The sequence below is a fragment of the Engraulis encrasicolus genome, chromosome 23 (genome assembly GCF_034702125.1).
Source record: "Engraulis encrasicolus isolate BLACKSEA-1 chromosome 23, IST_EnEncr_1.0, whole genome shotgun sequence".
Lineage (NCBI taxonomy): Eukaryota > Metazoa > Chordata > Actinopteri > Clupeiformes > Engraulidae > Engraulis > Engraulis encrasicolus.
The window spans coordinates 1,955,001-2,070,000 of NC_085879.1; the positions used below are offsets into that span (position 1 = coordinate 1,955,001).

Consider the following 115,000-nt stretch of genomic DNA (forward strand, 5'->3'; position numbering starts at 1 on the left):
GGTCAGAGTGTCTGGAAGAGAGGCGAGGTGCCGTTTGCTTGCTTGCGTGTGTGTGTGAGCGAGCTGTGCAAGGAGTGTGCGTGGGCGAGCAAATGTGTGTGTTTGTGTGTATGTGTGTGTGTGTGTGTGTGAGTAGACGCTGGTTCCTTAGAAGTCATATGGCAGTATTTCCACCCCTCCATCTGGAATTAATAACACACACACACACACACACTCTCTTTCTCTCTAACTCACTTACTCACGCGCAGGGCTTGCGCACACACACACAGCTTGCGCTGTAAACAGGAAGTGTGCAAACTGGGAAATGCATGCAGCATGCCGAGCTAAACGCTGGGATTCAGTACCAGATACAGATAACCATTCATTGACAAAACACACCCACATGTTAATTCGTAGAGTTGTGCACACACACACACACACACACACGCACGCACACACACACACTTGCGGTAAATCAAGTGGTCTCCAAGTCCAGCTGCTGGAGGACTCTGTGTGTGACACGACAGTCAGGCCACTTCCTGAGACAGCCCAAAGGACAAGTCAAGACACTACGTCCACGCCAGCCGCAAGCTCACGCCACTCAGGCCTAGCCTACTGACTCTGACACCTACTCTAGACCACATTCATAAAATAATACAAACACTGGTTTACTAAGACCATGACAGACGACGACTATGTTTAAGTCCATCAGACATGTTAGTGCTCTCACCATCAGTAAAGGTGAGAACAGCGTGCTTCAATACTGAATGAGTTTGTCTGCAGTTTGACTGTTTGTTTATGCATGTGTGTGTGTGTGTGTGTGTGTGAGTGTGTGTGTGTGTCATGTGCTTGGGTGTGTGTGTGTGTGAGTGTGTGTGAGAGAGAGAGAGAGAGAGAGAGAGAGAGAGAGAGAGAGAGAGAGAGAGAGAGAGAGAGAAAGAGAGAGAGAGAGAGAGAGAGAGTGTGTGTGGTATTGGCCATGGGGGCAGATGAGGTTGGAGATTGAGACATTGCAGACTTCCAACATTACCTATGAAATGGCCCTGCCAACACTAACATTATCTCCTGTAACTGTTCTCTTTGGCTTCTTGAACACCTCTCGAACACACACACACACACACACACACACACACACACACACACACACACACACACACACACACACACACACACACACACACACACACACACACAGAATATCTTTAAAACCTGAACACTAGCTGGTATGCTAGGCTAGTGGCTTAGGAGTCAGCTTTGTGCTAGACACAATCTAGCATCTGTGCTATACCCAGAAAGATACACAATATATTAACAACAACAACAACAGTAGTTACATAATTCTAAATTTACATAACTTTTATAACACCTTTCAGTGACTCAAACTCCCTTTACGACAGATTGTTCAACTGAACATGATCTGATCTGTGCTGTCTGAAAGAGCTTCCACATCTGTCCACATCTCTTTGTGTCATCCCTTAAAAATGTCAGTCATTTCCATCAGCATACTTCTTTTTCCTTGCTTTTTCCGGCCATGTGTTTGGTCATACATCAACTGTGGCTATTTGTGTACACACACAACAACGTATGTCCGCCTGTTACTAAGCTGTTGTTACATTTGGGGTTTTTCCACCACAAGTGCGTGACCAAAGCAAACATCACTAACTCTATGTATTTAATGGTGGTCAAGCTATGCTGTCTGTGTTCTGGGCAGTGAAGTGCACTCAGTAGGTCTGTGTTGGTGTCACAGCACTCCCAGGAAACTTCCTGCAGTTTAGCCATTAATGTCACGCTGGTGTCCTAGGTGTACCCAGGTGTGCAGGTTACCATGGGAACAGGGCAGCAGTGGTGACAACAACAACTCAGCTGCCTCACGATTCTGCTTCTTTTTTTCATGCACGGCAGCCTCTGTCTTGCTCTCCCATCTCATCCCAGTCTAGCTTTCTCTATCTCTCTCTCTCTCTATCCCTGCATCTGTCTAGCTTTCTATCTCTCCCCATATATAACTCTGTCTACCTTTGTCTTTATCCAGCTCTCTCTCTCTCCCTCCCTCTGTCTCTCTCTCTCTCACACACAGACACAGACACAGACCGAGACACAGACACAGACACACACACACACACACTTCCCTATGCTCTGCCTAAGGCTGGACTGTGGAGTGGTGAGTGCTGCTTGCTTACTGTCGGCATTCTGGGAGAATACTGGCAGTGCCTGGCACCCTTTCCCTCTCAGCCCCATGCACTCTTTGTGGGCACAATGCCTCTTTGCTCTGTGTGTGTGTGTGTGTGTGTGTGTGTGTGTGTGTGTGTGTGTGTGTGTGTGTGTGTGTGTGTGTGTGTGTGTGTGTGTGTGTGAACCTCAAACTGTGGGCTTCCCTTCGCCACCGTCAGCCCTGCTCTCTCTCTCTCTCTCTCTCTCTCTCTCTCTCTCTCTCTCTCTCTCTCTCTCTCTCTCTCACACACACACACACACACACCATCATCATCATCTCAATGTCAGATGATGAAATTCAATATCACTCTTGCCTTACTATTGATACAGTAAATACAAGATATCCATCTAGCTAACTAGCTAATTAATATAAAGTCTTGCATTTATCTTTTCATGAATATTTATCAAGAGTATGCATGAACTGGATGCATGTCTGCTCATTATTGCCATATGTGATATCATTGGCTTGTTGATTAAGCTTACAGACTATGTTGTGACGGACATTCTTGACTTTTGATGGCGGTAGGCCTGCCACAATATCTCTGTAACATGTTACACAGACATAGTATTGTGCCTAACACTAAAACTGTGAGTAGATTGGCGTGTATAAATAACCTGGACTACACTGGAGACAAACCTAAGTATTAATTAGCCTAGGACCTAGGTCAACAAAAAGGTCCTTTGTAGCAGATGAGAAAAGTGCACAGACACATAATACCTTTCATGGTCAGCGTGTAACATGAGAGGTATGGTATTGTGAAGTAGGCGTAAATGTGGGCAGCAAAACTCCAGGACACAGTTACAAACAACCAAACTCATCCGACCCATCTATTGCAACTACCGGTATTTTCTCATGCACACCAAGACAATGTCCTTCTCACACATGAAGACTTCGAGCACGTTCTAAATTAGACGTTCTCGTGAAAAGACAGCACGTGGGTGCCATGATGAATGTGATTGTAGGCTACATCTTCGTCTGTGTCCTTCCTAACACGAGGTAAATTTATCTCGTGTGAAATGAAATGTCCTGTCGTAACAGCGTATAAAGGGGAGAGAGTGGGGACAGGTGTCGCACTCACATCACAGCACAGCGTGTCCATGGTAACCGAAGGCTCCGGAAGGAAGGGCCAGGCAAGAGAAGAATAGGTGAGTAGGGCGAGAAAAGGGCCCGAGGCTTGCAAAACGGGGCAGCTCTTTCAGCTGCTAACACAGGGCGTGGAACCCTGCGGAAACCGAATCCACGGCCGCACAAAAGAACACCTTGCCCATATGACAAACAAAAACCATGGAAAAGCTCCTGCCTTTCAGTCGGTCAGTGGCTTAATATGGGTGCAGGCCCAGCTCCACTATGCCCAACAGCAGACAGTTGTAACATATCAGTAGCCTACCTTCTGCACTAACGCCGCATGAGCCCGTTCTGTGTTTATAACAAACTAAGGACCAGTCATGTATGGTAACATGCGCCACTGCCTAGTTTGATGCGACAACTGCGTAACAGAAACTGAAAAGTATTTTCCTTGATTCTCAACCATCCTCCGTGGCCGTGCAGACGCAAGTGAAGTTATTGCACGAGCTCCTGGGATTGCCTGGCATCATAAAATAGAACCTAACTTTGCAGCAGGTTAACGTACTCGTTTGCCATAGGTAAAAGTGAGGTTTTTGACTGTTGCTTTACACCCAATTCGAGAAAAGCCCATGTCAATGATGCCAGCCGTAGTGTTTTATCTTCGGTGCCACGTAGTCTAGCCTCAATCGGGCACCAGCCATCGAACCATCTGACCGCATTCACAAGTCCACAGAATAGCTACGACATCGTTAAAAAAAGCCCTGTGCTTGAGTAAAAGTAAAACATTAGACTGACATTCCACCCAAAAAATACAATGACTGCAACGTTGTTTAGTGGCAAATCACATGCAGAACTGGCTATTTTCCGTTACGTCATGAAATAGTACTAGCCAGAGTCTCAGTTAACTTGATGTTTGCTAGCGTACAGCAATACACACCAGGACCGAAAAGTAACACAAAATAGGGCATGGCCTGGTTTCACATAATTGAACGGTTTTACATTACAGCTGTAGCCACAATTTAACGAACTGCAATCACTCTTTCCAACTCTACACCCAAATGTATGGATCAAACGCCCAATTGTAGAAATAGTGCTGTTGAATTACCGCAATACCGGAGTGAAGACAAGGCGCGGGGAGTTGGCACGGCGGAGCTCTCATGTGATTGCTCGGTGGGAGCGACGGGAAAACGCTTTATCCACCGAGTTCTTCGTATCGTCGAATTTCGGTGTCCTTCGCCCAACCTGACGATTCACGAGTCGCCGCTCTCTGTTGGTAAGCCTTCAGCAAGAGTGCTGCTGCTGCTGCTTCGACTTCAGTCCACGATTCCACCACACCGCCATCAAGGAATTCAGAGGGAACATGCGCAATGCCCACAAAATGCCGTAAGATTGAATGACCCGGCGGGTTATCCCACTGTCAAGACAGGAAAAGTTGTCGCACTCACACAGAAAACCAACTACAACTCTAAACCATGATGTGTAATTGTTTTTTTTAAAGAAATAGTTTTACCACACCATGCAGATTACACGCAAATACAGGGACATCCCATATTAGTCACGGAAGATGAAACGCATTGGCCTTTTCACTTTGGAAAAACACATGACCGAGAACTTTTTTTTACCCCCCTTTGAAGTTTGTTCCATAAAGTTACGCAATTACATAGATTGAATTTAAAAATCGTTTGAAATTCAGTTCAATCTATTCTTAAGAATCTTAATTTTATTTAGGCTATTATTGTAAGCTAGCTAGGCCAGCGTTTTGTGTTTAGTTAATTTACTTTATTGTGAACATGTCTTTTGCGTAGGCTAATTATGTTATTATGCAGTTACAATAAGATATATTAAACAATGAAGTAGCTAAAGTTTAGCTTACTTTCCCTCCAGTAGGGCCCATCAACACAGAGACGTTACGTAGTCGGTATAAAATGATAATAAACAGCAGGATACAGGTTCCAATAGTGGTCGGTAGATGGCGCCACACTACCATGTATTTAAAAAAAAAGTCTGGTTGTTTCACACCTCTGCTTGCAGTGAGTGACCTCGGTGCTATCTTGAACCATTATACAATGATTTGGTTAACCTACAGTTTAAACCTCTGGCATCAAAAGGACTTTCATTTTGCATTCAGTCACTCCCGCATGTCAGCAGTACTGTACGAGTTTAATATTGACAACAATGACAATGAGACAACAGAGCTAGTCCATAAAATGTCATGCAACAAAACTAATTGTATTCTTCATTCTTCATTCTTCATGTACATAAATTGCACTTATGGTTCCATGCAATTGTGTAGCTTACACAAACAGTCTGACATTTAAAAAAAAATTCTAGACCTGACTTACAGTGAGGGATGAATAAGGTGATCAAGTGCCGAGGGGCATAGATTCAATAACTCACATCTGATCAGAGTTTCACAAGGACAAAAATCATACAAACTTGGTGATGCTTAGATACATAGCGACATAGTGCAGTAGCCATACCAGTCCAACGGGTTCTAATGCTCATTTTTTTTACAGACCATAACATATTGTGCTGTATGTACTTCATTTAGGCCTATTCCATAGCCTCTCGCTATGTTGTCCCCAACATCCGGACATCCTTCAGTACTCCTACATTAGTCCTAGTTTTCTTAGCCTCCCTATGCCAGCCATTCCCCCCCCCCCTCACGTTCGCACAAACACACACACACACACACACCACACACACACACCACCTTCTCTCTCTCTCTCTCTCTCTCTCTCTCTCTCTCTCTCTCTCTCCTTCACTCTCTCTCTCTCTCTGTATATGTTTTTTTCTCTTCAAATCCAATCCTTCAGTGAGTTGTCCTTACAGTTGTCTCCAACATCCGGACATCCTTCAGTATTCCTACTGGCCTTTTGACCCCCTGAGTGCAACGCTTTGTACCATATTCCGTACCATCACCCCCTGATCTCCATAACACATTTTGTTCGACATTTGTTTTATACATATATTAATATTAACACTCAATATATTACTTATATATAAACGTTGAAAACAAGAGAAAGAAACTTGCTGCAGCATGCTGATGCAATCATTCATTAAAGCTACATTACAGTTTAGGCTAGTTTGACCTGTAATATGGGGGTCTTCTTCTTTTTTGACAGCAGCTGCTTTCCTTCACTTGTCTCTCCCAGAGTTGTAGTTGCCTTTTGACAGTGCAACCGGGTTGTTAGCACGACCTTTTCTCACACTCTAGCCATTTTGAGACTGATAGAACCACTAACAAGCTCTGGATCATTCCCCTCACAGCCCTCAGCATCTCTCTCTCTCTCTCTCTCTCTCTCTCTCTCTCTCTCTCTCTCTCTCTCTCTCTCTCTCTCTCTCTCTCTCTCTCTCTCTCTCTCTCTCCTCCCAGTCTCTTGCTATGCTTTGTTGCTCAGTCTTCATCTGGGCCCATTGCAAGCCTGTTCTGGGCCATTCTGCTCCCTCAACCCTCAGACTGTCTCTCTTTCTGTTTTGAACCTCACAGTCTCGTGTAATGCAATGCCACGTTGCTTAGTGTCCTCAAGCGTTGTTGTCAGGCCCGTTGCAGACCTGCTTCTCCTGCTTCTCCCTCTCGTTCTGCTCGGGGCCCTTGAGAGCTTCGCTGGCCAAGGTCCGGCGCCTGGGCCCGCTGTTCAGGACCCCGCCGGAGGGCCGGCGGAAGGTGGACAGGCGGTTGCGGAAGTTCTCCCCGGAGAAGAAGTAGAGCAGTGGGTCGAAGCAGGAGTTGGAGGCGGCCAGGCAGAGCGTCACCACCACCGACTTCTGCATGATGACCAGCTCGTCGCAGGTGACGGCGCTGCGGGCCTGTCGCTGCATGAAGTGCAGGTGCACGGTGCGCTGCACGTGGTAGGGCATGAAGCTGACCAGGAAGGTGACGGTGACGATGACGATCATGCGTATGGCCTTGATGCGCGTGCTGCGCTGCTTCTGCTGCGAGCCGCTGGCGCTGGCCCGGCCCAGCAGCGCCCGCGTGATGCCCGCGTAGCACAGCATGATGACCAGGAAGGGGATGATGAAGCCCACCACCAGGGAGAAGTAGTTGAGCGCCATCAGCTTGCCCACGCCGCCCTTCCCCTTGGGCGGCTCGAAGCACTTGGTCTTGTTGCCCGCTGACGTCTGGCCCGACATGAGGAAAGGCGAGCTGACGGCGCAGGTGAAGATCCAGATGCAGATGCAGACGGCGCGCGCCTTGCGCTCGGTGGCCAGCTTGAGGTTCTGCACGGGGAAGACGATGGCCAGGAAGCGCGTGAAGCTCATGGCCATCATGAAGTAGATGCTGCAGTACAGGTTGACATAGAGCGTGTAGGAGCTGATGCGGCACAGGAAGTCCCCATGGTTCCACTGGCCCTGGGATTAGATAGATAGATAGATAGATAGATAGATAGATAGATAGATAGATAGATAGATAGATAGATAGATAGATAGATAGATAGATAGATAGATAGATAGATAGATAGATAGATTTTTTTCAAATCAAACCATGAGGGGGTGCTGTGGCACAGCACATGAATGCACCTGACCTGACCATATACTAGTCTATGGTTCACAAGTCAATGGAGACCCAAGTTCAAATTCGGCCAGTGTCAATTCCCAACCTTACCCCAAATCTCTTTTCGTCTTGCTTCCCATCTGTTCAATGTACCAATCGACTTCTCGACTAAAATGTAATTTTTATTCAATTTCATGCCTTTTTTACACCTTGGATGTATAAAATGCATAAAATAAGCTCATATATGATGATATAATAGGCTAATATCTATAGTAGGCCTATATTAAGTAGTTTTATTCTTGAGACTAGACTGGTCTTGAGACCATTTTTCTGTGGTCTTGTTCTTGTCTTGGTCTCGACTTGCTTTGATCCTGGTCTTGTCTTAGTCTTGGACATAGCAGTCTTGAAGGGAATTGGGCTCAAATCGAGCCACTTTTTCTCACCACAAAATCTTACTAGGAAACAATGTTAAGAATTCCTTTGGTGTACTTTGTCTAGTTTATATTAAACCATGTTAATTTAGGCCATAGAGTTGAACCTAATTATGGTAATTTTGTTCTTCAGTTCACACTAGTGTTTAATCACAATCTCTCTAGAACTAGTCTGTTTTCAGTCTTGACTTGGTTTTGCACTGTCTTGGTCTCGACTTGGTCTTGGTCTCGATACTCTCCAGTCTTGGTAATGTCTTTGTCTTGGAAGCAGCCTCGACTACATCCCTATAACTGTTTTGAAGATAGTCTGGATGGTAATAAAGACATCACAAGTTGTTTAGATAGATTACCTCCCAATACATACATACTATATCTTATTTAACTTGAATTTAGCACTCCCAGTATTGGGATCCTACACTGCAAGTGTAGATTTAACACTTAGATTGACTCGATCTGCACCTTGTTGACGTAGTAGTCCACGCGTAGTGGCAGCACGCTGACGCAGAGCAGGTCAGACACGGCCAGGTTGAGCATGTAGATGTGGAAGGCGGAGCGCTGGCGGAAGGTGCGTAGTAACACCAACAGGGCAAAGCCATTTCCCACCAGCCCAAACACGGTGATGATGGAGTAGGCCGTGGAGTACACCTTAGAAGACAATATCAACATCAATCAAGCAATCAATAAAATGGATTTATTTAGCACAATGTCATAACTATACATATCATAACTATTGGTTTGACTCTGAAGAAGACGCACACAGCGTCGAAACGTCAGTCATTATGTTTTCACCACAATAAAATACTAATACGTATCTGAGTGCTCCAGTCATCCCTGGCCTAGTCTTTCCGAAGTGGACCAGTTTACTCTACATTGTATACCGTCCTGGACTGGACGCACCAAGAAGGTTAGAGCGCAAGTGACTTCCCTTTTACTACTTATAACTATACAGTTGAATGAAACCATCGATTGCTAAGTACTCATTATAACTTGGAAATTGACACTTTTCATACATGAATAGATAGATCTTGTCTGCATCTGCCATTTTTAATTACTAGACATAGGCATCTTTGGCTGCAAAACGTAGTAATGTACTTTGGTCAGACCAGGAAATGTATTAGAAAACATTCATGAAGAGATTCGATTTATGAATGGGCAGCATAATTTTGAAGATAAATGGCTAAAATGACTTACTTACTAAAAACTACAACCATTATTCTACTACGAGAGTCACATAACATGCAAACTCCTGACAGACAGATAACACAGACTTGGGTTCATTTGATGAGCACCTTGTTTCGGAAGTCATCGATTGATGGACAATTTTCAGCCGTTGCATTTGCCCAACGCGTTGTGTTAGCCTCAGCCATCTGAAAAGGACAAAAGGATGCAAAAGTGTCAGAAGTAAAAGTCAAAACAAATAAGAGGTAAGGGTCCTGTGGTGCACTGCACTGACACCATACCATAGATGGGCAATCATGTGGACCCGGGTTCGAGTCCTGACCCTACCCTTGCTCTCTCCCACTCTCTTCCTGTCTCCATCAAGGCAAAAGGCCATACATATATATTTTAAAGGAATGAAAAGAAAAGAAAAGAAAAGACGAGGTGTATAAATTAAAAGCGGACGTAAATTCATGTACAGGATGTAGGCTACAGGAAGTACGACAGTAGATGATATTACATGTAGTTGTTACACCAGTTAATCCACTGCACCTAATAAAGGGTTTTTGCTTTCCTTTCACTTCTACTCAATATAGGGCCTACTGCTGCCAGTTTCCTTCCGACACACATGTGACTTGCGTATGTGTACCTGTCTCAGTGTTGCCAGATGTACGATAATGATCGTATTTGTACCATCATTTTGTCCATTTTGTCCTCTGTACAATCCAAAGAACATGATGTACGATCATTTCAGAGTTGTCAGTTGTTCAGTTCATTTAAGGCCAGTTCACATCAAAGATTCGCGACGAGACGGGACGGTTGCAGAGAGTTGCAGCGACGAGTTGCAGTGGTGTGAATCAATCGTCGCACGGAGTTGCGAGCTGTTGCAAGCTGTTTCAAAAGATTAATCATGTCAAATCGCAGTTCACATCAAAGATTCGCGACGAGACTGCCTGCAACGTTCTGAAAGCTGGCAACACTTCGCAACTGGCGTTCTACAACCAGGTATTCACACACCTACGACGGTCAGCTCGCAACGGCTACATTGTTTCCATGTCGGATGATGGCTGGACGACAAGGCGTCATAGTGGCTTATGTTCTAAAACCTTGCGACTGCGATTTGACATGATTAATCTCTTGAAATCTCTTTTGGCCTTTCGTTTTACACGTAAATTGAGTTTTAGAATTGCATATCAAAAGTCTGGTTTAAAAAAATATCCCATTCAGGAGGCTGAAATGAAAACGCACCTGACACAATTGAGTTTTTATTTCATGTGGTGTTTACACGTAAATGGATTTAAAAAATATCCGGATTTAGAAATATCCACATACGTGTAAACAGCACCTTAGACACCTCAGCAAGGATGATGCTGATAAATGAACAAGATGTGACAGAGAATACAGTGCACATTTCATGGGCCTGATATGGCACTGCTGATGTATGACAGAGTTGGATCAGGAATGATGATATTTTCCAATGTAAAAGCCAGCCAGCCAATCTGTTCAGCTCCCTTGTTAGCCATGACAAAAGCCAACAATTACAGTAAATGCAGTGCACATTTCAGGTCCTGCAAAGTCACACAATCCATGTTGTGACCTACTCGATATGGATAAATTGTGAAGGTCACACAATTCGTTTTGAGATTCAGAATATCATTGGCTAAAATAGGCCTAGATGCAAAATGATTTCTTGGTTCTTCTGTCTCTCTACCACATGAATAATAGGCCTAATGTTTTTGTTTTTTTTAAAGGGCAGTAGCCCATAAAGAAAATGCCCAAAGGAAGTTACCATGTGAATAACCCTCTTTCACATGAATGAATGATTTACAGAGTCCATGAGCAAAATTCATGAAGGAAAATCGTTGAACTCCGGGCACGATTCTATTCATGAAACGCTTTCACTTGGCACCCCATACATATGGGAATGCTTGCAAACCAATCAGAGGATTGGTGCGACAAGCTGTATAGTTTGCGCATGGAACAGCCCAAGGATTGATACATTTCGCTCAGCTTATTCCATGCACAGATAAATTCAGGTCTGCTAACGCGAGGAGCAGTTTTCTTGCAATGTGCATGCTCATACGATTTCGAAGTGTTAATTCAACACGTAGGGAGTACAACTCCACACAGGCCTGTAGAGTTGGCCATGATCTATAAGAGTTGGATTAACACTGCAGACTTGACTGTGTTCCAATTCTATGGACAGTAGAATGTGCGCCATCTCCAAAGATGACCGACAGTTCACACGTTCACATCAACGATGGGAAACGACCTGACAAGACATTGCGGGCCCATGTAACTAAAACAGCATCATCATGTATCCATTAAGCAAACAGGAACTTCATGCTGTACCTTATGATGACAAAACTATAATAAAGATAGTCGATCCAAAGTGCACAAACTAGTCTATTCAAAGTCCAATTGTGGAAAGGGTGCACACTCGTTTATGGATCTATTCTGCAAAGGTTATGCCCAGCGTTTTTCACAGCCTTTATTGCGCTGTGTGGTGATGTGCACTATAACCAAATCAACTAGAATTGCTTGCTTATATTAAGAATTAACATATTCTTTTAACAATCCGAGATAGAAGATAGTTCACACCTGCGCCTGATGCGCGCGTAAAAAATATGTCAATATTTACTTTCTCCTTCTGTATCCAATGCGCTGTGCTTGCGTGCGTGTACAAAACAAATTATAGGCTACAACTTACAGTATGACATTAACAGTATGCATGTACCATGCAGCATACCAACATGCCAGAGTGTTTTTTTTAGTTGGTATTGGTATTGGTATACATGACAAGCGAAGCACTGACAAAAAAGATTCCTAACTTCAGCGTCACTGAGAAAGTGATGTGATACGGTAATACTGCGTCTCAGATGGTGCACTTGTGCACTTCAGGCACTATGTTTCAGCGCGTAAATAATGCCATGCGCTCTGAAACATGAACACTGAAGTGCACAAGTGCACCATTTGAGATCCAGCATAAGTTTGTGAAGTTCTTACCACTGTTGGAGAGGGAGAGATTCTGTACTCAAAGGTTGTCTCGGGAAACATCTTCTCGCGCTACAGACCTCGCCGAGGGGCGCCGTTCGTTGGTCGTGCAAAGAGCTGAGAAGAAGCTGCATATCTGCCAGCACAACTTAGCTATGCGGTCTCCTCACAAACACGTGCCGTTTTTGCGACGCCCACATCCTTAATAGGCGTTTGAAGTCGTGATCCAATGCAAATGAACCACCAGGAAGTGGTTAAGCTATTATGCGTCTCTTGTTGGAGTCTGATGAACGACTTGCCATATCAGAGACACTCAGGGTCCAAGCAGGTTCTTTAGATGGATGGGTGAGGTGCATACCAGGGCCGGAGCTATAGGGAGGGCGAGCAGGGCATTTGCCCCTGGGCCCAGGGTGCCCTTGCATTAGTGGTGGGGGCCCAATTGTGATCATGTCAGGTCATATAGGCGGCCCGATAAGTGTTTTGCCCTAGGGCCCTGCGTAAAATTGTTCCGCCACTGGTGCATACGCTAAGCGCATATGGACTGCTGAACTCTGTCCTCATCAAAGTAATAAATCATTATCCATATCATTATAGCACCTGATTTGCAGTAGGCCTATACAATGCATTCAAAACAGACACTTTGATCCCACATGAATGTTAATTGAAGAGAGAAATCTCACACATGAAAGCAGAAGAGTTTTCCCTTCTCAAATGAAATAAAGCGAGCGCAACAAGAACAAGATTACCTCCAAAACAGGGAATGGGTTTATATTGTGTTGATCATAGATGCTATGCCTTAGGTATAGCGCAGCACTATGGCTCTCTGTAATGTCATAGCAATGTTGTTATGATGTAGTTAAGCATTTTCAGCACGTGAATAGGGTCGCCGACGACCCCTGCTGCAGTAAGAGGCTATGTCCTGGTTGAAAACCCACTTTGCAGTTTGCACTTCAACACTTTATTCTTGTGAAGCACTGTGCAGCTCAGCTGTCTGAAAAAGTCTGAAGTAGCCTAACTGACTTGACTTGACTGATTTTGTGCAGCTGACCATCTTGTGCTGAATTTGATGATTTACCATACAGGTGGGTCTCTGTAAAGGTGACCAGAGGTTAAAAAATAATTCAGTGAAATTACTTGAATGTTCTCGTGGTGAGAACTGGTGTCACAGGTCTGAGCTGATGCTTGGCTACATACTGCATGTTTGGCAAACACAAGAACCCTCTCTGTTTGACTATCCGCCATTGACTCTTATCTGCTCATCTTAATAGTATATTGAATATGTTGACAAATCTATTACACACCTTGGCATTCATTTCCATCGAGTAAGCTGTACCAAGGCTGCAGCTGTTGACTTAAAAGTTAAGAGTTTACTTTATGCATGCGCCGTCCATCACCCAGATGACTCAGGACTTGGAGAACGGGTCTGCGAAGGGAATACTTTCTATTTCGCCAAACCATTCACTCCATCACTAATCACTTCCTGCCAATTATCAGGTCAAATGGTTCCTCGTGCCATCTCCTAATGACCTGGTAGTTGTCCCGCGGAGATTGCCAAGGAAATGCGCAGTTAAGATAGTTTTCTTTGGCATCAGAACAAGTTGGACCCTGGGGCTCATTTGCTGTTACCAGAATGGCAATGACCAAGTCGTAGTGCGTTAATAAAGGCCTTATGTTATGTCACAGTTGTAATACTATGGTAGTTAACTTTTCAATTATTCAATTTCAATTATAATTTATCTACAGTGTTGCACTGGTGGAACAGCGTGCATTATGGGGTCCATGTCCCTTTTGTCTGCCAGTACAGTATGTTTCAAGCTTTGTGGTCATATGGGCATATGTCGACTGTAGCTGTGAAACTGCAGCAGTACGTAGATCAGTGGGTGGCTCTGCGACTCTGCATTCAGATACTACTGGAAAGGAAAGTTTAGTTGTTAGTCCTTGAGGAGACAAGAGTGGCTGGATGTGATCGCTATCCAGGCTGCACGGGTGGTTCTGCGGAAGCTGCACAAGGCCAATTGTCTTAGATGGCCGATTAACAAGGGGCATGCACAGTCCTCGACACACTGTCTTCCCAGCCACGGGTTAATAAACGACTTTTTGCTTAATTAGATTTATGATGCGATTATGATTGCATTAAGTGGGAAGGGCGGTTACATAATGCTGCTCTGAGGCCCAGCAGCCTTGTGAGGGGGCTACATGATGGGCCAAGTTACGGTGCTGTATATTAAGTGCTTTGGGTCAAGGTAAATTAAGTACCTTGATGGATTTTCTGCACAAAGTTTATTACACTATTACAACGCATGGCAACAGCGACATAGTAGAATGATAGTATTATTGATCCTTTGAGAAGTGCCATCACATGTACGTGGTTAGAGGCAAAATGTTTGGTTCTCTCTGTCACAAGCATTCTGAGGGATTTTTTAAACATTTGTATGTGAGCTGTGGAATGTTGTAGTACAATTTTAAAACTACTGGGGAACATCGATGGTCTACTCATCAAAGTTAATCAAGTGAGAACAAGAGAGTTTACTCAATGAGACCAAGCTGATGAAACGAACTAGATAAACCTCCACAGCAAATGTAACAGGCTGTATTACACAGGTTACTGTCTGCATCTCCAGACTATGTGGATGCATTTTTGTGCGGAGACATTATGTCAGACTGAAGTTTTTCTCAGGGTTTTAGTCATAAACAACTCAACAATCCCTTTGCCCCACACCCCTGATACAATCAACGGGAAACATGCGAGCTTCAACCTCGACTGAACTGCATGAACAGTGGATGATGATCTTATTCTTGAAATGACTGATGTTTCTTTTAAGTCTTCTTAGCCAGTAAGCAATGTCAAAATGGACTGAAAGGTGTTACAACAAATAATGAGGTCACATAATTTGGATGGTACATATACATGTACTGTATGTATGTACTGCCTTGAAAATCCTGTGCCGATTAAAAAGTATCTTTTGAAACATTCAGCTTTATGCTTCCTTACGGGTGTGTGCCTTTAGCATGCTGCATGTAACCCTTGCCAATGGCACATTGTTGTAAATCAAAAACATCATTACACACATTCTTACAACAACAACATGCATTTACAACAACATGACTCGCAGTGCTTTCAAATACACATAGACATTCTCACATTCACACACCTGCTCTGGTGGCTGCCATGATGGCGCAAATTGTCCGGGGTTCACCTGATAAAGTGCATGGACACAGGCACGCACACACACACACACACACACACACACACACACACACACACACACACACACACACACACACACACACACACACACACACACACACACACACACACACACACACACACACGATGTTAGATAAAATCAAATTTCAATAAACTCTTTGTACTCAGCCAGTCGCCAGACTCTCCAAGGAAGTACACATTTCAACTCAAGTCTTGAGAGAGAGAGAGAGAGAGAGAGAGAGAGAGAGAGAGAGAGAGAGAGAGAGAGAGAGAGAGAGAGAGAGAGAGAGAGAGAGAGAGAGAGAGAGAGAGAGAGAGAGAGAGAGAGAGAGAGAGAGAGAGAGAGAGAGAGTAAACAGAATAAGAACACAAGAGGGAATTTTATTGACTCAAACAAAAAAATCTTTTCATGGTAGCTTTTAGTAAACATCTTTTGAAGTACTTTAATGGTCTCCTGTTGCCTACTACTATACAGATTAGGCTTATTATGGCACCATAATGTGTTAAGAATAGGTCAATAACAATGCAGTTGTGTCAATATAGATGTTATTAAATATTGAATGTGCCCAAACAGGAGTGAAAACAAACATTTGGGAAACTTACTGTCGACTTGAGCCCTCTGGTTTTGAAAAATACAAACACAAAAGCAAAAGGGCACAGTTAGCATCAAATCTAACAATCAAATTTAAGTCAATTATCAACTGGCACTAACAACCGCACGATGAAGAAATCTGGTAAAACTCATGCCACTACCAAAATGGTCTGTTTTGACCTTAAATATCAGTGCATATAATGTGCTCCATTGTCATTAGCCATTAAAGGCTTTTGAATATTCACAGATAGCACATAATACATAGTTAAACGACTTCTCAGAATAGGTAGCCCCATAAGAGGAATTAAAGTTGGCAATATGTAACATTGACATCTGTGGGTACCTCAACAACAAGTTAGTGTATCAGAAAGAGTTGCATAGACCGCCACAAATAGTTCATCAACCCCAAAGTGCTTTTAAGATGCCCATTATCTCTAATGGATCTGATGGTTTCTTTTCCTGCAAGAATTTGATGTCATAATCTTCTAATTGTAGTGTGTTTACGGAGATCTACAGTAAACCCTTAGAGACGTGTTACATAATAAATGATTTACAAACCCGCCTTAACTCAATTGTGGACATAAAGTGGATTTCTTAAAGGGCTTCTTGATAAGACGCTGGTGTGGTGATCAGCATCGCAATATATTATAGGAGTGCAGATGATAATGCATTTAGAAGTTTGTTGTAACATTGGCTTTGATTTTTACTTTCTAAATAGGCCTATGCATTTTGTTGAGTTCGCTATGCATTGTGTGTGTGTGTGTGTGTGCGTGCGTGCGTGCGTATGTCATTTGGGACATACACTGAATATCCTGAATTCTCATCTTTACTACTGTACAATACTATATGTTCAATGCAGCTCAGTTAGACTAATTGGCAACATGTCTTAAGTGTAGTGTACTGATTTCATGATATTGTTTCCCTTGGTGACTCACGCAGACCCGTCGCTCTTCATGCATATTCGTTAAACTTCGTGATGAACATCCATCTGCGTGAGAACCAGGTTAGACTTTTTGTGGGCCTTTAACTGTACCGGTATATTATTTTCTCCCAACATTGCTAAACACTGCTGCATTTTCAGAAGGCCTAGTTGCCGAGGCGAGGGTGAGGTTAAGATGTTGTCTCAAATTTCAATGACAATAAAAAATGTGTTTATTTCCTTCAATGGTGAGTATAGACATGAAGAACCATTTATAGTAGATCATTGCCATTGATATTTCCTGGGTGCCCACTTCCCGTCAGTCTGTCTTCAGATCTTAAGACAACATAGTCATTCAACACGCCAGTGTTCTCAATTGCTCACTGATAAGTTTCCAAGTCCTTTGATCCTCATACCAAGTAGCTAGATACAGTAGATGTACAGTCAGAACAGCAACAAATGTCTTTCAAACTCCTCCGCATGCAAAGGGATGGTATGCTAGGCCTACAGCCAATCAGCTGAGCCAAGGATGACATGTGCACTTCATGGTGCAGGTCAGGCCTGTAGCCTGGCTATCATGTTGTTCTGGCCAAGCGGCCTTGTAAACCCCCTTGCAAACCTAACTTGCATTTCTTAACCCCTTTGCGCAAAGCCCGTGTTATAACCTTACTGTCACCAAAATTGTAATAACAAAGTCTTCATATGTTACTTAACCCCTTAGCGTAGAGCCTCTGTTTTAACTTTACTCCCACCAAAATCCGTAGTAATGGCTATGTCTTAATCTGTTTCGTAACGCTCTCAGTAGTCATAGCAATGTTGGTATGATGTATTTCCAGCAATGCATGAATGGGCCCGGCAGCAGGCCCATCTGCGCAAAGAGGCTACAATACCTCTGTATGCGCCTTTCCTTTTGCTCACCGGCCAGCAGAACTAGTTGATCATGGCCTTAAACACGCCTAATAATTCTGCACACCCTGTAATTTCATTTGCACAGAGGGTCTGGAGCGGCCAACATGAGAAATGATTAGTGGTGGAAGGGGTGAAGTCTGTTGACATTTTTGGAAAAGTGTGTCTTATTTTACCCAATCACTAACATTTGGTCATGACATCAAAATCCACATTCTAGTGGGAACTCTGTTGAATTTTGAAATATTTGATGTTTGATTCATTTTTGCAGTTTACCAGCTTGTCTACCTGGGTCCTTCGAAAATGCCAATTCGCTTCTCCCCCAGTGAATTTGCGTCACTGAATTTTGAATTAACTTCCGTCACTCTGCTTGCTTTTTGTCTGTACTGTACGTGCAGTATGAACAACAGTAGTCCATCCTCCTGCAAAGAAGCACTGACCTAGTTCTGGTCACGTTAGCAGAGAGTGACCTTTTCAGAAACCCCCAGCAGCTCAGAGTCAGTAACTCCTGCTCCAGCTCAGAGTCATTTTCTCACAGCGGAAACATATGCAGGTGTCACTGCACGTCCAGCCGCCCTATATTGGTGATAATGATCAGTTATCTTTGTCTTTCTGGTGCACAGGCATGGCTTGACCTCCAGTTGGCCCAATGTCGTCTGCCTGAAGTGAAAGACGTGGGCCGGTGTTATTGTCGACCAGGGAGGCTGCATACATACGACATGGGAAGTGCTTTAAAAATGGTCACAGACGGTCATTGCAAAGTGCACCAGAGTCATGTCTTCGTAGGCCTCGCTGCGTCTGCCGGAATCTAGCAAAGCCACAGCTGCCTTCCTGCTAGCCTGCTGGTGGAAGTCGTGGCCCAATTGATCTAATCAAAAGGTCTACAGTGTGCCTATGCACAGCAGCACTTCATGTAACAGCACAAGACCAAAATAATAAATGAAGAGACATCAGACCTTCAGTAAACACAGACTGGCACGCTTGGTTGGATAACTGCCACTGAGGACTAAATATACTGGAAATGTGAAACGGGAATCAAACTTTCAAGTGAAAAATTAAAATGTTTACTGTAAAAGAAAAACAAATTGCTCAGGGTAAGAGTGGAATAATGTGTCCTACAAAAAGAGTTACAACTACACATGACTCCCGATTGGCATTACCTTGCATGAATATTTACAGCCATTCTGGAGCAAAAGGGCTGGAGGAGGGATGCAATAACAGTGGCACAGAAAACTGGAACTTGTGAATATGGCTGGGTGATTACATTACTTTAAGTGAGAGTTTGGATTAAAAGCAGTGAGATGAAGAAAACAAAACAAAAAACGAAGACAACTCAACCTTGTTCTGCGTCATGATGTGGCTTTAGTCTCTCCCATGCAATGCTCCTGTAAATAGCTTAGAGCATTCTGAGAATTCTGAGCTAAATATACAATGATATTATTCCAGATGAAGATGTCTTCAAATCTCTAGAGTGGAGACCTTTTGAGGCAATCTGCAAAAATGCACACAGGAAGTTGAGAGAGCCAATGATGCACAAATGCACAACAGTGTGGTTAAGCACAACGATTCACATTAAATTCACAGGTGTATTAGGGCCTAAATAAATTAGTAAAATAAATGAATTGATTTGAATTAAAAAGAACTGAATTGTGTTGACTGAGGTTGGATCAAACTTTTTTGGTATTTTGGTATGGGTTTGGGGTGTGATGACCATTGGTTGGGGAATGGGATAAAACAAGAGCGCTCAGTATAGTATCATCTGTGTGGCTTAAAATGCCTCTGCACCATGTTTTATTTCAAGATAAGCGGCCACAGCGGGTGTCAGCAGCATGAAGTGGTGAGGAGCATAAGTGTGGTCCGGCACATCTTTCAACAAAGCTGCACAGTCCATTTTTGCAGTGTTAATTCAACACAGAGTGTAGCACCAAGTAAGAACGGTGCTAAATTTAACTCATTCAAAAGTTAAATCAACACCAGATAATGTACCGTTTGCAGTCATTGAGCTGGACTTCAGTTACCATAGCCACTTACTGCAGAGTTTACTCTCATTACCTTTATTACTTCTACTGCACTCTTTGCCACAAACACTAAACTACATCATAACACCATTGCTATGACAATGCAGAGACTTGATCATTACCATTTTGGTGTCAATAAGGTTATAACAGAGGTTCTGCACTAAGGGGTTTGACTATTGTAAAGTCGTGTCCGGGTGTAAAAGCTTTGCCGTCTGCTTTGGTTGCCTTTTTGCAAAGCCACAGACTGACGGGCACAATTTCTGTTCTTCCTCTGACCCAGATTAGTTGGCACTATCGTCTAAGCTGACGGCTTCCTGTATGGGGTAACTGTTGTACAGTTATAGTAGTTTCTAGCCTTCATTATCAGACGCCAGACATGGCTGCACCTCTAGCCCTCACTCTAAAATCATATTGAGCCAAGTTAAAAAAGGAAGTTAATCCTTCCAAGGTTTTGCAAAAGATAAAAGTCAACATTCAACTTCAGTTAGTTGTGGCAACTTATTTTAGGCTAACTGTTGTGACCCACACTGTGAAAAAAACAAGGTTCCATAAAGAACCCTCACGTGGTTCATGGAGAACCCAAATGTTCCCTGAGGAACATTGAAGGTTCTCTGAAGAACCTGAAGACTCTTAATAGAACCTCAGGGTTCATCAGGTAACCTTTAGGCAAGGCTCAAACTACAAAACTTTAAAACGTTATCCGATTTGACTGGGGTTGTGCCACACATTTTAAAAAAATCATAGAATGAGGTTAACTGACTAGTGAAAATACAAAATGACCAGGTTATCCCATCAATAGATTTTTTTTTCCACTGGCATATTCGAAGAGCACAATGCCAGGATTCATTGGGCTCAAATTGTAAGAGTCAGGGGGCATGAGAGATCATTTCACACATGGATTGGCCACCACCGTGTCTATAAAAGCGATTCAAATAGAGGTGTTTTTTAAAACCGCCAGCCCAGTCTGTTTGAATTTGTGTCCTATTTCCAAGAATGCTCTGTGCTCTCACTTTGATGTCAAGATCCCTTCTCGTCAACATTCTTCATCCTTCATCCTGAGGGTAAAACAACCATATTCTGTCACATCAGTCACCAGTGCAGGTAGCCTGATTATCATCAACTTTCAAATCTCTTTGAGACTTGGTCTGACCAAGAGCATAACAATTAACATTTCCCAAACAGCATTTCCCAAATGGCCTCCCTTGGTTTGCTAATGATTGTTTGCTTCTCAAAAAAGTGGGAGGAGTTCCCGTATTTGCGGGAACTCAGAAAGTACTTGCATTGACTCTTGACCTGACTGGTAGCAACGCTGAAGCTGTTGCGCCACTAAGAGGGCACAGCCTGGCAACAGTGCAAGTGGATCATGGCCTTTATCAGATGACATCAGTTGCATCAGCGTATAGTGGAACCCCACATTTGACAACTTTTCCTGACAGAGACTTGGGTGACATGATGACTAATGATGACTTTCAATATCCCAGCTGTTCAGGGAACACCAAAGTGAACATCACACAATGACAGTTTTTGGAGTCTCATCCACTGCAGCAGTTAAAAAGAATTGACTGTGTGTGACACACACACTGGGTGGGTTTAATTCTGGTAATCCCTGTAACTTCCATGGAAGATAAAGAAGTGGCTAAATATTATTGTTTGATGGTTAGAGGAGGGTGAGTAGGACTGTGGCCTAAGGGTTGCACCAGCCGTTGGGGATGCTAAATCGAGCTCATTAGTAACAGTTTCAGTGTGAAAGCGTTACAAGGAAGTATCATAGTGGAACCACCCCACCCTGCCCCAAGTGTCATCACATGCCGTTTTGTATGTTGACAAGCTGGCACTTGTTTTTACAATGTCAACAATGTTGTTATGGAGCAATGTTTGTTTGGAATGAATAGAAATGATCTGTAGCAGACACGCAGACACGCACATGCACGCACACACACAGGTAAAATAAAATGTTGATTAGCTGATACAATGTACACACAAGCACAATAGATGTATCCAAAAACATTCTGAAAGGGTGAATGTGTAAGATGAATACAGGTGCATTGGGGAGGCTGAGCAAAAAAAAAGGCTCTGATATAATTGAAAATAGCAAGTAAAGCAAGGAAAGTTCCGTTCAAATACACAACACAATAATAGGCCTACACCAAAATAAAACCAAGTAAATTAGCAGGACGAAAGGTCCTTCACATTTGTCAGAGAACACAGACTATAAGAAAGGAAACACGTGTGAGCTGCTGCTTTGCAGTTATTGTGGCTTCTTTTTGCTTTCCAAAGAAGGTTAACAAACCACATAATCTGATATGGACTCTGTTTCGCTGACGTTTCTTTCTTGTGTAATTTCTCTATGAAAAAAGAGGTCTCGGTTGAGTTTCCACTTTCCAGAACCCTTAAAACCTGAAAGAATAGGATTGAGAAGTATAAAATATATGCATTCAGGATGTATCAGGAAGTAGTGCTGCATTGCCATCATTGCACTCACATGACTTGTTTGGCAATTCAATTTAAAAAGGTGTGCTGGAATGTTTAGAATGATACCTTATAACTGGGGTGTGGTTAAACGTGTGAACTGTGAGACAAAAACAAAACAAACACACAGTTGTCCAAAAGCTTTCCTGATCTTTACACCTAGGATAACAGAAAGCTTATCGCTGCATCGCAAGAATGGTATTTCTCCCACATATCTGAGTGAGAAATGGTGGTGCACTATATTAAAGGTTAATACTAGTGTGTAACCAGCAGATACATTGAAATATTTTTGGTGTGGGCCTTGCAAATTGAAATGACTTCAGCATTTTTCATGTACGATAACAGACAAGGGTGACGGGAGTCTTTGTGACTCTTTACGACACTCATAGGCCTATGCATAAAATGTGTGGATGACAAAAAGTCAGGGGTTTCAGGAATCAAACTTCTGGTGTTGGGATGAGGGAGGATTAGCCAGTGTATATCAGGCACATAATAACAAGTGGGCGATCTGTGGCCTAATTGCTTGAGCGTTGGATTTGAAATCAGATGATTGGAGGCTAGGTTCAAATCCCACGCCAATCTGTAGATATCTAAAGAGCCCTTGAGTCATAGATAGTGAATGCTTGGTGTTACGTTGATAACCTCTATCTATTGGAACCAATAAAGTATTTGGAATTACTGGCAACAATGCAGGAAAGGGGATAGGAGTATCCCCAAGTGTGCCTGTGAAGATTAAACTTGGTCAGAAATACTCCTAGTACTCCCTACGGTGTGCTCAGAGGCTCATGCTACCCCTTGACTGTGCACTCTAATAGAGAGGACTAGGGCGCTCAATTGAGTCTTGGCTTTGCAAATGAATTAATAAAGAAACTGCTAATGTTCAGTTATAAAGATTGGCCACCTCCCTTCAGAGAAATTAAATGGTTGAAATAAAAATGTAAGGTTTATGGTGAAATTAATCTGTGTCATAAAAGAATCAAAATACCAAGACAGCTGACAGTTTGCAATGTGATTTTGTTCTAAACACCATTGATCAAACTGGATAATCACAGAAAAAACTGAAGCAAATGAAATCACATGGAACTTAATGTCAAAGCTTCGATCCAAATGTCTCTGTGGCCATGTTAGCCATCTTTAACCCATTGACGCCAAAAGGCACCTGCAAGAAAGGGTGCTGAATGCCTGAGCCCTTTTTAAGAAAAGCTGCCCTCAGCCTATAAAAAACTAAATATCTCAGCTTCTGAAGCACATAAAAATATGCACTAAGTTGCATTTAAACGCTAAGATCCTCATCTGTCATTAGAATGTGCTCATTCATTCAAACAGAGATTTTTAATAAAGTTGTCTCAAATCTCATGAGCCTGAATGTTGCGTAATGCAGCTCCAGGCGCCAGGGCCAATGTTGCGCAACGCAACATCAGGCATCAATGGGTTAAAGCACTGGCTTCCAAAATGTAATCAGTTTATATCTCACAAATAAATAGTCTTTGACATGCACACACGGTTAGACAGCCGTGGGAATAGCATGCCTCCGATACTTATAGGCAGAGGTAAAAATCAGTGACATCATTCTTAACAATAACACATATGTTGACAGCATGTGACTCACAACCTTGTGGTTAGTGGACAGTGTGTGGGGCTGTGCATTTAATTTGCCTCGTCAGCTGATTTCAACATTCAACATCCTGGTTAGCCATATATAACATTGTCTATGTGTGACAAATTGTAGTGGTCCACATAGCTGTGGCTGAAGAGGAAAACCACGATGTGGCTTAGGTAGCCTTGTGAGAGTTAGAGAGAGAGAGAGAGAGAGAGAGAGAGACAGACAGACAGAGAGAGACAGTCAGATAGAGAGAGAGACAGAGAGACAGCGAGACGGACAGACAGACAGACAGACAGACAGAGGGTCAGACAGAGAGAGAGACGGACAGACAGTCTTACAGAGAGAGAGAGAGAGAGAGAGAGAGAGAAATAGATGGATGATAGACAGACTAACAGACAGACACACATTCAGACGGAGACAGACAGACAGACAGATAGACAGAAACACGTGCACGCGCACACACACACACACAGGGGGCCGCAGGGGATGGTGTGGGTCAGACTGGAAGAATTACAGCACAAGGACAGCATGTAGCACCACAGTCAACGCTTTGTCACACGCAAGAGTTCAGGGATCTATACACAGTTTGAAGGTGCTGTTCAAACCAGGAGTGTTGAAGTTTACCGCACACTTGTTTGACTTCTTGCTAATTTATTCAGAGCAAACAACATGTTTCGCCTCCGTGCATCATCAGTTTGAGCTCAGGCATACAGACACTCAGGCATACACAGGCAGACATTGTCTGTCACATGCCTTGATCCTTTGGCATTGGAGCGTTGAACACATAAGCCTGAGGCAACAGTTGTGTGAGATATCTCTCTCACTCTGTCTCTCTCTCACTCACACGCACACCCTAGGCCAAAAGTTCTGAAAGATCTATCACACACACATATGCATCTTGACCATACACACGCATGCTTTGATCAATTGTACATTAACAACTGAGATGTGTGCAGCCTGCCATTTGTGTGTGTGTGTGTGTGTGTGTGTGTCAGTGTATGCACCTTGACCATACACACGCATACTTTGATCAATTGTACACTGACACACTGACACACACACACACACCTTGGATACATGGACGCATACTTATACACAAATTTAAATACACACACACACACACACACACACACACACACACACACACACACACACACACACACACACACACACACACACACACACACAGTAGTGGTGGTCTGTGGAAAACTACACGAAGGCTGCATTGTGTGGCAGTGTGGGGTGATGTCATGACGGGAGGTGGGATTTCCCCCCTGAGCTGTTGATGATGAGTCAGGGATCTGAGCGGTAGGCAGACGGCAGCCAAGGGGCTACGCTCCGCTCCTCTCCTGCTCCCACACCACACCACACACCACACACGCTTCCCAATCACCACTCACCAAGCTAGCGCCTATAAACACACACAAACACAAACACACGGGGCAAACATCACACACACACACACACACACACAGTTTCTCCCTCACTCTCCTCTAACTTGTGTGGGTATGTTTCTATCACTGATATAGAGCTGAGAGAGAACACACACACACACACGCACACTTGGAAACAAACAACCACAATTGAACCTACTGTTCTCTCGCAGTCAAACAGTTAAGTATAGACTGTGTAAACATCGGGCGGCAAGAGGAGAACAGGAGAGGGGGAACATGAGCCGAACTCTACCGCACATGAGAGCTTCCCGCGCCAGGACGACGGGAGACGGCCAACAGCTGTAAGTACTGTAGTCTGGAGTCTTCAGAGCAGGCTGTGACTCCAGCAGACTGGGAGAAATTCATCTGTGTGTGTGTGTGTTTGTGTGTGTGCGCGTGTGTCTGTCTTTTGTTTTGAGGGAGAAGTTACTGTTGTTTGGATTTGTTCTGGAAGATATGGAGAGGGGCTTATATGGTGTTGTTGTGCGGAAATGTTCTTTGAAATGAGTTTATAATTAGGGTTAAGAGCACACACGAAATGTGAAAAGTGTTCCAGAGAATCAAGGCATACAAAATCAGATTGGAATGTTGAGTTCACAAGGTAGTAAAAGTTGTTTATGCTGCCTAGTGCTGCCTTTCTTGAACTTTTCTCTATATTGAAACGTAAAAAACCCCACTTTCACACATACACACACAACACAAAACAAAACAATAACAGGCATGTACTGCAACACTTTTGTTTGCACAATAACCACATGAAACTAGGATATGGGTGTTTGTATAGGCCTATTATAAGAGTAGATGAAGTGGCAGAAATATACTGTATAGTCAGTCAGTGAAATGAATAACATAGCATTTTAAAGGTGCACTGTGTAATATTTTTAGTAGTTCATTTCCAGAATTTATGCCGCCCATTTACCAATGTTACTATTTTAACAAATACTTACCACTACCATCACATTTTAAGTACAAAGCGGATTCCAAAAAAGTTGGGACACTTTGTATTATGTGAATAAAATGAAAATGCTGGCATTTTCAAAACATCTAATAAGTTAATAAGGTAGAGCATTATGTACAGACAACATATCAGTTGTTAAAGTCGAGCAGATTATTGTTTTGAGGTAATTATGTGATCATTTAAAATTTCACCCTGGCAACAAATCCCAAAAAAGTTGGGACAGGGCCAATAAAATGCTTTTCATATCGGATAAGACTAAACACAACACAGGGGATGAGACTGAACAGTTAAATACTTTGACTGTTGGCATAATTCTATTCAAAAATTAGATATTTTGATATGCGAGACATGATTTCAGCAGCTCAACTGATAGGTGTGTTCTTCAACTTGTTTACCTTTTTGTTATGCTTAATATGTGGCATATCCTGACTGCAAGAAAACAATTTTGTGACCTGTTTACTCCTATGATGGAACCACACTGTTGGAACATAGTAGAGATTGAAATTTGCCACCATTATGGGGCAATATCTAAAGGCGGTGCTCCAAAATATAATGCCTTGGTAGCTATGTTTGCTGTTTAAAGTCTGTATGTATCATTCAACATTCATTTTAATGCTCTACATGAGTAAAAAGACCATAACCAAGGCATCTCTGCACCCTCTGCACCATCATATATGCAGTCTTTCAGACTGACCACTAAATCAAGCTGAAGTATTCATTTTCTTCATAACCTGGAGGGTGCATGACTCCATGATTTTAAAAAAGAATGAAATATTTTCAATTCTGTCAGAGGACAGTTTCACATGTCTCCTAGGTCCATCTAGAATGAGCTTTGCCACTTCCAGCACTGTTTAATGTCTGCATCATGTGCCTTGATCAAGTGTTGTGTTTATGGTCATTTTTTCAACAGCTGTCATTGTTGGAGTGTCATAGTTTGCTTATTGACAATGGGTATGTCATGATGTCATAACTCGTGCAATGATTTCACAGAACTCTAAATTACAGAAATAGGCCTTATATGCCTGCAATTTTGAGAATTCAATCTTTCTGTGTAATAGATCAGTAATTAGTCCCTCAAAATCTTCGCATCTGAGTGCCACAGCCTCTATGTGATGGTATTTTATTTGTGCATTCATGTTGGCTGTCAATATAGTTCCTTTCAAAATATTCCTCCTTGTGTTATTTTTAGAATTATTCAACTATTACAACATTTTTTGGCCCTGTCCCAACTTTTTTGAGATTTGTTGCATGGGTCGAATTTTAAATTAATACATATTTCCCTCAAAACAATGCTTTTGCCTCATTTTAACTGTTCCTATGTTGACCTTGTGCCATTGTGCATCTTATGCATGGATTGAATGTTTTGAAAATGCCAGCATTTTGATTTTATTCACAAAATACCAAGTGTCCCAACTTTTTTGGAATCCGCTTTGTAGGCCTAGTCATTGACATTTTTAGCAGCAAAACATGCTATACTTTGGTCATACTAGTAAATATTGGTGTTATTTAGTAAATAGGCCTATTTATGAAAAGATTTGGCAACAGGCAGCAGTCTCATTGAGCAGCATAGTTACAATTCCTACTCTGGCCACGATCCTACATAGTGCACCTTTAGCAGCAATGTTGGTAGGGGTCTTACACACCAGGGCGGTAAAGCGTCGCGTGACGGACGCGATTTTTACCGGTGTCGGTGAAAATACATGGAAACACACCATGTCCTTACACACCAACCGGCGGTAGTCGTGCATTTGGAAAATAGAACTCGAGCGTATTTTTCATGAATGGCAAAGTAGCACGCTACCTTTGGCTGTGGGGGGGTTTTGAACAGGACTGGCCACGCACGCCGTGCTGTCAGTGTGAAAGGCACACCGGCCGAAACTAAGCAGAAAGGCCGCGTCCGTCTCGGCTTTGGTATGTTTGACGCCTTATAATGCTGTTATAATTCAGACTAATGCCTGAATGTTCTCCTTTCTCCTCACCAGTGAGCTGTCCTCTATGGCAAGTCCTCCAGCCACTCCTCACGGTGCTCTGCGTCGCTTCCTCCTCCTCAAGTACATCCAGACCCTGTTGCTCCCTCTGGGGAACGAGCTGCTGCTGGCCGTGGGAGCCTTGGCCAGCCTCCACACCCTGCTCCTGCTCTCCTCCCCGCGCCTCTCCCGCAAGGCCACCACGGTGCTGCTGGGCCAGCTGGCGTGGGCCGACGGCCTGCTGCTGCTGCGCTGGAGCCTGGGCCTTGAGTACAGCCTCGGCCCAGGCAAGGTGGGCCTCTCCCTGGGCGGCGGTGTGGAGACCGTGGCCTGGATGAAGGAGGGCCTGCTGGACGCCCACCACCTGGCCAGCATGCTGCTGCTGAGCTGCGTGAGCCTGGAGGCGCTGCTGGTCAGCCGCTGGGCCTCAGAGTCGCGACACCTACGCACGGTGCGGAGCGCTCGCCACGGCAGCGCTATCATCTGGACTGGAGTGGCATTGCAGCTGGGGGTTCAGCTGGTGGGACACTGGGTGCAGCACTTAGGGGCTGAGGTGATGGTGGATGGCGGTGGGTCAAACGTAGCAGATGTGGGGGAGTGGAGGTTAGAGGGGAGGGTTTTCATGCAGATTTGTGTCACTCTACTGTCACCCTCATTGATGTGTGCCGTGAAGCAAGGCCTACTCGCGCTGCTGTGGATGATGAACACTTGGGTACTCTTCACAGTGTTCTACCGTAGACCGCAGAAGAAGGGGAAGAGCTGCTACCACTAGAACTCTTCTGCTTTTTCTTCTTCTTCTTCTGCACGACCAAAATAGTCAGGCTCCGGACAGGGGGGTGTTGTGTTTATTGTATTTTTTATTTATTTGTTTTATGTTGTCTTGGTTGTTTATTTATTGACCCTGAACCCTGAGGAGTTGGTTGATGTTTGCATGCAGTTTCACTTTTTCCCATTCCTCAAAGTGCCCCGCGACATTGAGCAAAAGCTGATGTCATCCCTGTGGCATTTTCTTTCTTAAGAGGAAGTGTGTGTGTGTGTTTGTGTGTGTGTGTTTGTGTGTGTGAGAGAAAGAAAGAGAGAGAGAGAGAGAGAGAGAGAGAGAGAGAGAGAGAGAGAGAGAGAGAGAGAGAGAGAGAGAGAGAGAGAGAGAGAGAGAGAGAACAGAGAGAGAACAGAGAGAACAGAGAGGAGCGTCAGTGTGGGCGTGGGTGTGGATGTGTTTATGTAGGAGACAGCGCAGGGGCTTTACAGTAATAGCAGGCTTCTTGCTCGTAAACCGATTAACAGTATTCAATAAAAAAAACACAGCGAGAGTGTGGGAGACAGAGAGACAGCGAGAGTGTGTTTGTGTGTTTGTGAGCCGAGTGTGTGAGTGCGTGTGTGTGTGAGAGAAAAAAAAGCAGTCACTGTGCTCTGACGAAAGGAGCCAGGCTGAGAGAGATAATGAGACGTCTTTTCTTTCTCAGCCTCGATGTCTCATCTCCTGACACACTTCGCAGCCATGTGGACGGGCTCCACTAGGGCATTAATAATACACACAGTGGGTGTGTGCGTATGGACGTGACAACATGTAATAGTACTTGACTACATGCACGTACATATTTGTTTACTTTTGCGTTAGAGAATGGTTATGTAGTACGTAGTTGGCAAAATAGTTTCTAGATGAAACATAGCCGTGACAGTTTGACGGGCAGGCTCTAGACAGACTGTGGCTACAATGGCATTTCACGAGTTTCTAACACCTCATGTTTGATGAAATGCAGGCCTTTGAACTGTGTCCATACTCCATACTAACAATCTCTTTATTTTTTTAAGCAGCAAATTAATTGATGAAATGCACATGCGATATGTACTGTGTGAATGTACCTAACAGTATACAAAGATGCAATATGTACGGGCAATGTACAGTTAAATAAACTATTGGTTATTACCCGTGTAACCTCCGTTATTGTGCTAATTGTTTGACATCCACCATTTCATGTTGGGCCCGAGGAGGGTGGCCACTGTTTAGAGTGAGTTCAGTGTTAGTCATGTTAATATAATAACACATCACTGTAATGAGGGGACCAAGGGTCTCAGGATGAAAATACATGACAAGGAAAAGTTTGCGCGATTTACTGTGACCAGGTCCTTCCAAAGAAATAATTAAATGAGGCACACACAATTTCTTGTTAACATTCTCTGCCGTGACTAAGTGTCTTATGCAATGGAAATGCGCAACAATGTGAACGTCATAATGCCTTCCAGTGCGTCAGGCTGGCATCTGACAAGGGTTGGCTCTGCTTTTGGTTATTTTAGTCTTAGCATAAGAGTAGATACATTAAGGACAGAGAGATTGAAGTAATAGTTATGCGAATCCCATTGACCTGTGAGTTCAATTAAAAAAAAAAAAAATGGCGACTCATGGAGCATTTAACACACAGATCGCCATTAACGTACAGTACTCTGTGTCTCATATCGAAAACTTGTGTCAGTGCACCGACGGTTAGTGCATAGTGCTCACAATGCACTGGGGTCTTTAGCGCATACTGTTAAAAGTTTGAGCACTATGTACTGTGCCCTCACTGGAAGTGACGGGTGAGCATAGCATTAGCTCACCAAAATATCTGTTGGCTGCTGTTTACATTGCACAGCGTGTCGTGCTTGTATTTACCTTTCCTTCATCCCAACTGACAGCTATTTCGCATATAATACTTGGCTTGGCCTGAAAAGGTTGGTGTATCAACAACATTACTAACAGAATTAGGAGACTGTTGACCAAGCTGAACTGAACTGAATGCCACACTTCTTCCATTTCATTATCAACATGGCGACCAGTTGACGTGCAGTGTCCATCGTTAAAGCAATTCGTTTTCTGCCATTGTTAGGGCATCATCTGGGCGCTTTCAGTGCACTGACTTAAAAAAAAAATTCAGCGAGAGCGCCCTACGCACTGAAACGTAGTGCCCAAAGTGCTCAAGTGCGCCATCGGAGACATAGAGTGCGTTTTAATATGCAACCTTGCCTCCTCCACTTGCTTCTCGTCATGATGACATCACTGACAACAGCATTATATTTCAATATCTTGCAAAAGCTCAATTGTAGAGTCTTTTTCTCATTTGCAATTGGGATGGTGAATGAAAAACAGTCCCTCAAAAGTTGTTGTGGCTAGGCTGACAGCTGGGAAACTTTATCGTTTTCTCCACGGAGGAGGGGCCAGGAGGCGGGACGAGGAGACAAGCGCAAGTGGAGGAGGCAAGGTCGCATATTAAAACGCACTCATACGCATAGTTCCAAAATAGCTCCAGGAAGTGAGCATCAAACAGAGAAAGTGCAGTTAAGCTAAATATAATTCTTTGTAATTCTTTTTTTTTAATGTCATCTTTGCTCGTTATGTGGTGTGTTAGTCTCCAGCAAAAAGAGAGCAGTGGTCTAGAATTATTTGAATATCTGTGAATCACGTCACCAACCTACTTACTGTACCCTGGTTGTCACAACTCTAAATTCCATAGCTCTGGATAGTTAGGCCATGATTTATGTGCTAAGATTTGAACAACCCCAATCATCAACATAGAAGCTGATCTATGGGGGGCAGCCGTGGCCTAGTGGTTAGAGACTTGGTCTTTCAATCTGAAGTGCCCTTGAGCAAGGCACCTAACCCCATATTGCTCCAGGGACTGTAACCAATACCCTGACAAATAATAACTGTAAGTCGCTTTGAATAAAATGAAAGCGTCAGCTAAGTGCAATGTAATGTAATGTAATGTAATGTAATGTAATCTACCTGCTCCAAACTGCTACCACACAAGACACTTGATGCCATCCCATCCTACTAGGGCATCACCTTTTACCAAAAGAGCAGAAAACCATTTAGAATTGGAGACTGTAATTAAGCTTGCTGAGGTGTAAAAAAATATGACATACATGGCATGTAAATACAGCTTCATTTTTATTTTAATAAACTTTCATTCTATACACAATTGCAGCATCAAAGATAGTGTGCTTTAAAATTCACTTCTGCTTAATCCATTGACGCCTAAGGCACCTGCAAAAAAGGGTGCTGAATGCCTGAGCCCTTTTTGAGAAAAGTTGCCCTCAGCCTATAAAAACCTAAATATCTCAGCTTCTGAAGCACATAGAAATATGCATTAAGTTGTATTTAAATGCTAAGACCCTCATCTTTCATTAGAATGTGTTCATTCATCTCAAACAAACAGGGATTCTTAATAAAGTTGACTGAAATCTCATGAGCCTGAATGTTGCGTAATGCAGCTCCAGGCGCCAGGGCCAATGTTGCACAATGCAACATCAGGCATCAATGGGTTAAACACATACGTCTCATCACAGAGCATGACATTCTCTGTGACAGCCATTTCGTGTAAGATAGTAAGATTACATTTAACACTGTGTGTGTGTGTGTGTGTGCGCATGTGTAAGTGAGTGAGTAAGTAGAGAGAGAGAGAGAGAGAGAGAGAGAGAGAGAGAGAGAGAGAGAGAGAGAGAGAGAGAGAGAGAGACGCATTAAAAAAAACAACATATGGGGTGTTTCATCCCCTCCATCTTTTCACACGTTAGAGAGCAAGCTGTTGGTTAAGCGGTGAGACCACTTCTGCTTACATATGGGTTACTGGTGGCGTGCTGGTTAACTTTGCTGGTTTTGCTGCCGTCTGCCCGAATTGTACACTGCAGAACTGGTGGTCACTCTTCCTACCGTGTGCTGAAAAACAAGATAAGGAAAAAAACATGTTTTTCAGTGAAAACAAATAAATGTTAGTGAATAGACGGGTTACTCTCAAGTCAAAACATGAAAACATGAATTTTGCATTTCATTTACTTAAACATGTTCACTGGTGAACACTGAGGATGGCATGCGCTTCAGTAATGTACTTTTTGTCTACGTTTTTTTCTTTAATGGCGCACAGCGACTCAAAATACTGCAGAGGGTTTGCATGCAGGTTTGTTCACCTTCTTAAAAACTGTGGGCAGCTTCAAAAATAGACTGTGCGCATGCATTTAAATGTTGACAGTACTGTATACAGCTGGTGTACAAAATGTTATCCAGCCAGTCAGCAGCTGTTGCATGTAACTTGTTTTCCATTCCCCGTATGGCAACATTGTTTGTTAGAGGAGGAAGCTGTTTGAACAGAGCAGACAAGTCCTTTTGTCATGTGCACAAGAGCACCACAGTTGACCAGCAAATCAGCACTTGCAGTGCACATGGTTTTGTTCACACGTGTCTTTCCCTACTTTCCACATTTATTTATAATTTGTCTTTGCCCATGTCTGTTGTGTGTACTGTATGTGTTTGTATGTGTGTGGGTGTCTGTTTGTGGGTGTCTGTTTGACTCTTCTCAAGGATTGGAATCGGATTGCAGTCAAAATCAAATCAATTCCATCGATACTATCAGACATTACACAATCTTCTTGGATAGGACGGGCCTGGACAGGCAAGCCAGCTGCTGGGGGTGGTGCTGGTTGAGAGGCCGTTTGAGGGGTTGCAGCATGACTCCCACTCACTTGAGTAGCGCTGCCACCTTGATTACAGGGTTTCAAATATCTCCCACCTGACGTCAGACAGGCTGAGGGTATCCCCAAACCACCCACACGCAGAGGGATTCAATGTGTGTGTGTGTGTGTGTGTGAGTGTGTGGCCCTCTATGAGTAATGTTCAGTCACAGGTTCCAATTGAAAAGATTATCAGAGGAAGAGGATCTTTGGTGTAGCTTTTCCGCGCAGGTCACGCACATAAGCATGACTACCTGTGATGACTTCCAGACACCCAATAATGAGCTGAAGTCAGAAACATCTGGAGTGGATGTAGAGAGTCCGAGGTATGTCTTGTGTGAGGAAGTCAAGGTGATTACCATATACAGTATGCATCGACCTTGGCGTAATTCCTAAATTACAGTATCAAATGTTCCACAGATTATTTGGCTCTCTTGCCAGATGTGTTTGGATGCAGAAAAAAAGGATGAGAGAGTAATGCTACACTATACAACAGATTCTATAGTGAAACCTGTCGACCCATCTGTGCATTATATATATAGATGCACATTAATTGGTGATAGAGTCACTTTGTATAACAATGCTCTTCACAACAACATCCTGAGTTGCATGTCTCCTGTTAAAACTCAGTCTGTCACCTTTTCACAAACTGCCCACCTGGAACACCCCTCAATTCTGGCTTCATCTGCAAGTCCATGCCCTCCACCCATCAGCTTGATCCCCTCCCCACAACCCTTGTCAAATCCTGCCTCCCCTCTCTCCTTCCCATAATTTCTGCCATCATCCACTCCTCACTCTTCACTGGTACCGTTCCCTCTCTTTTCAAAGTTGCTGCGGTCACCCCAATATTGAAAAAACCTTGCTCTGATCCCTCCGACTATAACAACATCCACCCAATCTCTAACTTATCATTCATCTCCAAAATCCTAGAAAAAAATGTAGCTTCTCAACTCCACTTCCATCTAACTCACATCTCCCTCTATGAACACTTCCAGTCTGTTTTTTGCCCCGGACATAGCACAGAAACTGCTCTCATAAAAATCACTAATGACCTCCTCATGGCAGCTGGCCTACTTTCCATTCTCATTCTCCTTGACCTCACTGCAGCTTTTGACACCCTATATCACTCCATCCTCCCTCCATAGACTCTCCTCCTCTGGGATAACTGACACAACTCTTAACCTGTTCCACTCATATCTCCCTGGCCGTACTCAACGTATTCAAATGAAGCCCTGGGGCCCCTCCTCTTCATCACCTACCTGCTACCAGACAGTCATTCCTTTTCAATGGACAACTCTCCTAACTCCCCCTCCCCTCAAGTTAAGAACTTGGGTGTCCTCCTTGATAGCTTTCTATACTTCCTCTCCCATATCAATAACACCACACGTTCTGCATACTTTCACCTACGCAACATAAACAATCTGCGTCCCTCCCCCATCCCCGACACTACCTCCATCCTTGTACACAGTCTTGTCACCTCCTGCATTGACTACTGCAATCCTCTCCTCCTTGGTCTCCCTCAAAAATCCCTCCATAAGCTCCAACTGGTCCAGAACTCAGCTAATCGCACCATTACCAAAACCCCTTCCTGTCACCACATTACCCCATGCACTGAAACATCTCCACTTAGTAGAGCGGCTACAGGAAAAATCGTGCAAATTATGATACAAGCGTGAAATTCGGCAAGTATGTGCTCAAGACCCATACGATCAAATCTACCCGATTGGCCACTTGAAATGGCGGCCATTTTCCAAGATGGCCGCCAAAAAAGACCCCAGAAATGGATTTATTGCATAGAATTGACCTAGAAAATTATGATACAAGCATGAAATTCAACATGTATGTGCTCAAGAACAATATGATCATATCTACCTGATTGGCCACTTGAAATGGCGGCCATTTTCCAAGATGGCCGCCAAAAAAGACACCAGAAATTGATTTATTGCATGTAATTGACCTTGTAAATTATGATACAAGTATGAAATTCAACATATATGTGCTCAAGACCAATACAATCAAATCTACCTGATTGGCCACTTCAAATGGCGGCCATTTTCCAAGATGGCCGCCAAAAAAGACCCCAGAAATAGATTTATTGCATAGAATTGACCTAGAAAATGATGATACAGGCATGAAATTCAACATGTATGTGCTTAAGACCAATACGGTCAAATCTACCTGATTGGCCACTTGAAATGGTGGCCATTTTCCAAGATGGCCGCCAAAAAAGACCCCAGAAAGTGATTTATTGCATAAAATTGACCTACAAAAGTATGATACAAGCATGAAATTCAACATGTATGTGCTTAAGACCAATACGATCAAATCTATCTGATTTGCCATTTGCAATGGTGGCCATTTTCCAAAATGGCCACCATGAAAGAATCTAAAAATGGATTTGTTGCACAGAATTGAGAAAGGAAATTATGATACAAGCACAACCAAGAAATTTGGCAGTTATGTGCTTAAGACCAACTCAATACATTCCAAGTAATTTTCCAGTTTAAATGACGGCAATTTTTCCAAGATAGCCGCCAAAAAATACCATAGAAATGGATTTGTTGCACAGGATTGATCAAGCAAGTTATTATACAAGCATCAATTTTGGCATGAATGTGCAAAAAAAACCAATACAATCAAATCTTCCTGACTCGCCACTTAAAATGGAAGCCATTTTATAATATGGCCACAAAAAGGCTGAATTTAGCCCAAAGGTGAGCAAAAAAATGATGATACAAGTATGTAATTTTGTGTGTTTGTGCTTAAGAGCAATAGGCCTATAATCAAATCCACTCATTTGCATTTTAAAGATGGCCATCAAAGAAGACACTAGAACTTCATTAATTGCAATTAATCTAGCAGATGTGGCCCAAATCAATGTTAACATTCACTGTTTGAATTTCCAATGATTTCATCATAGAAGGAAATACAATCAAGCAAAAAGGCACATAACTATAGGCTACCAAGGGTAACCCCGGCTCTCTGAGGCATATGAACCAGACATCTCACTATGGGTAACGCCCGCGACCATTTGCCAAAACTTGATTTCAATCTTGCCGTCATGCCAATGAGCTGCACAGCTGGGGATCCCGCCCCCTCGGGGACAAATCCGAGGTACGTTGGGCCCTAGCTTCAATCTGAGGTAACTAGCCTTTGAGCTTGTGGGTGAGTGTAGCAATCTAGTGAGATGTCTCGTTCATCTCCCTCAGAGAACCAGAGTTACCCTCGGTAACCTATAGTTCTCTTTCTGTCGAAACACTCGACATCCCACTATGGGTATTGAAAAACTCCCGATTGAGTTGCCTTTACCTAGAATGCGCAAACAAAAGCTTGGCCGGGGCACAGACCATTCTCCTGCCGATGCCCAGAGCTGTTGAAGGCGAAGAGGCAGCGTCCATCAGCGTCCATCAGCAGTGATAAGTATCATGCTCACCCAACGCGCAGCTCGAGACGCAACAGCCACCCAAGGGCCTAGGGTCTTAGTTCCGAACCCGAAGAAGAGAGGCTAGGCACCAGGCGCACAAAGGCAGCGTCCGGACATCCAATACCACGGAGAGCACGCAGTGGAGGGAACCCAGGGCACGGAAACCACCCGTCTGGGTGTAACCGATGTGCAGGTGGAGCCCACAGAGGTGTAGCGAGGCCCCCAATATCAAGTGGTATTCCCCAATAGCAAACCAGGCCTTGGCACAAGGGGGAATTTCCAGAATGTTCAGTACACAACATCTGCAGGTGCAACCGTGCTGGCAGAAAAGACCAGGGCCGTAGGTCCAAGTTGCGGACGGAGAACCTAGTAGCAACCACCACCACAGCGAGCTGGCTGAGCCAGCCCCGATAGATACCCGTTTGAGGGCACACACTATGGTTCCCAAAGTCCAAGGGGGACATCAAAGATACACTTCCCCTCGATCATGCATCCTGGTTGAGCAGTATGTATGGTCTAGCTAACCACGGTCGCCCTACCCAGGGACAGCACTCCAGGCAGCACAATTGACACTCACGCTCCTGCTGAGCGAATGAGACACACACAGTAAGGGGTGACCGACCCAAGGGAGACACGTGTAATGCGTCCTATTAGGAGAGGCGAGGATCCAGGTGGTCTTGACACGATCAGCCTTCTCACCCTCGGGTAGAGGGCGCAACTGACTAGAGAAGTTGCGTTCCACAGAATGTTCCACAGCCTCTGGGAGGAGGCTCTTATCTTTGAATGTTCCAGGCTGACAAGCCAAAGCCATTATGTGATAGTTAAATCAAACATGTTAATGTCAAAATAAACTAAATTAAAGCAAATAAACTAAATTCATGACAATGCTTGTTTTTGGTGTACCTTTTGTTTAACAGCAATATCGAGAGAACCACGAATTGCCGTTATTGACATATTATTACCGCAGTGTCATCGTATTATTAGCATCTCATAACCTTTGGGGTGGGGGGGCACTGCCTCCATTGATATTGAATTAAGAACTGGCATTAGCATGTCATCACCATGCTATTTGTGTGTCATACTGTGAGTGGCTTATGTGTCATTGCAGAATATGTTTAATATCTGTATCAGTTCATCATCCATGCTAACATATTCAAGGAGAGTGAACAATTATTTCCACCAAATTTGCAATATGCACATATGACATTTGCAAATTTCTAGGGTCTTTTTGGCTGCCATCTTGGAAAATGGCCAGCATTTTAAGTAGCAAATAAAGTAGACTTGATTGTAGGCCTATTGGTCTTAATCGCATACAAACCGAGTTTCATCATAAATTGCTTGGACAATTCTGTGCAATAAATTATTTTCTAGGGTCTTTTAGTTTTTTGGCAGCCATCTTAGAAAATGGCCGCCATTTCAAGTGAGTAATTGGGTAAATTTGATTGCACTGGTCTTAAGCACATACATGTTGAATTTCATGCTTGTATCATAATTTGCTAGGTCAATTCTATGCAATAAATCAATGTCTGGGGTCCTTTTGGCTGCCATCTTGGAAAATGGCCACCATTTCAAGTGGCCAATCTAGTAGATTTGATCGTATTGATCTTAAGCACATACATGCTGAATTTCATGCTTGTATCATCATTTTCTAGGTCAATTCTATGCAATAAATCAATTTCTGGTGTCTTTTTGGCAGCCATCTTGGAAAATGGCCACCATTTCAAGCGGCCAATCAGGTAGATTTGATCATATTGGTCTTGAGCACATACATGTTGAATTTCATGCTTGTATCATAATTTTCTAGGTCAATTCTATGCAATAAATCAATGTCTGGGGTCTTTTTTGGCAGCCATCTTGGAAAATGGCCGCCATTTCAAGTGGCCAATCAGGTAGATTTGATCGTATATGTCTTAAACACATACATGTTGATTTTCATGCTTTCATCATAAATTTCTAGGTCAATTCTATGCAATAAATCCATTTCTGGAGCCCTTTTTGGCGGCCATCTTGGAAAATGGCCGCCATTTCAAGTGGCCAATCAGGTAGATTTGATTGTATTGGTCTTAAGCACATACCTGCCAAGTTTCATGCTTGTATCATAATTTGCACGATTCAAGCCAAATTGGCCTTGTAGCCGCTCTACTAACTGGCTCCCTATCAAATTTAGAAATCATTCAATAAAATACTCCTCCACATCTTCAAGGCTATCCACAATCTTGGCCCTGACTACTCTTCTACAAATTGCTATTCCCTCTCGCTCCCTCCGTTCCTCCTCCCCTATCCGCCTCTCTGTCCCTTCTGCCCGCCTCAGTACCATGGGGAATAGAGCTTTCAGTCACTCTGCTCCCCAGCAAAAGTATTTTTAAAAAATAATTAAAGATGGGAATTGAAACCTGACTTGATCAGTTCTATTGGAACTATACATATACCTCAGACATTACACTAAAATAACAGCCCCGTGGTCCATTTCTGTTCTTCCATCACAAGCCAATACTTTTTTTTCAAAATGTGCAATTAAAACACGACAGAAGCCATATTTCACGATGAAACTTGTCATGGATTTTTTTTTCGCAAGTTATCGCTACTACAAATCTATTTTGTGCTGTGTCACAGGAAGTATGCAGAGCCAGGTCTAGTGAACACCACTAACCACTCAGTGAGTTGCACATTTTCTTTTAAAATGCAAGTTTAGAGTACATACATTAGCCAAATGTCAGTGATAAGAGCAAATATCACATTTTGGTGGGACCCACTTTATTGACAAGCCTTAAAAAGGGGTTAAAAGTGCAAAATACTATGTGAAAAACTATCATTTGAAAACTATGCTACCTCTGGTCTCATGTCATACATGGGTGAGCAGATAGGCTGCTATATCCCAAGTTCCAACGCAATTCAATCATCGAGATCTTCCATGGCTTTACATAATAATAATTTAAAAAACATCTCAGACAAAGAGGAAAAGGCCAATAATGTTGCAGACAGAGATGCTTGCTGCTGATTGTAATGATTATTGTGATGATTATGGCCTTTGAGTCCATGACCCGGGTGTGGAGGCAGTGGATGCCAGTGGAGCATCACACTTCCTGAAGCCTCCACAGAGAGAAGTAAAAGGAAATGAGTGACTGGCTAAGTGACCAGCAACCGCTGGAAATGATAATGGCGTCTCATTAGTAATGCAAGACCATTTGCCTGTGTGTGTGTGTGTGTGTGTGTGTGTGTGTGTGTGTGTGTGTGTGTGTGTGTGTGTGTGGGTGTGTTATTGTACATAAGCACGTGCATACAGTGGCTACTTCTTTGTGTACTGTGTGTGGATAAGACCTTATAAACTACCATCAGTAAAGGTGGAGAACAGCGTGCTTCAATACTGAATGAGTTTTTTTCTGCAGTTTGACTGTTTGTTTATGCATGTGTGTGTGTCTATCTGTGTGTGTGTGTGTGTGTGTGTGTGTGTAGATGAGTTATGATTTCCCACACAGATACTCGTAAGTGGCTCATCTGTGAGTTCTGCCGTGCGGGCCAATAAACACAGGGCAGCATCAGGAGAAACACGAGCACCATATAAGCCCAATGTGAAATGCGATCAGTCAAGTAGGTTATAGCCGTGGACAAACATAGCCATTGTGAATTTTCCGTTGCTTCATTTGAATTCTTTAAAGTCAGTTACACTGATGCCGGGTTAAAATATCACCTTTTATGGTTGAAGGCCACTTAACTCTCAACAATCAGTCTCAGCAATCAAGTGGGCCATACTGTTTTTCTTCTCGCAGATTATGATATCAGAATCATTAAGGGCTTGATAAAGGTCACATTGTTTTATTTAATTAGTGGAGCAGCTCCAATACACATCACGTTAGCCTCACTGGTCCGAGTACACTTAGAATCAGTACTGCCCCCTGCTGTTGAGAATGCAGGCATGCATAATTGTATACCATAAATTATATCTTGAAAAACATTTTAAAATTTAAAACCCTGTTTTAACCTGTTTCTACATCACCAACCAAAATGGCTAGTAGATGTTAGCAATAGCCAAATACAGTCTCACTAATGGGTCAAAAGTGGCCATTCTGAAATTGGCAGGTGTTCATTTAGAGCCCTGGGTGCAAAGGAAGTGGATATGGTTTTTTTTTTAAAAAAAATTTAAATCCAAGGCCCCAGGATCAGGGCATCTAGCAAGCCATAAGCACATTATAGAATTTATTTTTTTTAGGAAAAACTCTCAAAAAATATTTTTGATTAAATATCCTTCAAACAACAATGTAAATGAATATCAAAGTCAAAAAAACTGTATCAGGGACCTGAGAGCTGCACTGAGAGCTCTTTTCGACAGTAGCCTATTTGGTAAGGGGGCTCTTCAGATGACTTTGTCCCCGTCCTGGACAAAGCTGTCAGCTGCCCCCCCTGACCACAGTTACAGTATTTACTGGTAACTGTCAGCCGTGGCTGGAGTGAAACAGTTCCAGAGAACAGGCATGAGCAGAGTGAGAAAGCAGTGGAGGGTTGCTGTGTCAGTGAACTTTGTGCGATTACCATATATGTGAGCACCTTGGCTTAAACCCTCGAGTACTGTCTTTTATGAATGAATTCTTTGAATTCTTTCCATGAAGTCTTTGCTAGACGTGTTTAGATGCAGATGAAGGTGCAAAAGGACGGAATTTACACTAGAGATAGAGAGATAGAGATAGGGAGAGATAGAGAGAGGGGAAAAGCAATAGCAATGTGTGTGTGTGTGTGTGTGTGTGTGTGTGTTCATGGTCAGCTAAGGAATTTGGACCCAAAATGTCCACATTGTCAAAAAATGCTATATTTTTTTGTAATAATAATATTGACCAGAGCATGTTAGTTATTTCTCTTTTATGTACCACTGTTCACCTTATGTTTGCAGTAACTTTCCTTTTCTACTCTGTATCTTGTATATAGATAACCAGGTTCGAATACCATAGTAGGAGGAATGTGGGAGGTCTCCTACCCTCATCCATGACTGAAGTTCCTGAGTAATCCACCCAAACCTACATTGATCCTGAAGCCATAAATATGTAATGTAATGTAATGTATGTAATATGTGACTAGCCACATGAGAACAGGCCACAAGCAGGCCAAGATGAAACTGAGAAAATCGCAAACAATTTTTTCTCTCCATTGTTTGGGATTTTCTTTTTGTTTTCAAGATTTGCTTAGATTTTGAAGAAGCTACTACACTGGTTTATCTAAAGTCACCATTTGTCTTTAAAAGGGTTAGCTTCATACCTTTGCTATGGGTAAGAGGACCTTTCGGAGCCGAATTCTCCATTTTCTCTAAGAATTTGATGTTGATAAGGTCAATACGCCTCCGGGATTTTGGCCTGTTTTCTTGTGGAGGGTCACATATTGGTCATGCGGCACCCAGCCTGAACTATATGCACTTGCCTGCAATGCTCATACTTGGCCTGCAGGTGGGAATATTGCAGAAGGGAATATTGCAGCCTGGTCTGGTCAGCCAAAGGATAGTTTGGCTGTGGTCTAAATGAACACCTGTCACCTCCATTGCTGTCTTTGAGTGCTGCCCTGGCAGTACCAGATTGGCTTTAGCCTTTCCGGTTTGTAGTTCACCCTGCTATTTGCTTGTTAATAGGTTGTGGTTCTAACTCACAGTCTCCAGCTTTTCCAGAGACTGACGACTGTTGCAAGACTATAGGAATATATATTTCTGTACAATTTATTTAGAATATGCTAAAACAACATTCATTGGTCATCCATTGTGGCCACATGACAAGCTCAGGGTAGGATTATCTAGTGCAAGGCAGGATATTTGTACCATGTGCACAATGTCGTCACTAGGGGTCAGGGATGGATCTCCAAACATTCGGGATTGTGACTGTAATCTTCAAATAAACTAGTGGCAAGCAGAAGTATGATGAGGAATATTTAAAGCTATTGAAACATTTTTGTAATGTAACAGAAGTTTCACTCTACGCGTGTGCATGTAGAGACACAGGGTTCCCACACACAGATGAATGTCACATGAGGATGCACCACCACAACTAACACACTCACTCAACATCAAACATTCAAGAGATGAGCCACAGACTCCTGACTAACTGGCAGAATATCCACAGACATGAACAAGACCATGTGCAGAAGAAATGGACATAAACAACATCATCTACCCAGTTCCGGTAGCTAACCACCATGAGTCACAGTCATATGGGACGGAACGGGTAAACCAGTCACACAAACACAGGAGAGTGGTACCCAGGGAGGATGAGGTTTAAAGGGACACTGTGTGAGACTTTTAGTTGTTTATTTCCAGAATTCATGCTGCCCATTCACTAATATAAGCTTTTTCACGAATACTTACCACCACCATCAAATTCAAGTATTCATTATGACTGGAAAAATTGCACTTTTCATACATGAAAAGGGGGATCTTCTCCAGGGTCTGCCATTTTGAATTACCAAAAATAGCCATTTTTAGCTGCAAAAATGACTCTACTTGGACCATACTAGAAAATATATGTTTATTACTTAATAAACTTTCATGTAAATATCAATTTTGGCAATAGGCAGCCCAGTTTCAATGAGCAGCATAGTTGCAGTACCTTTTTTGACCATTTCCTGCACAGTGTACCTTTAAGATTAAGGTTAGTCACAACAACAGTCTTTCATGCACTGTGAAACAAATTGCAAGTAAAAAGGTAAGTTGCCCTACTGCCTTAAGTTTGTAACTGTTGTTAACTCAACTTGTGGCTTTGCTAAATTCAAGGCTTTCTCAAGTGGACTTAACTTACAAACTTAAGGCAGCAAGACAACCCACTTTTTTACATTTAGCTGGCTGCAGTGTTTTACAGTGTACACGACACGCTCTTCTTGGCTCATCTCCTTGCTCCCTCAAATCCTCTCTCTGTACTGTATGACCTTTCTTGTGGTGGTACCCTTGCGTTTTTCCTACTTTATACCATAACAGTCTATGTTCTCTCTCTCGCTTCTCCCCCCACCTCTCTCTCATACACACACACACAGTCTCTTATACGTAGGATGACGCACAGGCACGCGCGCACAGACACACGCGCATACGCGCGCATGCACGCACGCACGCACAAGCACACACATACGCTCGCTTGCACAAACACGCGGCTTGCTGGCCTTGAGAGCTCTTGTCTCTGTGTAACCACCCCATTCTTAGCCGGCTGCTAGGTTACCATGCCAATTAGCATTGCGGCCACTGAGAGAGCCCTGTGCAGCACTTCTTGGAACAAATCAATTAAGGCAGCCAGGCAGAAAGGCAGGGGGCATGACTGAAAATCCAGAAGTGCTTTTTCCCCCGTTCTTCTCTTTTTTTGGTGGGTGGGGGGGATGTGAGGGCCACTGTTTCAAAATTGCCCCTTTTTTCACATCCCACAATGCACTGTGTTTGGCATTTGTGCGCTTGGCTATAGACACTGGCCCATGGGACGTTAACTTTCTAATTGGGACAGGGCCCCCAAGTTTGACTTGTGAGAGGCCACACACACAACACATGGCGGAAGGAGAGAGATGGCCCTTCTATGTCCCCAGCCCTGTCCCCCTATTCAGCATACGCGCACACATACACTACCTCTCACATGTGGAGATTTACATCGAAGGGAATCTACATGTAAATAAGTGGAAGCGAAAGCGCCCCCACACCCACAATTTGTCTGGGTAAGATTCGTGTCCTGGCCTAACACAGAGACAGAGACACAGACAGAGACACAGACAGAGACACAGACAGAGACACAGACGCACGCACATGCACTTATTCAAGTGAGGTAAACCAAGGTGCTAGTGTGATTTAAAGTAAGGGGGGGAAGTGATGGAACTGTAAATGCAACTCAGAAAGATGAGTGTGTGAGGTTTGCTGAGTTTAAACAGCAGCTTTGGCCTGTAAGTCTAGTGTAAATTGTAGATAAAATGTTCACACCACATAACAAGGAACGCTGTGCAACTGTTACGGGACCCAAACAAGTCCAATGTCAGTTCAACTTTGAAAGAGGCGTGCTATGATTATGAATTGCAACGGTAGAGAGTCAGAGTCAGAGTGTACTTTATTATCCCCAGGGGGAAAATTTGTAGTAGTGTTGTATATTGCTCATAGAGTGTAAATGTTGAGTAAGGATCACAACAACTGTCAAAGGAAAATGTCTCCCCCACTAGCCTAGATATAAAATGTACCGAAAACCCTGTAGTCACCTCTCTTTTACCAGACAAGTAGATTATTCTCAAACGCTGTGTAAAAGGGAAAACATTTTTGACATTTTTGTGTGTGTCATTCAATTGTGTATGTGTAGGTGTGTGTGTGTGTGTGTGTGATGTCCGTCTATGGCTAAATGTATGTAGCCTATACGTGTGTTATGTTTAATTTGCTGTGCAATAACTTGTATGAGCAAGTGAGGCTGCACGCCAAACCAACGCCCCAACCCAATATGAAACAAGTTAGATGTCTGGACAGAGAACCGATTTTCACTTTTCCGTTTTCCCTTCTTTTCAATGTCTCTTATGAGACTGTTAGCACAAGATCTAACTCTCTGTAAATGCTTCGGAGAGATATGACCCACTGAAGTTTTAGTGATTGATAATTACACACAATTATGTTTTCAGTTGTTCTGACCTCATGGCGGGCCAAATGCTTGAACTGTCCGGGACGGATTTGGCCCGCGGGCCTTTGTTTGGAGACCAAGGGTGTATTGTTTACTGTGGATCTATCCATGCTGCTTGACATCTTTATTTCCTCTGGGATCAATGAATATTGCTCTACTAATTCAGCCAGGTGATTGGCTAGTTAAATGATCACCTGGTTGAATTGGACAGGTAAAACAAGGTCATTTGGAATATGCCACCCTAGATTGTAAGTAATGAATCCATTTTGCCCATCACTAGTTTAGACTGACAAACCTCACACGGGCAACTTTTCTTTTCTGTAAGTTTTGTTTCTGCTACAGAAATCCCTCTTTTCATGCAGTGTGAACTATATAACAGTGCCCTGAACAAATAAATCCCTATCCTTAACCTGTCACATGGCATAAAATGGCATGCCAACATGACTGTATAAACCTGGTGTGTGCTATTTATATGCCTTCTAATGATGCCGTACCCCGCCATGACAAGTATCCAGACCAGGTTGGTTATTTAACTGTTACTTAGATGATTAAGAAACTAGAGTTGCTCAAATTGCCCTATTTCCTGTAATAGTGCCGGATTACTGGAAATAGAATTGGGTCGCTGTGGGCACCAAAAAAGAAAACGGTCATTGCAACACTATGTTGTAAAACTGGTGAACAGCTACCTACAGTAGGCTGATAGTTTTGGTGCCTGATGAAATGCAATTTAATCCTCTGTGTAATACATTGACAATGACAATTAAGTAGGTCTGGCCTACACTTATACAGAGACACAAGGTCTTTGACATTGGCACATTGGCAAAGTCAGTAGCACAGGGATTAAAGCAAAAAAAAGTCATCTGACTGAACTTTTTTTACCGGTTAGGCACCCGATCGAGTATCACTCCGTAACCCAACGAAAACCAATGTAGCCAGGCTCTGCCCTCATAACGAAACATACACTGGTTTTATTCAAGGAACAGTGCCAGAGCCAACACTAGGCATAGGCAGACAGGGCAGTCGCCTAGAGCAGAATAGGCCTATGTCTTGAGGGCGCCAGTAAAACCAAAAAGTGCCACAAAATCAGAACTTCAACCAACATAAAACTTTACACTTCACATTAACAATGAATATTCATTATACACTCAGTAGGCCTATATACACACTCAGTATGAATGTACCTGTAGGTACTAGATCAGATGTGCTCAATCAGATGTAGGCCTACAATGCTATGTTTACAGATGCCAATTTCTAAATACAAGAAAAAGGAAAGAGGGAAAGGGGCAGGCCTAGGCCACCAGATTGACTAGAAATGGCCGAGAATGGAGGGATAATGGATACTATATCAGACTGCAAACATTGAACTGCAATTTGGTTCATGTTTTGGTTATTTCCTCTTATATCTACCCATTATTTATGAATTGTTCACAACATTATGCAGAATGGATTCACAATGAGTGTTGCTTCAAAATGGTCTAGCTGATATCATAGAATTATTGAGTTGGAATTGCAATGCGTTGATACAGTGATCCCATTATGGGTTTTTTTTAGTAGTAGGCTATATTTTTCTTTCCCATCAGAATGGGCAAACACTGTTCTGGTGAAAGCACTGGTGCGCATTGCTTGCAGTATTTCTGACATTTAAAAAAATAATGCACTGGTCATAGCAATCAGAGGGAGAAAACTAGTAGTTGTTGGTTATTTTGTATGTTTTTCACTATTCATCCTGTAGTCTACCTCTTGTGTTCTACCGTTTTGAAAACCTATGGCTACCGGTACTTTTTTGCTTCTCGATGTGCGGTGCCAGGCACACGCTTACCATTGATTTAAAAAACGTCCCCGATTCCTACACGCACTCGTGTTCTCTCCTACAAGTGGACACGACACAGTCACAGACATACGTCTATCGTTTAACAAAAGTAACACACTTTCCCAAGCTTGTCGCGCAACTTTCCACTCGAATCAAGACAAACGACCCACCCATCAGTCCTGAGTGCGCAGTGCGCAAATAACTGAACTGAAACGAAGCGTATAGTCCGAGAAGATGGGCACAGACGTTTAGCCACTCAAAAACAAGCACACACGCAACTGTTGCTGCACACTACTCCAGTTAGCAAAAATAGCACCACACAGTAGCCTACAACAAGCCTTGAAAGTGAAAGAAACACCGAAACGGCATTTATTGACCATGAGTCCACCCATCAGAACACTGTTTCCCAGAGCAAGACGTGGCATAAAATATTGACTCTGCCAGGGATATCCTCCGTGACCCCTGTAAAATGCAACCCATTTTTAACTTATTTCTTAAATATATATCGGCAACAACAAAGTTAATATGCTATGATTACAAATGAGACTGTACATTATCCGTTGTCAGAAAGACAACTAGAGCTAGTTCTACACGTAGCCAGTCAAACGCGCTAAACTTTGAGGATGAAAGGCATGGTATTACGCATGGCATATCCTAGCTAGCTGCCAATGATAGCCGTCCCATTAGAGCTATGAATAATGTTAGTAAAAGTCACAATGCTTAAAAGGCAACCCCTTCATGAAAAGGACATCATGCGCAATCGAAGTAAACTATTCATTTTTTTCTAACTATCCGCCACGGCAGGTGCAATGATAATGGAAACATACGTGTCCTACCTTCTTCAAGCTATGCATTCCATGCATATGCATTATTAGCCCATATTGGAATATCAGTCCAACTCATTTAATGATTGTCATTTCATGGCACTTTAAACATAGTATTACACTTATTTTCTTTTCTGCCATCAGCAACAATGTTAGCTATTTGTTTTTTTAATCTCTCGCGCTGCGCCGCAACCGAATTGCTGACCGCTCGTGTACTTTTTTTTTTTTTTTGGAACACGGAAGAAAAGGGGATGGCTCAAAACTACTGAATGAATCTGTTGTATGACACCACCGGTGATGGCGCGTGTATAACTAAATCCGTACACCAAACACACCTCTCCTTCCCTTCTCATGACCAGGAGTGCTCTCGATTTGAGTTCAAATGGAAAGTAAAAATTGTAAATTAATTGACATGAATTATAAAGACGGAAATCCGTCCAAACGAAAATCCAGTTGACGGAAATCCGTCATAGCGACGGAAAACTTTAATCCCTGGTAGCATGATGCTTGTGTAGTAAGTGTCATATAGTCATGTCACAAAATAGGCCAAAGCAATAACAACATTATAGCATAGTAACTGTGTGTGTGCGCGTGCGAGCGAGCGAGCGAGCGAGAGAGAGAGAGAGAGAGAGAGAGAGAGAGAGAGAGAGAGAGAGAGAGAGAGAGAGAGAGAGAGAGATATATGATGATGGAGAGAAGCTGAGATGCCGCGTCCTGCAACTCCACAGCGGTGATAGCAAGCACTGCACCTCTGCAGCTGTTTAATAACTTTCTCTGAAGACATGCAGCGGCCACCTTGGGAGACCAGAACCAATGTAGAAGACTTAGCATAAGACATGTCTGTGTGTGTGTCTGTGTGTGTATGTGCGTGCTTTGTTATTCGTTGTATATTGTGCATATTGCATATTTTTCTTCTACGCCAAGAATGTTTTGGAATGTGCATGTACTGTATGTAGAAGGAGAATACAGAGATACTTAAGATATTGTATTAATCCCGAAGGAAATTAATGAAATGTAATATAATGTGTGTATACAGTATGTGCTATATGTACTGGTATGTACAGTATGTTTAGTAAGTATGTGTGTGAACCCTATTCGAGATTTTCCTCCAAAGTGATGAGCAAGAGTCATGTGGTAAGGGTGACTTACTGTACACTAGATCTGCACATTCATGGGTGTGAGGAGGTATGTGTGTGTGTATGTGTAAAGTCGGAGCATGTGCAAGTGACTGTGGATGGATAATGCATGTGTGCGTTTGTAACCACGTTGCCATGGGGAAATATTTGTGTGTGAGTGTGTGTGTTGGGGTACATGCATGGCTACATGTTCAGATGTACAAGAATGTGCTTGTTGAAATTCTCTGTTGCCAGATGTGGTCTCCAAAACACACTCATAAAAACAAGACAGGGAGAGAGAGAGGGAGAGAGAGGGAGAGAGAGAGAGAGAGAGAGAGAGAGAGAGAGAGAGAGAGAGAGAGAGAGAGAGAGAGAGAGAGAGAGAGTCAACAACATAGAGGATGGGTGGAGAACAGGAGCAAACACATCACCAGAGAGAGAAAGAGAGAGACAACGAGAAAGACAGAGAGAGAGAGAGAGAGAGAGAGAGAGAGAGAGAGAGAGAGAGAGAGAGAGAGTGAGTGAGAAAGAGAGATGGAGAGGGGTGGAAAAGAGGATGGGTGGAAGAATAGGAACAAAAGCATGACAAAGGAGAGGACTTCTCTGCAGGCTAGGTGGGGCTCCAAGACAGCAGAGGGACATTTTTAAACAGCACCAGTCTGCTCATTATGGCTGGAGCCACCCGCAAGTGACTCACTCGCCCACATCAGTGTGCTCACCCACTTCCTCTCCCAATGCACCTCTATTATAAGCAGGCTGGCAACCACACACACATACGCACGCACGCACACAAACACACACAATGAGACACAGACACTAGGGTATATAAATAGCAGCTTTGTCTGCCAGTCTGTCTGTCTGCCTGACAGACAGGCAATATATGTTAGCATATCCATATTAGAGAGAGAGAGTGAGACAAAGGGGGTGACGGCAGACAGACATGCAGTAATGGAGTAAAGGGTGTCAGACAGACAGACTGAGACTGACAGGCAGAGAGTGTGCCAGACAGACCGACAGGCAGGAAGACAGGAGAGAGTGACAGATACATTATATGTAGAGGTGAGACAGAGACAATAGGGGTGAGTGGTATACAGACAGACAGGAAGGGGGGGAGGGGGGTACAGTGACAGACAGACAGATGGACAGACATGTAGACAGGAGTGGCAGCGGAGTGAGAGACAGACAGGCGGGAGAGAGTGGCGTACACACAGCACGTGTAGAGGTGAGACTACAATGGGGGTGAGTGGCGTGACATAGTTGTGTCGTGTGGCGTGGCGTAGTGCGGTGTGGTGTTGAGCTGCTGAGGTATTGTGCGAAGGCCTCTCATTGTATTGTGTGGCATGCACAGATAGAGACCGCTGTCCTTGAGCAAGCGCCCGTCACGGCCCCTCGGTTGAATGTCAGGAAGGCCAGGCGAGGTTTGGCTGTTGTGAATCTCACACACACACACACACCCCTAGATATACTACATGACAAAAGCATGTCACACGTGCTAATATACAAAATAAAAACACAAACACATAAACATACTGATAGACCTAGGCACACATAAACATTCTGACAAACACGTTCCACTCATAAGCAAACACACGGTGAGCTTGGTAGCACTATTTTGGGGCCCCGTGTGTGGCCAAACTCTTTGGCTCACCCCTGAGAGCTGTGAGCATACCATGACTAAACACACCCTCCGGAGAGTCGCAGTCGCACACACACACGCAGTCACACACACATACACACCATCTGCAATCTGCTGAATCAGATGCCAAGCAGACTTAGGGGATTCATTCTCCCGCTGTGTATATAGTGGCGCGTGTCTGTTTGCTTGTGCATGCGCTTGTTTGTGTGCGATAAGTGTGTGTGTTTTTGTGATATACTGTACATATGTGCTTGTGACATACGTGTGTGTGCGTGCGTGCGTGCGTGAGTGCGTACGTGCGTGGGTGTGTGTGTGTGTGTGTACTCAACTGTATCTCTATGTACACTCTGTGTTTGCTTGTGCTTGTGAGTCTTTAGGGAATGAACACAGTTTGAGAACAGATGGGAGTAGTTTGTCACTGTTTACTTGGGGAAATTATGAAGGAGAAACTCCCACCCGCGCTCACTCACTCACTAGGCATAGTGGGCATTCGCGCATGGCTGCTCACACCAGCCAATTACCCAAAGGGCATCGACAGACAGGCGGGAAAAATGAACCAATGGGAGGATGAGTGGGACGATCAGAGGCTACAGGGAGTTCTACCAAGCTGCAAAGAAGAGCTCACTGGGAAAACCAAACGTTTACAGAGGCGCAGCCAATGTGAAAGCAATGAGAACCAAGGAAATAAGAAGGAGAGAGTTCAAGGTGACAGGCTATTCATTATGTAAATCTGATGATGGTGCATCGCATCTTACAGTACAGAACCAAATATATACAGGTCCTGGACATATACAGCCGTCTCCAAAAGAGTTGTCGCCTATCCTATCTGTTTGGAATAACAGCTAATAACCTGACTTTTAATTAATCACTTGGCTTCAGAAGTCACTCATATGAAAGCTATAACCCTCCCGAATGAAAATATATGTACAAAATTAAATTTGATGCACCAAACAAAGATTGACCCTTTAATTAACACAGACAGGGCAGATTTTCACAAGACAAAAGTTTTGTCGCCTATCGAACATAATGTGAAAATGAGCACTTCAAAACGCTTAAAATACACAGAACGGGTGTCATACTTAATCGCTGAATCACTCTCACCTCTTCAAAAAAAATCAACTTTGGCCTTAGGTGTATGTTTAGGGTCATTGTAATCATGGAAAGCAAAACAATGAAAAACAATGAAGATCAATCCGAGATGGTGACATATTCGCTATTCATGAGCAATACATGTTTAACATCATGATTTAATCAATGACAAAAGCCCTCACACACCAGCAGCATGCATGCAGCTCCTCATAAGAGCTGTATCCCTACCATGTTTCATTTATGCACCATTTTTCTTTTTTCATATTCTTCATCTCCAACACCATACAGTTTTGATGCTATCAGTTCTAAAATGGTTGATCTTGGGATCATGACTTCAGAGTAGGAGTCCCATTAGCCTTCATTTTTGTCAGAATTAAGCCTGACATACTCTTGGCTGGCTTTTTTGAGACAAGACAGTGGGAGATATTTCTTTGGTGTTAAAGGTGAAGAATCTGGAAAAAATAAATGGTGCCTAAAGTAAAACATGGGAGGAATACAGCTCTTATGTAGAGCTGCATGCATGCTGCTGATGTGTGAGGGCTTTTATCATTGATTACATCATGAAGTTAAAAATGTATTGCTCTACAAATAGCACATATACACACATATACATATATATACAGCCGCGACAAAAATTGAGAGACCACTTCGAAATTTTTCAGTTTTTCTGATTTTACTATGGATAGATATGTGTGAGTAAAACAAACATTGTTATTACATTCTATAAACTACCGACAACATTTCCTCCGAATTTCGAAAGAAAATATTGTCATTTAGAGTCAGCAACTTGAATTCTTGCACCTGTCCTGGAATAAAGTCATCAAAGAATAATGTGAAGGAGTAATGGAACGCATACCAAAACGCATGAAAACTGTGTCTACAAATCGGGCTTATTCTACCAAATATTGATTTCTGAACTCTTCACAAGCTAATACTTTACCATTATGTTGTTTTTAAGTTAATATCAACTTGTTTTCTTTGCCTTTTTGGGATTTGGAAACATTGCATCTTATGTGTTATTTTGACCATTTTGAGATTTTCTGAAAATAAATGATCTGAATGACAATATTTTCTTTCGAAATTCAAAGTTTATAGGATGAAATAACGATGTTTAACTCAAACACATCCTATCCATCACAAAATCAGAAATCTGAACATTTCGAAGTGGTCTCAATTTTTGCCGCGGCTGTATATACGCTGTATATACATATATATTAGAATATCATGAAAAAGTTGATTTATTTGCATAATTCCATCAATAATTTTTAACTTTCATGGATTGTAGATGCATTACCCAAATTTTTAAACTGTTTTAAACTGTTTTTTTGTTTTTTACATTTTTTGGCCTTTCAGCTCCAAAAAAACATTAATTGAGGAATTCACATTATTAGAATATTGCAATAAAATCACCATTTTATTCAGAAAAAACCCCAAAGAAATTCAGGTCACATCAAATCAGTTGAAATGTTGTACTTTCTACACAACATGTCAATGTTCAATACTTGGTTAGGACCGTCTTTGTCTTAATCACTACCATGATGCATTTAACACATTGAGTACCGACGACGTAATAATACGTTTTCCACGCCCATGCGTTGTATACCAAAACGTAAAAATACGTTTTTACGTTTAAATATCATATTTCGAATCTACACCCTTCAATGGACAATATGTGATATTGGGAGCTCTGTGATGGGCATAAATGACAACATTTGCAGTCAAAAGTTTGTGTTATGATTTGGACACTCTGGATGCCAACCCATGTCGCCAACCGTAGACTATCTGTAATAGGCTCCTAATGATCGTGCTGCCTGCATTGATGCTATGGCTCTGCATTTGATTTCGTCGCTAAATGATCCTGCAATGATGATCTTTTACTCTCTCTGTACCCCTTCACCTTGTGGTATGGTACCTACAGGAAGGGCTATGGTAGCTATCTGGGATACTGCCGTATTCGTGAATCGTGCTATGTTGTTGTTTCCCTAGTACGGTCGGTGCCCACGCTGTAGCGCCTGTAGTGTCTGACTTCACGCAATAGGTATATCGTGCCTGGAGTATCTTGAACTTTCTGGACTTGCTACCTAGACCTTTACCAGATCCTTGGATCCAAATGGCACCCGAACTGTGATTGGAGTAATGCGCTCCGATTTGGAAGTTTGATCGCCAACCAGACAAGAATTGTTTATTTGATTATTCGCCCCCATGTTGAACTTTCTGTGTCTTCCTGTATGTGAAAAGCCAGAGGCTAGCATAGATGGCTACATATCATATGGATTGGATGGGCTACATCTAAGCATCATATCATTGGGATTTGTTGTCAATGTTGGGCTATTATTTCGGGAGTTATCGGGAGCTATTTTAGCAAATGTCTCACCTTCTGCGTGTGTGCAAAGAGTTTGTGTTCAGTCCGCGTGAAAAACTTGGATTTCGAAGAGCATTGATTGCCGATGTCGTAGTGGGACAGAGCAGGAGGTGTGTCTTGACGAGCAGCAAGATGTGTGTCAGAGCTAACCTTGCACCAAATTGTGATTAAAACCAACTCGTCCCCTTTCAAAATCGTGACATTCTGAAGCAGCGCACCCTTCACAAAAACCTCAATATCTCCGATTGTAGCTGAATTCCATGGATACCCGCTTCGGTTTAGCTTGGGTTTGCTCAGCAATAAAAGCTGGTAGAGACACACGGTTTTCACCTACTAAGAGGGCAGAGTCTCCACTTTCAAACGAGCCATAACATATTTCAGTGGCCCTATCACATAATACGCTGAGTCTACAAAAAACGTCAAAAAAGGGCTTAGAACGATGGTATTCTACGACATAATTCCGTGAGCACCGCCTGTATTCAATGTGTTAACATTGAAGTCAATGGCAGGGGCATTGCATGGGAGTTATGGAAGCCCAGATAACCTTGATGCTTTGCTGTCAGCTGTTTTTGTTTGTTTGATCTGGTGACCCACACTTAATTCTTCAATATACCCTGTAGATATCCATGCCACGTTTTGGTGGTAACCCACCAGTTTAATTCTAATTCATCAGAAATAAAACCCAATTCATTTTCAATGGGGTTTCATTTCTGGTGAGTTAGAATTCATAATAATAATAATAACAATAATAATAATAATAATAATAATAATAATAATAATAATTGTATTTGTATAGCACTGTGTCATACAAGGCATGTAACTCAAAGTGCTTAACAAATGGGAAAAACATCATTGTTAGAGATGGATTTAAAAGGAGAGGTATAGAGGAGAGGCAGAAATAGCAGGAAGGCAGAGGAAGAAGAGATAGACAGAGATTGTAGAGTCATAAGGCCAACGTAGGTTAGGACCAGGATTCCTAGATGCGTAAGGTCCATAGTGGCTGGGCCTATCATAAGTCATAGATAGTCACACAGAGATTGGGCGCTCAGGTGCGGCCCCTGGTGGCATCAGGGGTGAGGAAAAACTCCCTTTCGCTTGAATCATAGTTTGTAGGGGGGAAAAAAAGCTCAGTGAGGTCTGAGAAAAAAAAACCCTATAGTCAGGAAGAAACCTCAGGCAGAGACCAGCGGCCACCTAGGGGAGCCCCCTGCCAGGGCTGGTTGTGAGCAGTAAGGGCGCTGCGGCAGCTGGGACACTATGACGCCTTGGCAGCTAGGAGTTGGCAAGGATGAAGAGGTGGGTCTTCAGCTGCTTTAAACTGTTGACTGCTGAATTAAGCAGATATGATATTCTAATTATATGGCCAGAACCTGTATATCCCCCCCCCTCTCTTTTTTTAAAAGGGGGCTTAGTAGGGTTGGAAAACGACCCAGGCCCGACTCAAACCCAGGTCCCCATGGGCATGCAAGCCACATGCATGGGTAATGCGCCACTTCACCCCTCGCACCAAATGTGTCTCTAGGCACAGCCCAGGTGAAGGCAGTGAAGAGAGAAGAAGGGAAGAAATTGAGAAGGAGTCGTCGGTGAAGGAGTAGGAGGGAGGGAGAGATAGCAGACCGTGTCCAGGAATGCTGACATGAGGCAAAGCTTCCCAGCTGCACACGGCTGGCTGGCCATGGTCCATGCCGATGTTGTTTTAAGTGTGTCTCATTGCGGCACTTCCTTTGCTGCATTTGACCTTTGACCTGGGCATCTCGAGTGGCCTCAGGCAGCCTAACGGTTCTCGGCCTCAGCTGTTGCTCTTCAAAACGTGTCACAGGGGTGATGATGGGAAAGGGGAGCAGTGAGGAGATCGCTCTTTATGATCCGTTGCCTGAAATCGCCTGCCACCATATGCAGCTTTGGACATAGACATAAATACTCACACGCACACACAAATGTGCACACACACAGACACATATGTATGCATGCACCACATGAAAAAACAAATATTTTCAAGTGACCACCCTTACACTGCTTGGTAAACATAGTATATAATTCATCCATACAAATACTGACGACATTGAGTAAAATATCCATGAAGTATACCAGCTCAAACAAATCCATATTAAGGTACTGCTATGCAAAAATCTGCATTTTGAGCTTCGTTGTAGAACTAAGAATTGAACTACAGTGAGTAAAAGAAATTGTGCAGTAACTGAGTCCCCTATCCAGGACGCTAAGGCATTTCAACAGAGGTTTAAGCCTCTTGTGGTGGCTGATAAACCATTCATTCCTCTAAATCTCAAACGACTTTAAAAAAGGCCACTAAAGGAAAACAGAAAAAAATCAGTGGAGTGTAAAATTGTATGTGGGTGGTTGACGTGACGCCTTGTTTTTTTCGTAACGTTGGTTAAAAACCTACAAAACTGTTATTTTTCCTTTAAAAAACAAATGTCAATGAAAGAAAATGTGGTACATTATGTTTCATATTAGTCTTAGATGAGAAGAAACATTTTTGTTAAGATTTATGTAAAGGTTTATATGTCAAATATCCTGCGGTGTGACTAACATTAATGAAACCTGGAATATAATATATATATATAAATTAACCAACAACATTTTGAATAATGTATGAAGCATTTGGCATGATTGCTTAAATCTTAACTTTATATTAAGATATGTGAATGTGAAAAAAACTCAAGGCAGTAATATTAACTACAAGTTCAATTTCGTAACACAAATTGCGTCCTGTGGGGTGTATGTCAATGTTTGTGAATGGGCAGCTGCAAGGCCAACTACAAGGGTCTTAAAGACTGGCTCCTAACCAGTCAGTACCTCAGTTATTGGAGAGTGCTGTGGAAGTTTAAGGTGACTATTAACCTCTTAATATGTCTTCATATTGTAATGTTTCTGTCACGCAATGCTTAGGTTCATTTTATGGTGTCCTGTGGTGTGACTGCTCTTATAGAAGGGGAAAAAGTGTTTTTATAAATGAAAACACATATTAAGATTAAACACAATATCATTATCAAGTTACCGTGAGCTCAGATGTCAGTCATGTATACAAAAGGCAGAGTAACGCAGTGAATTTCTTGTAGTGTGACTTCATTTTCCTGCGGTGTGACATGCCTATGCAATGTGTTGATGCAGGACACATTTTCCCAAAAATGGCAAAAATAAGGTGAAATTCAGGGGCGGAGTGGCCCACCTTTTCCCACCGGGAGAATTTTCCCCTTGGCGGCCCTCTTTAAAAAAAACAAACAAACAAACAAAAAAAAGCGAACATGGTTTCCTAACCAAAAAGACAAAAGCCACGAAATCTGCAGTCGTACTACATGTGAACATTAGTGTAGTCAAAATATCAACCTGAATTGGAGAATTTAGCCTACACCTTGATGAAATGCACAGCCAGTGGTGTAGTCTAAAACGCAGGTATACGCACCCATTTCAAAATGTCAGGGATTGCAGTATACCCACTTAAAATGGATTGATCCATTATTTACAATAGCACAAATATATACAGTACACATACAAAAATGCTCAAATATACAGTATACCCACTTCAAAAAGTAGACTACACCACTGGAGCCATCATCACAGTCCAAAGCATTCATAGGCCTACTAGGTTAGGCTACATCACGCTACTGTTCCATGCAAATGTGCACTCCACTGTCATTTTGACAGTTTGAAATTGAAATATCGTTTAAGGAAGACGGATGAGCATGGGCACAAAGTTTTGAGTGTGGGGATTTTTAGAAGAGTAGGCTTACAAAATATAGTATAGTAGCCTATAGTTTACAAAAAGTCTGTCTACATTGTGCAATAAACCCACCATGCAGCAAATAAGCCAAACCTAGCTACTTCAAAGCACAACCATAAGTCAACAAAATGTATAACCAAACGGTGTAGGCCTACCTTAAAACGCTGTCTTCGTCGCAGAAAATGTCTTTGTTTCTTGCAATTACATTTTAATCCACAGTTTAAGCTACACACCCAGCACTGCTCACATCAGAATCTTGTGTGGTAATTATTTTGTTCCATTTCTTCAGACATTACATAGGCTACATCCTAAATGTGCTATATATAAATATATGTATGATATACCATTATTTCGACTGTAAGGAGATATACCTCTAGTTCTAACAAACCAATGCCATCAAAACATGTACAACGTGTTTTCCTGCTTAGCTGCAGTTCACCTCCTTACCACTTGGTGGAGTCTGTTCGTAACCCAAGTCAATAGAGTTCTTCAGTAACGCGGAAGCATGTAGTAGATTGTAGTCTTTCATGTTAGCATTTAAGGACGTCCTGGTTCCTATCGGCTTCCGGCCTCCATAGGGAATGAATAGGGGTAAATTTCAAATAAGCTCCGAGTGCAAGCACGCGCTTAGCGAACCCCCGCAAACTGTCGAGGGTGTTAAAAATAGGCTGTAGGTATGACATGGTTGATCATTTTGTGTCAAACTTCGACATAAATACGATGTTGCGTCCATATGCTAAACCCGGAAGCTTTTGGCGACTACAGAAACGGCGCCAGTATCTAACGGCATGTACGTGCGGAAGGTTGTACCCATGGCAACCAAAGGAAAGTATGTAGTTCGGAAGTTTTAATGATCAGAAAGGGGTTAGCAATATTGAATTATAATCGTCATGATTCAACATGTGAATACACCAACATGATGATACGATCCGTTCCACTAATGAGAAAGGGATGCGGGGACACGCTAATGTTCGTTGTTGCCGTGCAACTTATATTTTTGCCAAACCTGAATCTCTATGGCGTTTTGCAATGTAAAAAATCGCCAGGGAACCGGTAGTCCAAACGCCGCATACAAGTTGACGTCAACGCTGAAGAGCTCTATTACCACAGAACAAGTGAATCTGGAGTGGCACACTGTAAACTGTAACAGTCATGTGGAAATCGGAAATTAAATCACAACTTACTAATATTTCCATTCCTTGGTAACCAATCTAAATGTCACAGGTTCTTGAAATACTGAAAACGAAACTATGTTACTAAGATCTAGTAAACTTCCGCGATCTACGGTGTATGAATATTATCAGTAGAGAAGGGGTGTGGCCAATTTACTGTTTGACACCGTCACTGAGGTGTTGCGGTCGGGTAAACGGTATATATACTCTCCAGTCAACTACTAATTGAATAAGGATTGACTTGCAGCTAGTTCACACTAACTTTGTCGCTGAGCCAGCTGAGAATATAATGCGGCCGAGCACTTTGGGGCCGGCTGAGAATATAACAGGGCCGCAGTCATACATTTCGCGGCCGCGGCCCACCGGGACAAGTCCCCGATCTCCCGATGGCCACTCCGCGCCTGGTGAAATTCCACAGACCACTGAGTACTTCATTTTTTTCATTTTCCCCCCCCAATTTTTTCCATCTATTTTTCTGGAATTGGAAAAACTTTTTTTTTTGCGTTACGCCCTTAAACGTCAACCACCCATGTACAGTACAGTACAGTTCGAGTTTTCAAGACGATATAGAAAGGAATAGCTATTCTGTAGCTAAATCATAGTAAAGATGGGGTGTCTCAATGGTCAAAATGCACTTCCACGCTCACAACTTCAATGTTCAATGAAGTTGTGAGCGTGAAAGTGCATTTTGAACCACGATGCGGTGCCGCATAAGCAGACTTGGAAACAGCTTCTTTCCACAAGCTATCAGACTCAGCAATACACTGAGGAAAACCACATGAACATTCCAAGGACACTGGAGAACATTCCATGAACATTTCTTTCACCATGCCACTTTACTTTTTGCACCTTGCATACAGCATCTACACTACTTCACATTACCTGTATGACCACTGATCATGATTCTGCTGCTCTGTGTGTGTGTGTGTGTGTGTGTGTGTGTGTAAAACCATGCATCAGTAAATTCATGCTTGTTTGTTTTTACTGGAGTGTGTGCGTGTGCGATTATTGTCAATGTCCTATTTGTATATGCTTAGTTTAACTGCACATTGTAGACGGGTCAAACACAATTTCAATCTTCTGTGCTAACCCTGTTACATAGATTTTTGACAATGAAGTACACTTGACTGACTTGACAATATATAGAATTGCAGGTGGACACACCTTATCTGAAATTCTTCAAAACCTTTGACCTGAGAAGAAAAGAATGTTGTTCTCCATATTTCTTTCTGTGGTTTTGACTAAACATGTTTACTGAAAGACTTCTCCTCATTACACCGTTGTGCATCCAAAAGCATGCGAGTGGTTGCAGTCTTGAATAGATATCGTGTATTCTGTAGGCAAATTATACTGGTAATGTGGGCTCGAAAATGTTCATTGAAGTTGTGAAAGTGCAATTGTGTTTTGACTAAACAGCGTTTACTGGATGGCTCTTCCATGTTGCTGGCTTGTGTACTCCAAAGCTTACGAGTGGCTGCAGTCTTGCAGAAGGGAACACGGACAATATAAATCACCTCATGAGATGTGGCCAGGGACAAAAGAGGAGAACCTCGGGCCCCAATACTCCCCCATATCCACCTCCGACTCCCACATTTTAGCCATCGCTCCATCCCTCCTCTCCTCTCCTCCTTCCCCTGAGGAATTTCTGTCTTTCAAAGGAGCAGGAGGAAGAGTAGAGGAGGAGGAAGAGTAGTAGTAGGAGGGCTGAGCATGTGGAAAAGGATTAGCTTGTGGGAGCCAATGTTTTTGCTACTTGACAGAAACAACATCACGGAAAGGCAATTTTGAGAGTAGTTAACACCCACGTCAGTCGTGCTAAAACCGGCCTCAAATAATATCTAGACTACTACTTACATCCCCCACCCCCAGAAAATGGCGATCCAGTGCAAGTGTTGTGTGTATCTGTACAATATGCATCTCTCTCCATCATTAATCAGCTAGGAGGTGGGGGTCATTGGTCATTGATCCCTGATGAAAATTCTGATAACCCACTACTCTAAGCGCAGTTCCTGGCAAACAAGATGGGCACTACTGAGTCTTGTTATCAGTGTCTAAAGAGGTATGTAAAACACCTAGACCATGCTTCTGTGCAGGCCACCCAGAGTCTTCAAGCGGATAGGGATTGTAGATGAAGGGTTTCGATGCAAAACGGTGTATCCACCATTTTTGTCTTTTGCATTTTAATATTGGAAAAGAATGTTCAGAAGTCCCATCATGTATGTGTGCATCCTTCAGTCTTCAAATGTTTACAAGAATGGAAGGGCCGGAAGGAGGGGAATTTTCTTCTGTCTCTACTGTAAGAATCCATTTAGGAGGGAGATTGTTTTTCCCTGCATGCTACAGACAATGATCCTAAAAGTCAGCATGAAATCAAATATTGTACTGTGTTGTGCTAAACACGGTCACAATCATAATGGTCAGGGGTGATTTGCATATTGCAGTCACCCACACCCACACCGACACACAGAAACACCCACACCCACGCAGACACACAGAAACACCCACACACACCCACACACACCCACGCAGACACACACACACACACTCACACACACATACACACACACACACACACACACACACCCACACACACCCACAGAAACACCCACACACACCCACGCAGACACACACACACACACTCACACACACAGTTCCGACCACAATCCTGCTGTAAACCATTGTGAATGCAACACCTGACTACAAGCTTTTAAACTCGGTGCTTTGTCTGCCTTTCAAGATAATCCCTGACCAAGGGGCATTCCACTGGGGAGGGCTATGTGTGCATGCACGTGTGTTTGTGCTTCAGTCATGTGTATTTATCAGTGTACCTCTCTGTGTGTGCCTTTGAGTGAGTAAATGAGCGAATGAATGAGCGAATGAATGAGCGAATGAATGAGCGAATGAATGAGCGAATGAATGAGCGAATGAATGAATGAATGAGCGAATGAATGAATGAATGAATGAGCGAATGAATGAATGAATGAGCGAATGAGCGAATGAATGAATGAATGAATGAATGAATGAGCGAATGAATGAATGAATGAGCGAATGAATGAATGAATGAATGAGCGAATGAGCGAATTAATGAATGAATGAATGAATGAATGAAAGTGTATGAGTAATGACTTGGGAGTGTCTGCCTCCATGTGAATTTGTATGTGCTTGATTTCTCTCCCTCTGTCTCACTGTACAGGTCAGCTGTGTAGGTATGCTGTGTCTGTAGGTGTGTCTATATTTAAGTCCTGTGTGAGTGTGTGTGTCTTCTGCTCGTTTGTATTTACATGACCGTTCCGAAGCCCAGCTGTGGTGATATTGATCTGCGCTGGTCGGCAGGCTGTGGGGGCCTCCATGCCTACTGCCTAAGTCCCCCCCCTCCCCCCGATCCCTGCAGCTGACCTCCCGTTAGTCCCTTGACCTTCGCACCGCTCTGGAGCTTTAGCCCACAGCACAAGAGAAGCCCGGCGGTTCGCCATAGCACCCCAGGCTCTATTCTGTGCAATGACTTGTAATTGTGGCAACTGGTGTGTGTGTGTGTGTGTGTGTGCTGTTTCGTCGAGTGCATGCTTGGGAAGGTCTACATGAGATTGCACTATAGGCTTGTCTCAGTGTCTGAGAGTCTTTTGGCTTTTTCCCCCTTACACCCTCACTTGCCCATGTTCATGCTTTTTATGGCAGAGTGAAGACTATACGCGTTTTCGTTTGTTTGTTTGTTTTTGTTTTGTGTTACAAGTACAAAATCTCTACACTTCTTTGGTCGAGAGATTGGCCACATTACAAAATGGTGTGTCATTACAAGATTGAGGATGTTGTTCTTGTCCGTCATCACAGTAAAATGACAGCAAAATGACCCACCACTTTCTATCACAATATTATACTACCATTACTGGCTGTGGCAAGATGACAGGGTTCCGCCTTGCCCCCCCAAAAAAAATTACTTGGAGAAACCACTTGTCTGACATTTGTAATGAGGTGGTACTTTTACTACTCACAGATCTGAAAACACAGTTGAAATTAAAGAATCAATGTCGACGAGTGAGTCCATGCGAGCAGCAATTGTTGTCTGAAACTACTGTCACGTTTCACTTATTTTTCCCCACTCCACTACGTTTAAACTTTGACTATGTCACATCTGTGAAAATCCCTTGATCCTGATTGGTTCTAACGGCATGGTGGGAGCATTGAGCATCTGAAGATCCTCTAGATTCTAGAAATTCTAGAGTCTAGAAACTCATATAAACTCACAAAGCTGAGTGGAAATACACAAGGGTCTTGTGAGAAGCAGGTCAATACTACCATGATTGAAGTAGATGGTTGAAGGATGACAATGGATTAGTCATAAACAACGGAATGGCAGTGAGAGCAAAATGATCCAACGATCCTCCAACACAAAAGGTATATATTAATTAACATTATTGAATCAAGCACACACATGCAAGCACACAAACACACACACACAGAGACGCACACAAACACACTGGAAAAAGCAACAGTGAATTTAACAGTCGAGTTAGGACGCAGACAATGTTTAGCTCCATGTGCCCGCAGCCCATTTCAACCTGTCTGTTCTCAGCATGGCATCGCAAGGCCAGCATCATGACATCCTGTGTCAGGATATGTACTTTTTTATTACACCCCACAAAACAAAATACCTCACTGACACCATATGAGCGGCCGCGGCGGTGGCTATTTGTGCTGCCATTGTTCTGTCCTCCTCAATATATGACCTATATGATTACAAGAAGTGGGCAGAGACGAGCTCTTCAGTCTTTAGCGTTATTATTCCAGAGGGAGGAAGATGAGAGGGGAGTTTACGGCACGGGGGCCCCCGCCGTCTCTCTCGAGCGTATTTCAACCAGCGCGCACGCTTTGACAGCGCCGCTGGTCTGACACTACAAGCAGAGACAAAAACAAGGCAGCGACCTCGAGCATAGAGAACAATGACAGAGACGGAGCAAGACAGAGAAGCGTCTCCCACGGGTCTGCTATGGCACATATCCGCCCTGGCAATACTCACTCACACACACACACACACGTCAGATATAGCAACTCCGCACGCAAAACCACGCCTGGCACTCAAGGACCCCCTACTGCCTCTTGATGAGGAGAGAGAGAGAGAGAGAGGAGGGGGTGGAAGGAGAGGGGGAAGAATGGGAAGGGAGAAAACGGGCAGAGGCTTTAAAGAGGATGGATGTGAAGAGAGGTGACATTGGGGACACTGAAGAAGAAATGAGAGAAAGACAACAGGGGACACTAAAAAAAGGGTGGAGTAGAGATAAGACCTATGGGCAAGAGGGAGGAAATTAGAGAAAAGAGGACAAGAAGCAACAAATCTGGGACCAAGAAGAAGAAAAATGAAGGAGGGGAGAAAATAAAAACATGTACAAAAGACTAGAGAAGAAAAGAGAAGAGAAGTGGATAGAAAGGATGAGGGGGAAAGATTTAGGTGTGAGGTGAGGACACAAACAAAGAAGGGACATGACTGGTTGAGAGGAGCAGAAAAGCTCTGTGTATGGGAGGGGGGGGGTGAAGAGATGTGGATGGATGACAACATGAGGCGTTTGCGGGTAGGGGTGTGGAGAGTGGGGGGTTTGAGTTGAGGAGCAGAGAGCAACGGAAGGGTTTGTTTTCAGAGTGGGCAGCTGAGAGGTCCAGACACGAGCAGGATGTCCTGTCTTCTCTTCTGCTATTGTCCAGCGCACACACACACACACACACACACACACACACACACACACACACACACACACACACACACACACACACACTACTGGATTCCGCACAATAGAAATGGCTCTAAAGTGCAGCGTGAGACTATATATAGACTCCTTTTGATAAGGCTAAGACATTAAGACTGTAATTAGGCTACAGGCTACTGTACCAAATGTGCTGCCACATATTGAAGGCCTGGCTGTAAAATCGTACCATCACAACATGTAGGCCTACTGTAGATCTATGCAGGAATAATCTAAAGGATATTTGTCAACAATTATTTTATCCATAGCTTACTACAATCCCTACATCAGGGGCAAAAAAATCACTTGCTAATTACTAAATCAAATTAGAAAAACAAAAACTTTCTCTTATAAACAGACAATCGATCTTGCGCAACTTTTATTCAGACAAACAATCTACAGCAGCCTATCTTGTACAAAAACCCATAGGTCTATGCTCTCCATATTCTTTGGTTTACCTGTTAATTCTCATCACTTATTATTTAATTAGCTAACACGCTCATCATAATAACCCATCTTAATAACCATGTATGCATGACAATGAGGCAAACATATTGTTAGGCCCATTCTTCTCATCATTATTATTTCCATAATTAGCCTATTTCTATAATTTCCAAAACTAATTTTGACGAAGTTTTCTTTGTCAATGTTATCTGGCTCCACAACAGCGTGGTATTTCTCCCTGAGCAATACCTCCCAGTCCCTCCCAGACCTTGATCCATCAACTTCCCAGTTTAACTACCGATGACACCACTCGGAGCGCGCGACCCCTCCCGCTGCACTCCCCAACGATCCCCCATTCACGCTGCCTGCTCGCGCCCCTCCTCTCCAGCCATGCGAGGTGCTATTGTTTCGTTTCCTGCGACCGTTCGAGTCCACCCGAGTCTGCGCTACTACTCACACACGTAAATGCACGCCTCTGCACCCGGTAGGCAGCACGGGACCGGTCACTGTACGTCGCCGCTGGCGCGGTTTTATGTGAAGTGGCACACGGGGATTTCGGATCTGTGACCTGCTCAGCACAAGATTTCTACATGCGTCTCAAGGCAAGGAGCGCGTTTGCTGCGTCTGACACTGGCATGTGTTAGAAGAACAAGTTCAACGTTTTGTTAGATGGATCTGTTAGGATAACGGGACAAAAACAACGGGCAATTTCTAAGATGTACAACCTGTTGCTTTGTTTCTGGCGGTAGATTGTCCTGCGCGAGGAGCACTGTGGCATCACTTGATGAAGCCTCGGTGCTGTTGACAACTTCAGTGTGGTGCACTGCCAACGAGGTGAGACCATCATAACGACAACTTTATTTTCTCTCTCTGTCATTTAATATATTACGCTGCTGAGTTATTGTTTTTGTTTGTTTGTTTAAGTTTCGCTTGTTCAAAACGCAATTATTTGATTGAGCATAAAATGTGGGCGGTTTGTTGTAGCTACAGCCCATGGTAGTCTCGTGTCGGATAGCCTGCTAAGGACAGTAAATGTAGGCATCTGTGTGCTCTGCTGAGAGAAAGCGACAGCTGAAGTGCAGACCTGATGTTGGAATTTGATCTTTAGGTTCATAGGGATTAAGTCCACAATATTAACTTCCCCTTCCTATAGAATAAGTTTATTGTTGTGTTGTGGCGTTTTAACATGCAGCTGCTGTTTGAAGGGCAGTTCTCACGACATGGCCTGCTGTCTGTAGCTCCACTTGCAGCCTGTGACAGACGCCAGTTCACGCCAGTGGCCTGGCCAACAAACAGAAGCCTGATGTTTGTCCTGAATGCTGCCTGTGTTATCAACCCTTACACAGAGTTAGCAGTGGACCCACTTTGGGACGCAGGCGGACGTCAACTTTCTTATTTAGTTGGCATAGCTTGGGTGAAAAACATAGATCTGCATTGTCAAGGAATGTGAGGCTGCAACGGCAGCTGTCCATTTTCTGGCTTTCACTGAATTAACCCCATGTTGGGGAGATTTTTGTGCAATATATTTCCCAGTAGAATACCGGTATGTCAGATATGTCAGGATGTAATATCAAAGTTATAACACATTAAGTTGTGCCTTGAGAGCTTCATTGTGGACAGGACAGCAGGTTACGCTACAGGGGACGATATAATCTGTGACTGCAAGTAGTTGCACTGTACAAGAAGCTTTTTGTGCAGAAAATAACTGTTAGAGCTGAGCAGTTTGACAAGGCTAGCTGGCAGAAAAACTGAGTGACCATGGAAACCAAGTGCAAGAGAAATGAGACCCCCAACTAACACCCCAATAACACAGAGAAACACACACACACACACACACACACACACACACACACACACACACACACACACACACACACACACACACACACACACACACACACACACACACACACACACACACACACACACACACACACACATTGCTGGCTGCTCACATGAAACTCAATTTTATGAGAGTACACACGCACACAATGACAATTTTGACAGAAAAAGTCATGGTCTGTGATGAGACCATTATTGATGGCATTGTAACCTTGCAAAAGAGGAAGGGATGGTGGAGAAACTGTGCAATCAGTGATTTAGAGAGAGAGAGAGAGAGAGAGAGAGAGAGAGAGAGAGAGAGAGAGAGAGAGAGAGAGTTGGTACAAGCGCAGTATTGTGAGTTTACTGTGTAGTGAGCGGATGGCACAGAGCTGGCTTTGTGAGGGCGGTGGGTGAATACGCTGTAAAGATGTCATTTCTCAGCCTGCAACCCCTAACTTCCTCTATCCCCCCCATCCTCCCTGGCCCACCCCCCTTTATGGACACTCTGAGGGACACAACCATCAGAGTTGCTGTCCCCACCATAGACATGTGGACATACATTTACTAGGAAACTAGGAATCTACCTTCTTTCAGACAAAAGTCTGCCCAACTGTTTAATTCCATGGTGTACCAAAAAAAAAATCCAAAGTGGAAAACTAAATAAACAAGGCCACAATCACAAGGGTCACCATGTTTAGAAACCGCAAGAGAGATCAAAGACAACTTGGTCTGGAGTCCATGAGTCAGTTCCTCAGACTGTGAGAACCACTGTCCTCCTGGTCCTACTCCTCTGCCCTCCCCGGTGACCCTGGCCTGGACAAGTTATGTAATGTGTGCGCAACAGGCAAATGACGGGTTCTCTGCACGCAACTCACTTCTAATTAATCGTGCCATTTCATCACACTACATTACACTTTCCTGACTCTTTTTTTTATCGAAAGCGACTTAGTTATTTACAGGGTATATTGGTTATAGTCCCTAGAGCAATGTGGGGTTAGGTGCCTTGCTCAAGGGCACTTCAGCCCTTATAGGAGGACTGGTAAGGGTGGGATTTGAACCTGAAACCCTCTGATATTAAGTCCACCTGCCTAACTCCTAGGCTACGGCTGCCCAAGTAACAGACCTGGCAGAGAACAGAGAACAGACTAGGCACCTCACTGCCTACACACGACAAACATGCCATTACATTAAATTTACACTTAGCTGATATTTAATCCAAAGCAATTTACATATATGTAGGCAGAGATAATATTGGTTACAGCCGTCTTTGGATCAATGTGAGGTTCGGTGACTTGCTCTACGGCACCTCAGCCATGGGGATGACATGGGACTCGAACCTGCAACCTCTTGACTCCAAGTTCAACTCCCCAACCGTTTCTCCATGACTGCATGTGCACGAACAGTAGTCAGTAGTAGGACGTAAGGTGCAAGGATGCCGCAAGCCCCCAGGAGGAGTCTGGTGCCCCAATATAGAAGCAGCCTGCTGGATGCCAACAGACCCAGCACCCTGTACAGATAAGCAAGTGCTATAAGAGGGGCATGGGGGGTGGGAGGAAGAGGAGGGTTGCAGGTTTCAACAGTGAGCTAGTGATTCATATTCAAACTTTTTATGTTACTAGTTGAGCATGCGGAAATTAACAGAGCTTTGCCTTCTTTTCTGTTTCTCACTTACCGAAAGGCAGAGGGCACAAGGCCCTTTATTCAGTACTGATTTGGAGCTAGAAGCCCCAAAAGACTCACACCAAAAAAGACTTTGTCTCACACAAAGTGCAGTACTGATCAACATTGTAATGGCTAAGAAAGCCCAGTCTAACATGCTTTTCAGCAATAGGAAGAAGTAAGAGGATTTAGTCACAATACAAGCGATGTTTTATAGAGTACACTGTACTGCGCCTGTACACTTTAAAATCTCAGTTTTGGAAAAATTCATCAGTACTGCCTTTTGACTTCATAGGGCAGAGTTGTTGAGAGTTGTGACATTGATTCTGTAGTTTTAACGGCATCTGCAAATCTTTCAGAGTAGCTAAAGTAGCAGCTTATTAAAAATCTTGTGCAAGGATTTTTAAAAATAAAACCACGCTTAAGGAGACCTACGTCTATGGCCAGGCAGATCCCATCCGTCTGGCGAGAGTCAGGTTACAGAGTTGTGACAAGCTTATGGAAAAAAGAGTGCATGTCCCTAGTGAAACAATGGAGAGGACTAGAAAGGCAGAATGAGAGAGGGGGCTCTGCCTGTGGCATTAGAGAGGAACATCGTGGGCTGAATGGGAGGAAGAAAGGGGGTTTCAGCAAGCTACTCTGAGCAACGCCATTGTCAGCTACCCACACACATACACACACACGGGCCCTCCATTTGTTTTTGAGGGGGCCAAACAAGAAAACAAGCGGGTGAAACAACAGAAGCGCCTGTGAGTCGGGTGGGCTGTGCGGGGTCACGTCACATGATGCACTGCTGCTGCGGCTATACCAGCGGGTCCCATGTAGGCTAATGGTGTGCCATGAATGCAGCGGAGAGGCGGACTGATTCTCTCCTTCCCTCACAACCCCACCCATCCAACCCCGGGTGAAAGATCAGCCGTCTCCGGGGGAGGCTGGAGGCCTGACTTATGTGCCCATAGCATGGCATGTCCTTGCATGTTAAGTGTCTCTGCACTGTGAGCAGCAGTAGTCTCTTGTCATTAGCAATGGGCTAATAGACTAATGACAGGCCTGGAAAGGTTTAGCGCACACTGTAAGCTACACTTCTCTCCCATGGGAAACAGTGAGTTGGTCAATGGACAGGTCTGGGTTCCCATTCATGCCATGAGTGGGGAGAAAGGGCTGAAATGCCAGGAAAGGGAAGAGGCAAGTGATGTTCGGCACAGTAGGGAGAAGGGTCCTCATGGACCTCGATCATCAAACCAGAATCTTTGATCAAACTCGCCGAGCATTTAGTGGAGTTAAAAATTCAGGATAAAAATCAGGAGGGTGGAGAATAACAAGCATATTATTTACTTTGTATTTGATCTCTCATTGTTAGTTCACTTTTTATGCTGAAATGTTATTGTAACAATTATATTGTAATTTAAAACGCATTCGCTTACTCTGGGCATACAACTATCTGTTATGAATGAAACTAATTTAGTGTCATTAATACTGTCTGGTAATTAAGCTTACATATAATAATAAAAAAACAATTCATTTTTTACACATTTGTCAAGGATATTTCAAACAAGTGTTTCTAAAAAAAAAGTTATTTTTGGCGGGAATTGGGAACAGGTAAGCATTTGTTACAGGAAAGCTAGAAAGAGGAAAGAAATGAGAAAAAAACTGCTGATGCAAGTTCATGGATTTCCTGAACAGAGGGCCTGATTTGGAAGATAGGGTGTCAAAACAACGTGTGTCTCAGGTGGACATAAATACTTGATGCTATAAACAGTATGGGTGGGGAAGTGCACTGAAGTGAGCTGTCAAACAAAGCCACACAAATCACTGGAAAAATGCCAGCAGTGTTCTGTCCACCTATTCATCCTGCACATACTAACTCCGGGCTTTTGTTCTCTCTCTCTCTCTTTTTCTCTGTCCCCCTCCCCTCCCCTCTCCTCACACTCTGTCTCTTTCTCTCTCTCTGCAGGAAACGAGAACTGGCCCGAGTGCTGTTGTCGCAGGACAAAGACTTGCCCTTGTAACTCCCAGAATCCCCTTCTGACTGGGCAGCCATGACAAGGAGAAAGCGCCTGTGCATCCAAAGCGTTTGCTGACAGACCTGAAGGTCGGGACTCTTTAAGAGGAGCCTCTGGAGTGCTTTACGAGCAAAAAAAAACCAAAACAACAAAGTCGTCACCATGGCGAGCTTGGTGTTGAACGAGACAGGGGTGGAGGAGTGTGGCATTGACGACTCCTTCAAGTACAACCTCTACGGCGTGGTGTACAGTGTGGCCTTCGTGCTGGGCCTGGTGACCAATTGCGCCTCGCTCTTCGTCTTCTGCTGCCGCATGAAGTTGCGCAACGAGACCACCCTCTTCATGACAAACTTAGCACTATCGGACTTAGTCTTTGTCTTCACGCTGCCTTTCAAGATCTTCTACAACGTCAACCGACACTGGCCTTTCGGGGACTGGCTTTGCAAGATCTCCGGCGGGGCCTTCATCACCAATATCTACGGCAGCATGCTCTTCCTCACCTGCATCAGCGTGGACCGCTTCTTGGCCATCGTCTACCCGTTCCGCTCGCGCTCGGTGCGCTCCCGCCGCAACGCCGCCCTGGTCTGCGCGGCCATCTGGCTGCTCATCCTTGGCGGCGGCATGTCCGTGACCTTCTTCTCCGCCACCAACCGGGCCAAGAGCAGCACCACGTGCTTCGAGGGCTTCTCCAAGAGCACGTGGAAGACGTACCTGTCCAAGATCACTATCTTCATTGAGGTGGTGGGCTTCCTCATCCCGCTCTTCATCAACCTGGCGTGCTCTTCCATGGTGCTGCGGACGCTCCGCAAGCCTGCCACGCTGTGCCAGATAGGCACCAACAAGGAGCGCGTGCTGCGCATGATCGTGGTGCATCTGGCCATCTTCATCATCTGCTTCGTGCCCTACAACTCTGTCCTCTTTGTCTACGCCATGGTGCGCACCCAGGCGCTGGTCAACTGCTGGCTGACCAGGCTCGCGCGCACCCTCTACCCCATCACCTTGTGCATGGCCACCCTCAATTGCTGCTTTGACCCTGTGGTCTACTACTTCACCTCCGAGTCCTTCCAGAAGTCGTTGACCACAGGGAAGGGCCCGGTGCGGCCTGAGAACGTGCCCCGCAGCGAGGCACCCCTTCCCGGGAAGGAGACAGTGGACACGGAGGGTCTGGAGGCGCACAGGCTGGCCAGCAATGGGAAAGAGCAGGTGTCTGAGACTCAGTTCTGATCTAATCAGAAGAAAATAGGCTACAGGGAAACTTCAAAAAAAAAAGAAAAAAAAAAAAGAAAACTGGAAACAGAAAGTGTCTGGGGTTTGTATAATATTGTGTTGGAGTTTGGACCCAATGCTGGTTAAAAAGAATTGAGAAATTAAAAGAGATTAAAGGAGGATGTGGAATAGTTGAACAGAACACTGGATTTATAAGGATTCCTTCTGCGGAAAGGCCTAAGTCGATTGGATTATGTTAAGCACCAGGAAACGACTGGAATTTGTTTGTTCGATTGGACGTGTTATGGAGACATGGAACAAGGAAGGACCCCATAGAGCCCATTGCCTTCTCTTTTGTAAACATTCTTGTCGTCTTGTGACTCATACACAGTATTATTATCAGGGGTCTGTACAGTGTTGATAATATGTGAATTGGAAAGCTGACTGTATAAATGTGTCCGATAGTTCTTTTGTGTTAATTTTTAAATAATGCAACTCTGGGTCAAAAGTCTCATGACGGCTATTGAATCGCCTAACATTCTTCAGGAGACAAAACCTCTCTCTCATTACCACAAGAGAAGTGGGGCTGTGGTACTGTGCTGTGGCACAGTATTTGCATTTTGTCATTGTAATCAGTTATGTTTTCCTCTTAACAGTGTTACTACTGCCAATATTACTTTTAGTTTGACGCACATAGGAAATGCTTTCTTACCATTTGAGTGTAAAGCACAGGAAAACAAGATGGACAAACGCACATAAATGCACTGGATTACAAGTATATCATTTGTGGTGTATTTTCTAATGAAGCTTGGTATAAAAAAATATATTTTTAATGTAGTTCTGAAAAAAAAACGGTCCTCTTTATAACATAAAAATGGCACTTTTATATGTGGAGATTGTGTTTCAAGTGAAAAGCGTTCTAATGTAGTATCAAATGGGAGCCAATTAAACCCACACTTAAGAAAAACAAGTGCATTGTTACAGTGGGTCTGCTTTTTGGTTTTGGTGAGAATAACTGAGAAAATCCCTCATCAGGTATAGGGCAAAGTCCTGTCCCCTCTGCAACCCCAGTTTCTGCAGAGAGCACTAAAAAAAGACATAGTGGGCTGAGACTAAAAATGACACATCACAGACTGTACGAAACATGAAAGCTTCTGCCGAGACAATCGGCTGCTGTGCAGCTATCTGGCTAGTCATAACAAAAGTGTCTAATGTCCAGACGAGAAGACGAACTGAGGAAGTCTCACGTTCGCAGCAGACGAGACAGATGGCGTGGTGCGAGCAACAGGAGATGCCCGAGGCCCCTGTGTCCTGGACTGCGCAGCTACTGTACTGTATGCACGAGCGCCTAATTGCACTGCTGACTGAGCTACTGGCCTCTCTTATGAATTAAGGAACAACCAGAGCACTAACATGCCACAGGGGGAGGGGTAGATAGGGAGAGAGAGAAAGAGAGAGACAGAAACACATAATGATGATTTTTCATGTGGTATATGTAGGTGATTGACATGGGCGGTGGAAAGGACCACATATGCAAAGGAGGAGGAGTATAGACACTGAGAAAGTGCACATAATGATGAATCGGCACATTGCTATGCAAGTGACTTGTAAATGACTTAATGCATGGTCTGAATGAGAGAAAGAGTGGGATACAGTGAATGGGAGAGAGGGAGAGAGCAATAGAACAGACTTATGCAAAGCGGACTTTGGATGGAAGGAGGAGAGAACTTGGGAGCAGGGGCTGGGGGGGCAAGGGGCTTATTATGGGCCACTGTAAAGAGGCATTGTCTGGGGCTGAATGAATGGTCTTTAGCTTAATCACAACCAGGTCCTAAGAGCGGCCTTAATTCTCCCAGATATGTTGTTATGGGTCCTTTTGGCACGTAGCAGTCATTAGATTAGCTGCCGGATTCCAATAGGAAACCTTTCTCTCCCTCTCTCTCTACTGTTTTGAAACGAGACACACGACATTAGGAGCTTAGGCCCTGTGCCTGCAGCAAGAGAGGCACGAGGACGTTTGCAGGCACAACATTATGTGCTGTTTGTCTGGGCAAAATGAGATTTGCTTGGATGAGGGGGAACACAAACTTTGGCCTGGGAGGCCCTATTCACATGCCGAGTCTGAGGTTTTACAGTGGGGTAATTACAGTTTGAATATCGAACCATCTATTGGAACTAGCTTTGGCAGGTCCGATGTGGGACCATTGAATTGCATTGCATGACATACTGACTGTTATCCTGTGAATAAGGTACATTCAGCGAGGGGGGCAAGCGCTATTCAGACATACCTCTATTCTGACATCCGACATGCCGTACGGTTAGGGTCAGGGTTAGGGTAACTGCATGCACTCAATGTAGAAATGTAGCACTAACCACAGACAGCAGATTTCGGTGGGAAAGGTGCCGGTATTCAGACAATAAACATCAATGTCTGTCTGAATGGCACCATGTCTGAATAGCGCCATGTAACCACTGAGCGATGTGGGATTAGATGCCATGGATTTAAGTGCAGGAGGGTTCTGACTACCACTGTAAAAAACCTGCACGCCTTTCAGATGTCATTTGTTGCCAGAACCCAGTTGAATCTTTTTAGTCATAACCACAGTATGATACAGGGCATCCCCATCATTGTTAAGTAGGCGTTCAATTCAACTCATTTCAAGTGTAATAGAAATTACAGACACCCTACCCTACAAGACCTGCAACAGAGACTGAGTAAATGCAGCCAAACATGCTAAAAGAATTGCACGTGATTTGCGATGGCAGCAATGCCTGGACCAGAATGGATGTCAGTTTGACAACAGGTGGAGAAACAAAACAATAGAGTAGTGTCAGTAAGTTCTATTGCACAGCCCATTATGAAATATCACCATTGTTAGGAAACACCTACTGTACTTAATCATTTAAAGTGTGCATATATTTCAGATTATAATGTGAGCTGGGAGGAACAGATTGTTTTTGAAAGATATGATTGTTCTTGGCAGCTGTGTTTTTTTGAGACCAATGAAGGCTACTGCTCTGGCACAAGCAGACAGAAGCAGGCTGGGGTTTATCGTGTTGAATAGTATCACCAGTACAGTATCACATGACCTGTTTATGTGTGTGTATGTTTTTGTAACTCTATATGTCTGTATATGTGTAAGCATGCATTAGTATGTATGGCTGTGTATGTGTGTGAACATGCATGGTGAATGTGAGTGGCAGAAGCATCTGTGTGAGGGGGAGGCAGGCGATGAGCTGAAAGGACCATTAAGGACGAAGAGAGAGACAAAGAGAGATAACAAGTAGGAGAAGTGCTAGAGGGAAGGTGTGTGTGTGTGTGTGTGTGTGAGTGAGTGAGTGAGTGAGTGAGTGAGTGAGTGAGTGAGTGAGTGAGTGAGTGAGTGAGTGAGTGAGTGAGTGAGTGAGTGAGTGAGTGAGTGAGAGTGTGAGTGAGTGAGTGAGAGGAGCAGACAAGAAGTAGACAAGGACAGAGAAGAGGAGCATTGAATCATCATTGATCATTGCTGCTCCCAGAACTGAAGAACTAAGATGGTGATCGGGAATGAACTAGAGAGTGAGACAAACAAGAGATGAAAGACAGGAGAAGACAAGGTGCAGTGGAGAGTGAAATTGGAAACAAGGCTAACCGATCATTGCAAAAAATGACACACAACAAAAGACACACAAAAAAACATAGTGGGAATGTTTAAAGGAACAAGGGGCAAGGTTGAGATTGTGGTCGACAAACTTTTGTTTGTGTTGTGCGTTTTGGGAATCAGCAGCAGCTCCTGGACAGGAAGTATCCCGCCACTGGATCAGGGGTCAGGGATGGGGGGGGGAGGGGAGGCGGGTGACGATGGGAACACAGGCAAAGGGGCTGTGACCTGATTCTCGCCTCGGGCTCCCTCCGAGCCAAAGGTCACCGAAAACTGCGCTGCCATAGACGCCGCACAGAAATACACCCCTGTCTAAATTTGTCCACCAAACAGCCATGCGCTATTAATAATTATATATATATTTTAAATCAGTCGTTGGTTTGTGTGTGCGTGTTCATGTGTACTTGTAATGGTATGGTTGTGTGAAATTGGAACACTTGAGAAAATGTGGCTGTAACCCACTAACTTATCCATGCTTCTTCTCGGTGGTTGTCGTCAGTGGTAAAACTATTGTAAAAGTGCAAAACCACGTCTTTATTGAGAGGTTAATGATTGTTTTAGGAGTTAATGGTAGGTCCTCACAAGGATAGTCGTGTGTGTGTGTGTGTGTGTGTGTGTGTGTGTGTGTGTGTGTGTGTGTGTGTGTGTGTGTGTGTGTGTGTGTGTGTGTGTGTGTGTGTGCGCGCGCGCATGCGTGTGTGTGCGTGCATCTGTGCCCTGTTAACGGAGCCCTCTGCACTCGTCTGTTCGGGTTGTCTTCCTAGCTGTCGTCTAACTTTAGACATTTAGTCATTTCCTGGTTGCTGGGGTTGTGTGCGCTTTAGGGTATAATTGACTGATATAATACTGGCTACTTAGCAACAGACACAAAATATATTAAGACAACACAATGTTAGGATCATATAGAATATGCAATAGCATATTGCAATAGCAATATTGAGACCACAGAAAAATAAAATGTTAAATAGTGTTTTTTTGTTGTTGAACAGATTGCGTTAATAATGCATTTGAGTGTTGTACCCATATCAAGTAGCATGTCCTCATCTACTTGGCCAAATATGTTTTAATTTTTGAAAGTGTAGAGTATTTCAGTTTCTGTAGTGTTGGGTAAGTGTTACTGTTGACCATGAGATATTGTCGATTTAACTGTTGCAGTATGTTAACCGGAATGTGCATTTTTGAGCAGTTGTGACAGACACAGTCCGTAAGGATGTGCCCATAATCTGACAATACGCTTACACAAAAGGACTGGGCAATATTCTGATACTATTGCAATATTAATGTTTCTGAAGAAAAATGTAGTGAAGACAGTGTCACCATATTGATATAGTATCTTTATTTAGGAAACATCTCTTCATTGTTCTGTTTAAAACATTAATATGAATTTTAAAAAAGTACCGTCTATATGCCCAAAAATATTAGGATGGACAGACGGACAGACAGACCAGCCTGATCTCCAAAAATTCCGTGCTCCTGGACACGGATGTTAAGTACACGAAATACGTGTCCAGTAGCACAGATTTTGCCAAAATTCTGTGCTCCTGGACACGGAATTGTTTTCCGTGACGGGCACACGGACGTGCTTTCTATATTAGAAAATCATTAGAAAATACACACTAAATGTTAATCCTAAACAAAATAATGCTATAGCAATTTAAGTTGTGCCTGACCAAAACATTCCCTAACCCTAACCTGTCATTAAAGACATATTTTTGAGAAATACCTTTTCCAGTTGGTTGATAGGCTATCAAATTCATAATGAATGAAAGAAAAAAAAAACAATCCCTAACCCTAACCTGTCAGCAGGACATTTTTTTTAGAACAAATATTTGAAATTCCTGAGAAAACACAAGACTGTGGAAACATAGAGCTATGGGAGTAGCCTATAGAGAGAGCACTTCTCTGTGTCCATCACGGAAAACAATTCCGTGTCCAGGAGCACGGAAAACAATTCCGTGTCCAGGAGCACAGAATTTTGGCAAAATCCGTGCTCCTGGACACGGATTTTGTGCCCTTAACATCCGTCTCTAGGAGAACGGAATTTTTGGAGATCATGTTGGACAGACAGACACACACCTCACAAAAATGAACAGATTAAAATAGATAAATGTTAATTGCTGCTTCCCCCTTCACCATGGCTGGGGCATGTGTGCATAGTGGTGTAAAGACTGGTTCCCTAAATGTCAGTCTTGATCGCTTCATCTTGGACCAGATCCTGACCGGTCAGCTAAAAGAAATATTCCCATGGGGCCGATTCTCTGCGCATCAATGGGGATGTCTGCGGAGGTTTGAATGGGACAAAATGTGAGTATGTGTCTAGCGACATGTGACTGAGATGTACTAGACCGTGCCTTTGTCCAACTGCATGAGTAAGTAACGCAAGGCCAAGGGTCATTTAGTCATCAAGGCATAATTACATAGGCTATTGTATGAAAATCAGTTACCACATATACAAGTATTTAGTGATGAGTTGTTACACAAGGTCATGCCATTATAATTCAGAAACTCTGAATTACACTTTTAAATGTGATCCAGTCTTCCATGAAGACCCCACTTTGAGTGGTGTGCCAACTGCTCAAGTCCTGTGGTTGAGTGTACACACGGATAACCCTGATCTCCACAAGATGCCAACGCGTGCTTGGTAACGTGTCTAGATATGTAAGGGATAACGGCCGACGAGGTGACCGGTTATACGAAATTAATGGCGGGGGGGCGGATTCGAACTTTGGCGACGCGAGCAGCGTTTTTTAATCCATTATTGTCTGTAAAGTTGTAGGAACCATGTTCTATCAAGATAGAATGTTGCTGTGCGGACTAGAGTTCTCAACGGGCCTGAAAATGTCAACCCTACCCGGCCCGTGGCTTTTAAAGCCCGAGCCCGATGTTACCCGACACATCACTTGGAATTATCTAACCGAACCGGTCCGAGGCCCCAAGTCGGGGGTCGAGTTTCCCCACGTTATCCTATGGAGAATGATGGGTTGCGGTGGGTCTTTAAGGGCACTTATGTGCAGTAAATTGCATAACCCACTTAAAAACCTAGTGAAAAGATATTTTCCACAATAAACACAATTCTGAAATGGGGAAACTTACGTTCTTGCTATTTAAGCAGAATCATCCACAGCGCGATTTCAATAACCGCCTCATGCTTCACGGCAACAACAATCTATCCAATATTTTGTTTTGACTTCTAAATGTAGGCTTACTACATTTCCAGAGTATCTGATTAAATGTAGGCTCTGTGAAGCTGCACCTCCCTCGTTGTTTGTTCATATGCGCAGATGAGAAGGAAAGCCTGGCTGCGCCAAACATTGTTTAAAAGTTTCATCAAATTTTGGTCGGCACACAAGGTTTTGGACATACTAATTTCTAGTGGCACCTGGGCTACGGTTGGTGCATTGATCAGCCATGTAGCAAAAAAGACAGATAGCCTAGGTGAGTGTTTCCCAACCTTTTTTGTCTTACGTACCCCCTAAGCATCTTAGTTGTGCCATGAGTACCCCCTAATTTATGTTCTATATCGCTTTCTCTGTCCTAATATGACTTCTCCATTCATTTGTTACAATAATAAACATTTTCCAAGTACCCCCTGCAGTGTGCTCGCGTACCCCTAGTGGTACACGTACCCCTGGTTGGGAAACACTGGTCTAGGTGAGAGGATGAGATCTTCCTCGGCTGGCGAGCGCTCCGCATGTGTGTGCGCGCGTTTCCTTCCCTCCCAAGACCCGACAGTTGCTTACAAGTCAATTTGAGCACGAAAACAGCAAAGACAAGGTGATATTTCATTCAAACAGGGCCTACACGCTCCAAATAAAACATTGGCTGGGGGGATTTTCAACCAGACCGCAGCGCGAGCAGACAGTCAGTGTGAAAAGCCAAGTCTACCGGAAAAATCGCCGTCTTCGCTGCCGCTCGCTTATCATCAGTGCACGAGCCATTTAAATAGTGAAGTGGCATATCGCAACAGCACATACGGATTAGCCAAATTATATGCAACAAAGTCGCCAACAAAGCGTGGATTTAACGTTTAATACGCATATGCCAACGTTGTGTGAATACGGGGAAAGGATAGCCTAATTGGAAAGCCACTGTCCTTTCCATATGTAGTAGAAGACCGCTTCGGTTTCGTTTCACCTCATGGGGAAAACATAATTTCCATGCACTGCATTTGCTGAGACTACTAAGCATAAAGTTAGCGATCAAACTAAAAATATTGGTTGTTGTCATTACAGCATTTAATAGGCTACTATGGCTGTTGTTTAAAATAGCCATTGCCAACCGTCCCTTGTATTAAGAGACAAAAGTATGGTTCCATGAGCTGACATGGGACTCAATATCCTTAAAATTGCATCTAAGAGTTTTTTTTTCCCGTTTTTATTCGTTTGCGTAATTGTAGCCAATGTAGTTTTTCTGTGCGTTCCGGGACCTCTGTCCAACTCATCATCGCTGTGATGTCATGTTTGTTTTGCGTTCCGGTACCTTGTGATTTACAAATTAAGCACTGCGCGCAACGTTGCATGCAGCAGCCTGCCAGACCTTCGTTAAGCAGGCCTACATATATTTAGATAGATAGGTCTAGCTTTACTGACCCTGCAAGGGGAAATTCGCCATGATTCACGGTAAACAGCAGAACTGATTAATTTTTTGTTTTTCACTGGGCGGAAAAGATTGAGCCCGCGGACCGAACCGACCCATATGCTTATATTTTCGACCCGAACCCGGCCCGAACTCAAGGGGCCCGTCGGGTTTGTCGGGCTGACCCGACCCGTTGAGAACTCTGGTGCGGGCGTCCAACTTGACGCGCCTAGAATCTTCGTTTGGTAGCCTGCCGACACTGTGATTATTCAATTTTCCTTTGGCCCTATACCACGGCAGGATGGAATTCTACATGCTGAATTGACATATGTCGCATCACGCGTCTATTTCCCCCTGCTGATCATCACTGGCTATCTGTCAACTTTGTGCATGAGAGAGAGAGAGAGAGAGAGAGAGAGAGAGAGAGAGAGAGAGAGAGAGAGAGAGAGAGAGAGAGAGAGAGAGACCAATTAAAAAAAGGATGTTTTCGGATCAATAACAAAGGGAAGGCGGCGGGAAATGGCCTACATTTTAAAAACCATGGTAGTGGAGCAGGTGACGAGGTGACTCGTTTCGATACAAATTAATGGCGAGGCAGGTGCTTAAAATTTTGGTACAGGGTATTTTTTTCATCTATTGCTATCTGTAAAATTGTAACCTATGAATTATGCCAACTGCAGAATAATTTAGTGTGCACGCAAGTCAGGCGCACCTCTATCGGATGCATGTTGTAGGCCTAGAACTTTTAGGGCGACTGACTTGACAACCAAATGCGATAGAACTGACGACTGGCTCTTGGCTTGACAACCAAATGCGATAGAACTAACGCCTAACTTAGTCGCACGTTTGACGCCTGACAGGTTATAGGGAATTAGTTGCAACCCCATCAGCCAATCAGAAAAGAGGATTCAGTTGCGTAGGCAAATAATGTACTATATACGTGTAGCTGAGCTGTCAGTATGGGGCGGGGTGATGAGATTTCAGCAGAGGCAGGGCAGCATGTCCCTTCTGCTATATGGGAAGCTAATTTTATTAGGTCTCTCTGCTTTCAGGGATACTGTGTGCTTGTGTTGAGCACTGCAAGAGCTTGCAATATAAACTGTGGCCTTCACTCATCTGCAGCTAGAAATTCATCCAATAAAAATGTTGAGCACAAGACCTACCACAATTAAAACGTCAGGACGCATACCATCAAAGTAACTGTAACAAATCTGAAACACAGCATTCCTGCTTTGGGTAATCTCTCAAAAGGTACAATTCAAGATGGGGCCAAAGACTTTAGGTTCATTATGAAATCAACATGTTTGCATAATGCTGACCGTAAGAGGCAGCAGGACAGCATGGAGGAAATGAGACGCTCCGGTGTAAATTCAGTCATGTGAGTTGAATTTCAGCTCGTGGTGCAAACGTGGGCCTGAGGCCGCAACACCTCAAGGGGGCCCAGGATTAGAATATACAGTTCTGGAAAAAATTAGACTGAAGAAACTCTTCAGTCTTTCTGATTTTAGTACGTACAGGTATAAGTTGGAATAAATGTTATATTTTTCTCATTCTATAAAGTACAGACAAAATTTCCTCCGAATTTCAAATGAAAATATAGTGATTTGGAGCATTGTTGCTGAAAAGGAAAAATGGTCAAAACAACACAAAAGATGCTATGTTTACAGATTTGACATTTTCTGTAAACAAATAATCTAAATGAGAATATTTCCAATTGATATTCGGAGGAAATGACAGTAGTTTATAGAACAAAGCAAAAATGTTTTGAAGTCATCTGTAATTTTTTCCCAGAGCTGTATATATTGTATATGCATCCCGGGGAAAAAAAAAACACACTCTGTAATGTAAAGTAATGTAATTTTCAAAGTGTAATGAGTCAGCCAACCCCCATTGAAAGTATAATATAATATAATAACATAACATGGAGGCGCAATCAAATCCCAAGTTGTACTAACATTATTGGCCTTGAAGGTAAATGAGAGGCCCTGTACTCTAGCCTGGGAAACCTACACCAATAAGTCAGGGCTAAGGTGTGGTCCTCGACTCTGAATTAAGTTTTGGGTTACATATAATAATAATAATAATTAAAAAGAAGGGGAAAAAAACCATAGGCACATTTTCAATACAAAGTCCTTCCCTTTGTCACTTCTGCAGGACGCTGACAAACATCCATGCATTTGTCTCAAATAGATTGAACTAACACAATGCTTTTAGTAGTTCTCCTGAAACAGTCCCTTGAAAAGCTACAGATTTATCAAAACTCGTCTTTACATTACATTTCAGTAAACTTAGTTCACGTTTTGATTCAAAGCAACTTGGTTATTGTTTTTCAGGATAATGGTTACAGTCCCTGGAGTAATGTGGGGTTAGGTGCCTTGCTCAAGGGCACTTCAGTAATGGATTTGAGGTTTAGGGAGAGGTCAGGTGGGATTCGAGATTGAAGACCACAGTTGCAAGAAATCTAACTTTAAAATGGCCCTGGCTGCCCATATCCTATAGAATTGATTTTTAAAATGCCCTAATACAATTCAATACTATTAGCATCTGGTCTGGCATACAATTACAAAAAATACAATAAGACCTCTACATAAGGATTTACTTTTGTTGCAGCCAACCTCCTCGAAAATGGAAAGGGAGATGGAAGAGCTGGAGCGGTCTACCACAATGCATCCGTGCATAGTGGTACATAAATACCCTGGAATATTACATACTGACACTCTCACAGACCTCACAATTAAGCAGTTATCCCTCTTCTGGGCCTGGGAGATGGATGAATGGTTCAGTTCTGCCCTCTAGTGGTGAAATGTAGTTGGAGCCAGTGAAGCGACCAATTAAAACTTTCATAAATGTAATCCAGCCTGGGAGTTCCTATTTTAAAAGGTTCCATGCCTCTTCCTTCAATACATCTATTCAGTAAGTCAATCGGTTGCAGTCAATCTGATCTACAGCACTTCCACCAATGCCTCACAACTCCATACCTCCATCATCGTTAGTGGTGAGTCTACATGCCAGAAACAGTTTCAACAGTGCAGATTAAAGAACAGGCCACCTTATCTCAAGAAATTACTTATTTTTAGTTAAGCCCTGGTGAAATATGAGAATAAACGCTTTTTTTCCTCTATGTGCCTAGTTTAGCAAATAATAAAACATCATCAAATAAATAATATAACATCATCATCAAATGCACTTACAAACACTTCAAAATAATGTAAAATTCACCAGAGTGCAAAACGGCTATTTAACTCCGTCCAGTGATCACATGTGGCTTAATGCTAATGGTACCATTTATCTTACTTCCAGTGATTGTGCTAAGCTATGTTAATGTCAATCTAGGAGCTGAACACAGAGAAGAAAATGATATGCACATTTCATGTGTAACATTTGGAAAAACTGCAAATATGTGAAATTTGAAAAAGGGTGGACTACTTCTTTAAGGCCAGTAAAGTCAGTGCATCTTTTGTATACTTCTGTATATAGCACAGTTCTGACCCGATGCGACCACATTCGCAGGTTTGAAGTCTACACTGCAGACATATGAACTGTAAGCTTAACTGTGTTTTCAAATAAGTGCTGTGAAAATCTTATTTCAGAGATGAAAAAAGCCAAGATGGCCCACAAACCTTTTATTCAGCTGTTCCTGGAGCTGTTGTATAATCTCCTTTAATCTCTTACAGTTCTTGCATTCTGGAACAGATACAAATTGAAGGAATAAATACATGAAACAGAAAAGGTAGCTCAGGAATGTCAGAAACACAACTTGAAATAGGTTATTATTCATTTCAAAAATATTTTCGACAAATATGAATGGGAATGTCCACAAAGTATTGAAACAATTTTTAAACTTTACGGAACTTAACTAACTTCCCAGTGTGGTAATAATATACCGATCACAATCCATATCACAATCACAAGACAAAGCTCCAGTGACAAACCAAGTGGGATCTTGACATTTGAAATACAATTAGGGGATCTAGTGCAGGTGGGGTCTGTTGTAAAGGTGGCTGCCTTCAAAATAGGTCTAAAGTGCGGTGGGAGGTGGGGGTGTTGGGATCCTAGTTAGTGTTCATAGTACAGCCTTTGGAGGACTTCATACAATTCGAAGTGGCCCCTCGAATGAAAACGGTTGCCACCCCTGATCTAAGCACTTACCAGTGAAAAGACAAAACTATAATGAGAAAACTCTTAATCACGTACCAGACTCTGCTATTGTGCACTCGGCAGAGGTTGTGCTGGACTGTGTGAGGTTGGCAGGGCCCACATGAGAGGCTGATAGAGTGGAGTGCTGGATGTATGTGGCTGACGTCGGGTCCTCAGGCACCGCAGGAAGCACTAACCAGGACACACAAGGATGCACAAGTTAGCACTAACCAGGACACACAAGGATGCACAAGTTAGCACTAACTAGGATGCACAAGTTAGCACATGACACATTCAACACTCCTCCTTTACACAGCTATTCCTCTGTCATAGGCACCTTTAACGCTACATCCCAATGATCTATCTCAGACAGACCCAGACCCAGACAGACAGACAGGCACACAAGATGACAACATTGGGTCATTGGTAGGCAGGTAAAGAGAACTTCAAATCCATTCAAATGCACCCATGATGCCATGGTACAGAACAACTTGAGCCTTACCAGAATCCCGCTTTCTGGAAAAACTCGACCTAAGCCTGGATGCTAGTCCTGTGGTGCGGAAAGAAAAAATAAAATGAGACGATTGGGAGGTAGTGACAAAACACAAAAACAGTGTAATGCAGTTCCAGACAAACATGTTACTCTGTGCTCATCATGAATCCCTTGAGGTAATACTAACTTAACTATTACTTTATTATTTTAGAAAACTGGAGAGTGATAATGTGTTAATAACTCAAGTAGACGAGTTGATGCAAAGAACATCTAACATCCTAAAAATTAAACCAATGAACGGACAACCAACATACAGTGAGTCCAATATGTATTTGATCCCTTGCTGATTTTGCCCGTTTGCCCACTAATAAACACATGATCAGTCTATAAATTTATGATAATATGTATTCAAACATGGAGAGACAGAATATCAAAAAAAAATTCCAGAAAATAACTTAAAATAATATATTTTAATTTATTTGTATTTAATTTAGGCTAATAAGTATTTGACCCCTCTAGCTAAAGAAGATAAAGTGCTTTGTGGCAAAGCCCTAGTTGTTTAGCACTGAGGTCAGATGCTTCTTTTAGTTGATGACAATGTTTGTGCATATAGTAGAAAATATTTTTGCCCATTTTTCTTTACTGATTATCTCCAAAACATTAATAGTTTGTGGCTGTAGCTTGGCAAATGGGAGGTTCAGTTCTCTCCATAGAATTACTATAGGGTTAATATTTGGAGACTGTCTAGGCCACTTCACGACTTTAATATGCTTCTTATTGAGCCACTCCTTCGTTGCTTTGACTGTATGTTGTGTATTATTGTCATGTTGGGAGATCCAAAAATGGCCCACCCTTCAGTGTAGTGGTGGAGGGAAGGACGTTTGCACTCAGGATTGCACATTACATGTCTTCCTCCATCCATTCGTTGACGATGTGAAGTTGTCCTGTGCCTTGGCCAGACAAACACCCTCAAACCATAATGATACCACTTTCATGCATGATGGTGAGGAGGGTGTTCTTGGGATCATAGACAGCAGTACACTGTGTTAATGCCAAACAGCTTGATTTTGGTTTTATCTGACTACAGCACCTCCTTATCATATCCTAAACCAGTCTGATGTCCGTTGGCAAACCTCAGGTGGGACTGCACAGGTTCCTTCTATAGTAGAGTTACCATGTGTGCTACCAGTAGTTTTCTCAGTGATTTTGGTCCCAGTAGCTTTGATATCATTGCCTAGTTCATCCCGTACAGGTCTAGGGTGCTTTCTTTCTGTTCTCATGGTTATCAAATCCCTACAAAAGGTCAAATCTTGTATAGAACCCCAGACAGGCTGATGGATAGTCATTTCGTATTCCACATATTTCAGAAGAAATGCATCAACAGCTGGGTCATTAATACCCAGTCTCTTTCTTGTGGCTTTGCAGCCCATTTAATCTTTGTTCAGGTCTAAAATCGTGTCCCTGATATCATTTGACCGCTCTTTGGTCTTTCCCATGATGGTGAGGTTGGAGTGTGACTGATTCACTCATACTATGGACTGATTCTGCTGATTAAATGTGTCTTTTATGCATGTTAGTATGTACAGGTGTCTTTCATTCAGATGACAAGTTGATCGGAAGTGCCCATCTGGTCTGTGGGCCCGGAACTGTAATCAGTTGGCAGGGGATCAAATACTTATTTTGCTCGATGAAATGGAAATAAATTAATATATATTCTCTTAAGTTAATTTCTGGATTTTCTTTTTGATATTCTGTCTCTCCATATTATAATACATATTATCATAACATTTATTGACTGATCATGTCTTTGTTAGTAGGCAAACCAACAAAATCAGCAAGGGATCAAATACTTATTGGACTCACTGTACAACACGATAAATAAAAAGTCGCATGGATGCATATAGGGACATACCAAGGCTTGGTTTCGGCTGTGCTGTTGACAGAGACTGAGTTCTTGATGTGGATGCTCTGAGAGGTCTGGAAGAAGGTGCAGAAGGTGCGGCCAGTTTGACGGTATTTGTTCTGGCAGGAGGTGCAGCGGGAGTTCTTGCAGGAGGTGCAAAAGAAGTTCTTGCAGGAGGTTTACCAGTGGGTGCTGAGTCTTTGGCGAGAGCCTGTGCACGCTCTACTAACAACAACAATAACAGTGATAAAGTCAGAGAAGTCTAGGTCTATGTGAAGTCATGTCTGTGATTTTTTTTTGCATTTAATAATGGTAAAGTGCGATTCACCCAGGAGTAGACAACTTTTAGTAGAAAACCATCTCTGAAACAAAAATGAAGAATCCAGAATCCAGTTAACCACTACCCGAGTAAAAGTTTATAATATAGGCCTTTATAGTATACCCATCTGAAATTCAAATCTTAGTGAACATTTTGGGTGATACAGCCCAGTAGTATCCATATCATTGTTTGTTCATTGGATTCTGGATATGGATGGTGCAGCAGATTTTGGTTCAATACAATGGGTTAAAACCCACCCTCCAGGCAACCATTCCCCTTGTCCTGAGAGCTGTTTGAGTCCTACTATACCTTCTTTGGGCCTCTTGGCCGGTCCCTCTCTGGCCTCGGCCATGGGCCTCTTCAGGCCTGTGGAGGCGCGGGGTGGCGGCATGGGGCCAGCGGCAGCTGTGGTGTCTTTGCTGGATCCCTCACCAGCTCCCTCTGCAGGTTAACACACACACGAACACACACACACACACACACATACGCACACACACACACACACACACACACACACACACACACACACACACACACACACACACACACACGAACACACACACACCTCAATGGCAGCTTCTAAAAAGCAGGGTTAGGGCCTTCGCACACCGGTTCCGACAGCACTGCGGAGCACTATCGATTAATTAGGTTACCCCGACACAGTATTCACGCTAGCATTCTTACCCTACTCAAATTTGTTAACGAGGTGAAGTCTGTAATGGTAGTGCAGTAACGGTATCGACGCTATTGAAATTTGAACTGTATTGCGTTGTGTTCCAGTGCTCTCGAAAGTAATGGAATTGACACGTTCCGTACGACGCTCTATATATGGGCTACACGTTTATTGGCTGGTGATGAACAGTTATAAAGCCCTGCATGCACCTTCACTGGGACTTCTCGTGACTCCATCGTTCTCTGGAATATTTAACTTGACCCTCTGTAGCCTACTTGGAGATCCAGCACTGATGCTGCGATGCTGTGCATGCCATTGAGTTCCAAACAGTGGCTTGACTTTGCAATTGGGCATGAAACGGTTCTGCAAATGCAATGCCCTTTGTTGTGTTCACTGATATATTGGTAAAAATACAAAAAACAGAATTGTTCCTCGACAGCACAGCAGCCAGCGGGAGTCAAGTGATTATTGGGAAGCATAACTTGGGGACAACGGCGGTGGGGACGAGAGCGCAAGCAATATTGCGTTCTGTTTATAACAAGTTCATTCACATAGGCTATTCACAAATATTTTCAGCTCTGTTCAGTTTCATATTAGGCCTACTGGTGTTTTGTAACTTTTAGTAGGCCTATTGAAAATGAGCTAATATTATTTACTGACTAATTGTAGTCATTTTTGTCTGACATTTTGTCCGGTCACATTTTATTTTGCCAGTCATTCATGCATGCAAACGGCCAATGTCCGGCCACAGTCGGCTAACGTGAACCCTGCCCCTACATACTGCCGCAGACGTGCTGTAAACAATGAATGGTCAATTTCATCACAGCAGAGCATGGACAATCAATGGGTGGCTCAGACAAAATAGAACTCGGCCATAACTGGCAGCGGACATCCGGGGACATCGGCACCTGTGTGCAGGGTTGTACTGAAAACAGTGGAATAGAACGTTGGCAGAGCAGCGCTCCGCACTTTGTCCGTGTACCAGTGTGCGGAGGCCCTTCTCATCTCGCTACCTCAACTCTGAGCAAGTGGTAACTCTTGTAATAGAAGACGTCTGTGGCTTTGTTGTGACTGAGGGATAAACCTGCAAGTCTATTGTATTAAAATGTTTACAATGCACTCAGGGCTAACTGAGCTGGATTAGTATTGGAAATATGCCTCAGCACAGTAGTCACCTTGGTAGCAAATATTCACCATTTCCTGTTTTTCTGGGGAACCAGGTGATCCTCTGGTGACGTAATGAGCTTATACAGTGCCAGTAACGGATTTAAAAGGTCATCAAAAAGATGAACCACGTTCAACAATAGCACTTTTAAACAAAGCATTAGCTTGGTCTATTATTCCAATAGCTTGTTCCATGTGAAACGGCATAGAGCACTTCTGGGGATTTTCTGCATCCTTTCAATCAGTTCTCCAATTGGTTTAGTTTCACATTTCGAAAACCAAGTGTGCCCGGTATCGAGAAGATAATGGAGAAATTCAGATGTGAAATTTGGTCCAATATTTTTTTTTCCACTGGGATGCCTCATTTCTCTCTTTTTATTTTTTTAATTGTAATTATTTTTTTGTACGTCAACAAGGAATGCTCAGTTTTGTTGCACTTGTTAAAATGACCAAAAAGATATTCTATTCTATTGTCTATAACATTGCTACTTTTAATAGGGACCACATACAAAAAAACTTGAATGTTGCCATTTGATGTATTTCGCCAGAGAGTATATCTAGGATAATTTGCAACTGCAAATTATTGCCCTGACAGGACATATTTTCTAAAAGGGGAAAGAGAAGCAATACCGTTGGGCCTCTTCTTGCCCCTGGCCAGGGCTGCGAGTGGAGCCAGGCTGAGGCGTCTCTGTTGAGCAGTCTCTGGGTGAGCAGAGGAGATGGCAGAGGCAGCATTGCGCAGCGACCCCTTCATGCCTGCTGCACACAGAAAAGTATGGTACATACAGTTTAAGGATAATGCTCATTCACAGGCAAGCACACATGGGCAAATGCATGACATTGAAATGTACATAAAGATACAGTACAGTATCCAGTTACAGGAAACCTTTTTAAAAGGGATGCCAAATTATAAATCAGCAGTAAATTGCCCTTTAGATTACAATTAGCTGACACTTATCCAAAGCAACTTGATTATGTAGACAGGCACAGGGTATTGGTTACAGTCCCTGGTGCAGTTACAAACTCAGAACTAAAAACATGAAAAATATAACAGTTAAGTTCAGAATGAAATATTACCGAGGGGGAGCCTCGTAGATGGCCTTTGAAGACCAGATGGTCCTGCAGGGACCTGGGAGAGACACAGAGAGAGAGAGAGAGAGAGAGAGAGAGAGAGAGAGAGAGAGAGAGAGAGAGAGAGAGAGAGAGATAGAGAGAGAGAGAGAGAGAGAGAGAGAGAGAGAGAGAGAGAGCGAGAGCGAGAAAGAGAGCAACAGATTTGATTAGTCGCATCACTTATGCCTCTTTTCCACTGGCGCTTTTCTCGTAGGCCTACAGCTCGTGCCTGTTCAAAAAGCAAAAAGTGGCGGCCGAGTTGCGCTCTAGGCCTACCAGAAAACCGGCAGTGGAAAAGAGGCATTAATCATCTTTTTCTGAGTACTGTTCCCTTTCACTAGGTTTGCATATGGGGTAAAATCGATGGAAACCACAAGCTACAAAATAACTTACCAAACCATCACCTCAAATAAACCACATATGCTGACATCATTGTACCCTGTCATACTCAGGCGCTGTTTACACTTATTGTGGATATTTTTTAATGCAGATAAGCTTATTTCTTCTATCCATTTACATATAAATAAGGCATGTGCATATGACAATAGCGCCACTGTGACAGGTGCGTTTTAGCCTGCTAAAGAGGACATTTTAGTTAGGCATAGTTTTAAAAGGAGATTTCTAAATGTCGTACGTGTAAACGAGAGGCCAGAACGGATGCATTTTCAAAAATACCTGTCTGTGAACAGCTTCTTAGCAACCACTTCCAGTGAACGGTGTTGAAAAGTTTAGCTAGAAAAGTCTTTGTAGTTTTGCAAAAGGATATTACAATATGATTTGCTGTTAAAATCAATGAAATGAAAGCATCTCTACTAAAAATAATCCTACAGCCCCTGTCCCCTGAGATTCCATTGCTAAATAAATAAATAAATACATACAGTACAGGCCAAAAGTGTGGACCTTCTCATTTAATTAATTCTCTTTATTTTTGTGGCTATTTACAGAACTTAATGCATTTTCAGGAAGGGCATCAAAACTGTGAATGAACACATGTATAATTAAATGCGTAAGAAAAAAAATGAAAATATATGAAAAATAAAAACAATTATTAAAAAAATATTTTAAAAAATGCCAACGTCAACACAGCAAAACTGAGGGCCCCACATGTTTCAACAAGCTTATTTTTCTGTCTATTTTCAAGTAAAAATACCCAGTCTGTCGAGTCAATTTTAACTTATACAAACAATACAAGAGAGATTTTCTTGATCTGATAATGGGTCACTTGGTCAACATAGCTCGTATCTAGGTGAAACAGTGATACAAAAAGTAAAAGTAAAAGTGACAAACCCAGCCACAGATTCCCTCACAGGTTTGACCTCTCCAAGTAACTGGCTAAAAAAAATGTCTGTAAAAAATCTTGTATTGGCAAGTGTTTAAAACTAGATTTTAGGTCTCAATTTTAGTCCTAAAATTCTAGTGAGTTATTGGAGGACTTTCATATGCAATAAGGATTGGCATGACTGACTGGGCATTTTTATTTGAAAATAGACAAAAATAAGCTTATTGAAATGTCTGGGGCCATCAGTTGTGCCGTGTTGACGTCAGGTGTATAGACAGCTGACATTGCTGGACAACAGCTAGAATGATATTTTTTGGTAAGCACGTAATTCTCCATGTGTTCAAGCACAGTTTTGATGCCCTGCATGAAAATACACAATGAAAATCCACGAAAATAAAGAGAATGCATAAATGAGAAGGCGAGTCCACACTTTTGGCCTGTACTGTACATACAAACAAAAATAAACAAACAAAAATCATCATCTGTGCTCACCTCCACAGTCACGTTGGCTGCTGTCCCAATCCCTGACACCCCGGCCCTGCCTGGAGGCTTGGCAATGTTCCTGCGAGAGATGGTGGGAAGTCCTGACGTCTTGGCGGCGGCGGCAGCAGACCCCTGTGGCGGAGGTGGCACCACCACAGTTGTGGACGATGACGGGCCTGCTTTGAAAAGACTAGGGAGGCCCGTGCCTTGGAGAGCAGCCATTTTCGGCACCTTCAGAGCGGGTTCGAAGCTGAACTTCCGGTCCGTCACCATGGGAGTGGAGGTCACGGGTGGAAATGCTTGCATCTCCAGCGAGTGGTCCAGTGAGAACTGTCCGGACAGGCGACAACCGACAACCACGCTGTCCGCAGTGGAGTTCAGCTCTGAGTCACCCTCGGCGGCGACGGTGGGGGCACCATCTGAGACCCCCTTGTTGTCCACATGGTGAGGCTGATGATGACCCGATGGCCCATCAGTAGTGGCGTTGTGTAGGTTGACCTGGTGGTCCATCTTCTCTGCCACTGCCACAGCCGGAGTTGAACTGGGGTCGTAAGTCAAGTTCACTGTGCCGTTAGCCGCTGGACTGGGAAAGCTGACTGCTGCTGTTCCACTCCTTACAGAAACAGCAAGTGTGCCGTGTAGATCTACCGTGTTGTCCATCTCCCCTGCCACAACCGGAGTTGAACTGGAGTTGCAGGTCAAGTTCACTGTGCCGTTAGCCACAGGAGTGGGCAAGCTGACTGCTGCTGCTGCTGCTCCAAGTCTTGCAGAGACACCAGGTGTGCCGTGTAGATCTACTGTGTTGTCCATCTTCCGTACCACAGCCGGAGTTGAACTGGAGTCGTAAGTCAAGTTCCCTGTGGTGTTAGCTACAGGAGTGGGCAAGCCGACTGCTGCTGCTGCTGCTGCTCCTAGCCTTGCAGAAACAGCAGGTGTGCCGTGTAGATCTACTGTGTTGTCCATCTTCTGTGCCACAGCCGGAGTCAAGTTCACTGTGCCGTTAGCCACAGAGATGGACAAGTTGACTCCTGCTGTTCCACCCCTAGCAGAAACACTAGGTGTGCTGCTGCTGCTGCTGCTGTGGGTAATGTTGGGCAGATCTACTGTGTCTTCCATGCTGCCGCGGCCGTGTGTTGAACTCACTGTGTCATTCACAATGGAATTGGGCCTGCTGGCCGCTTCAATCGTCGTGGAGCCACAAGATGACAGGTGAGCCGTGCTGTGGGAAGCTGTGCTGTGCTGAGCTGTGATCTGTGAAGACGAACTGCTGTTCTCTAGGTCGACAGTGCTGTCCAGCTTCTGCACCACAGCCACGGTTGCGCTGGACTGGGTCAAGTTCATGGTACCGTTGGGCACAGACGTTTCAATGGTTGTAGAGCCACCAGACGACTCGTTGCTGGTGCTCTGCAGCTCCAAAGTGTTATTCTGTGAGGAAGTCGTGCTACTGTGGGGGTTGTTCTGCAGATCCATAGTGTTATTCTGTAAGGTAGGCGTGCTACTGCGGGGGGTGGTCTGCAGATCCACAGTGTTGTCCATGTTCTGTAACGCAGCCCCAGTTGAGCTGCACTCGTGGGTTAAGTTCAGTGTGCCGTTTGCCACCGGCATGGGCGGGTTGACTTCTGTTCCGAGTTTAGTAGAAACATCTGGCGTGCTACTCCGGGGGTTGTCCTGCAAGTCTTGCGTGTTCTCCATGATTTGTAATGCAGCTGCCGCCGGGCCGGTTGTGTTCATCTGCTCCCTTGTGCTTACATTACAGCTTGCCACCTCCACGGTACTGTTCAACTGGCCACCAGATGAGGCAACATTAGAAAGCGCATTAACGGTGTTGATGGTCAGGCTGTCCTGCTGTACCATCTCCATAGTCCTATTTCCTTCATTAGCAGGTGTGGCGATGTAGGAAAGCGTAGCAGTGACGTTTGCCGAGACATTGTGACTGGACACATCAACAGTTTGATTGACCTCGCCGCTTGATGACGACGAGCTCTGCAGATCCACGGTGCCGTTCATGACTTTGGCAGGTGATGCGATGATGTCACTTGTCACCCCAGCTGCAGCAGTAGTGCTGCCCCCACCTGGCAGCTCCATGGTACTGTTCATGGGCGTGGCGGTTCGGTCTTGAATGGTGGACGACGTTGTGTCGTTGCATGCGCTGTGTATAGTGCTGGACTTCCCAGCAGCCGACACCTCAGGAGCCGTGTCATCGGTCAGACTGCTGCCTTCATCCTCCATGTCCACAGTGGCGTCCTGAGGAGCTGAGGTCACAACATCTGGCAAGGGCGATGCGCTGCCCGCCACCGTGCCGCCGCTGGTGCAACTCTCCGTTCCCACCGTGAGGTTCGCTGGCATCATGCTGAGGGACTCGTCCAAGACGCTGTCCCACGGCGGGCTCTCGTTGTCCAGGAAGGAGGTGGCCTGAGCGAGGAGACTCTGGTGCTCCGCGGTGATCCCCAGGGACGCCGCCGGGCTGCCGTCCAGACAGAGGCGCCGCAGGCTGGGTGTGAGGGACAGCCGACTGGTGCCCAGGGGAGAGCCCTGGAACGAAGTGCAGAAGGAGCTGTAGAGGAACGAGGTTCTGTTCCAGGGCGGGGTCTCGTCTACGATGCTGCAGATCATCTGTGGCATGCCGGCAGCTCCGGTTTTGTTTGGTGAGGGCGAGTAGGCCACCCCCCTACTCCTCTCTGCAGTCACAGGGACAGCATTTGTCGTGTCAGACCTGGCCAGGGGGACACAGCCAAAGGCGTTGCCTGCAGGTTTGTTGATGGCTCCCGCGTCATTCTCATTCGAGCTCATCGTGCCAGCGCAACAAAGTGCTGTCGTCTAACCTGTTGTAGGGGGTGGAGGTAACAGAAACCAGAAACATTAATGTCAAACATCAATCCAACCAACCCTGTTTGGAAGACAGCACAACAGTTAACATTTTAAAAAGACAGACAGCAGACTTTTAAAAGGACATAAAAGACAGGCGAGTGTGAATATGGTGATATTCACCAGTTAAAAACATGCATGCATCTCGTTGCTTGTACACATTTTTGAATGTTGTTTGAAATGTCTTTTTAAAAGTGTTTTCTTTTGATATTATGTATTCTTTGTAAGGCTGTTTGAGTTTTTACTTGCTTGCTCATTTTACCTCAGTGTGTATGTGGAGATTGCTTGCAGGTGGGGTAGCTGATTGCTTAATTGATTGTGGCCACACCCACACCTGCCTAGTTAAAAGCTCTGTGCTGACAAACAGAAGAGAGACAGGATGCGAGCAAGCAAGCAGGAATGCTGTTTTAAGCTGTGATGTGTTAAATTAAAATTTTAAACATCCAAATGGCAGTTTTTACCTTCCCATCTTTTAAAATGCACAACCAAGAAGCAATGGTTATTTCACAGCGAGTCACAATTGTGAGTCACAATTAGGGCTAATCTGGAAAGTGGAAGGCAAAACGATAACTGAAATGTCATGGTACAAAAGTGCATAGACATAGTTGTTCAAATGTGTTGATTTCAGATTTGACAACTGCATTTACAAGTACCTAACTAGATTGTCTGCTGATTTTTTATCTGGGGTAAAGGCTGTGCTTACTGCAGTGACTGCCAAACAATACTTTGAGAAAGAAAATGTTTTGACAGCAAGGTAAAATGTTCGACATCGACGCATCACAAAACAAAAGACTGAATCCCTTGGCCAAGTTGGGAAGAATCTCGAATGTCGTAGTAGTTTGGCTGATAGCCTACAGCCCAAATGCCAAGATGTAAGAGCTCATCATAAGCTGCACATTCCAATCTTCTGTGAATAATGCGGACAAAGACCTAACCGTCAAAACAACACAAGTCATCTTCTAAAGATCAGCTGTAGCTTTCTGAATGTTACAGAAAGTATGAAGACAAAAAGAAGCTACCGCCGTAGCCCTGCGACAAAGTATCTTTCAAGTAGTCTAGTAATCTAGTATGGGCAACAAGCCCGAGGTCTTCAGAGCAAAGATTTAGGGTCTCCCTTCTCACCGTCACTGCTTTAAAGTCAACCTAGTACTGTCATTGGCGCTAGGATATTGTGGCAAACAAGCTTCAAATATATATTTTAAAGGTAAAATTAAAAACCTGTTTATCAGCAGAGTTTAGCAGTTGTATCTGAGCTAAGCTTGACTAGCTCCATTGGCTGTCAGGTTAAACGACAAGCAAAACGCGTGGCAACAACTTCAACGAAACGACAACGTACGTAGCGTGCATTAACTAGACAAAACACACAAAATACATTCATTACATGAATTAATTAATCTATTTACCTGTCACGAAATGTTACAACGTCAACCAAAACTCCGTGTTATTGTCAACCAAGCCGACTGAAAAGTGCACAGTTCAAAATGAGCTCCACTAAATTCGATTGGTTACTACCAGCATGCAACGCGCCTGCTTCTTCCGCGAATCAGAATCTGCCATCAGCTGTGAGTGCATGTGTTCCAACAGGCGAGGGCGCCCTACCTCAGAACGACACACAATGCACATTCTCAAGATTTATTTCAAATATGAGGCTAATGTGTTTTACTCTTCTAGACAGTCAGACATAGATTAAAAAGTCTATTAACCCTTAAATCGCCGACTAAAATGTCCATGAGCATGCATTCTTTATAGGAGTAGGCTTACAGGTGTGGTGTGGCCTATGCCAGATGCTGAAGGAAAGAAGTGAGTAAAAATCCTAATAGGATATGACACCATCAAGTATGAATAGCATAAACAGGGGGACATGTATTATTTTATTTTTTTAAACTGGAGAGAGGGGAAGAAAGGAATGCCGAGTGGTGCAGGTATGTGGCAGACTGTTGATATGACAAACACAAAGGCATGTCAGACTATCTGAGGTCTAGCCTACTATGTTATATTAATGCCTTTCACACAAACTAACACAGACAAACTAAAAAAAAAGACTTTAAGCTATGTCACACACTAGAGCGCTAGTGAAATTGCATACAAGGTCACAGCACAGTGCAAAAGTGGCCCGCACAGAACAAAGAAAACAAGCAGGTGCCCTATATTACACTTAAGTTCCTTTCCCCCCACCATCCATGGAGGACAGTTTCAGTCAGCACTTCTCTTGACCAAACATAAGCCCTATACATGAAATAAAATGACTTACATTTTTTCTATTGCAGAAACTGAACCAAATTCAAGCTTATTGTTTCTTTATCAACATGAGAGATGGATGAAATTGTCATCATTTGCTCAAAAAAGGCCTAAAAAGGCACGCTTGACCAATGCTAGTGGCATTATTGTAATACTGTGGCTGCTGCCATAGTGGCAAGGTGATTTTGCTTTCAGAACACACACACACACACACACACACACACACACACACACACACACACACACACACACACACACACACACACACACACACACACACACACACACGCACATGCACATGTACACACACGCACATGTACACACACACACACACACACACACACACACACACACACACACACACACACACACACACACACACACACACACACACACGTGTATACCTGTTTGTGTTTGACACACATATATGTTTCTATTTTTTCTCTTAGAGGTGTGCGGATGTGAGGCAGCTTCTGTTCTGCCACTCACATTACTGTTTCTAGTAGGCACAATGTACAGTAAATATTGTTTGGTTGATTGGTTTGTTCATGAATAGATAGACTCACTCACTCACTCACTCACACACACTCTCTCTCTCTCTCTCTCTCTCTCTCGCATGCACACACACAGACACAGACACAGACACACACACACACACACACACACACAGTGTAGGTCTGCACACACAGACAATCGACCACAGAAGACGTCAGAGCGTGCAACAGTTACTACAGTGCATGTGGTAGCTGTCTCATTGCTACATGATGGATGTCATCAACCGATGAAAAACAAACTCATGGACTGTTAAAAAGGCGGGTGGGCCACTTCCTCACTTCCTCCTCTGCCAGTGCGTGTTTGAAAGGGGGAGAGAGAGAGAGAGAGAGAGAACAAGAGGGACAGCATGTGAAGGTGAATACACTGTACGTGTTTGTCTGTGTGTTTCCTTTTGTCTGCGTATTTGTGTGTGTGTGTGTGTGTGTGTCTGTGCACGTGAGAGGGTGTCAGACAGCTGGAAGTCAGAACCATCATATGCCCATACTGGATAAGCATTAAAGAAGACGACAAATTCCCTTAAGGGCACAGCCACAGACTACGGTAGGCACATCAAGGATACAAACAAATCTTTAATTTTGTCTGATTAGTTGGTTTTGCTTTTGTGTACCTGTATGTGTCTCTGGTAATACAGCAAAAAGGTGTAATGATGTGTAGTATAGTTACTCATGTAGAATAGCCTGAAGACATTGTAAATCGTTGTTTCATTTTATGCCATATGAAGCTGTTTTGCTAATAATGTTTAACAAACCTGATTTACACAACACATGCATACACATCTCACCACTTCCACAGCATAGGTCTACCTAAAGTGCATTGCTGCCTGACATTTTAATGAGCATGTATTGAGACAACTTCCGTTGTATAAAATAGTGACTGTGTAATGATCTGGTAAGAATGCACAGGAAGGAAAATAAGTTGAATCAGGCCATGGTGGTGGTTTCATGATAACCCATTCAGATCTCACGCACATCCAATTCCTCTTACCCAGGTGCAGAGACAAAGCACAAATTTCATGTAGGGCAAAGGAAGAACCACACACCAATGAGCTCCCTTTTAATCCATTTTCTGGGCATTTTTTGAGCCACCATGGTTTTTGGGCCACCATGGCCTTTCCTCAGACTCTGGGGAGCTCATCGATCTGCGGTTCTTCCTACGTGGTTTCATGATAAAACATTGTCAAGAATGGGAGATAATATATACAGTACAACCAGGCCAGTAGATGAGGAGAAACACAAGTTAGAGGAGTCTGTTCACCTCTAAGATATAGCCAAGTCTAGTTAAAAATCAAACACACAGCATTAATATACACTAAATGTCATGTTCTTTTGAAATATGTTTCGTGTCCTTAAAACATGTGACGACACGCTCGGCCCACCTTACTGTGTTTACTACAAACTGTACGCATCTGATTGTACCCCTATACTAAAGTATGAGGTGGGTTGCAAAACACTGAAGACACTAACAAATATGGAGGAAGTCTGTTGAGTTGAGATTGCTTTTCTGATAAGTCGAAGTGTGAAAAGCATTTTAGGACATGTGTGCATGTCTTAAGATGTCTGAGCGCAGATAAGAATAGATGTAGGACACTGTGGTGTGAGGTAGTCATTTGTTCAAAACAGACAAGTCAAGTATTGATGCATATGTCGTAAAAAAAAATGTCCACTTGACTCAAACTGTACTCTCTCTCAGACATGCACACACTCACACACACATACACACATACCCCTTACAGGAATGGGTGGGGGCATCTTGGTTGTTGTCTTGGCTGTTTTTTAGAATACCAGGAACCAGTCAGTCCCTGTTGCCCTGGCGATAAGCATGGAGCATGGGGCAGCTGCATGCCCCCTAATCTCTTCCTGTTTTTATTACAGATAGTTGTGGGCTGACCGTGCCCGTTAGCTCTGATTTGACCCAGTACTGCACAACGCTCACTGAATCTGAAAATACTCTCAATTTATATTCAAAAATGTACATCAACAACACAATGTAACGCTCTGAAGTATGCAGCATTGTAAAAAAAAAAAAAAACATGGCACACTATCAAGGATGGCAAGACCTACCCAAAAATAATGTTATTATTTTCCCCTTTCTGTACTGTATTAAGTAGGCTATTTTGCTATCTTTAGTAGCAGTTTCAAGACAGAGAGCCTACCAAAAGAAATAAAGTGGCGGCAATATGTGTGTGACCTTTTGTGGCTACATACATGCTGTATTCATGTGTGTGTACATGTGTCTGGCAATGTGCATTTGTGTGGGTGAGTGGTTGTCTGTGTGTGTGTCTATGAGTAAAACTGAAAGAAGTGACTATGCAGATGTGCAAAGGTGTCTGCACTCATGCGGTCGTTGATCGAGCCCCTTTTAGATGTGACCTTTTTGATCAAAGACCCCTTAAATATCACATTATGTCAAGGAGCGCACAACTAGGCATCTCATTATCATACATTTCTTGGCATGTGACATGTTAATGTAATGTAGAGGGACTGCCACTGAATTAAGTAAAGGGGCACCCCCCTTATGCATATGCGGGTAGCAATTAGAACAGTCATGTTTTCAACTCTACTAGCTACGTAACTTTTTGACAAACCTTTCGTCCCAAGACCAATCATGTCCCTACACTGCAAAACACAGTATTAACTATTATAAGAAAATTGAAACTGAGAAAATAATGCTTTCAAAATTGTCAAACTGCCCATTTACACACACTAGGGCTGATGCTTTTATGTCATTTGTTTAAAAAAAATAGACTTAGATATTAAAACAGGTACTGCAAAGAGGAGTTCAACTCTAAATTTGGTTTCAACAGAATATGTTGTAACTGCCTTCAGCTTTGTAGGAAAGAAAAGCTTAGTCATCTGGCCAGAGGTGCCATGTTTTCCATTGCAGTCCTTCAAATAGAGAAATTAAGCAGGCCTGCTACTATATAAAAGGCACTTTTAATGAAACACAACACACAACACGTTTAGGGAGACATTTGCATAGTATTAAATGAAATGTAACATTTTTGCAGTATTACTTAACAATTTAATTTCTTTTGTTATGTATAGGCTATTTAATTGCAACCAAATGTGATAATATTATTAGCCCTAATGAGACTCATTACACTTTGTTTGCGCTTTGCACTTAATTGGTGTCAAAGTGTAACCAAATCCTTCAAATCGACCTTTGGATCTATTATGAATCCCAGGTTTATAATTGACGGCTTGCAAAGACATTAAAAGTGTTATCTCAGGTTCAGGAAAAAAAGTTGATGAATCAGCACACACTGGAGGACTTGCTGTTTGGATTTGCTGTTTTTTACCCCATCATTTCAGTGACTGAGTTTTGTCCATGCTTCGTCGGGTTCACTGTTATCTCTCTGAACTTCAGGCCTCCTATCTGTGACTGATTGTTTCCGTGGTGGGTTGGTGCACCTGCCCGCCTGGTAAATGCCCACCTGGAGCCGTCGTCGTCATGAGGTCTGCCATAGTCTCTGTGACAGGGGACAATACCTCGGAGTCGGACTGTACCCTTGACCTGGCCGACTGGGACCACAACATCGAGCAGCTGTACACCTGGCTCTACACCATCATCCTCTTCCCTGGCCTGCTGTGCAACAGTGTGGCCCTCTGGGTCCTGTGTCGCTTCATAAGGTCAGGGCCCATCTCTCATACTCTACTGTCTAGAATGTACACTGTCTTCTGTACTGTACACAGTCTTAAAGGAACAGTCCACCTTTTTTTGATTTTCACATATTTGCAGTATTTCGAATTACACACGAATGTGCGTGTAATTTTCTTCTCAGTGTGTTCATTTCCTAGATTTATTAGTATTAGAATTATTAGCATTGCTAAGCATAATAACTCAAAGCATTAACATCATAACCATTAGCATTAAACCATAAGTGATCACTGGACAGAATTAAATAGCTGTTTCACACTGAATTTTACATGAATTTCAACAAGGTTTATAATAGTACATTTGATGGTGTTTTGTTTGGTTGCAAATACATCCATTGCTCTTAATATAGCTAGGCAATTCAAACACAGACAAAAAATCCTATATATTATCACATTTTACCAGGGCCTAACTGTGATTTCCTGAAAGGAGGTGGACTGTACCTTTAAGAATATTCTAGAGCATGGATGTCAGACATACTGTAGGGTGCATCCCAATATGTGTCCTTACCTCCTCCACTTGTGCTTGTCTCCTCGTCCCGCCTCCTGGCCCCTCCTCCGTGGAGAAAACGATTAAGTTTCCCAGCTGTCAGCCTCGCCACAACAACTTTAGAGGGACTGTTTTTCATTCACCATCCCAATTGCAAATGAGAAAAAGACTTTACAATTGAGCTTTTGCAAGATATTGAAATATAATGCTGTTGTCAGTGATGTCATCATGATGAGAAGCAAGTGGAGGAGGCAACAAGGTCACATATTGGATTGCACTCATAAAGCCAAGGGGGCGGATGCGGCTTGCCAGATGGTTTAACCCATTAGCATGGCAGTTGGGCAGTTTGAACGCCAACAATTCGTACAGCAGGACTTGGTGTTAACTTTTATTCCTCACAGACCACTGTGGCTAGTGGTTATACTTAGTCACTATGCCTTTCTGCTGGCCAGAGTTTTGTAGTCATTTTTTTTAGAATATGCCTGCATTTCATACAATGCAAGACTATGCAAGAATATGTGCATACAAGCAATTGATGCAACTATTGTGATTTGTCTCACCAAGGAACATATTACCTGTCAAAGTGGCTAGAGAGAAATTGTTAGCCATAGCAAGGTTTTACCAGCATTTGGCCGGTTGGCAGGTGTCAATGTCTCTCCAATGTTCTACAACTTTGCCTATAGAGTCTAACACCAGACTATACGTGTGTTTCATGTAGACTTATCTGCTAGGCTAGAGATGAATAAAAAACAACACTCATCTGCAAACATCACTCCCTATGGTTGTTGGATGTGGGTGATTTTATGGAACCGTGTGGTAAGAATCATGAGAGCCATTCTCATGATGTCCCATATGGTCTTTGCTTAAATCATCTTGGATCATGGCCCGCTACCATGCCAAATGTGCCCTACTGTACATCGAGAACTCATAAAGGCAAATTAGTGATTTAACTTACATTTCAATGTTGTTACCCCCTTTTGGTGAGACATGAATGCACGTGTGCACGTGTTTGCTGTGTTGTGCTGTGTGTTACAATGACAAAGGGACTTTCTCTCAGAGGGACTTTCACTTCATTTGTTTTCTTTATAGTACACAAGTTGTTTATGCTCACAATAAAAGTGCAACTTCTCTATAGAGCTGCTGAGAGGGATGTTGCAGAGATTAGTTTCGGTAGCACTGGTAGTCTGTTCACTGGCTGATGAATTGTATTATTTTAAAAGCTGTTCTAGGGACGGTTATTTGTAGCCTGGTTCACACCAGACGGTGTGTGTGTAGCTTTGGTGCCCCCTGGCGGAGCAGAGCTACACACACTACCGTCTGGTAGACAGCCATAGAGCATGCTCCGTCTCCAACCAGAAAATAGACGGAGCATTTATTTCTTAAATATAAACGGTAACTCGCATTGAGGAGTCACAAGACAGAGTAGAGACTATATTGACTCTTTAAAGATTAACTGAGGTTTTGAAGGAATTTGTTGGTGAGGAGGCCGTGCAGAAGCAATACATTCTCAGCCTATTTTCTGGTTGGAGACGGAGCGTGCTCTATGGCTGTGTACCAGACGGTAGTGTGTGAAGCTCTGCTCCGCCAGGGGGCGCCGAAGCTACACATACACCGTCTGGTGTGAACCAGGCTAGGTTATTTGAGCCTTTGGCTATAAATGCTATAGGGTGATTCCTGCTAGTCTGTTGTACAGCCAACATGATTTGTATCTGGCCTGGGTGGTTTTGCAACTCATCTCTCTCATTCATTTCCTGTCTTACTCTTACTCTTACTCTTACTCTTACTCACTATATCCTGTCACATTACACCCACAAAATAATAAAATATTGTGCTTCTCATAGTATTTGATTTTTAGGGCTTACCTCACCCTTAAGGTTATGAGTAAGCTAGACCACTCTACAAATGACTTTATTGTTCAGATGATATATCCATACCATAGCTTTGTTAGGCTCAATGTACAACATCTGTGAACATTTTCTGTATTTTATATCAAGTTTGTTCATTTGCCTGTTTCCGGGTCCACAGGAAAAAGACCAAGGCGGTGATCTTCATGATCAACCTGGCGGTGGCCGACCTCCTCCACGTGCTCTCCCTGCCGCTCCGCATCTACTACTACTTCACGCACACCTGGCCCTTCGGCCACGCCCTCTGCCTGCTGTGCTTCTACCTGAAGTACCTCAACATGTACGCCAGCATCGCCTTCCTCGTCTGCATCAGCATACAGCGCTGCGCCTTCCTCATGCACCCCTTCTGCGCCAAGGGCTGGAAGCGGCGCTACGACGTGCGCATCAGCGCCACCGTGTGGCTGGTGGTGGGACTGTGCTGCTTGCCCTTCATACTCATGAGGAGTGACGGCACCAGTGCCAGCAGCAGTGCCAGCAGCAGTAGCCTATATAATGCCGGCAACAGCAATGCCAGCTCTACAAACACCGCCCTGCCACTGCAGCAGGGCGTGTCCGGTCATGCACTGTACACAAACGGACACTCTCATGTCTCCTCTCATGGGCACGGCGGGGGCAGCAACGGCTCCAACTGCTTCAAGGACCTGCCCATGCGGAAGCTGGATCTTCGCGTGGCGGCGCCCATGATCGCCTTCGCCGAGTTCCTGGGTTTCGTGCTGCCGCTGACGGTGATCCTGGTGTGCTCGTGCCTCATCCGGCGCTCGCTGCGCAAGGCCGAGCAGCACGCGGGCGACAACCGGCGGGCGCTGCGTATGGTGCTGGTGTGCACGGGCGTCTTCCTGGTCTGCTTCGCGCCGTACCATGTCAACTTCCTGCTCTACATGATGGCCTCGCAGGGCTTGGTGACGAACTGCGACGTGGTGGTGGCCGTGCGGCGCTTCCACCCGGTGACGCTGTGCATCGCCAGCCTCAACTGCTGCCTCAACCCGCTCATATACTACTTCCTGACGGCCGAGTTCCGCGAGCAGCTGGCGCGGCGCAGTAGCTCCGTGCTCAGGGGGCGGCTCATGAGCTTCGAGAGTGGATCCTCCACCAGGGACTAGAATCTTTATTGCAGATTATACTAGCCTGACTATGGCGGCGTCAAGTCTCAGGTAGGCTACGGGCTGGACCAGGCTGAGTAAACATATGATAGTCTATGCTACTCACCCAAAGGCTCCTTCATGCCCTATGTGTGAAACAAATATGAATATAGTACTTCTGAGTGTTTTACATATCCCATTGCTTTGAGAGAGGCTCCTCCATAAAGAACTTGTCATGTATACAAACATGCCAACCCCCCTAGTTCGGCCCACCTAGGGTCAATTGGAATTGTCCCATGCCAATAGCCACCTCAGTGGAGGGTGTCTAGAAAGACTAGAGGCCATCAGACTCACCAGCTTTGAGAGTGGCTCCAACATTACAGTAGTATACTGTATATGCACACATGCTAGTAACCTTAGTACTTTGAGCCACCATGAGGCAGGATCAATTCCTTACGCCAAGACTAAGGATGCCAAGGATTATCAAAACGGTTTAGTGGCTGGCGACTGGACTTCTTAGACCTTTCAAAGAGTTCAGATGGTCTGATGATTGAGAATCATGCCAATGGTGGATCACTGTAAGTAGAGTCACCTCAAGGGAGGGAGCACACAGTATTGTGACTAAATGCCTTAAACAGTTGAGAGGTGTCAGTGGATGAGGGCTGTCATGAGCTTTGAGAGTGGGTCCTCCATTAAAGGAGTAGTAGTTTAGTTTCTATACACACAGGCTACACCTGTAAAGGCCCATTCATATTCTACAAACGTACGTGTGGCAATTAGACAATTTACTCAGAACTGTGAGAATAATACAATATAATGAACCCAAAGTGTTATCCCACACAAGAATGTGTTGGAATAAGGTTTGCTTGAAGGGTGCGTCTTCATCCAGCTTTCTCGAAAAAGATGCTGGCTGTGACATGCACGCACACACACACACACACACGCAAGCTCTCTCTTTCTCTCTCACTCTATGAGTTACACAGACATGCATGCGCGCACCCACACGCGCACAAACACACGAACACGCACACACACACACGCGCGCGCACGCACATGCAGATTAATGGTTAAGTTGACAGGCCTATCTTCCCACCAGAGGATGCTTGAACTCCCACTGGAGGAAGGACAGATAGATAGAAGGGCCACATATTTGTAAACATGAACCCCTCTGGACAACGTGTTGTTGCACTAAGTGGATGTTGCACTTACACAGACATGCTTTAAAAAATGCAGTAAATAGATTATTGGCCCCATCTACTCAATATCCTTATGAAGGCTCTGAAGATTCCCAAATTTGGAATAAAGAGCGAGAAGGTGAGAGGAGATTGTTTATAGCTTTACTTTGACTTTGGCAAAAAAGGATTGCATTCTTTTCCAAAAGTGTTAGAGTCCAATGTATAAGGGATTCAATAATAGTTAGTGTTGGTAGCGTACATAAATTAAAGAAAAGGCAACAGTCCTAAATCTGTGATGGTGCAGACAGTTAATTCAAGCACCACTTCACCTTATTAGAGAGAGAGTTTAGAGGGAGAGTTTTCATGTATTCCTCTAACCACAAAGCTTCATTGCTTATTTCACTGTTGAATACGATCACGCACTTCAAATCCTTTGTGTCCTCTTACTTAGTTCAATCTCTTGACCTACCATGCCAATGGAATGCTATTCACTTTTGCCTTTGTACCTTCTGTTGTACAGTTCATCCTTAGTAGACATGTATCATATAAAATGCTGAATAAGCTATTTTTTACATACAGTATGAAACAACTTCATAATGAGGAAAAGTGCCAATACACCTAAATACCTGTAGGCCTCAAAGAATGTAAAAGTATAGGTGTAAAAAATACTGTAAAAAATATGTAACAATATTATGTAGATAGGCTACTTCCACTGTACCATAATTAGTGTAAGGTTTAGTATCAGGTGAAAATTAAGTCAATGTTTCTACATTTAGAAAAGGGGAAATTATGGAAATTAAGTGGAAATATTTGCTGTGCGTATGCTGAAACATATCCACTTGTTACTTTAATGCACCACATGCTCACGGTATCTTATTACCAATGTAATATTCCTGGACACAATCTGCATGTGCACATTGAACCAATGAACATTATACAATTGTGCTGAAAAATATTGAGACAGCATTTACTTCTCTATGGTACAAGAGAAGAATTATTGGTTAGAAACCACTTCTCTCTTCCTACAGTTTCAGCACAGATGACGCCCAGATGCCGTCTCAGATTTGAGTCAGATCGCAGTTTGAATCTGTTATGTGGGAGGTTAGGAAAACGCACAACACAGGAAATGTGTTAAAAAAATGTCAACCGTTGATATTGATTAAAACATCGCCAAATTGAAACCCCAACATGTTTCAAAATAAATACCTGGCCAGGGTCACAACAGAAAATTCCCCTTTTCAAAAATCCCTCAAAGTACATAATTTCTGTCCTTTTAAGTCCTTAGTCCTGAGACTTCAAGTCCTAAGACTGTAACCAATACCCTGTAAATAAATGTAAGTCGCTTTGGATAAAATCTAAGCTAAAGTGTAATGTGATGTAATGTAACTTTCTTATCATATTACTTATGACGTTTGATAATGTTATCATGTTTATACATTGTCCTCTTGTTTTATAGAGTGTATGAAACAATGTAAATAGGTTGTGTGCCAAACATATGTGTAAATAAGCTATTTCCTGTGAAATAATTGAACAAGAGCATTAAATGGAACCCGCAGGGTTGATTCGTCCCTGTTGTTTTGTGTATGTTTCCTTGTGTCAGGCAGTGCAGATATTTGATCAAATAAGTGAGCATTGGATTGCACAAAAAAAGTATGGCAATCATTGAGTGCACACGTCCGCGGCCAAACCTACTTGAACTATATATAAAAATTATATACTTGAACTATATATAAAAATAACAACCCTGTTTCTTTAATTACACATGAGTGACCATTGCTATTTCAATAACATTTTGTTTGCATACTCCACCCACAATCACTTCACAGCTGACTGGCTAAAATGATTACCCTAAACCTATTAAAGCAACTTCAACAAGGTTGCTTGGCTTGTCTCCTAAATGTAATAGATCTAAACGTCTACATGTCCAAGTTTACAGTACTTATCAGTACCATCAGTACCATCTAGGACTTGTCCCTATCGATATGGCCATCTAGTACTGTAGGGCCATACAGCTTCATTCTCATCCAGTGCAATGTAAAACATGTCAGCCAGTTAAACGTAAAAAGGTAAGTTGTCCTGCTGCCTTTAGTTTGTACGTTAACTCAACTTCAGAAAGCCTTGAGCTGAGTTAAGTCTCGACTTGAGCTAACTTACAAACTTAAGGCAGCAGGGTAACTTACTTTTTTACGTCTAACAGGTCTGCAATGTTTTACAGTGTAACAAAATGTAGAATGTAATGCAATTTAGGTCATGAATGCAAGTAGGGATGTGATCCCATCTTTTTGGTACAAGGCTTATGCGTGTGGGCAGATCGCAGGAGGTATTGCAAAGCTGTCAAAGATATGAACCTATAAGAGGATGTGAGTCTCGTGAGGCGTGTGGGAAAGGAAAGTCAGGGTGTTGCCCCAACACACGAAGAGAGCAGACTTTCACGTGGGAGTTGCTCTCTCTCTCTCTCTCTCTCTCTCTCTCTCTCTCTCTCTCTCTCTCTCTCTCTCTCTCTCTCTCTCTCTCTCTCTCTCTCACACACACACACACACACGTTTGCTTCATTTGATGTTTCTTTAACTGTCCAGTCTAGGATTGGTGTAATAGACGCCCTTTTCACACATGAACACGCACACGCACACACATCATGTTTATGAAATGCCAATGTTTTGGGCCTACACATTTTGCAAATGCAAGTAATACAGAGAAGAAGTAGGTGTAACCTGCATCTGGTGGCAAGTCATTTCCTGCTCTTCGCCTTTCTCTTTTCGTTCTCTTATCACGAGTGCTGTGGCCAGACAGACCTCTGTGTGTGTGTGTGTGTGTGTGTGTGTGTGTGTGTGTGTGTGTGTGTGTGTGTGTGTGTGTGTCTGTGTCTGTGTCTGTGTCTGTGTGTGTCCACGTTTACCCTCTGTCTGCACCTGTTTATGTGGAAGAGGAAGTACTGTTCATGTATCTCTACGTGTTCACATGGTGAACAGATCATTATGGGAAGATGGCATTTGGCGTGGTTGAGCTAGGCTGGATTTCCTATTTGTGGCACCCCACAGAATCTCTCGATTTCAGAAATGTGTGTGTGTGTAGTGTGCGTGTGTTTGTGTGTGTGTTTGTGTGCATGCGTGCGTGTATGTATATGTGTGTGTGTCTGGGGCTGCTCGCATTCCTTAGATGTAAATCTGCACATCATTTTGTTCGAGGTAATGACCCTGTGCATGTTGATATGTGTTGCAAAGACTACAGTATAGATTTGTACAGATGCACACAATCTACGTGTCATTTGTACACCTTTGCTTGGACATATGTGCAACAGCAGTGTCGTCAGTGTCCTCAACCTCATGTCAACTGATAAACCGTTGTAACCACCACCAGACTGGTTTTTGCACGACACTTAATCTCTTAGGTTTCCACACAAGGGTTACTATAGGATGGTGCAACCTGGCCCTTAGTGCTTGGTCAGTGTGAAGCAACACTGTGGAGGATGCCACACAGTTAGTCCGTGTGAAAGAGAAGAACTAAGCAGAGTTGACCGACTGAATAACCGCCTTACCCCCCAATCACCGCAGCCACCACATTCTTCGGCATTGCAGTACCAACCCTCTGGAACCCCCTTCCATTGTACATCCAAAGATCAACACAGTCTCACACCAACTCGTCAATTTCTGACTACTTTAGACCGGACTGCAATTTTTGTCATAGAGGGCATACCCGTCACGTCACATGTTGATTAGGTGGCCTAAACCTAGACCTTTCCCTAACCTTAACCATCAGTGAAGTTATGCTGCCACAAAGGGTCACCTTTGAGGCGCAGGTCACATTTTGACTCCAAGGACATAGCTTAGACATAAAAAAAATTGCAGTCTGGTCAAAGGTAGTCAGAAATTGACAAATTGGGATTATACACTTTAGCCAAAAGTCTGACACAATGCTGTCCTTCAAAGCAGTGTTAATTTCGTCAATCATGACTATGACTAAAATATTTCGTCAAAGCCCTTTTTTGATTTTCGTCATTTAGACTAAGACTAAGACTAAATTGGGAAGGCAATGACTAAAATATGACTAAGACTAAAATTGATTTTTGTCATTGTGACTAAGACTAAGACAAAATTTTAAAAAGCTGACTAAATTAACACTGGTGTTAAATAAAATACAGAAAAGGAGAACCAGTGTGTGAATAAGTTTCATTCTGCACAGTGTGATATATGTTAAAAAGAGAAGCAGTGTGCGGAGAAGGTTTATTCTGTACAGTCAAATGATATATGTTAAAAAGAGAAGCAGTGTGTGGAGAAGTTCTATTATGTACAGTGTTGACTAAAATTACTAAAATGACAAAAAATTGACTAAGACTAAAATTGATTTTTGTCATTTAGACAAAGACTAAGACTAAATTGGGAAGGCAATGACTAAAATATGACTAAGACTAAAATTGATTTTCGTCATTGTGACTAAGACTACGACTAAATAAAAAAAAGCTGACAAAATTATCACTGCTTCAGACCACACACTATGACACATGCCACATCATCACCAAACCTCTCTCCCTCTGAGTCTGAGTCTGTGTGTGTGTGTGTGTGTGTGTGTGTGTGTGTGTGTGTGTGTGTGTGTGTGTGTGTGTGTGTGTGTGTGTGTGTGTGTGTGTGTGTGTGTGTGTGTGTGTGTGTGTGTGTGTGTGTGTGTGTGTGTGTGTGTGTGTGTGTGTGTGTGTGTGTGTGTGTGTGTGTGTACTTCCTGTAAAGCACCTTTGAGTGCTATGAAAAGTGTTATACAACACCTTTATATTAGGCTACTGGTATTACTATATACTGTATCTCAGCAGGATGGTCACTACAAGGATGATTCCAGCTAGGCTGTGGTCAGTACAAAGCAACATCCCAGAGAGGACCAACAGTGTGGCTCGAGCAGTGCATGTGGATGGGGAATAGAGCTTTTAGCTGCTCTGCTCCTCAGCTGTGGAATGCCCTTCCCCCTGACATCCGCAATACTGACTCTCTCCCCCTTTTCAAATCCAGGCTAAAAACCCATCTTTTTCAAATAGCCTATTCTTTATGATTCTTAAACTCTGTTTTATTTTATTTTCATATTTTAAAAAAAATGTATTCATTTATTTATTTTTGTTTAAAATTCTGTTTATGTGTCTTGTTTTATTTTGTTTCTGTCTGTACAGTGTCCTTGAGAGTTTTGAAAGGCGCTTTCAAATAAAATGCATTATTATTATTATTATTAATTGTGTATGACTGTGCCATAAGGGTCAACTGAAAAGCTGTTTCAAAAGGAGGGTTCACACACAAGAATGAAGCAACAGCATTTGCTGCACAATGTAGCCTATACAAAGTACATTTCACTGTGCTATTTCAAAAGCAGGATAACATTTTAAAATCCTACATTGTGTTGAATTACCGTAAAACCAAGCTGCCGTGTCTTGCAGTGTCAATCCAACACCCAGGGAGTTGAGTTTAACACTAGTCTAGAGTATAGTCCCATTTGATGTAGTGTTGAATTTTACTGTGTGGGGATGAGAACTCTGATAAAAAGTAGAATTAATCAACTTGACAGATCTCCACTCTGCATCTAGAATTTATTCGCCTCTGCCAACCTTGATTAATTCTGTCGAATAGCACGCCTCAGCAGCAGCTTCCCCTTACATATTTCATGATGCCAGAGACTAAACGCCACCAAGACTGCAAGCAAACACACACCACTCTCATTGAAATCGGCATTGCCATAGTGGTTTAAATAAGTTCGAAAAATGCTGTATGTCTGAATTTATTAAATGCCTAAAATGATCCTCCTATTGTTCCATCAGACATGTAAATACAGAAATCCACCATAATCCACCATGAAGCTTTAAAACATTTCCACAGTTCCACAGGCATGCAAATGTTATTTGGTAATAAAATAGTCTTTGGTGTGGGCTCACTGATCAACCCATGTCTTCATTGATCTGGCAGATCCAGCTCTCGATGGCTGGCAGGAACCAGACTTCACCCCAGGCAAGTTGCCTGTATACAGGGACAAGTTTGGTGGAGGGGAGGAGGGGATTTTGATGTGTCAGCATCTTAGGCAGTGGAATAGGTTAATTGTAGAAGTGATTTAAAGCAGGCGGTGAATGCTAATTAAATGAAGTAAATGTGCTTAACTTGGAATTACATTCTTCCTGTAAATCCTGAGATAGTCATCTCATCATTGCTGATGCTGACTTTGCAGAAAGAGGAAAATAGCATGTTTAATAAAAATTAAGGGTAACACTTTATTAGGGATACATCTATTAGCACTAATACATACAATGTTAATGCCTGCATATAGGCCTTATTTGTAAGGCATGTACTAAGCAAATGCTAAGGACCTACTAGGTCCTTACTAGGTTAAATTGGTAAGAAATCCCTTATTGTGCATGAACAAGACATTTGCGAATACATGCCTAACAAATGTATTGTAAGTTGTAATTACAATGTACAATTTTGCTTTGTACATGCCTTACAAGTTACGTATACAAGTACATGGAAGTGAAAGTGAAAGCCCATTGGGAAACTCCAACTGCCATTGTCATTGTGACACAGCATTCCACAGCACACAAGTGAACACTGCACACTGCACACAACGAAATTGCATTTATGCCTCACCCGTGCAAGGGGGCAGCCCTCAGTGGCGCCCCATGGGGAGCAGTGCGGTGGGACGGTGCCATGCTCAGGGTACCTCAGTCATGGAGGAGGATGGGGGAGAGCACTGGTTGATTACTCCCCCCACCAACCTGGCGGGTCGGGAGTCGAACCGGCAACCTCTGGGATGCAAGTCTGACGCCCTAACCGCTCACCCATGCTCACCCATGACTGCCCATGACTGTACATTGTATGTATTAGTGCTAATAGATGTATCCCTAAAATAAAGTGTTACCAAATTAAGTTTTAAAAAGCCAATTTCCAAATTAATTTCAATAAATTGCATTTCTATGCATATGACAAATAAAAATCCTTACGTCCTTGCGTACAAGGATATTTTTATTTCTTATTGATGAAAGGCAACTAATCAAATGTTGATGTGGCGAATTCTGGGCAAAAGGACTTTTTACGGGAAGTCACTGCATGCACAGAAATGATACTTGCGCACAAAGTGTAGATTATAAAATGAACAGTAGCTACTTTTATACTCGAAAAGAAGAAGAGGAAGTGGGACTTGCTGGGAGTTTAAAATGTGCAACATGCGTCCTCTAAAAAGCTTACCCAGAAAAAGCTTACCCAGAAAATAGGCTATTTATAACATCTATTCACACACTACACCAACTAACCAATCAGGCAAACAATGTTTACTGTACATTGTGCCATCTAGAAACAGCAATGTGAGTGGCAGAACAGTAGCTGCACACATCAGCACACCTCTAAGAGAAAAAATAGAAACCTATGTGTGTCAAACACAAACAGGTACACACATATGTGTTTGTGTGTGTGCGTGCGTGAGAGAGAGAGAGAGAGAGAGAGAGAGAGAGAGAGAGAGAGAGAGAGAGAGAGAGAGAGAGAGAGGGTATCAGGAATATGTCCATTACAGGGCTCTAACCCTTTTCATCAGCAGCTGGTAGATGTTAATCTCACTGGCCAAAGACACACTCACTAATGGGTCAAAGTGACTGGTAAGATTTTTTTTTACCAGCCAAACCTAATTTTTTACCATCCAATATTTGGCCCGTTGGTTTGAGTTAATTTCGAGCCCTGGTGCATTATGTATATCACAGAGAGAGAGAGAGAGAGAGCGAGAGAGAGAGAGAGAGAGAGAGAGAGAGAGAGAGAGAGAGAGAGAGAATTAAGACACTGACTGGGGTTGCAAATTAGCCATCTGGATATAAACCTTTTATGTATTAACATCTGCAAGTTTTGTCATGGCCTTGCTATGTAATGATGTGCACTGCATTGTTCCCGCCAACAAACTACAAATAAAATAAAATAAATAAATAAATAAACTCCTCACTGATGCTTTCACACGTTTGCATGCAGGGTGTGATGGCAGACTTGGTCACCTGGGGGGCGCTGTATGCTCTGTGTCACTGACAGTTCTGCTATCAGCCAGACCCAGAAGGCCAGACAGTCGTCCGATTGGCAGTGATGACATGAAGAGATGCTGTCTTGTCTTCTTGTTGTCTAACACCATCCCCTGGTGTTACTGGGACACTGCAGGAAAGACAATGTGCTCACTTGTTAAAACACACACACACAGACACACACACACACACACACACACAGACACAGACACAGACACAGACACAGACACAGACATACACACACACACACACACACACAGACACGCACATACGCACAAATGGATGCACGCTACAGTACAGACATGTGCACACAGACACATAAATACACACACTCCCCGACAATCTCCTAAAATAAAAAAACAAACAAAATAACAATCTTTACTTTACAATTCAACCGTGCCATGTTCTTGAATTTATTTAGCTCACCATGTGCTTCCATTTAATAGTGTATAATTCAAACCCAGCCCTGTTTTGTAATTTACTGGCACCATTTCCAAGTAAAGTGATGAATGATGAAACACTGCTTGCAGAAGGAGACATAAAAATAATGCATTTCTCAAATGGAATGCAAGCTCATTACTTAATGCCGCGCTAGCCAGAGAGATGTCAAATTGGATGCGCGTGTGTGTGTTTGTGTGTGTGAGTGAGAGAGAAATAGAGAGAGAGAGACAGAGGGAGAGAGAAATGGAGAGAAATAGAGAGGGAGCGAAATATAGAGTGCTGGAAAGCAGA

The 115,000-nt window shown here is 43.3% G+C and overlaps 6 protein-coding genes across 10 annotated transcripts in view; 3 read left to right on the top strand and 3 right to left on the bottom strand.

Moving 5' to 3' along the window:
* The window catches only part of LOC134440083 (fibronectin type-III domain-containing protein 3A-like), a 46,418-nt gene extending 41,638 nt beyond the window's left edge, over window positions 1-4,780 (bottom strand). Inside the window, exon 1 of one of the 2 annotated variants that reach the window (XM_063190011.1) lies at window positions 4,359-4,780. The gene's annotated coding sequence lies outside the window, so the exon portion shown is untranslated. The other variant, XM_063190012.1, reaches the window with a different exon arrangement.
* A 1,256-nt stretch (window positions 4,781-6,036) lies between these two features.
* Window positions 6,037-12,464, bottom strand: cysltr1 (cysteinyl leukotriene receptor 1). Its single transcript, XM_063189555.1, has 4 exons — window positions 12,344-12,464; window positions 9,469-9,546; window positions 8,639-8,824; window positions 6,037-7,606 (listed from the first exon to the last, which is right to left on the bottom strand). Exons 1-4 carry the CDS (start codon window positions 12,392-12,394, stop codon window positions 6,779-6,781), a joined length of 1,143 nt encoding a protein of 380 aa, XP_063045625.1. The 5' UTR covers window positions 12,395-12,464; the 3' UTR covers window positions 6,037-6,778.
* Window positions 12,465-25,475: 13,011 nt separating this feature from the next.
* Window positions 25,476-29,447, top strand: LOC134439848 (uncharacterized). The gene is made up of 2 exons (XM_063189751.1): window positions 25,476-25,781; window positions 28,420-29,447. The coding sequence occupies exons 1-2, from the start codon at window positions 25,717-25,719 to the stop codon at window positions 29,174-29,176; spliced, it is 822 nt and encodes a 273-aa protein (XP_063045821.1). The 5' UTR covers window positions 25,476-25,716; the 3' UTR covers window positions 29,177-29,447.
* A 3,273-nt stretch (window positions 29,448-32,720) lies between these two features.
* si:ch211-126c2.4 (mucin-2) lies at window positions 32,721-95,118 on the bottom strand. Of its 4 annotated transcripts, none has more exons than XM_063189662.1 (9): window positions 92,308-95,118; window positions 90,501-90,552; window positions 90,054-90,182; window positions 87,896-88,027; window positions 87,277-87,492; window positions 85,374-85,421; window positions 84,929-85,063; window positions 84,355-84,418; window positions 32,721-33,100 (listed from the first exon to the last, which is right to left on the bottom strand). In XM_063189662.1, exons 1-9 carry the CDS (start codon window positions 95,086-95,088, stop codon window positions 33,091-33,093), a joined length of 3,567 nt encoding a protein of 1,188 aa, XP_063045732.1. In that variant the 5' UTR covers window positions 95,089-95,118; the 3' UTR covers window positions 32,721-33,090. The 4 variants fall into 4 exon arrangements, with proteins under 4 accessions (XP_063045732.1, XP_063045734.1, XP_063045733.1 ...); XM_063189664.1 differs by lacking the exon at window positions 32,721-33,100 and adding an exon at window positions 78,223-78,437 and having other exon boundaries at window positions 90,054-90,179; XM_063189663.1 differs by lacking the exon at window positions 32,721-33,100 and adding an exon at window positions 78,223-78,437 and having other exon boundaries at window positions 87,277-87,489.
* On the top strand, window positions 66,221-73,656 carry lpar4 (lysophosphatidic acid receptor 4). Its single transcript, XM_063190538.1, has 2 exons — window positions 66,221-66,663; window positions 71,267-73,656. The coding sequence occupies exon 2, from the start codon at window positions 71,478-71,480 to the stop codon at window positions 72,537-72,539; it is 1,062 nt and encodes a 353-aa protein (XP_063046608.1). The 5' UTR covers window positions 66,221-66,663; window positions 71,267-71,477; the 3' UTR covers window positions 72,540-73,656.
* A 3,138-nt stretch (window positions 95,119-98,256) lies between the features above and the next one.
* On the top strand, window positions 98,257-105,454 carry p2ry10 (P2Y receptor family member 10). The gene is made up of 3 exons (XM_063190458.1): window positions 98,257-98,496; window positions 101,323-101,585; window positions 104,125-105,454. The coding sequence occupies exons 2-3, from the start codon at window positions 101,407-101,409 to the stop codon at window positions 105,101-105,103; spliced, it is 1,158 nt and encodes a 385-aa protein (XP_063046528.1). The 5' UTR covers window positions 98,257-98,496; window positions 101,323-101,406; the 3' UTR covers window positions 105,104-105,454.
* The last annotated feature ends 9,546 nt before the right edge of the window (window positions 105,455-115,000 follow it).

Excerpts from the sequence above, each read along its gene's own strand:
- lpar4 (XM_063190538.1), top strand. The coding sequence starts at position 71,478 with ATGGCGAGCTTGGTGTTGAACGAGACAGGGGTGGAGGAGTGTGGCATT.
- cysltr1 (XM_063189555.1), bottom strand. The coding sequence starts at position 12,394 with ATGTTTCCCGAGACAACCTTTGAGTACAGAATCTCTCCCTCTCCAACA. Across the intron at positions 8,825-9,468 it reads TCGATGACTTCCGAAACAAG|GTGTACTCCACGGCCTACTC; the intron begins GTGCTCATCAAA and ends TTGTCTTCTAAG. Across the intron at positions 7,607-8,638 it reads TGGACTACTACGTCAACAAG|GGCCAGTGGAACCATGGGGA; the intron begins GTGCAGATCGAG and ends ATCTAATCCCAG.
- p2ry10 (XM_063190458.1), top strand. The coding sequence starts at position 101,407 with ATGAGGTCTGCCATAGTCTCTGTGACAGGGGACAATACCTCGGAGTCG. Across the intron at positions 101,586-104,124 it reads GTCCTGTGTCGCTTCATAAG|GAAAAAGACCAAGGCGGTGA; the intron begins GTCAGGGCCCAT and ends CCGGGTCCACAG.
- LOC134439848 (XM_063189751.1), top strand. The coding sequence starts at position 25,717 with ATGAGCCGAACTCTACCGCACATGAGAGCTTCCCGCGCCAGGACGACG. Across the intron at positions 25,782-28,419 it reads ACGGGAGACGGCCAACAGCT|TGAGCTGTCCTCTATGGCAA; the intron begins GTAAGTACTGTA and ends TCTCCTCACCAG.
- si:ch211-126c2.4 (XM_063189661.1), bottom strand. The coding sequence starts at position 95,088 with ATGAGCTCGAATGAGAATGACGCGGGAGCCATCAACAAACCTGCAGGC. Across the intron at positions 87,493-87,895 it reads GGCCAAGAGGCCCAAAGAAG|TAGAGCGTGCACAGGCTCTC; the intron begins GTATAGTAGGAC and ends TGTTGTTGTTAG. Across the intron at positions 85,422-87,276 it reads ACAGCCGAAACCAAGCCTTG|GACTAGCATCCAGGCTTAGG; the intron begins GTATGTCCCTAT and ends TCCGCACCACAG.